The following is a 144179-nucleotide window of genomic DNA, read 5'->3' on the forward strand; positions in this document are numbered from 1 at the left end:
CATCATCATATGGAGAACCTGGAGACCAACAATCCTGTGCAATACTGACAAAGTCACAGGCTCAAAATTGTTAAACACAGTAGAACTAAAGGACAGAGCCCTAGATGTTACCTTATCAATGAAAGAGTGAAGAAAATTTTCACAAGCAGCAGAGGAAACATCAACACAGACTATTTGCGGGGCATGAAGAATAGAACTGATAGTCTTAAAACACATGGCTTGTTCCAGTTTGATAAAATCATTTCAGAAATGTACTGTCTTGTAGCATATTTCACTGTTTTCTGATAATGCCGCCAGCAGTCCCTGAGTATTTGAAACGACACATACATTTGCGCTCAGCCCTACACTCACGTCTGACAGTACGAACTGTGTCACTCAGCCGTGGCTCAAATTCAGCCATGACTGATTCTCAAAGGAGCCACAGTGTCCGTAACAGCTTGACAAGTAACCACCAGCTAAGCTCCTCTGAATCATTGCTTATTGATTCCGGTATATCACGGTTCTGACTGAAAATCCAGCAGAGTTTGGCAATCAGAGACTCCGTATTTTGGACAGCCACTAACATAAACGTAAAACCACACAGCGCTTGTAAAGTATATGACCTCGGGTACTTTATTCTTTCCACAATCCAACTGTAAAAATCACCTGTTTTGGACAAGGGCCGCTTGCATCATGACTGCAATGTATCCTTGAATCCATCAATTCATCCCAGACGGATTAAGGTCAGAATAAATGATGAATTCTCTGCCAAACCATTCAGACGTGAGTCAGCGGTGAATTGCACCTTGAATGTAATCAATTGTGTAATTACGATAATTTTTTATTGGAGTTTCTACTATTTACAAATCTAATCCTCAGCTGTTTTCTTTAGCCTATTACAATTGTAAATTAAAACAAAAAAAATAATACTGTGCATTTTCCTTTTGTGCATTTGATGGGTTTTTTTTTTACTTCTGTTTTCACTGACTCAATTTGCTGACACGGTGTTTGGAGTCATACTTTGCTCTAGTAAATATCTTCCATTTATTTTAGGTCTCATGTATTATATCTAAGATAAGTCAGAGCGGATTTAGTTCCCAGACTCACAGCGCAGCATATATGCCTCATGTCTTTGTTTATGTTGATACAGTGTGTCCAAGGGAACCAAAGCAGTGACTCAACAACACAAGAAATACAAGCGCTGTCTGCCAATCCAAGGCCATTAGCATCAGCAATGTTGCGTTAGTTAATGTAAGACCGAATCTAGGTCGGCTCTGTTAGTTTCTGAGAACTTATTTTTCTATTGCTCACTTCCACATCTGAGATATTCCTGCCAGCCGTACCTGGAACCAAAATCAGTGAGCCATTACACCATTACACACTTTAGTTTGTTTTTTCCAATACAAAAAAAAGTCATATATTTCAAATACATTTATTTCATACTACTACTATTTCTACTATACTATTTCATACTCAGATCTGTTACCATATATACTGACATATTGCTCGAAACTTGCAGATCTTACAAACATCATTTGGTACAATGCATATAATATATGTTTTAATTTCACTGTTGATGAGGACTGTATGATCTTTGGATAGTATTGGCTTTTAAATGCAAGGTATGTGTGAAGAAGTGTGCCTAAAGTATACTTGCAATAGTTACACTTTAGCGCAATCAAATATAATTCAGCATATCTTTAATTGGACCTCAAGCATCCTAATTTAGCAGACTTAATATGTAAATATATTTTTAGTATACTATTAGTAGCCAAAATACCTATTTAAATAGAATTACTCAAGAAAAAATGCTTAACTAACAGACAATTGCTGCTGTGAGAGGCACAAAGTAAAAACAAGAATATGGATATGATACAAATAATTCAACGACCATTGACCATTGACTCAATTATAATATTCAACTGACGTCTTCAACCCGTAAATATTTAATCTTTTAAAATAGAACAGTTCATTTATTCTTTAGGGGGGAAAAAAATCAACAAACCTTTATTGGGAATAATATTTGATATAGATCAGGATTTTATGGCTCATATAGCTTGATGAAAATATGGAGCTCATACTCGAGGAGGACAAAAATCTCAGTGCAGCTGCTGATGGACCAAAAAGGGGAAATTCTCATAGATTATATTGTAACTAATACAATCAGCATAACTATTCAAAGACTGGGGAAGAGGCATCAAGGGCCACCGTTACAAACAAAACTAAAATATATTTTACTTTAGTTTTTCAAGTCATTAATATGTGAGGGCATAGGATCAGCATATTCTTAAATTTGTAATCCCCAATGCCAATATTCTTGATACACATGTGATTTTTGATAATATTATATATTACAATTTTAGATAATAAAAATATGAATGATCAGTTAAACCTTGCCTCAGTCCAGTAGTGTTCACTTTATTACTTTTAGCTAAAGTTTTACGTTAAATTTAGAAAAAATAAATAAATAAAAAAGATTTCACAGTAAAAAGTAATCCCGTTGCTAATTTAGAGGCTTTGGATATTTACATATCAAATATGATACAGTGGGTTTTATATGGTTAGATTTGGATGAGCGTATTATAATTATAATCGTGATTCATAATTCAGTCAGTTTATAAAGTTGGCGAATCTCTTCAAGGAGTATATTTTGAAATAGAACAAAAATAGACAAAAAATGATAATATTTGCAAACCTCAAAGCGTCAATATTCTGTCACTGGTTTACATTTGCATGCGCTGAATGTAAATGAGTTGCTGCTGAATGGCATGTGTTTGTGAGTAATACCAAAACAGCATACAGCAATGTCCATCTTCTACAATTGCATACTGTATTAGATGTTGCCATTAAACATGAAGATTTGAATACTGTGAGCATAAATATGAGATTATGTCAAACATATCTATGATACACATATCCACTTTGAGTACAATGTAAGGTTTAGAAATGCAGTGTTTTGACAGAAGAAGAAATGTTTTAATATCTTGACATCGGTTTAATGCTTATTATTACACAATGTTTAGACTTGTTAGACAGGAATTCCAGGAATCGTCGTCAACACACCGCCCTGAATGCATTCGAGACGTGACAGGCCAACCCCGATGGTGCTGCATGTCAACTGGGCTGTGTCTCCAAACTGTTAGTCAACAGGTGTTTTTTTCACCTGATGCTGATACAATAATTAGAGTGTGGAGATGATGACCAATCGGAAGAGAAGAATTAGCGTTATTTGTCAGTTTCACAAGGGCATCACGTAACGTAGGTCAAGAGTCAATGGTCCACTTACATTGACTGAGATGTATGTTTTGATTGTCAGATTTAAACACCTTTCCAAAATAAATAAACACAATGAAATTAAATGATAACCTTAAATAACTGCTCATACAGTATTTTAAATAATAGTTACGTTACAGCTTTTGGATAAAAAAAAAAGAAAGAAAAGTTACATGTTTTATAATTTGTTCATGAAGTTTCATATTTTGCATAATTGTCAGCATAGGGTGCCACATTGTAGATGCTGTAGATGTTATATAACAACAACAACAACAACAACAACAGTGTTTTGATATTTGTAGAGTTATAGTAAGTTAATCTTTTACATGTTTTCTGTTTCAAAATTGTATCCCACCACGATTTTGTTGAAAATACTAAACGCCTGTTTAATGAAACCACTTTCCCTAATGTGGCATGTTGTCACGAAACATAAATGTGTGTTGAATAAACAATTTTTTTGATGAAAAGAAAAAAGCAATGATAGAGTTTTGTTGTTGTTTTCAGAAAAGACTCTTGATCCGAATCCTTTAAATTAGTACATCTAGCCTGAAAGTGTCAACTAACTAACTTAATTAATGAACAAAAAAAAAATTAAAATAAATGCAGGCTAATTAAGGGCAACTGCAAACGCACGAACAAAAATATTAGATATATATTTTATCCTTTAGCAGTGTTTTTGGAAATCTTTACTATAGTAGTATGCTAGTTCAGTTCACGACCAAGCGGTTATTAAAATCATAAACGATTAGCATATTCTTATTTCGATAAAAGCAACACGTGTGGATCGATTTGGGAAAGGAAGGGACATGGAAATGAGTGATTTATTATTTTCGGGGGTTAGTCTGGCACAGGCCCGTACTGGCAACATTAGGCTAAATGCGAAGGAGTTAAAGTGTGTCAGCAAGTCTACGAAAGCAAAATACGGTCCTCCTCCTCCTTCACATGGCTCATGCAAAGGAGGGTTTAGGTTTGCCTTTAAAAGCTGAAGAGCGAAACAGCGAGCACACAGTCAGCGGGCTCCGCGTCTGATACACGTTCACTTTAACCGAGAAGTGTTTGTCTGAGGGGACATCACCGACCATGAGCTCCTCACGCGGCGTGGGACTTTATTTGACGCTTTCCCTCGCTCTTCTGTGCGACGCGTTAGCAGGTAAGGCCTGTCACGTTAATGTTTTCATGTCGTTAACATACCTCGGACATGGACTTTTGCTTATATATCGTGTTCGGGATTTATGATAAGGACTATATGTTCCTGGGGCGTTCACGGTGGTATAGAAATTGTTTATTTATGTCATGCTTCGTTTGGCATTGTTTGTTTGTGAGTGGATTTTTTCCCCCCCGTGGACACCCGAGTTACATAAAACCAGCTTGCAGATGTTCTGGATGTTATCCAAGTTTTTTTTTTTTTTCTCCCCTCTACTGACTAATGCCGATATGTCCTACTTTTCCAGACCCTCCTGCTCCTCAAAGAGAAAGTACTGACACGCTGGCTGATGAAGGTCTGTTTGAATTTATGTTTAAAATATAATATGCTGCCATATTTTTAATATAGTCAAGTGTAGGTAAATAATATCGGTTTTGTTAATGCCATTCATTACTGTTTAAAAAAAAAACACGATAGAAACCATCACAGGAATTGTATTGGTTTTAAAGGAAACTGTCAAGTCCTTGGTCATTTCTTGCCTTTGACTGGTGGCTTGTTAAAAGTTACACTAAATTGTAATGGAATGTGTCCCAAAAACACACCACAGGAAATGGCCTTTAAATGGTTAGTAGTTAGTAGTTGAAGTTTTGTAATGATATTTGTAGAAACCATTGGAATTTCTGTGATGGTTTCTATTGTATTTTTCAGTAGGCATCACCAAATTTCAAATTAATTAAAAAAAACAATTCCTTCGTTCGCAGATCAATTTCAGCGAGAGCTGCCACTTACTCATGAGGGTAAGGCCGTGATCAGTGATTGACTTCTCCTGTTGATTGATCAGTTGGTTTATATCTGTAATGTGTGTGTGTGTGTGTGTGTGTGTGTTTTTTTTTTTTTTTTTTTTTTTTTTTTCTTGAAGCAAGCTTATCCATAGCTGTTCATGTTTCCACAAATTTACCAATTTAAAAAAAGCACTTTAAAAATATGTAAAGCAAGAGTTTACACTTTATTTGTGTTGTTCCAGAGCTGGATTATTTGATGCTACAGAGACCAATCCTTCCCGACCTTTCCAAAGTGATGGGTGAGTGATCCTTTGGCGTTTCCATTGTGTTTATTAATGAAAAGTCAGTGAATTTCTTGGATGGTGTTTTACATCCTTTCCTTTTTTGTGTGTGCGTTTACCTGCAGTCTCTTTAGACATGACCCAGAGAGAAGCCACAAACTTTCACGCCGGGGATGTCCCAATAGGTACAGTTGCGCGCTATAACGTGTTTTGGTTTGGGAGTGTATCTCAACATCTGAGAAAGAACCGAGAGTGGTCTTTTAGATGAACGTTTTATGTTTCTATAAAATGCTCTAGTTTAAGAAGCCCTAGACTTAATCAATATAGCACCTGTTGAATAGCACTGTACGGGTATCAAAATGTTTGGTGTAGTCTGCGTTTACATTTTCAAAAATCTCTCCCCATGCCTTATCAGGTCGCCCAGTGTTTGGCCCTCGCTCCATGGGACCCAGGACGGGTCCAGAGGTTGATTTCCCGCCAGCCCTTCCAAATGCTGGCAACCTGCAAGATATCTGTCGGTTCAGCAAAGCTCCGGTCCGGTACCCTAAAGACACGTTTCCTCAGGATGGCTTTGGCCATTTGCATCGTCAGGCTGATGCTATCAATCAGCTCCAGTCCTGGTACAGCGTCTGCTGTGGCCTCAACGGAACACCAGAAGAGCAAATCTGTTGCGCTGAACAAGCGGTGAGAGCCTTGACGTTATTACACCTACTAATAATAGCTTTCATAAGATTATATTCACACGCAGGACCCTCTGTCCAAGCTCACGTGCACCTCAGGTACTTTGGTTGTAGTATAAATCGAGAACTACTACTTTAAAGTGTTGGCGTATGAATGCCGTGCCACTAAACTAAAGGAAAACAGCAACGAATTAAATGGAGCGCTGCAGTAATGCCAACCATTCTTGGTTTTCCTTTCATTAGATTATTGTGGGAAATAAGTAGGCTGTGTAATTCTGTTCATCATGATTATCTTCACAAATGAACACACTTTTTTTTTTTTTTTTTTTTTTCCTCCTCTCCCCCACTAGAAATAGAATGCTAAATTACCTTTTTCCAAACAGGTTTCCCAAAAACGCCTGTCATTTTTGTGAATCCAGCACCAAACATCTGCCATTGTTTGTGGCGGAGTTATAAAACAAAGTGTTTTTTTTTTTTTTTTTGCCATGGAGTCAAGCAGTGTATACACTCGCATCTGGTTTAAATAATCCAGTTTTTAACTGCTTTTGAATTCCTCTCATTACTAAAGCAGAGACTTCAGATCTGGGTCGTTTTAATATTTCTATACAAAGTTCTATTTCTTTCGTTCTATTGTCTACTTTTGTTTTTACATGGAAGATTTTTTTGCACCATCGAGCAAGTATCCCTGAATATAATACATTCAAGGTCAGATTTAATCAGATTTAGTCTTTGGTCAGAAAGTATCCAAAACATTGGCAATCAGAGTAAACCGCTTTGACAGTTTTGTTTTCTTAACTTAACGGCCTCTCTTTTACGTTTTACATGTCCAATACCTCATTGTTGTTGATTAGTGTTTTTTTTTTTTTTTTTTTTTTGTATCTTTATTTCTGATTTATTGTCTTTCCGATCATTCAGTGGAAGAAGCGTCTGTCTGCCTTCTGCACTGAGGAATTCTCTATTAAGACCAGTCACTACTTCTGCTGTAAGAAGAAGGGGAAGGCCAGGTGGAGCTGTTTTGATAAAGAGGCTTCAGATACTTCATATCACGTCGTCTCCGAAGACTCAAATGCCAACACTCAAAAGATTCAAGGCTTCAAATTTAACCCCAGTGCTTGCAAAGGGTAGGTTTCTGCTGGAGTATACAGTGTGTTTTAGTTTGAGTTTTTAATGGGCATTTAAAAAAGAAAAATGTCTGTGATGTTACCCGAGTATATATTTTGTTTTAACAACATTTCAGTATTACAAAGATGTTAAGAAACCATTTTTAGCTTATTTTATGGTATATATTTCTGTAACCCCCTGTTCTCACATTGGTTTCATAACGTCTCCATTTGCATGTAGTTTACAGTCGCCTCACAAATGATGTGATGTCATATAATTGTTTTTTTTTTTTTCCCAAATAAACTTTTTATTTTAAATGAATACAGTCATGGAAATAACTTGAGCGTTGATGTGGTCTACCGTTTTACTCTGTATTTTTAAATTGTAAAATGCATACATAGTATGTTCAAGCTTTTTCATAGATATCCTCTGGGAATGGTCACACATGTAACATGGAATATTTAGGAACACTCTTATTAAAGAGCATAGATGAGCAAGATGACTAAGAAAAGGGAGGTGTTCTTCTCTTCATTCAGCTTTATTACCCTGTGTTATTGATCTCTAGTAAATATACTCGATTTTGAAGTGACTACTAACTATTTTAATTTTTCCCCCAACATTGGTTATGCCACATGATGATAGATGCTCACATAAAAAAAATGAAAAGACTGCTTAAAATAAATTCTGTACAACGTTAAAAATAAATGTTTTTTTAATAAACTGTTTAAGAATTTTTTTTTTCTCTCTCTCTTCTGCCCCAATTCTATAATATGACACGTAATGCAAGATGGCTCACTGTCAGATTTGATTTAATGATAAAATGATAAAATGTATCAGACTGAAGACCCCAATGTGGCTACTAATGCAACTAGAAAGGCATGTGAGCAATAGTTTCATCTGCAAGGCAATCAAGAACTTTAATTGATCTAGTTAGTTATTTCGATTTTAAAATATTAACCATATAAAGTACACTTTTAGATTACAGAGCAGCATCTTTTCCATAAGAATCTGCCAATGTATGAGTTTCATGCCGTATCTTGGAAATGTTCTCTAATAGTTAAGCCACATGATACTGTGTATGGTATTGTAAAAGTATTAAAAGACAAATAATCAGTGACCTAAACTGAAAAGTTCACTTTTAAATGTATTAATCGGTTTGTATATACAAGATTTTATTGTTGGGCCACCTGAAATTCAAATTTGGCAAACTAAATAAATAAAAAAACTAAAATCCGTAAAGTTCATGTTTAACAAAATATCAAACGGAGTCTTCTAAACCTTATACATTTCCAACAGCCTCTAATATTGAACTGTGTGATGTTACTTCAGTTCCAGACGAGATTATTTTATAAATTGGGCAAATAACTTGCAAAGATGTCCAAGAAGAGCAAAACATCAAAAGTATTTAATTTGTTTTTAAATCAATTTTAATGGGTTCCAGACATAACTGGACTATTATACCAACAGATTTTTGACACCTTAATACTTCAATAAGATTTTTTTCAACGTAGACAAAAATGTAGTTGGATAGAAAAATGTACGTCATCTTCTCAACCCATAAAAATAATAAATTTCAAGTACTAATTTTCCTAGTACTAAGCGGTGATGACAAATACCTATTCGTCCCACCATGAAAATAAGCAGATTTACAGAGACAGAATTAAATAAAAAATGAATAAGCAATGTATAAACGCTGAACAAAATATTAACTTGCTCTTTCTTTAATCATTCAGCTCATTGGTGGCTTCTCCAAAAGCTCTTATGAAGCAGACAGCAGTTCCATCCATCAGCTTTCCACCCGGCCGCCCCGATTCCTCCAACATAGCGCACATCTGCGCTCACCACAAGATGCGACCTCGATACGTGCCCAAGTGTCTTCCTCGCACCGGCTACGGCTGGCTGGTCCGGCAATCGAAGGCAATCAATATCCTCGAGAGAGAATACAACCAGTGCTGTAAGGAGAAAAGGGGCGAACAACGCTGCGCAGAAAAGAAGGTGCGGAGATGATTCACATTTGAACTCGCAGCGTCTGAACTCATAAAACACTCCACTATATCGAACACATCAGAGCTAAGTAGCAAATGTAACCATTCCTTTAAGCTGAAAAGAAAAAACCTTTTCTCGTTCGACTAATAAGCAGCGATATTCATCTCTTTTGATTTCAGTGGAAGAGGATGGTGGATAGGTTTTGTAAAGATGAGAAGAAAGCCAAAGGAAGGCAGTTTGAGTGTTGCGGAAAGAAGAAGGGGGAAGAGCTGTACTCCTGTTTTGCAGTTTCTGCTCCAGATCCAGAATATAGATCCACTGAAGGAGAACTCAGCCCTCCTTCTGCTCCTCCAACCCTCCAGGATTTATGCCATACGCATACGGCTATTCAGAGCATGTGAGTCCCTCTTCATTCAAAATTGCATGTTTAACAAACTCACAAATAAGAATGATTTATTTGCCGTGGCATTTATTTGACCGAACTACAGTAAAACGTCTTTAAATGCTGTCTGTTTTAATACGTGTGTCGGGAGCCATTGGAGAAAATGTGGTTCTGTTCACATGCCGTTGTTCTCTCAAAACATTTCTATGAGATAATATGTTGTTGTTTTTGTGCTTTTATTATCTGTGTTTAGGTTTGTCTGTTTCCTTTCAGATAACACTGACCGTGAAATCTAGCCAAAACAACGATAGTTAAAAAATAATCTCGGCATTGGTTAACCTTTTGCATGGCAAAACATTGGTTCAAGGACAAGGAAAATCTATATCCGAATATATATTTAACTAAAAGTCTGCTTTTTTAATGTGCAAAGTTTTATTAATTGAATTCTAATGCATTATTTTTGGTTATACCAACACGCACCAAGCGTCAGGTACTGGAAATACTAAAATAGTTAATCTAATTTATCTCCCACAGGAAGGGTTTCCCTTTTTCTGTGGATCAAATGGTTGATCGGTGCTGCCCTCTAGTGTTAGAGGAGAGACCTGCATGTATAGAGGCAGAGGTGAGTCCAAGATTGCTGGATTGAGGCATGATTAAACATGCCTAATAAATCGAAATGTACTTGTAAACAAGAACAAGTTTCTTTATCTTAACACTGGCTTTCAAATTAAAACTGTCTGCATTATCGTCTTACAGCTCGACATGCACCTGAATGATGTGTGTGAAGCGGAGCTGGCGAAACCTCATTGCTGTGCACCCAAAATCAAAAACCGTGTCAAATGTGCCACAAAGCTGCTCCTGCGCTATATCGGCAAGGCGGATAAAGACAGCAGGAGGAAGAACTGCCCTCAGCTTCTGTTGGTCTGAGTCAGACAGAACCCCTGATGCTGTGACCGCGGATCGGTTTTCTACAGACGTTTCAATATATGTACACTTGAGCTGAACAAAGTAATATATGTACACTGTGCAAACCGTTTTGTTAGTCTTCTATGCAGTTTTATTGCAAAATCTCTTTTTACAGATTAGCAAGAGACATTTTTCAGCATTTTTATATATATATATGAAAAAACTGCTTGGACAGTTCAAAATGTTTTGTTTACAACGTTTCCCCTCTGTTCCCAAAATGACCACAAATTATTATATGTATATAAGATATAAAAATAAAAAGTCTTCTGTAATTGGATGTTGTTCTCACCCAATATAATTTACTATATATATATATATATATATATATATATATATATATATATATATATATATATATATATATATATATATATATACACACATGTACTACACACGCACACATAGTGAACACGTTCAGACAATGATATAATAACTATAATACTATAATAGACTACAATAAAGAAGGAGTGGTTTTCTTACATTTTAGGCGTAAACAGCCTGACATAAACAGCTTTGGCAGACCAGCTTAAACCAGCTAACAATCATAGGGTGTTTTTTTCCACAGTGAGTTATATTTTTTTTTTTACTTTTTAAATAACATGCATTATAACGCGTACCTTTTAGATTTATTATTTAAAATTTAAACTCCTATTTTGCTCCCAGTGTGCAATGACTTCAAATGTCATGCACGCTCAACCTGTCCAAGATGTTATCTGTTCTGTGAACAGTTTTGTTATTTTTAGCACTGTACATAAAGGCTTGGTGAGTTTGTTTCACAAACCAAACTAATGGGACGTGCACTATTCAAGACTGTCGTCAGTATACACATGTGAAGTGCGGATATATCATTTACTTTATACATTATTATTTGGATAAATACGATATCTAATCATAGACTGCGTAGAGAGTTGTTAGAAAAGCTTTTGTAGTACTGATTATAGACTCGGTTAGGGTCAGTAAAGGGTGCCAGAGAGTCAGACCGAGCAGAACCGGACACTAGTCTGTCTGTCTGGTTCCGGTCAGGGATCGGGTCCAGACGCTAAACCCGAATCAAAATGGCGTCCGCCGGTCCACCCGACACGGGCTTATCCGCCCCTCCAGGTAAATTAAATTATTATCTTGTTATAGCGATATGGAGTCGAGTGTATTGTTTTCTGTGTGTTTTAGTGTTGATTTGTTGCCATGGATTCACCGTTTCTGCTAGCACTGGCTTGATTCAGTGTGTTTACTGGCTTCAATCAAGCCTTTTGTTCGGAAAAAAAATACATGTAATATATTGTCGATATTAGTTTGTAAACGTAACATGTATGTTGCTTATTGGATATGTGTTTGAGTAATTTATTGAACTGAGTTGATCTACGGTGTGAAGGTTTTCCTGAAATAATCCAGATCGATGATGATCTGTGGCTAATATGCTATAAGCTAACTAGCTCAGCCATATCAAACAAATAACAGAGCTAATATTGAAATAAATAACCTAGCGTCATAATAATGCATATAATTCAGTTAAAAATAATCTAGGCTGTTTACTATTAAAGTGGCTTGTTTTGGACGTACTGCTCAGTTAAATGAACCATTCTATATACATTTCTCTTTATAACGTTACATGTTGTCGAGTTTCAACAACAGCACGAGACGTTCATTTGTTATTTAGTTTTTTTTAATTATGATTATTATTATTTTTTTATTACAGATTTGTTTTTAAATAAGACATGTTAGCGTTTGCACCAATGTATCCAAGCTGCTCAGAGTTTTTTTAGTACATTTTGTAACGCTCAGTTTGTTAAATGTCACGAGAAATGACAGAAATGGCATAATATATGAAATATTAACAAATTTCTCTACAACAACAAAACGATACCTATATCGTTTTAATATTTAACTAGCTCATGCTAATTAAGCTAAATACCCAGGTTTAAGTTTTCCTGTGCGCTAGTACTTTACAGTCTCACCCATACATATTGAATAAAGTACAATTAAAAATGTTAAATTGGTTTGCTTGTTTAATTAAGCAATAATTTGTGATTCACATAATAAGCCAAATTATACGTGTTTTCAGGGTTCATATAAGAATGACAGCTTTTTGTCAGGAGTTTGACCAAGAGCTAAGGAGTTCCCTCAGAAATGTTTTTTTTTTTTTTTTTAAGATTTTCAGGAAACTGCTTTTGGAGTTTAAAGTTATTTAGTCACTTACTGTGAATCTATTTCAACAGTTTGTAACGAAACTCATGACAAAGTCATAATACATTCGTCTCTTTCACACTTGAATCAGTTTTTGTCTGTGTGTTAGTTAAATGGTTATTTGGATGTAAGTGGCATTAACGGTGTTTGTCCTGTGAGTGGTTACTCTCTTCGACTCTCTGTCTGTCTTCATTGACCACTGAGTAAAAATAACATCCCTTGGGAAATGAAGGATATATTGACTTCACTTGTATGAGGTGCTGAAGCCAATCAGGTGGTCGTTATTTGGATGGTTGTGTCTGTTCGCTCAGAATATCATGGTATTTTGTGTGGGTAACCCACATTAGGACAAAGTTAGCGCTCTTTTGGAAGTATTTTTAGTGCTTTCAGAGACAAGCACACTTGATGATGGCGCAGGCTGTTCTTTTGCTCTAAATATAAACGGGAAAATGGGACAAAAACCGTCTCACTCGACCCAGATGAAATAGGACAGAAAGTCTAAACCTCCGCAATTTATTATGCCACAATTCATGACCTCAAATGTGTTGTTTGTTGTTGAGGTACAAGATTTGTTCCCTACCACTCTTGAGAGAAAGTGAATCTCTTAAGCTTGGCCTAAATATAGACTAGCTCAAGAGATGAGCCATGTGTTTTCTCTTAGTAGTCGTTTTACTTGCTTTGTGGTTTAAGGATCTAACGCAAAACAAGGCCATAATCTGTTAAAACGGTGTGTTTTTAATGAAGGAAAGTCTACATTTATAATTCTTTGGTTTCATGTGTCAGTACTATGAGACAACCTAAATTTCTCTCTCGGAAACCGTTCATTCGCCCATCCACGTATTCATCCGCCCTTGCACTGAACCGCCTGTCCGTCTATCAGTGCATCCATTCATCAGCTCACGTAGCCAACCACCCACCCGTCCATCCTTCCATCTATTCAGTACTCACTCATCTATTTGTTCATCTTCCCATTCTTCCATCCATCTATCCATCCAAACAGACCAACCAACACCCACTCGTCCAAACAACCCAACATTCAAACATCTGAATAAAGACTCACCCATCCAAACAAACAACAAACACCCACCCCAACCAAACCAAACAAACAGCAAACACTCATCAAAAAAAACACCCATCCAGACAAGCAAAAAAACACCCAGACAAATGCTTACCCATCCAAACAAACATTATACACCCACCCATTCAAACAAACACTTATACTCACCCACCAATGAAACACCCGTCCAGTCTCTCAACCACTCAGGGGGATAATTTTAGCACACACTGGTCTAAGTGCTGACACTTTGGTCCGCATTGAAATAACTGTTTTACCCCTACAGATCTAAGGACTCCGTTTTGGAGGCTGTTGGCCTCTCGGAGAGGTACATGCATGGCTCTGTTTGTGCTGTGTGAGACTGAGTGCCAATTAACAAAAATGGCTTGTCTGGTCTCGTTTGCAGTGGCGATTTAAGCTCGATGAATGGGGGATCGGTGGAATGTCTTGAAACTAAAAACTGTAACTGTGACTCATGTGTTTGTGTAATTAAGGCAGATGGAAATAGGAACTGATATTTCAGACTGATGATGAAAGGGTCCAGCAATCTGTGGGAACATGTAAATATATCACAGTTCCTGGGCATTGAAACACCGGATAAGTCTTTACATAGGCCAAGCACACGTCTTTCAGAAGTGACAACCACATTCAAACACCGTAGTAATTCCCCATATTTGCCATTTTGTGCGTGTGCCGAACAGAACTCACTCTTGAAACTGGAAGGATTGCCAAAATGATGGTTAAATTTGTTTGTTTAACTTTTTTGTGCTTAATCCTGTTCTGCATACACACAGTTCAGTGATTAATGGGAGTGGACTGAATTGAATGGCTGTTTGTTGACGTAAAAGCGTATGAGTTGTGTTTAAAGAAACAAAAAAGAAGGGAGGCATGTCTTGACTCAGTGTTTCCAGATCTTGCTTTTAAAAATGGCAAATAATAATTATGTCTATGATAAATACATCCAAAAATGTTATCTTCAAAATAAATGATTCGCTGCAACCTGCGCCTGCCCACTTTATTATCGCCATAAAATGCTAAATGAGCCAAGCAACAAATCCGTACGCTTAAGAATTATTGCTTATAATAAGTGGACATGGCGACCCCTTTAAGAGCCCGCTTTGTGAAGCTACCTTCCCCACATAAACAAAACCTGACTGCTCTGTAGACGGTGTTTTAGTTAAAATCACAGTCTTTGGTCTCTGTAGGATTACTTAGGTCAAAAATATCAGATACCACCCTCATGAGACTACATAACTTTGCTTTGGTTAGAATGGTGTTGATTAATCCAATGTAAAAATGTAATTTAGGGGATAATTCCCCTATTTAAATGCAGTTGTCACTACTGATACTGTACTACTGTACTTGGTCATATTGTGGCTACAGTGTTTAGGCGTATTGGTCCGCGTCATGGTAAGATGGCAAGTTAAGCAGTTGAATGCTATCTCTCATGTTGTTCAACTTTGACTTGTGCGACAACATAACAAGTCCTTTCACATATCTCGATCTGCTGGCCATTGAAATAACCTTTATCTATCCTCACCCTAACTTAAAATAGCCGTTGCTATTGGTTACTGCAATGATTTCCAGTGGTTGGCAAAGCATGTAAAAATGGGTGAATTACCTTCCGTGCTTTCATTACGCAGTTAGGTGTACTTATCAGCAAGGGCAGATATGTCTCATCCGCACCAAGGAGATGATCACGATACCACTGCAATGTTTTCACCCAAAAATGCAAAGTGGCTCTGGTAGTCATGAGGCAAAAATCCTTTGAGTTTGACTGATATGGGAAAACAATTCCTAACTAAAAAAGTTTTAATCCTTTTAATCCTAATTTTGGCAAATGGGTCATAGAAACCGTGCTAACTTTTTTTGTCCTGTTTACTAATAAATTAAATTTATATTAAGTTAGTATGAGCTAATTTTATTATTAAAAATGCATAAAGGGGAGCTTTAGATCATTTGCACATTCGCTCATATATATGAGATCACTTTCTTATCTAATCATTATACCGTATTTTTAAAAGACTGAATATGTTACAAAGATTCACCACGTGAAACCAATATTTTTCTTAATTGTACAACACAGTATTTCTGTAGGTTGGTCAGATTCTAATCTTAATTGTGTGTAATAATATTAAACTCTCGGCAGGCTTGAAATCACTATGTCATTGCATCTGAATCTATTTTGACGACAGGCAGTGTTGTATAACTTTTGTCTTGCGATCGTTCTGAATCAAATACAAAAACGCATTAATAAAAAAATTCATTTCAGGCCTCCGGGTGTTTTTCGACTGTGAATCTTGTCCTGTGTTGTTTATTGAGTGAAGCATCTGCAAGCATCTGCTGTGACCGTCTGCTGAGCGTCTGGCACCCCTGGTGTCATGACAGATTTTGCCCCCTGTGACATTGTCCGCTTGTAACAACTTTACCTTTTTTTTCTATTGGAGAAGAGATGACTAACAAATTTTGAATATGAGATGTACAGAGCTACATTTTAAAGTTTCAGGGTTTGGCTAATTGTTTTGTTGTCTAGCCTGCAATTATTTGATTAAAAAAAAAATATATATATGATTGTAGATAGGCTAACTGAATGACAAATCGACTACTCAATGTAAAAATATTCAGTAAAAAGAGACTGGCTTCAGGCTGGAGAAGCGAAACGGCAGAAATTGTGAAGTTCATATTGTATTTTGTTTTTTCCATTTCGAACTCAACTAATATACATTTTTATTTTTTTTTCTCTCTCTCCCTCCAACCTCAAAGGATCCAGCGGAGTTCGAAAGATGACCATGACGGAGGTAAGACTGATCTCATGTTGGATTACCCAGTTTGTGTAATTCATAGAACATATTTCTTAATGGCTATAAATGTGCTGAGTCTGCAGTTTCGTTCATTGTTTCATCACTACATTAAATCATGTAACTATTATTTTTAGATTTACTGGCAATAATTGAACTTTTTGAAATCAAAGTTGCTTTTTCTTGGTTTTGGGGGACCACGGTTTTCTAAATTGTAAATGTGTAACAGCTTAACCTGCAGTTGTGATATGAGCAACCGGTCAATGAATAAATGGAATTAATTCCCTCAAATTTCATAATTTTCTTCGTGAAAGGGTAGATAACTCACTCATTCCATCTTCATGTAGACTTAAATGAAACTTATGATGACTTGCCGTTCACTAAGTGAGTCAGATGTCAGTTATGTTGCCTTTCTGAAAGATTCAGTAAGTTATATATTAAAAATAACGATGATTTGAATCAGGAAGGTTTTGTAGATTCATTAAAAGAGCTTACTCGTGATTATTTGTTCTGGAATTATACACTGCTTTGCATATAGTCAGCGATGACAATTCAGTAGCAAGATTATATGGAATATTTTAATGTTAAAGTAAGATCTTTTAAAGCCGTACCTTATAGTAAATGTAGTGATCTCTGAATGGTTAACATTTCGCTTTGGTCATGAATTTATGCACAATATAGCACAGCCTCTTGCTTCATCTCTAAACAGACGTCAGCCTTTCCTTGTTTTCGCATCTGTTAGCCAAGCACTTGTAAAATCTCAGCTCAGTGTCCACAGTTTCATCCATGTTTGAGTGTATTTTAGTTGCTGGACATTGGTAGAGACATGCGAACACGTGAGCCCTGTAGGCTGAAGTAAGCTTGACTTTCTGTTACTGTGTTGATCAAACAGTCATGTGAGAAGGAGCTCAAACAGGGCAACTATTGACATAGTTAGACACACGCACAACAAAGAGAGCACTGTCAATTGAAGATTCGCATTGTATCAAGAGAGTGAGAGGACGAACAGATGGACAGGAATGTCTGTGACTGTTTGACTCGGGGAAACACCTGACAAACAAAAAGTTAACCTAAATAGAGTTGAGGCCCTCTGTTAACACGAAACCAGATGTTTTCTTCTGCTCCTCTTCTTTTTCAGTCACTTATTTATGTCTCTGTCTCTCTAAATAGGGGCCGGGATCATCCCAGAGTATGAAGAAGACCATCGGTCACCGAGGAGTTGACCCCACAGGGGAAACAACTTACAAAAAGGTCAGCTTGCAGTCAGATGCGCCCTCACATAACAAAAGGAAGGGCGAGAGAGGGAAACCGAGCTGTAAAAAAAAAAGAGGAATAGACCGAAGGGTGGAGCTGGAAAGGAAAGAGACACATTAATGACACATTCTGAAATGCTGATGTAAAAAATCTGTTGTTTTAAGGTACTGTCTATTTGGCCGATGCCTTTCCTTTTTATACAGTATGCATCCTTTAAATAAAAGTATTAAGATCTATTCCTGTCTCCTATTTAAACTTCAGTAGCAAAAATGTTTTAAAGTTAAGTTTGATTCCTTTTTGTGAACCCACAAAATGGTCTGCTTAAATCACGGTGACTCAGTCATTCATCTTGCTTTAATTTAGTTTTTTTATATTTCAAATTATCATCCGTTTTACATATGTGGTAAATATTGCTGCCGACTGAATAAACGCACTGAATATTGTCAGAAGTGGAAAATATCTAGAATATATCTCCCACTCACTAATAAGACACATTCCAGCAGTTGTTTTACTGGAAATTGCCGTTTTGCTTATAAATGCATCATCTTCCCACACCACCTACGTAACAGCTCATTTGTAGGTTATTTAAAACAATCATTGTGATCCGTATCTAGTGTTTCCCGTCTGTCCTCTCTGTTTGCGCTCGTTTCTCACGCGTTCTGCTTTATTTACCTGTAGACGACCTCATCCGCCCTCAAAGGTGCCATTCAGCTGGGAATCACACACACTGTGGGCAGCCTCAGTCAGAAAGCAGAGAGAGATGTTCTCATGCAGGACTTCTATGTAGTAGAGAGCATCTTCTTCCCAAGGTGTGTGCAAAACGTATCTCACCTGCGCGTCTGTATTTACATACGTCTGTGTGCCGATTTTGTCTATAAACCAAGAGTGATGCCAGGGTCTTTGGCCTTTTAAAACATCTAACTGAATAATCATGGGCAGTCTGCTAGAATTTACGTAAATAATAAACATTGCAATTAAACAGAAACTCATAACCCTGTCTCTTTTTTTCTTCCTGCAGTGAAGGAAGTAATTTGACCCCGGCACATCACCATGGTGACTTCAGGTTTAAGACCTACGCCCCCATCGCCTTCCGATATTTCAGAGAACTCTTTGGCATTCGACCTGACGATTATCTGGTTAGCTGAACCACAAACACACTCTTTGAGGTCTCACAAAAATGTATTTAAAATGTATTTATTAATGACCTTTTTCATTAAAAGTTTTTGGGTAAGAAAGACAATTTTATTGAAGAAATTAATTATATTATTCAGCAAGAACATATTTAAGAAATATCACCACATGTATCATATGTAACACATATCACACTGGAGTGCTCAATTGTGAATATGAATGGCAAAATACTTTAGAGATGTTTACTCATAAATATTTCTAGGGGTACCAATAATTGTGTCCCAACGTGTATTGGAAAAAAATAATTAATTGCACACACATGCATGTGGATATTTAAGCAAAATAAATGATGCTTATGTTTTAAATATATTTATATGTAATATAAATTACATAAATATAAATATATGCATGTAAATACTTTAAAATTTTTAATAAAAATTTTCTATATGTATGCTATATGTGTGTATTAATATATACATGATACATATACACAGTGCACAGTTAATCGTTTGACAGCACTAGTAATAACGATAATATTAAATGTTTCTTGAGCACCATCATTTCTGAAGGAGTATGTGCAAAGAACAATTGATCCATTTAACACATAATTTTATTAGCTCGTTCTCCCCCCTGATGTGTTTTTGTGGTTTCTTCTGTCTGCAGTACTCTCTGTGTAATGACCCTTTGATTGAATTGTCTAACCCTGGAGCGAGCGGATCGATATTTTATGTGACAAGCGATGATGAGTTTATTATCAAAACAGTGCAGCACAAAGAGGCAGAGTTCCTGCAGAAGCTACTGCCCGGGTACTTCATGGTGAGTATTATTCACTCGCGCGCACGTTTTTCGGTCTAGCATTTTAAGTCGACAATTACAGAATTTTTCTTTCTATTTCTTCTCCTCAGAATCTGAATCAGAACAAGAGAACGCTGCTCCCGAAGTTTTACGGCTTGTATTGCGTTCAGGCGGGTGGAAAGAACATCCGTATCGTTGTGATGAATAACCTGTTGCCCCGCAGTGTGCCTATGCACCTCAAGTACGACCTGAAGGGCTCCACGTACAAGCGGCGTGCCTCCCCTAAAGAGAGAGACAAAAGGGTCCCCACTTACAAAGATCTGGATTTCATCCAGGATATGCCCGAGGGTATTCAGCTAGAAACAGACAACTACAACGCCCTCTCCAAAACCATCCAGCGGGACTGCCTGGTGAGCGTGCATGCTTGTGTGTGAGTGTTATGGCATGCTAGTTTAAAATGCATGATTAGTATGTGCAGATGTTGGTGCAGTGTATAGTAGGGATGCACCGAATATTTGGCCACCGGAAAATTTTTGCACAAAAATGGCCAAAAAATGGACATATAAGGGAATATGAGGGGAACGCGGCACAGAAAATACGCTTTAACACTCCCACTCCGTCTGTGGCGGACATTTTTAAAAAGGCAAGGCAATTCTTGGAGCATTTGTTGTTGTTAAAGTGCTACAGTTAACACATAGGCTATAGCAGTCTTTGTTTCGATGCACTATTTTTTGGAAGGCCTAAAGAGAAAATATTGTTGCACTTGTTCTGAATGTCCTTTGTTGTAGTAGTCATACAGAGAAAAAATAAAAATGCACTTGACCTAAATGCATCTAAATGAACATTTCATTTTACAACATTTCATTCATATACGTTATAATTTAATGTACGCATAAGTGGGGTCAAGATACACATTTTAGTGTGAATGTAATTTTATGCTGTGCATTGTTGCAGTGTGCTAAATTATCAGTAATTGATTTATTCTTTAAAACTTTAGGATTAATTTATGCGATTGCAATGCCTTGATTTTAGTAAAGTTATTACACAGTCATAACCATAAATGCAATCGTGCATAATTTCTTTTGGTGTTTTGTTTTTTTCGACCTTGGTTTCCTCTTTTTTGGTTTTCAGTTTCGGCCAAGAATTTTCATTTCGGTGCATCCCTAGTGTATAGTGAATATTCACAACATACTATTCTTTTTTTTTTTTTTGTGTATAAAGGCTGTGAGTAGGAATTAAGAAACATTAAAACAGTAACTGTTGGCTACATTTAGAAGAGGGCTATTTTCAGCAGCCATTATTCCAGTCTTCAGTGTCTGGAGATGCTGATTTGCTCGTGAAACATTTATTATTACTGTCACAGCTTATTTTGTACTGCTTAATATTTTTTTGTGGAAACTGACGTTTTTCAGCATTCTTTGATGAAAAGAAATTAAATCATTGTAACATTTTAACGTGTCCTTGCTGATAAAAACTATTGATTTCTTTATTCAAAAGTTTAAAAAAAGATTGTTTTATTTTAGTGTAAATTTGATGATTTAAATATTAAATTATAATAAATGATTTAGTTGCTATCTTTATTTGACCATTAAGTATGCAAAAGACTTATCTCTTTTTTTTTTACTTTTTTGATTTTAATGTATGTAATTGTTTTATTAGTAACACTTAAATGTTGCGTTTTATTAATGTTTATGTTTAATAGGGCATATAAATGAAAATGAGATGCATCCTGTGTCATTAATTAATAAATAATCGTTTAAACCATTTAGTGGCGAATATGTAAATTTACACACAGTTGAATTTCATCAAATGCAAGGTATTTTTCTCTCTTTTGTCCAATGTGATCCATCTCTGTGCTCGACAGCTGCTGCAGAGCTTCAAGATTATGGACTACAGTTTGTTGGTGGGGATCCATAACTCAGACCAGGCATCCCGCGAGCGAGCGGGGGTAACAGAGGGCGGGGGGTCAGAGGGCGCCGTGACGCCAGACCACCGGAGGCCACAGGCTCAGAAAGCTCTCTACAGCACAGCTATGGAGTCCATACAGGGAGAGGCCAAAGGAAAAGGAACCCTGGAAACAGAAGACCAGTTAGTCATCGTCTTATTTCTTCACCCACTTCTGTTTTTGATTACTTTTCATTGGAACCACGCGGTTCGTCTGTTTTCTAAGTCTTGCTATGTATACCAAGTCTGTCTGCTTTAACTTTTTAACCGATGCGTCTTTCTCTCAACATGTTATCCCTTTATTTGGCTGCCGTATATGGTCGTATTTAACATCGTCCTATTTCATGTTCTGTCCGTAGATGGGGAGGAATCCCTGCACGCAACAGTAGAGGAGAGAGAATACTGATTTATATTGGGATTATTGATATATTACAGTCCTACAGGTGACTATTCGCAGATTACAGTTGAATGTGCATGTTTACATGTCTGTGACCGTCATTAATATCTCTCCTTTTGTTATTCCTTCAGATTTATAAAAAAAATAGAGCATTCCTGGAAGGCCTTGGTTCACGATGGGGTAAGTCGTCAGCCCCTGTAGGTTACTTTAAAGCAAACATTAGCTACTATGCAGTTGTTTAATACCAAATGAGATGAATAGCGTTTATCTCATTTATGTTGTAGGACACGGTCTCTGTACATCGGCCTGGATTCTACGCTGAGCGATTCCAGCGTTTCATGTGCAACACCGTTTTTAAGAAAGCCTGTAAGTTCATTAACAGATCACAAACAATTTAAAATTCAGTCATCGATTACACGCTCTCAGGTTGATCCGAAGACATTTCTTTTCATCTTTTAAACGCAAATAAAGATATTTTTGAAACGTAACGGATTGAAAGAAAGTCCAAAATTCCACCAAACCTTCAAAAAGTTCATAAAAAGTGTCCCATATCCAAGATTTAGTTTTATATAATTAATGGATTTAATTTAGTGCTCTCAAATGATTAATTGTTATTAATCACATGCAAAATAAGTTTTTGTTTACATAATCTGTTTGTACTATGTATATATAAATGTGTGCACATGCAATATATATTTTGAAAATATTTACATATATAAGTATATTTATATTCATATAATTTATATTATGATGTGTAAATATATTTAATATTATTATTTATATTACATTTAACACATTTTAATATACATGCGCATGTATGTGTTTTTAATTATGCATAAATATACATTAGAATTAATAGTGATTAATCATTTGACACCACGTCAATTTATGTAGTTTACTTTTTAAGTTTTGTGGAATGGACTTTCAATGAAGAGAAAGAAATCAGGTCACAATTAAAAGACCTTTACTTGTGTTTTGAAGATGATCAAAAGCCTTATTGGTTTGGAAGAACATGAGAGTGATTAAATGACATTTTTTCATTTTGTTTTGAACCATATATTCAGATGTTTATTTAACCTTTGTTTCTGGTACAGTCAAAAGATTAATAAATATTCATTGCAATAATTAGCATATAGATTAATAGCATATTGTTTACATAGTATATGTGTCTGTTCTGTGTATATTTATTATGTATATATAAAGACAGACACTTATATTAATATATTATATATATTATATTAATTAATATATTATTATTATATTATATGTTAAATATATTTGCAAATAATATGAATTATATTAATTAAACATACATGTAAATATAATATTTTTTGCACACATTATGACTTTCATTTTGGATGCAATACATTTTTTGACAGCACTGGTTTTCAGACATTGAGCTTTTAACATTTTTGTGACGTCATCATCTTATCCCTTTTCTCCGTTCCCAGTAAAATCATCCCCCTCGAAGAAGAGTCGAAGTGGCTGTTCGAGCGTTGTGAGACGGCTTCCGATGGGAAGCACTGCTTCTGCTCCCGGCGGACAGACAGTCAATGATGCCAGACTGGTGTACCGTACTCATCTTAACCAGGCCGAAACAGAAGGAGAGAGTTGTGAGTAATTCAGTCAAAACTATCTACATCATCCCTGGTTTTGAGTTTTCTTCATTCTTTAAACAGCTGGAATACTGCAATAAATCATCCTGACCAAAAAAAAATTTAACAGCAGACGTAACCGTAAAACATGTATTTGATGAGTTAATCAAGATTCATTGTTTCAAATATTCTTGTGTATGACTTTGATCTGTGATTCAGGTGTACTGTGAAGGGTTTTTAGAGCGTTTTTTGAGCGTAATTCAAACAATAGCTCCCTGTGTGATGGCTGTTCTCAGGCATGCAGTCGGGCAGACCGGACCTGCTCCCGCAAACCCATCCTTTGGCTGGAAGCTCCAGCGAGTTTGACTCGACACATCTGGCCTCCTCCTCACCTGGCAGCACAGGAAAGCCATCATCATCACCTCCTCAAAGGTACCTCCACACTTCCTCTTCATCGTGTTTCAGTCAGTCACTTTTCTCTGTTTCTGTGCAGTTTATTGCATTCTTTTTTGCCTGTTATGGCTTCGTCTTCTCGTGTATAATTACGGCGGCTCGTTAACAGGTCAGTAGGGGTGGAGGTGCACAAATCTGCAGTCATTGAGCCGGACAACAGCGCCCCTCACAGGTAAAACTGAGCAGCTCTAGAGTCTTCCATCTTTATAAAAAAAAAAACATGACCCTTTTAGACTTGATTTACACTAGCTTCTATAATATTTTTCTTATATGTTTTTGGTTAGTACAATTACCAAAAAAGAAACAGTTATTTATAAGAAAAACAAACTTCAAATTCAAACTAAATTTGAAATGCAATGCAGGGAATTTACCATTAACCATTCAACAGGTTTTTACTGTAGCTCTTTTAGTTTTTTTACCATTAAAATCATGTTCATTTTTTACAGTGTATCATTTAGCAAGGATGCATTAAGTTAATCAGAACTGACTGTAACTCTGTTAAAAAAGAATTATTCAAATAAATGCTACTGTAACTTTCTATTCGTTAATGATATCACGTTGATAAATAAGCACCAAATCAGCATATTATAATGATTTCTTGAAAGATCATGTGACACTAAAAACTGGATTGATGATTAAAATTCAGCTTTGCATCGCAGGGATACATTCAATTGTAAAATATATTCAAATGATTAAAATTCAGCTTTGCATCGCAGGGATACATTCAATTGTAAAATATATTCAAATGTGAAACATTGGTTTTTGATAGCAATAATATTTCACGTTTGTTAAGGCATGTATATAATGGCACAATGTGAATATGTGTGTGAAGTAAATGCATGTTGTTTCTTCATCTCTCTTCCTCAGCACTGGAGCCGAATGCTTAGATGAGCAGTTGAGCAACGAAGACGCTCTTTCCCTCAAGGACATCATCCCAGAAACTGACATTTGTTTTGTAAGTTTTACATGCATACCTAAAATATCTTCATTCTGATCCCAAAGTGTTGTTTTATTCAATCCCAAATGCTTTCTCTCTTTTTTTTTTTTTCCAGTAAGACCAGAGCGACAACTGAAGACACAAGAGCAGAGCGTTTATGAAACAAGTGGTCCAACAGGACAATGACCCAGAAAATACATCACAGTAAAAACACCTAAGAATGGCTACTATTGTAAAGTGGCCTTGACCTCAATCCTATTGAGGCATCTTTTGGAAGGAGCTGGAAACATGCAGTCTGGAAAAAGGCACCTTCAAACTGGATACAACTGGAGCAGTTTGCTCATGAGGAGGGGCCAAAATACCTGCTGAGAGGTGCAAGTCTCATTGACATGGACACAGAACCACGCAAGAGATGATGGGCGCTTTTGAGCGTTGATATGATGGGAATTTTTCTCTCGGTGGAGAGCTTCGGAAAGAACTCCAGGTCCTCAGCACAATGAAATATGTTTTAAAAGTGAGTGAGCGACAGAGAGAATAAGGGCAGGCCACCGAGCCAGGAGTTTTAGTGGCCTTTTCTCTTTCTCTTGCACAGGAAATGCTGCTAAAACCGATTTTGACGACAAAATGATTAGAAAGGGATGTTAGTATCTCGGCCACACTCTTTTACTGCCTTTGTTCGCTCTTAAACGTTTCAAACAGAGCAAGCGGGATGCACAGACTCTTTAGTTTTCTCTTCCTAGCTCGTGATAGGAACATTTGGCACCACTTTATAGTATCGTTGGAGGCTATGTTGCATCTTTATTAGCGTAGATCTTTATTTATATAGGCCTTTAAATCTTTTCAATTCTCTCTGGACTGGTGGGACTCGGACTAGTGGCTGCTAGCGCTCCAGTACACTTATCTCAAAAGGCGTTACGCTGCGACACGGAGCGCGTGTCCGAGATAAGCGGGCAACTTCTGTTTCTCAGTGGCTTCTGTATATACATATATGAAGGTTAATTTTGTTTTTGGAGCAAATCTGACGAGAGCGTCTCATCGGTGAGCTCTCCAGCTCTTTCTGTGTTTGAGACAGCATGCGCCAAAAGAGCAACAAAAATACAGGGGGAAAAAAATGACCAAAAAACGATTCCCACTTTGTAAAAAAGTAAACGTATTTGAATGTTACAGATAAAATAGCTTTGCATATTCAAAATATCAGGCTTAGCGTTTCATGGTTAGTTGCTTTACGATTGCCTTCTTTTGAGGTAGGGTTAGTTTTTGCTCTAATTTAATTCAGATGCTTGAAACTCGACGCATCTGTCTTTTGCTTTTTTTTTTTTTTTTTTTTTTTGCTTTTTCTCTTCACTTGCCTGTACTCTTCCATACTGGACCAATCAACTGTCAAGGTTGAGAAATGGACCGGCTTGCTTGCATGCCATGTTCTCTCTTTTCAATGCACATATTGCTGCCATGCCAAGGGCCCCCTAATATTCTGTGTTTGTGTAAATAGTTCTGTAAATATTCATTCTGTGTTCCCGTACGTTTGAAGACGCTACTCATGCGCTCTTCTGGCACAGCAGCTGTTGTCTTTTAACTAACATATTAACAAGTAGTCTGACCGAACGATTGATGTTTCATGACGTCTTCCAATCATCTGCCTTAATGCAGCTATTGACAGCAACGCGTTGGTATAAAAAAAAAAAAAAAACACTCATTTCTGCTGGATACAGAAATTACATGGCCTCCAAACACTTGGACCAACACCGAGATGCTTATGAAAACTCATTTCAGATCTACCTGTTACAGATTATGCATGTTTTGCTTTTGTTCTTTTTACTGGCCCTTTCATGCAAACCTAAGCGTTTTCTAGCGTTACACGATTTAAATTTAAGGGATGTAAACCGAATTTATATTCCGTTGATGGATGCGAAACCTTAAGGCCGTTCACTGCTAATGCCCAACTGACAGGATGTTAAATCCTTCACAACCACGAAAATGCTCCGTAATACATTTGTACTCTTAGACTCACCCGAAGATTAAATATCTAAGTGAAGAAGAAAAACTGAAATAGACACTAATAGGCTTTACCGGGGGCACATGTGAACACTTTAGTTTATAGAGGAGCTGGAAAGAAAGCCCGAAGAAAAGCTCTCAGTGGAGCTGCCTTTCTTTTTATCGCTTCCATTTGGCTCATAACAGAGGAAATGGGTTTTAATGGATCTATGGTTTGACAGGTGTTACTTACAGTTTGTCTTTGGCTGTAACTCAAACAACGCTTCGTGAAGTATTTAGATGAAGGGCTGACTGTGGTCTTGAACAGTATTGCGCTGTCCCGAATAAACCGCATCGCGCTGGTTCGGGACCGAAGTGATCTTTTTGCTGAGGATTTGCTTTTGCAGACCTGAAGAAAATGCAGATAGAATATGCAAAGCACGTACGTCGGCAGTCTTTCACAAGATTGTATTGAAGAACTTTTCTCTACGGCTTCACAGTGGATGCAGTATTTATGCATATTTTTGACGTTTTTAAATGTTTGTTAAAAATCGAAATGGTAAAAATGTGCACCCGTGGACAGAAGTTACGGGGTTTGGGTTAGTGGGTATGAAGTTCGTAATTTTTTTTGCATTGCTCTTTTGTTTTGAAGCATTTCAGCGACTTTTTCCAAGTCTTTGTCAGATGTTACACATTCAATCATGTTACAGAACATTTTGATAATGCACCTTAATGCTGCACAAAACTAAAGTTTAATCTAGAAAACTATTATCTACCCCACAGCGATCTAATAGCAGTAACAACTAGAGCTAAACTAACACTTTGTAATTTGAAAGTCGATAGATTTGTATCAACGTCTTGGGCCTGTTTCACTAAACGAGTTTACCACATAAGCTTGGCTTATTACATATAGTCTGACTTATTTTGAACCAGATCAACCGGCAATAAATCAGACTAACTTGAAATAAACCTGGCTTATTTGAAAAAAAAAAACAAACAAAAAAAACTTGTTTTATAAAAAAGGCCTTTGCTTTGGCACTGATTTTAAAATCAAATATATGCAATTTCACAGGTGTTTTCTTTTTTTGTGTCACACTGCAGGTTTTTGACACTATTTCTAAACTTTAACAATTTGTGATCATATGTGAATGTCGGAAATTGCCTATATTGACGTTTAACTCCATGCCCTGGTTAGCATTTGTACATTTTATAGTCGATTTTTAACCCCTCTCCGTTCGAAGTTACTGAGTCTTATAATGATGTTACTTTTATAAAATCTTGCACACAATGTTCATATTCATTTCACTTTTCAGTGTGGTGCTTTTAACTGCCTCTTTTTAATGGACCTCTTAGATTGAAGGTTCTACAATTCATAACTCAAAAACTGGTCTTTGATCAGCTCTCAGTGGCTTAATTTCACAGTTGACTTGTGGGGTAGTTTTCTGGAAGCTCCGAAGTCTAAGCACACGGTATGAAGTTTATATAGATTTTTTTTTTATTTACTCGTCACGATTGAGGCCTCACTCTCATTTCTCCTTCTCTGTGGGGGTTTATTATTTATTAATCTGTTTATTTTTAATTTAATTACATTTTTATTTAATTTTTTTTTTTTTTTTTTTTTGAATGGTCACAATAACACAACAATCACTGCCTTTCTCTCACCAACACTCAGTGCTGATTCATTAATCTATTATTATGGGTTACAATAATTTTCCTCTCCTCTAATCCACATTTATACATTTTAATGTCTTGAATTTAACATCCCAAAAGTAAATTTTTTGGGACAGTGACAGAAAGTAAGATTGTGAATGCAATGTAAGCAGTCAAATAGGGACAGCTATTTTTCATATGCTTTGTCCAGTGTTTATATTAATACAGTGAAACAGATATTTGCACAACAGACACATCAGTCGTGCTCAGTGCACACCGGATTAAATGCTGGCAACTTAGACACTAAATCGACAACCAACGTACTGCAATATGAACATTTCTGCCAATGTATTTCAGTGATTGTATTTATTAAGAAATGTCTTGTTTCGCTCCTTTTTTTTCTCCCTTGTGGACCTGTATGGATTTTGAATTCTCTATGTACCGTAGATGATTGTATGTATTATGTAATCTGACAGAAAGCAGTTTCTGTAATCTAAGTAGTATGTATTTTATTTCAGGTCGGAGGGAAGATGTTGACTATATATAAATCATTTTTGTATTTTATGTGTTAAGGGTATGTTCACGATAAATATTCCTATTCATTATAAATCTGTGAAAGCTCTTCCTCAGCTTTTCTACATGTGAATGTCTGGCGGTGTCAGAAACAATGACTGACAACCGTAAGTGCTTTGAGGTCTATATTTTTACCGGGCCTGTATAAAACCTGTATATAATATGTATATAAGCAAGTCACGGAAATGCCTTTTTCTTGTGCGGTGTTTGCAGCCTGTTTCTCCTACCATCTTTTAGTGATGTGGTGATGCTATTTTTTTTCACATTGTCTTTGATTTAAAAATAATAAAATATTTTCCAAACTTGTTTTTTTCCCCAATATTTGTGATTTTTCTTCCCCATTCAGAATTAAAGTAGGTTTACATACACTGCAAATACAAGTTAAAATGAAAACTTATATCTGTTATATAAGTTATTATCGAATAGAAAATTCGTTTTAAGCTAGATATAATAAACTACGTTTCCCATAATTCCTACTGGTCTACTTTAACCAATGATCGTTCACTTGCGTGCTTACGTCACGCAGAGCGACAGAAATTTTTCAAGATGGTGCTTGAAAGTACTATGGTTTGGTAAGAAAAAAATATTTTATATCCTTCAAACCTCAGATATAGTTTGATTAACGTGATTTGTTTGATTTACTGTTCAACTGTGCGGGAAACTGTATTTATTTGAAGTGAGACGAAGGTCGCATTGAGCAAAAGGGACAGTTGTGCAGTTTTCCTTAGTCATGATGGAACACTGATCCTGTAAAACTGCTTCTTTGTGTTGACATGTTATGAGAGAATACGTTAGAAAGCTTAAAGTTGCTATTATCAGGTTGTCTGAGTTAATCATTGTATGAAATCAGTGTGTTTAAATCATAAATGGGTTTGGTCCAATTCCTTTGCGTTAGGTTTTTGTATAAAAACTGTCAAGGCAAGATTTAAAATCATTGTCGTTTGTGTAGTAAAACGCTTTACTCGTGATGCCGTTCTCAACCCTTTTAAACCGTTAAACATTCAATTTAATCATTCAATTCACTTACGTGGCGAATTAGGCTTCTCGCCGTCACTTGCCGTTTCGTATTTGACAGTATTGTTAAATTAACATCACCGTGTATGTTTTTTAAAAATATTATTATTTCTAGTGTGGACAACAGTGAGTACATGCGCAATGGAGACTTCTTACCTACCAGACTTCAGGCCCAGCAGGATGCTGTCAACATCATCTGTCATTCTAAAACCAGAAGTAACCCAGAAAACAACGTGGGGCTCATCACTCTGGCCAAGTAGGATGAAGATTTAATTTGTTTGTTTATTAACGGGTGCAAATGTGACAGAATCTATAGACGATACGTACGTCCATCAACTGTGCGTGTGTTTTAGTAACTGTGAGGTCCTGACCACGCTGACCCCTGACACGGGCAGGATCCTGTCAAAGCTTCACGCTGTTCAGCCCAGAGGGGTCATCAGCTTCTGTACTGGCATCAGAGTAGCACATGTGAGTCGTTTGGGTCATAATTTGTATGTTTAGGTTTTTGCCGCTGTAACTTTTCATCCCTCTGTTATCTGGATATATTTAGTTATGACATGTGTTTATTTGAACGTATTGAACTTAAACCTCAGAAGGTTATGAAAATGTATTTTGACAGCTTTGTTTTTGGACTAATGAGGAACTGAAAATATTACAGTATATTTGCATATGGCATTTTACAGTTATATTTCAAAAGATAAAAAATGATACAATTTAAAATGAGTTTTTTAATTTATTGTCTTGCTCACATATTGTGCCCTTGCTGCATAAAAAGCATAAATTTCTTTCTTTTTTATAATCATACTTACCCCAAACGTTTGAATGGTAGTGTGCCATTATTTATTTTTTTCTTTAATTTTATGTAATTGATATTATTGTTTAATATTTAGTTATGCTTCCCCTTCTGTCTGCTCCTTCTCTTTCACAGCTGGCATTGAAACACAGACAGGGAAAGAACCATAAGATGAGGATTATTGCCTTTGTGGGAAGCCCTGTGGAGGACCAGGAGAAAGATGCAAGTTATTCTCGTCTCAATGAATCTTAGTGTAATAGTGTCTATATTTACAGAAGGTCATACAGTATGTTATCGCCTGCTCATCTGTGCCTCCATCCTGTCTCACTCAGTTGGTGAAGATGGCGAAACGTTTGAAGAAGGAAAAAGTCAGTGTTGACATCATTAACTTTGGAGAAGAGGTAAACACGCATTCTGAGTGAATGTCGTTGCTTCTCATCCGCCGTTATTTTACATTTCGTTTTCTCTCTGTTTCATTCTAGGAGGTCAACACGGAGAAGCTGACTGTGTTTGTGAACACCCTGAATGGAAAAGAGGGTGTGGGCTCTCACCTGGTAACGGTTCCTCCCGGCCCGAGCCTGGCAGATGCTCTTCTGTCCTCTCCGATCCTGGCTGGCGAGGGTGGCACCATCATGGGCCTTGGCGCCAGTGACTTTGAGTTTGGAGTGGATCCCAGCGCGGACCCCGAGCTCGCTCTGGTGAGCAGCACACAGGTTCTTTAGAACAAACGTCTCGGGGCTAGAGATTTTCCACATTAAATCTGTTTTTCCATGCGTGTCTGTTTCAGGCTCTGCGTGTGTCGATGGAGGAGCAGAGACAGAGGCAGGAGGAGGAGGCTCGCCGGGCAGCAGTGGCTTCAGCTGCAGAGGCTGGAGTCTCATCACCCACTGCAGATGGTGAGAGGTTACATGATTATTGAAGACTAGATGGGTTTTCTGGACACCTAGACTAGGGTCTCTTCTTAAAGGAATCCCCAAAAATTAAAAATGCCCCATATTTTACTCAACAAGCGATCCTAGATGTATATGACTTTCTTTTTTCAGACAAGCACAGTCAGAGTTTTTTAAAAAATGTATCCTGGTTCTTCCTGGCCAATGTTTTGATTTTCCATAAATTGTATATATTTATCGTAAAAGTAAACTATATGCCTCCTGGGGGTTAACACGCGTCTTTTAAAGCAGATTGAAAGGTTTTTGTAGCATTTGTATTTTTTTTTAAATTATAACTCAAATCACAGACTTTTGGTTTCTTGGCTGACCTCTGACTTTACGTATGACTTAAGCTGCATTTGTGACTATAGATGAATGAGGAGAGAGCAATATGAAATGCCGGGAACCAATGAATAGTTGAAAAAAATGAATAGGTTAGTTTTCAGATGCATATATATGGTTTATTGATCTTCAAAATAGTGGCCACTATCCACCATCATTACCAAGCCTGGATGAGCCAGGATGAATTAAAAAAAAAAAAACCCAGACTGTGTTAGTCTGAAAGAAGAAAGTCAAATACATCTAGGATGACTTGTGGTTGAGTAAATTATGGGCTAATTTATATTTTTTGATGAACTATTTCTTTAAAGCACAATTTCTATCTCATGTTCACCAAGACTGCCCATATTTGTTAAAAATACAGTACAACCAGTAATATTTACAAATATTCTACCCTTAATAAAAGGTTAAAACACCTACCCATACCACCTACCCTATCCCTAACCGAACCTATATCCTGCCTCAGTTGCAGCACATGTGTTTTGCTATACAGTATGACCACAGTAAGTACATTGTACTTATTTTTTGATGCAAGTACAGAGTAGTATTATAGTAGTTAAGGCCACGTAATATAGTATGAGCTTCATACCTGTGATGCAAAGCTGAATTTTCAGCATCATTACTGCAATCTTCAGTGTCACGTGATTTTTCAGAAATGTAATATGCTGATTTGCTCAATACACATTCTTTTTTTTTTTATTTAAATTTTTTTTATCATTGTTTCATGGCAATTCTGTGTGTTTAATATGACCTGATGTCTTCTGTGCTTCCATTAGAGTCTGAAAATGCTCTGCTGAAGATGTCCACGGCTCCTGCTCTGCCTGATTTCAGCCGCATGACGGAGGATGAGCAGATCGCATACGCCCTACAGATGTCCATGCAAGGAGGAGGTCTGTCCCTCTGCTCTTCATGAGTTCTTCTTCATTTTCTTCATTTGTTTTTTTTTTTCGCCCTTTTGACTTATTTCTTGTAATTGCGTAGAGTTTGGTGGTTCGGAGGCCATGGATGTGGACACGGGTGCAGCAGCAGACAGTGAAGCTCCTAAGGTGTGTTTCCCAGCTCTGTGCTTTTAGAGATGAAATCGGGAAAGTTAAGCCTGAACACAGTCATGTTGTGGGAATATTCAGGAACGGTTATATATTCTTCATACCCATTATTTGTAAGCTATTGAGAAACGTGATACAGCCAGCCAAAACCACATAAAACAGTAATAATTAGATTTGCATGCGCAGAAGGAAATACCAGTTTCAGGTAAGTTATGTTACCCTCTGTTTCTGTCTATCTGAAATGCTGTATGAGGTCTTTTCTGGTCTTGGAATACTATAATAGTTAAATTGACAAATTCTGTGTTTTGTAATTTCTCATCATCACAATTATGCACTGTTTGTGTGTTCTGTAGGAGGATGAGGAGGATTATGACGTTATGCAGGATCCAGAGTTTCTGCAGAGCGTGCTGGAGAACCTACCAGGTGTAGACCCCAACAACGAAGCCATTCGTAATGCCATGGGCTCTCTGGCATCCCAGAACAGAACTAAACCACCCGAGGGCAAGAAAGAAGATGAGAAGAAGTAGAGGTATAACAAGCGTCTGGATGGAGGACAAAGGCAAATAAAACCGGTGAAAGGTTTACAACTGGATGATGAATAGAGATGAACAGAATTCATATGTGATTTAAAACAGCAAGAATTAATGATTTAATGTTTTCCTAACAAACAGAAACAACAGAAAAGACTAACCGCAAACTCTGTTAACCAGAAAGAAAACTAAAAAAAAAAAAACTTCTTACCTGTAATTGAGAATGAGCATCTTCATTTGTTCCTTTTATGTAACATCTGATCTGTAATATTTGGTGAAGCAAAAAAAAAAGTCAGACAACGCTACTTCAGATAGTAGTGCTCACTTCAGTGTTTATTTGCTAGTTATTTCATGCCACCCAACTATAGTTTTCCATGTGGTTTTTGGATAACTTCTTGTAAAGGTTTCTTTGTCGATTTTGTATCACTATTTTCAGTTCCTTTTGTAATAAAGGGCTTTGTTATGGGAATCTGAAGTATAGCGTGTTATTACGTGGCTTTTGTTTGTGTGTTTTTACTGCATTTACCCCTATTTGATTTAAAAATGAGAAAATATTAAGGTACCTTTTGACTCATCATTGATTCATCATTGCTCAAAAACAGTCCAAAATGTTTAAACCTATACATATGTCTAATCGGTACGATATAAATATCACTATTAAAAGTTTTTAAACAAAATAGATTATTTTCATCTGCATAAAAATGAAGATAAATATATTTAACAAGACTTTTATTCTTTTTAATTTAACTAATAGATATTCTAATAAAAAGAGAATTGCTATGAAACGAACAAATTACTTTTCTACCTTCATGAAGGCTTAGATTTAAAAAAAGAGCTAAAAACTGAAAAATTGTGAGTGAAAATTGTGCTTAGATGTAGTATTTTTATTATTTTTTATATATATATATATATATATATATATATATATATATATATATATATATATATATATATTTTGTTTTGATTTTATTTTTTAAATAGATTTGTTCTGTATCACTTCGCATTTTCTATGTCACGCAGTACTGTTTACTGTGTAAAAAGATCGGCCTATTATGCAGCGTCTTTCTTTAAAACGGTAGTTAACAAGCCCAAAATGGGTGAAGTGCGGTCGGAAATCTGTCCTAATGTTTCGATAGACGATGAGATCTATCGTCAGATCATGATGAGGAAACGCGCGCGCGCTCGGAGAACCCAGCTCTCGCAGAGAAGAAAAGTCTCCTAAGAGAGAACAAGCCGAGTCAGCACTCTGAACTCACTGATGTACCGCAGTACAGAGAGAGAGAAAGGGGATGGGGCTGTGGAAACATGCTGCGCATCATCATCATCCTCCTCATCCTCATGAGTTCAGCTACAGCAGCGACGCAGTGCAGGAGCGCAGCGCGCGCACATCCACCGCGCTAACCTACTAACCAGCGCTACAAGACCGAAGAATCCGGCGACGACACACAGTTACCCCGCGCCGCGTTCTGTATGTGAAGTTTCACTGATTAACGTCTGCATTTTTAACGCTCTAGAGGGGAAACCGGTTACCGGAGTTTGAAATCGAACATTTACACATGAGCTCGTGCGTCCGAGCACGCGACCGCTCTCTTCCGTCCGGCGCGCGCTGCTATAATGCGCCATTCTCACTGATGACGCGCACCAGCGGCAATCTCAGTCTCCTCGTACTTATTTGAACCTGTCTACCTCTTCTCCGCAATTTCGCAATTTTATTTATATCACCTTTTGACTTGTTTCCCTTCACTGAGGCACTCTGAAACAGCTGCTCGAAAATGTAAGTACATTTGCGCGGACTTTATATGTTTTTTTCTTTACGTCGAAAGGCCTGTGAAATATAAATTAACTCGTGCTGTTAAATCCTAGCATACAGTAAGTTTGTTAACAGTTTCCAAGCTTAATTTCCCAAGAGTGTAAATTTAGTTTGATGTGTTGGGGGTTTGTCGTCATGCAGGTGTACAAGATTGGGATTATAGGATACAGTGCGGTTTCTCAGTGACGGTCATGAATACATTATATATATATATATATATATATATATATATATATATATATATATATATATATATATATATATATATATATATATTGGTATTGATAGACCAAGACATAAGATAGACCTCCTTGATATTGAGGCTAATAAGATTTTATAAACAATTTCATATATATGTTCATATATATATATATATATATAGGCCTATTATGAACCTCATATCATATGTATACATGATTGGTAAAAACTCATTGTTTGATCATTACTTTAAGCTTCTCAAAAAATAGTTTTATTAAAATAATAGTTAAAAATTTAAAAAGTAAAACAATATGGTGGCAGCATTTTGGATTTATTTTCCCTTTAACACTGTATTTCATTAACTGATTTAATGTTAATACGCCAACCGGTGAAAATACTGAAATGCCTTTCTAATACACCAATAACCACCAAAAGCAGGTGGTGATAAGAAAGTCATGTAATGAACCAATCACAAGCTCTTGAAAATCACATATATAGAAAATGCACACAAACACTTAACATAATTATGGTAACAAAAACTAAAATAATGCAATAAAATTAATCTATCATTTATTTATGAACATTATATGTGACGTACGACCATAATGTACAAAAATGCAAAGAAAAAACTAAGAAGAAGCATGGTTATCTAAATAAAATTACTTTAAATGTGAAATGTGACAAAGCGAAATCTGGAAATGTCCATTTATCGGTTTTCGCTGTATATATTCATTCTTTCGGTTTTTCATACAGAGTAGGGGAACTTAACGTTAGCCGACTTTCTGAATTTGTCATGGTTGTCCTTGGATGTCCAGGTCTGCCGCAGATGATGCCAATCCAGCAGGTGCTCCTGGAGGAGCTGGACCTCCTGCACCGCCTCCGAACACCACCAGCAACCGCCGACTGCAACAGACGCAAGCACAAGTGGAGGAGGTGAGTGTGTGAAGCCAAAAAAATAAAAGCGTTAGATATGCACAGGCCAGCATGCGTGTATAGGCTGCGCGGTTTTACTCATACAGCATTTCGAATGACCAGAATGCATATCAATGCTATTGCAACACAAGTGTTCAGTGTCGTTCTTTCGGTGGCTGTGGTCTGCAGGTGGTGGATATTATGCGTGTGAATGTGGATAAGGTTCTGGAGAGGGACCAGAAGCTCTCTGAGCTGGACGACAGGGCGGATGCTCTGCAGGCCGGGGCGTCACAGTTCGAAAGCTGTGCCGCCAAACTCAAGAACAAATACTGGTGGAAGAATTGCAAGGTGAGCCACTGTGACTGCATCAAAACAGCAAGGGGATTTACAGTGAAAAAATCAGATAGAACAACAAATTTAACAAGAAAAATGCACTCGTGTTTTCACTGCTTGAGCTAAAACAAACCAAAAAAATGCTAAAATGAAATATACATTAAATATGTACTAAAATGCGATCAAACACTATATTATCTATATAAAATATTTAAAGAAAAACGAAGCACATAGACTGTCAGCACATAAACTTAAACTGAAAATAAAAGCAGATTCAAAATATGAATGAATGCTATAAAAGTGATACTAAAATAAATAGGTCAGCGCTTATCGCTCGTGTTACGCTCAGTGATTTTGGTCTGTACAGCTGCAAGTGTTAATTAGTTAATTAGTGTAAACCGGAGGCCTCTGGGTTTTGGTAATCAGCTAGCTGCAGAGAAACATGGGAAATATCAGTACAGCTTTTTGTGCGCTGGATAAAAATACCAGTACGATTTTGGTTGTTTTTTGGCGCTAGCGATCTGTCAAGTGAACTAGCTCAAACGCTCACCAAAAAACACCCACTCCGACAAATAAAAAGGCCAAAACTTCAGCTGTCCAAATAACGTTCTGGTATGTTATTACTATTCGGTTGATAAGAACTATTTTTAACTTCTTAAAACAAAATAAATGAAAGATAATAAATAATACGAAAATAGATAAAGGAAATGGTTTGAAATCAGGGCAAACACATTAAAGAGAATGACCAAATATGACTAAAATATGCAATCAAAATGGCGTGAATTTAATACTCTCGAAAAAGAAATGCATGCATCAGTGTCAACAATCACAATAAATAAAAAAAAAAAGAAATATCTTTTTCTATGCAATAATAATTAATAATAATAATAATTTTATAATATGCAATATCTGCATATTATATTATATTAAGCTTTGGCAAAACAGAGACCGAAATATGTCTACCTGACTTCAATACTCACCAGAGCTGAAATAATTTGAAGAGTGAAAACAGTAATATTGTGAAATATTATTACAATTTAACAAAACTGTATTCTATTTTAGGTTAGACTTTATTTTAAAGTGCCCTTTTTTTTACACAAGTTGCATATACTTACTTATAACAACAAATGATTTCATGCAAATAAATCTAGTTAATTAATACCCCTGCGCTATGATAATCCAGCTATAAAAAAAAAAATATCAACAACGACTCGTGTCCCTTCATTTCACACATGAACTGCACACAGAACTAGAGGAAGCCTTTTATGAACTGCACGCTGTAGAACATAATACAGAACGTTTTTCAACGTCTCCAAATGGGTGGGAATCTGCCCAATCTGGCAACGACTACAGTCTCTCTTAATCTGGGTCCTTCACTAATAAGATGATGAGCTGAAGCAGGTGAGACATCTAACATGTGCAGAGTTTTGTAATCGGTGGGTTACAATTATTTTGTCCCGCTTGATTTAAACAAATTCAAAAACTTGTTTTCTAAACGTTTCCCTTGCGTGTCCGCTTGTGTTGACTATTTATAAACGTATTAATTATGCCTTCGTCCACCAATAGGTGCCTCTGTTTACACATATATTTAAAACACTTACCGTACTTAAATCTGTAATTAGCCTGGAAGCGGCAGACCTTGCATGCAGACCAGCATTTAATGATGAAAAAATAACATAAAAATAGACGAGATTCCCAGGAAATTGGATCAAATTTGGGCAAATACATTAAAGAGAACGATCAAATGTGACTAAAAAATGCAGACAGGCTCTGCCAAAATGGCAAGAAAAATAAACGATAACCCTCATAAAAGACAACAAAAACAACAACGATAACAAAAATGCATGCATCTTTTTTAATGTGAACAGTTTTTACTATTACATTTATAAACAAAACATATTTTTTATTTATTTTATTATTTTGTATTTAGTATTTGTGCTCAGGATGAGGGATAATTTATATTTTGACTGAATTGTGAATATATATCCTTTTTTTCCTCCCTCAGATGATGATTATTATGGGTGTCATTGGAGTCATCTTCATTGGAATCATTTTCTGTAAGTTTTGATTCATTTAAACGGCTCCTCTTCCTCCTCCTCCTCCTCCTCCTCTGCAGCACTTGTTGTCACATTCAAAGCACATTATCACCAGACAACTTTATCTCCTATTATCTAATTACACTAGGTTGCACGTCAGTAAGTTATAATTTCTACAAAGGCAATTATATACTATTATATCATATTTTAAAATGATTATAAAGGTACAGTCAACCCCACCTTAAAAAAAATGAAACCATTTGTAATTCTTTGAGCAGAAATTCTCATTAAACCCCAAGTCAGTGAGTTTTTTTTGTTTAGAGGCCAGACTGGACCAGCACCGCACAAACTCAATAATTCATCATTACACTCATTACAGTGAATTATTCATTAAGGGCAGTGCAGTATGAGGTAAAGAAACGCATTTTCAGTGTACCCACTCCCTTTTATTTTTTTCTCTATCTAGTGTATTTCTTCTCTTGAGCCGGTCCACCTGCAAAACGAACAAGAAAGTGAACGAGTGGATGAAGAAAACACAGTCGTGACGCTCTGCCCATTTTCCACATCCTTCACGCTTCAATCCCGAGGTCTCTCCGTTAAGTCATTTTGCAACTTGGCGTGACAGCAACGCACAGAAATCTGCTCTCCTTTCTCCTCTCCAGCAGAATGAGCACATTTCAGTTTCTCTCTCTCTATCTCTCTCTCTCTTTCCCTGCCTTCCAGAATCTCCTGCATTATTAAAACCTTCTGCAGACACGCAGACGTTCATACATGAATGCACAGACAGAGCAGAAGAAAAACAGACTTAGAATAAGTAGAAGAGGCAAGGAAGGAAACAACATAAAAAGCAAGATAAAAAAGGAGAGAGAGAGAGCGCTTACAATACTGTTTAAAAGTTTGAGGAGTTTTATGAAAATAATACTCTTATTCATCAAGGATGCGTTCATTTGATCAATAGGGACAATAATGTTAACCTTCATTTTTAAGCACGGTCTCTACAAAGACATTTATAATAATATGAACGTTTGGTTGAATACTGAATCGGCGTATTAAAATTATTTCTGAAGGATCATGTCTGACTGAAGACCGAATAAACGATGCTGATATTGCCGGAATAAATTTAAGCTTAAAATATTTAAAAAATCGAAAACGTAATAATATTTTACAGTTTTTAATGTATTTTTTAATCGAATTAATGCTAAGAAAAAAAACGGGTCCCATGATCCTTCAGAAATAAAATTAAAAATGTAATTATTGCTAAAAACTCAGGTTTGACCATGAATTACTTTTTAATTACAGATCGAAATATATTAAAATAGGGTTAGATTTTATTTTAAGGTGTTTTTGTTACAGTGACTGACTGGTATTAATTAACTTTTTGATTTACTTGCATGAAATCATTTGTTGTTATTATAATAGTAAGTATATGCAACTTGCGTAAAAAAGCACACCTTAAAATAAAGTGTAACCTAAAACAGAATACAGAATTTTGTTAAATTGTAATAATATTTCACAATATTACTGTTTTCACAGAATATGAGAAACATTTTAAAGCAAACTTTTAAACGTTAGTGTATGTAACAGAGCTTGTCAAAATGTGAGAGAGAAATAGACGAGTAGCGACGTCAGGTTAGACATCTTTTTCTGTCTCTGTTTTGCCAAAGCTTATATCTGACCTTTTGGAGAACTTTTATAAATTGATATCGACTAAATCTAAAACCTCTTAACCCAACCCAGTGATCGAGACGAGATTCATGAGCCATCATCCACAGACTTCTTTTATTCCCAATATGTATGTGTACGTAAGACATTTCCAGAAAAACAGCACAAATATACAGATCAGTTATGAGAACAGCTGTGGGGTTTTTTTTTTACCGAGGAGCACAGATTTAGAAAATAAATAACAAAAATAAACGCCTGAACTGTAATAAAAGGGAAAAATGATAACTTGTACACATACAAAAAAAACATATAAGGTATTTCTTTTGACTTGCATGGCAGAATAATTCCACCGTTGGACTGTTTTATGTGTGATGTGTTTAATTATTACTATCGACTGCCTGCTATAAGCCTCATTTTCCTGTTCTGTGGAAAAGCCTCATTCGGGAACAAGATGTGAATGCTACAAGCCTGCCAAAATGTACTAAAACGTACAGAAAATCACAGATAATCAGTGCAAACAGAGCATAAACAATAATCTATACTGCCATGCAATTTACAACTGTTGTTTTTCACATTCCTTACTGCTGTTGATTCACATTCCTTCGTCAGCACAGACTTTTATATTTTGTTCTGTTGTTTCAAGACTTAGACTTGTCTTTTTTTTCCTTATATGACGACAAATTATTAACGAGAGCATATAGCATAACAGAGGGGTAATGGCGTTAGCTCCGATGCCAGAGTTTGATTTTAATGGCATAAACAGCATGCTTATATGCCCCTGATCCTTTAATGATGCTAATAAAGCCATCGACAAAACCGTATCTGTTGTTTTTATTTCACACACCCCGAGGAAAATGAGGACAAATAACCAGCATCCAACAGATCAGAACATTGTGAATATAGAATGCATTTTACATTTATGGAATAAGTTAGGCAAGGAATAGATTCTATTAAACAGATGTACCATGACTGAATAAAAATATGAACTCCAGTGAAGACAAGTGAAGTGAAAAACGTAAGATGGCTCCTTCCGAGAATTCACGCAGAACATTGGTCCTCAGTTCTCTTAAAAGACAAAAAAAAAAAAGAGTATTTAATAATACATTCAATACATTGTCCCTTTACTGTCTTTTATAGTAAATACAACTGTTCTATATTATATTTCTGTTTTCTTAAAAGACATTAAATGCATTTATCAAAGCAAAAATAATATTGCTAAATATTATAGCACTTTTAAATCATTTTCAGCTGATTTACGATCATGTAGATCATGATTGAAATTGATGATTACAATTTTTTTGCCTTTATTTCTACACAAAAAATAGTAGTATAGTAGTATAGTTAGTATGTTTTAAAACTAAACTCACCTGCACCTTTGAATGCTTGATACAAAAAAAAAACTGATATCACCAGCATCAAGACTATTGTCCACAAGACTGTTTCTGTTGAATTAAAAACAAAAATCACCATCTTTTGCATTATTTACACTAAACGGATTTCCTGATACCACATCAAACTATTTAGCGATTGAAAACAACCATTAGCTTGCCCTGCGATCAACATATTTGAGAAAACATCGTGGGTGATTTCTCTCACGTGGCTCAGGTTTGTCCACAGTCAGAGCGACGTCAGTCGGCGTTTCCAGGGTGGAGTGAGACACCCTACAGGTGATAACGGTCCCGGGTGGGTTTTCTCCGGGTCGTAGGGTGAGGTGAGAGGAGAGGGAATACGTTCCATCGCTGTGCTGCCGGTGACTGGAGAGGGAGGAGTCTTTCGACAAAGAGACGGGTTCTTCTTCAGAGGGCTCCTGGGAAAACCACTCCACCTACAGGAGCACAGCGGGACTCTCGGGAATCAAGCCAGGAGCCATCTAAACACGCTTCGGCGCTTATTCTGACAGCGAGCTCACCTGCACGTCCAGAGGATAGTAGCGATGACAATGGCAGCTCAGTTTCTGGGGTGTCGTGTCCTGAAATATCAATTTCTCCTCAGACAGCGTGATACGAGGAGGTTCTGGGTAAAGAAACAGGATGGAAGATTTCTTTAACTTTAAAGAATTATGTCCTAAGTTATATGAAGTTCAAGGCATTCGCAAATTTAGGTAACACTTCTCGCTATTAACTAGTTTCTTATTGGTATTCATTTTTCTAGCATATTGGGTGTTTAGTAGTACTAATAAACACATATCCTGCATCACCATGTCCCTAAGTTAGCATCTGCCTTACTATTATTAATAATAATAATAATATAAACATTAATATTATTACTAATTAGGAGTTTAATGAGGTGAATGTCATTAAGTACTCAAAATGTAGAAAACATTTCAATATTTAATTAAAAATATTCTCCACCAAAAGTGTACTTGATAATGAAGTTAGGCAGCCTAAAGTGAGATAGTGATGGTAAAAAAGTGGAAAAAAAAATATAGATTTAAATTTGGCATCTGATTTGAAAAGCACTAAAATATGCTTTTACCTCCCAGCTTTTTTGCTTGCAAAACCACGTACGTTTTACAAGCAAATACAAAACACAGGGGAACAGAACACTTTAAAAAACATTTAAACCCAAAAAAATCGAATCATTTTAGAGACTCCTTACAAATGAGATAATGAAAATAAGACACAAAATCAAAGCAAATGCAAATGATGTAAAACGTCATTAAAATAAATGTGAAATGATGTAGCAAAATAACGAAATGTGAATTTTCCACCACAGAATGCTTTGTTCATTTAAGACATGGTGGAAATAACAATATGGAGGGACTTTTAATGACTCGCCGAATTCTCTGTTTGTGTGTGTCCACTACTGTTACTTTATAGATTAAATAAACTAATATGAGTATTAAAGTATTGTGAAAATCTATTTTCTAAAGTGTCCATAGCTGAAGAAGCACATTTCTCCAGAATACTGAAGGAATTTCTCAGTACACGGCGGTGAAAGCCTCACGTGTGATGTGCAGGTGCACGATCTGTTGAGTCTGAAACTCCCCAGAGCCCACAGTACAGATGTATGTGCCTTCATCCGAGACCTTCAACCTCCTCAGAGTCAGAGACGCGTTACCGTCCCTCACCAGAAGATCTGCTTCAGCGCTCGCGCCTTCCCGGTCCACGAATACTGCTGTGTAGAGTACAAACGCTGTGATATTTAACACCCGAACACGTTTTCCGTTGAGCGCATGAATATTTGTCACTTACGATCTTGTCCCACGTCTGCCTCGGTTTGCCTGGCTTTCATGTCAAGTATTTTGCGGCCGTTTCCTCTGTGCTGTATGCGCCACTCCAGGGCCACATCCTGTCCAGGGACGGACTCCTTCTGTCTGAAGCCACAGTCCAGCAGAACGTCACCTCCGATCGGAGCCGCGATGGACGGCACGCGCGAAAACACCACGAACACCACTGAGGAAAAAAGAGGAGGAAAAGATGAAACATTTCATTAATGCCACGAATAATGCAATTGAAAGATAGATAGACAGATAGACAGATAGATAGATAGATTATATAGATAGATAGATAGATAGATAGATATATAGATAGATAGATAGATAGATAGATAGATTATGATAGATAGATAGATGATAGATAGATAGATAGATAGATAGATAGATTGATTGATAGATACGTAGATAGATAGATAGATAGATAGATAGATAGATAGATAGATAGACTGATTGATTGATAGATAGATATATGATAGATAGATAGATAGATAGATAGATAGATAGATAGATAGATAGATAGATAGATAGATAGATAGATAGATAGATAGATAGATAGATAGATAGATAGATAGATGATAGATGATAGATAGATAGATAGATAGATAGATAGATAGATAGATAGATAGATAGATAGATAGATAGATAGATAGATAGATAGATTGATAGATGATAGATAGATAGATACCCTCTGTCTGTAACGTTCCTGATTGGCTGAGAGGCAGGTCTAGTTTACTCTGTATGAGTGGTTGTGTGTCAGACTGAGTCTCACTGTGAAGGGTCTGCAGCACCAGAGTAAGGCTGAGGCCGCCACCATCCAGCTGAACCGAGCCAATGAAATGAGCAGGAAGAGAATCCAGATCAGCACCACGAGGAACATAACGGCTGACCTCACAAACCACTTCCTGTTCATTGCAATCAGCATGAAGAAGCAGGTCTGCATTAGGAATCTGAATGGATCGCACTGCGGGGCGAGAAACAACGGGGGAAAGAAAGAGTTTATATGCATTTAACGTAGACATCCGGCTGCTGACTTGAGGCTCGGCGCACTTACAGGACAACTCAAAGATGAGGTCGTCAGCGTTGGGGGTCTCGGGGGGCTCGTACGGGGTCACGAGCTCCTCTGACAGACCCTGATTTCCTACAAGATCCCTGAAGACGAGAGTGGAGGGAGTGCGCGTGAACATCGCCCCGCTCATCATGCCCCCCGTCCCGCCCCCTTCCTCGATCAGAGAGCAGGACAGGACCACATCCGCCCCCTCCAGCCCTGACACGAGACAACATTCACTCAGACAGCAGGGGGCGACAAACCCGACAAAACAACTCGAGTGAAAATAAAACCGAAAGCAAAAACGCCATTCTGCCACAGCAATCGATTTTAACGTCGTGAAACATTACAATATTATTAAATAAACGAATATAAAATCTGCATACGACTGAAAACTGTATAGGAGCACGGATAAATATCAAAAACTCACCACAGACCAACGAAAGGAAGACTAGGATGGTAAACATCACCGAGCAGCTCCTGACAGACAGCAAATGATTTTTCTAGAAGTCGCTTATGATAGTATGTCTAAATATGATTAGCCCGCATTAAATGAGGAGAAACGCATTTTAAGACGAGGCAGCTCTCTGCTAGGCTAACACCGAAACTCTGATACATTCAGTAGCTGATGTACTTTCACTTTTGTTCAGAGTTCTTCCTTATTGGCAAATTCAAAATAAGAGTGATGTTTTCACTTTGGTCACTATTTGTTTAATATCGTTTATTATGTTTTATGCGAGACATTTATATCGTCTATATCCGCGTTAAAGGCTGTGTGATGGATGGAGACAAATGCAACAATCCGCTCTAAAAGCGGGAAGATACCCTTAAAAAAATTAACCATGGCTTTAAAAAAAATTATATATATAACAAATACATACACAAATGAATGGTTTTGCTACCATAGTAACCATGACATAACAACAACAAAACAAAACTTGGAGAGTACAGTTTAATTATAGCCATATCAAACCATGGTTAATTTTCGTAATGGAAAGTATGAAATGTAATATGGTTAACAAAACTGTGTTTGTTCAGGGTTAGCTGCCAATTTTTGTAAATATTCAGGGTGGGATTATGAAATTAGTTTTCTATACAGACATAAACATTAGTCTTTGCTGCTAAAAAGCTATTGAGCAATTTCTTGTCTAAGAAAAGCAAGCAACAACTGTAGCTTATTCATGAACTTAAATTAAATTAATTGATCTTCCTGGCTTCCTGGTCAAGTGCATACGTCAAAAAAAAAAAAAAAAAAGAGATCTAGATTAGCCAGGACCCAAAAAGAGGAAGCTGACAGCGTTTGTTGTGTTTGGGAATTGCATACTACTGCAAGCTCTGGGTCAAGGCCTACGACCCGTTTCTCACAAAACACCAGAAACCTGCTTGTTAGATGCAGCTTAAAGGTTTTAATATTCGTATTGTTTCTGATCTGGGAACACCAAGACAGCACTGCAGCAGAAATCAGAGCGAATCAGCAGTTAAGAGACTCAAAGCCAGCAAACGCCCCCAGGGTTAAAGACTGAGCCTTCTTACGCACAGACTGTGATGGAGACACCTGTGCCTGCGTAATTATACACACACACACACACACACACACACACACACCTAAAGCCTGGGAAAGAAATAGAGTCAGAGGGTGTGTTTGCATAGTCAAATGAGAAATCTTTTAATGTGGTTCTCTGAAAATCAGAGACGGGGGGGGATCGTCAACATAAAACCACTATCTAGCAAAACCAGGGATATATACATATTACATGCAAATTTCATACAAATAATAAAACGGGTAACAGAACGTTCTAAAATAAGTGTATAAATAAAGCTTATCGTTAAATACTACAATACAAGTTAAGCTGGCATTCATAATGTAAAAGATTAATGTTGATTCATGTTTTAAGAAGGCTTATCAAGGTTTCAGCATCCTTCAGAAATAATCTAATAAGTTCATTTACTGCTCTTATTAGGATCTTGAAAACGGAAATATTACCGCTTAAATATTTCGGGCAAACATTTTCCGGACTATTTGCAAACGGAACGATATTTGTAATAAGGCAAAAAAAATTTTTTTACTTTCCGTAAATGTAATAAATCATGTCTTAAAAAATAAAATAAAAGTTTTATAAGTGACTTAAAATTTGACTTGCAAAGACGATTCAAGATCCAAAAACGTTCCTTGGACTTTGTTTATTCAACTGATAAAATAAAACCATAAAAAAATATTTACACGGTATGTTAATTTTTTGTAAAGACATCAAAACAGAACACAATGAGGAAAACGTGTAAACTATACATTCATGTAACACACAAGATACATAACAAATACAGTGTAGCATTAGCGCCGTCCGTCAGTGTATGCTATACGCTGAGCATATTAAAATACAATGTCTTCATAGTATAAGAGTATCTATATAGATCTCCTATGTTCGAATATTATAGCAAAGGACTGAATGCATGCGAAAATCTGCTAGGCTTCGCGGCGTTGGCCTCAAGGGGGAGATATAGCACATCAAAGGGAAAAAAAAAAGCCGTAAAACTTGACTGGCATATTATAGTGCTTTGGAAGAGCATTTTATGTGTTGTTCAGACCATCCGTCATGAAGTATATTTGAACGAGTTAAACTGTACAAGCGGGTCCACTGAAGCGCTTCCTCTTCTAACACGCAGCTCGTAAGAACCAAAACAGATGCACAGCATGAATCGCGTGCCGCCTCAGGATAACAAATGTCCTCCCATTAGATGCGCGCCTTATTGTGGCGGTGGCGTTTAAATTTCAGTAAGGGTCACCCGAAAACAGTCCACTTGATTGTCGATGGAAAGGATGAAGGTGTCCTCGTTGCAGTAGTGCGCAATGATGTTGTCGTCCATGTTGACCAGGATACTAGCGGTTAAATAAATTCGATTTGCATTCAAAATAATTTCGTACTGATCATTTTATACGTTTTTTTAGCACGGTTTACTCACCCTTTCTTGCTTCTCTTATAGATTTTAGTCATTTTCTCCACAGGAACAGAATATTTGCCTGATATCTTGAAGAAATAAAAATAAAAGTGAGGGCCTCAATCCGAACAAGCCTCTGCGAATGGCAGTTTATTTGCGACTATTGTTGTATTCCATGGAAAGTAATCTGATCTGCCACTTAATGCGGTGTTAAACCTATTCTCTTCTGTCCGTTTAGACTCCCATGCACTGTACAGACTTTCTACTTACTGCCTCAAGCAGACTTTTCAGTGTTGGGGACCTTAGCATCAGGGCGTCAAAGACCTCATCGGTTTCTCTTCTTACGTACAGCAGGACTGCAGAAAAATATCATTAAGAACACAGAAGACAGGGAGAAGACAGTTGCTCAGACGTCACACATGTGCGGTAAATCATACCTCTTCTTTCATCCCTGCTGTGTTTGGCGGGTGGAGAAACGTCTTCTTCTGATGACCGGAACGGTCTTTTCATGGCCACACTGCCATAAAAGTTATGTCTTGTTACGTACGTGTACTGTGCATATTTATTACGCATTTATAAATACAGTTTGCATTTTGAAAGCGTGTAAAAATGTTTAATAAATGCATATACTTAGATTTTATATTATACATGAATATATAGAATTTATAAACATACAATTTTTCTTAAATACATACACATGCATGTGTATTTATATATAGCCTACATAAATCTACACACACACGTTATGTAAATAAATATGTTTATTTTGGATGTGATTAATCAGGGTTAATCGTTTGACAGCACCAGTGTTTTTATGAATTAATACAAACAGACATTTATCATAAAGAATATACAATCAAATAAAAAAAAAAAACTAAAAATAGACTAGAATATTTTAATGTTATGGTGTAAACAGATAATAAATAAAATAATAAAGCCGCATTATTTAGTCTAAATAAAAAAAAAAAATATATATATATATATATATATATATATATATATATATATATATATATATATATATATATATATATATATATATATATTTTTTTTTTTTTTTTTTTTTTATTAATTAATTTATTATGTATAATAAATAAAAACTATATGTGAGTAAAAGAAAATAGGGAAAACTGACAGCAATTAAATACTGGCCAATTACTATCCACTGATACTGAGAATATAACCACTATTATAAAGCCATATCTAGCAATTCATTGCCACACCGATAGTAATTCTATTATGATTAAACCAGGACATTCTTAGCAAATGCACTTACCCATCACTCTCCATTTCTTCAACACCAAAACTGAACACCTGTGAACAAAGAGAAAAAGGGTTATAGAGACTTAATATTAGCACACACTTTCATGATATGTTCAAAAGCGAACGAAATCACAACCATTTAACTAATGTAAGTCACTACAATCTAGCAATTACTAAGAGACTACACCTTAATAACTGGCTCTTATTAAAGCGTTCGTCCTCACCTGACCCGCTCTCTGGAGGTTGTTCAAATGGACGTCGGGTATGAACAGGACAGGCTGGGACTCCAGGTCTGTTATGGTTTTAAAGAGCGTAATATCTGGCCTCTTTTGAGCTAAAGTGGAGAAGCTTCCTCTCTTACCTAACAGAGCGAAAGAAAACCAGTGGCTCGAGTCAAAAATCGCAGAGAGACGCACATAGTCATGGTCATAGCGGTCACATTTTAGCTCAATACCTGAAATGCCAAACTGTTTTTATTCAATTTCGCGCTCATCGCAAAATGCCTTTGTGCATTTTTATCCCCGATCAGAGTAAAATCCCAGCCACGTGATAGATAATGAGGCTATATATGGTTGATTGACAGAACTCTTACCGTCGTGACCCTGGTGGCCAACGGCTTGACCTTTGACCTTTTTCCGAAGCTGCTTTTTCTCCTCGTCACGAATTTTTCGTTCTGCTCCCTGTATATAAGACGTGTTTATTTGATCATGTCGTCGTTACCAAAATAAAAAGGAAAGGAAACGTCAAGCAAACAGCATTATTAAGTAAGTTCAGTATATAAAGCAGTTAATTCCAATGATGAACCGTAACGCTAAAATAATTACACTACACGAAGGTCACGTAATTACAGCCGATACAGGAAATGGGAATGGCAAACACAAAACGTCCTCTGTAACAACTTGTAAAATGAGTCAGGCCTTGGATTTAAATGGAGGTTTGACCCATAACAATCACCGACCTTGTCACAGAAGACCTTGATCTGGGAGTAGGCTCTGTGAATGGGTCTGTTGCTCCTGTTGTTGTAACTGTACGTGTCAATCTGGATCATAAGAGGAAGACCTTTGACTCCCTTCTGTGAGGAGAAGTCGGTGCTCAGACAGTTCACCGTAATGAAAACCTGGAAGAAAGAACCCACAAGGCGCACACAATTCAGCCTGACAAAACATGCATTTCTGAGCTCGGAAAAGGTCAAGTATGGCCAGGCAATCATGTCTTATTATCTTGCGACAAAAGAGCCAGAGGCGGTTTTTCCACTTAAGCTGCTCAGCTATTAAAAAGGGAACGTTCTCGCAGAATTTAAAAGTAGAAAAAAAAATAAAAAAATCAGCCATTCACACAGAACACATTTTTGCATTAAAAAATAGAAAACTGTACTGTGAGGGGGCTTTACACAGAAAACATTTTTGGGTTTAAAACAAAACAAAACAAAAATAAAACAAGCACAGAGCCATTCTAGAAAACACTGCAGGTAAGGGGCCGTTAAACGTGACACACACAAAAAAAATGTGTTTATACAGAACAAAAACAAAAAAATGTGCAGTAAGGAATGCGTTTGAAAATGGGAAAAACCGTGCAGCGACGGGCTGTTCACACAAGATCATGTTTGCGCATTTAAAAACTAGAAAACGGGACATTAAGGGTCTGTTCATACAGAATGTTTTTAGTTTTTAATATCTAGGAAGCAGCGCACTAATGGACCCGCAAGTTAAAATAAGTTTAACTGAAAATAGTTTTGCTTTTTCCAGTTCCGCTGCCCTCCGTTCCCTGCGTTTTTTAAAACTAGTTCTAGTCGGATACGTTCATCGTGCACGTTTACCAATCATTTTTTTTGTGGTGAACGATTCATCCGTGCAGGTCAATCCTCAGAAAAAAAAATTGCTTTTAATCTTGAATCCAAATCTGAAAATGCTTCCCTCTAAAACGATGAGCCTTCGCTGATGAAATGACATCATTAACCACGCCCCTCCATCTTTGAATGAAACGCCTACTTTACTGCATCCAATCAATCTGCGGTACGACAAACAAGCCACTCCCTCTATTTTCCTCATTCAGCATCCCGTGTCTTTCTAAAGTACTTCACAACACGGAAGCAGAATCAAACTTCCGGTTCACGCAGACTTTAAAATGATACGCGCGTGCAGAAGATGCTTACAAAAGCCGATACTAGCGTCATTGCTTCAGCCCGGGGTGCATTATTTGGGAGCGAGCCGACCAATGGCACGGCAGACATGGGGAGCATTCGAGAAACATGTTATTTTTGCAATTGTGTTTGATAGTGAAATGACAGACCTCGGCGTGAACCTCTACAGACGGTTCATTAATAAACTAATCCTGAATAAAAAGAAATAACTGGACGGCCTCCCAGACTTCAGCCAAATGTTGAATAAAGCACAGCAGTTTTCACGGCAAATCTTTTTAGCACTAGCCTATCTTTAATCTCAAAAATACCCATCCGGCTTCTGTTTAGACTTGTGACCTTTAATAGTGAATAACGCGTCTACTGTGTCTAACGTTCACAATCTTAAAATCTTTAAAAGCGACTCTAAACAAAAACCACACAAGCACTCCATCATCGGGCGCCTGTCTGCGGTTTATTCAAATAGTAAGCAAAACTAAATTGATTCGAAATATTCCCAACTGTAACCCGTCTTATGCCAATATATCAAGAGACACTGGAAAAACGACTGTTGAAAGATGAAAAGGCAGCGAATCTCTCAGCCCGAGGTGAAAATAGTTTCCCACTGACGGTCTCCCGTGCTTTCATGTCTGTGCCTGTAGCTGTTGTTTCATAGAGGAGCTTGTTGTTCGATGTTATGAGAACCGCTCGCGTTCTCAGGGCCACGTGATCGATTCTGACAGGAATCAGTTAGCAACTGCGTACACGGACAGATCTTTCACAACAGATCTCTCTGGCTTGTGCGTGTGGGTGCATGCGAGCAAACGACGGCTGAACGAACGCGAGGTTAAGCCGAAATCTCCTACACGGTCGGACCGTTCATCAGTTGGCTCTTAAACCTGGAGGCGTGTGAATGTTTATATTCTCTGAAAATACAGTTCAAATATAAATGCATATAAATTGAAATAAAATGGAAACAATTTCCAGAGGTATTTGCCATTAAGCTCTCCTCTGGCTATTGCAATTACACAACAGGCTACTTCAAAAAGACAAATATTGACCGGGAGTGCTGGGTGGACCTCCTCCCTTAAGAGTGCACTTAAAGTAAGCTTGTTAACTACGGGAACTAAGAATGAAAAAATCCTCCTGGTTGTGAATAGGATGCTGCGGGGAAGAGGAGCCGTAATGTCTCCTCAGGCTCAACGACTCTTATCGAACCTCTTCAGCTGGACCTGCGAACTTTAAGATCCCAGCAAAAACTCAGAGAACCTGAGCTGAAGGCTCACCTTTGCCTCCTCGTTGACGTCCCAGGTGAAGGACACAGCATTGTAAGCGATTTCTTCAATGTTGCCAATGGTGCTGAAGCTCTCTTTGTAGTCAGCTGAAGGGTGAAACATGACATTAGTTACCATTTGTGATTTTATAAAGTAGATTATTTACTGTATTGTCTTTAAGACCTTTAACAGCAGCATGGTTTAAATGTCAGAGGCAAACCCCCCCCCAAAAAAAACAGACATTTGAGATATTTAGAAAAAAAAAAAAAAAAAAATTATATATGTATATATATATATATATATATATATATATATATATATATATATATATATATATATATATATATATATTATATATTTTTTTTTTTTTTTTTTTTTAAACCAAATTAAACTGAATTACAATTAGGTATTGGGTAGGATTAGGGATGTAGAATAAGGTCATGTAGCCAATATGTTAATAATAGGCAAAATTAGTTAGTGGAGAATTGGTCCCTTTAATAAAGAGGTCCCAATAAACTATAGAATATAAATGATAGTAAATTAAAATAAAATTGAAAAAATAAGAAATATTTAACAAAAAAATCGACTATTTAAGATCTTATTTGGATTAATAAAATAAACAGTATAAAATACAATAAAATGAAGTTGAAAACTATTTAAACTACAAAAATAAAAGAGTGGAATTGAAAAAATATGGCATTCATTAATTTATATAAATAAAATATCTAATTTATATATAGATATATTGAATAACTAATATATTTTACTTTGAAATGTAAAATCTGGGATTCTAATTACATAATAAATAAATAAATAAATAAAATACATGAAAATAAAATGTGCCTAAATCAATTTAGATAACATAATCCTGAACTCTCATCATGAATGATATTTATTTAGAATATTTTAAAGCAAAAAATATCCGAAACGTAATTTAACTTTATTTAAGTCTACATTATTTTTTGGCCTCTAATCAAATTTGTGACCTTTCGAAATCTTTGTGTTTACTGAAGCACAAGATGCTGTAGTTTTTGATTCTGGGATCATGCAGGATAACACGATCATCAGGTTTCGCCAGCTCAGGTGCTGCTCTTGTTCACGCAAAAAGCTGGACATACCAAATTCTCAAACTCAAGTCAGTTTTCAAGTTCAACTTGTCGCTCGAATTGTTACGCTGATGCTATTAGCCACAAATTGCTACATTTTACGCCACATGACGTTAAGATAAATGCGAGGAAGCGATAGCTCGCTTGTTTTGCCCTGAATAAATATGCATGTAATATTCAAGCAAATACAGTTTATAGTCGTTTTAAAAAATTTGAAGAAAACGGGACGCATTTTGACCTCGGAGGGAGGCGTTCTGTTACACGCTTCACGTCAATGACACGGTGTGCCTGCCTGCTGTGTAAATACAACACCGCTTGAATGTATGGCAGATGTTACTCAAGCCTCCCGTTTACAAAAGAGCAGGACCCTTTCCCAAGCCCCCGCTTGTCTGAGGATTCAGCCTCCCCCCCCCCAAACGGTTAACGCTCCTATTCAAATCCTGATCTTCTGCCTCAGGCTCTATGAAAAATCCCTGGATACTGTTATTCAAATCAGGACAACATCAGGATCAGCAGATCGGGTTTCGGTCCTCCAAAATCATGCCCAAACCACGTCAGGTTGCCAGCTGCCACGGAGAAGACCATCGCAGTGCCCCTCAGGTGTCAAAACCCCCCTTTAACCTGACCCCTCATTGTCCTCGCGCTTCCCAACTGGGAGTTATGATGGAAGACTTTGCCCTAAGCATTGTGCTAAAGTTGCAGCCTTTTTTTAGGATACACCTCAAATAAAACAAAAAAAGATGAACAAAAAGGAAGGGACTCCAGTTATCCGGTATCCCAGGGATACAGACGCAGAGCATAAAAGAGCATAAGGCATATAATAAGACAAAAACAGGTGGAAGTGTTAAGGTTTTTGTGGGTAAAATAGTATTTAATTCTGTCCTACTCTGCATGTTTGCCTTGTTAACCAGCACAAATATCTCAACATCCACACATTTACTTGAGAAGCTAAATTATTTATGGTGTAAAGCCTTGTTTCCTGAAAGAGTGACTCAAGAAAACAAGCAAAATACCATCCAGTGAGGTATGAGAAATAAACTTTAAAAGAGAAAACGGCAGACGCTTCCTTGTTTTAAGAGCAAAAAAATCACTTAATTTAAAAACTTTGTACTGGAAAATTAAGGCAGACATTTTTATTTGAAGTGAGCACGGGAATGATTTCACAATGGACTCAAGAAAACTGCTTTAATTTGGAAGTCGCATCTGTCAAATCGATTAACTGTGATTAACAGCATCCAAAATAAACATTTGCTTTTACATAATATATTTTGTATATAATTTTTTTTTTTACACACACACACACACAATTATTTTGGATGCAATTAATCATGATCAATCGATGAGACAGCACTTTGAAAGTGTTATAATGTGAAAAAAAAGCAATAACTTTGCTAATGTTCACCTTTCAGGCATATGTAAAAGATACATAGATAAAGCAGACGCCCACCTATGTCAAGGACTCTCTGTTTGGCCGTGTGCTGACGGGAGTGCCAATAGTTCCAGTGCTTTAGCTGCTCATCTCGACATTTCTCCTGTCCGAACACCACCATCACTACACTCTGAAAGAGGTTCTGGTCCTTAATAGCAGTTACAGATTACAGATTCAAGAGAGGTTGACATGGTAACGGCAAAACTCACCCGCACTTTACTGATGGGATGTCGAAGGCCCTTGTTGGCCCCGGTCTCACTGAGAGTGATGCCGTAGAACTGGCCCTTGTTCAGGTAGATCATGGGCCCCTCGCCGGCCTTCTCACGGGCCGAACGACTCGCTTCTATACTGTACTGAAACATGTCTCTGGGAGTGGACAGAAACACTGTTGCGTGAATGGAAATCACACTGGAAAGAACACTTTGTTGGTCCAAACTTCAAATCAAGTCAATCAAATCAATTCAAATCAAAATATGACTTTCTATTACAACAAACGACACTGGTATCATACAAAAGACACCGGAACTAAAAGCATGTGTATCACGTATTTTGGGAGACATAACATTTTTATAATAACTCAATTTTATAATAAAATATTTTAATATTCTCTAAAATATTACGTAGAGGGGTGAGAACCAGCAGGGTCTAAAATACATTTTTGGTGAAATGGAGATATATATCAAAAGACAGCTCTTAATGAGCTCTTTTTCTTCTACCAAAGGTTCTGTCATCCATGAGTGTACAAATTTGTATTATAAAAAAAATTAAATCAGCACACAAAGTCAGATTAAAGTATGATCAATTTTTTTTTCTGTAAAGTTAGTTAAAATGTCACTTACGCCTTTCTGGTTCTCACCCCTCAATGTATTTTTATAACATGTTGCCCCAAAAACACATTAATTAAAAATAAATATAAATATAAATATAAATATAAATTCTAAATACAGATCATCTAGACTGAGCTTGATTTCCAAATCACCATGATTCAAAATTACTTCTGCAGGAAAGAGAGATATTTTAGGGGTAGAATTACTAGAATTTCTGTTTTTGAAAAACATTTAATGAACGTTTGAATGGTAGTGTAAATGAATATTAATGATCTGGCGTGGTGTACTTACATCCCTGAATGCTCCTGGGAGAAATCTTCTGCCCCTAGTGTGGTGGGCACCCTGTACTTCTGTCAAAAACAGTGTATGATTGAAGTATGAACCTACTAAAGAAACAAAACTAAACTGCTTTACGTTTGTATATTCTTCATGAATGTTCATTTTGAGTTGACGATGAGTGACCGCCATAAAGTGACACATTTTTAACTGAGAGAAAGCTCACCATAGTCTCCTCTGGGTAGGAGTCCTCAAAGGTGCTGTCTGGCGTACTGCACTGTTCGTCCTTCATGTATCCGTCGTGGCTGATGCCCGCTGGATCTGGTAAAGGCTGATGGTAGGTCATGCGCTGATACTGGACCCCCTGCGGCTGGTGATGGTTGGAGAAGGCCTGAGCGTAAACCTCAGCTTTCACAGTGGCCACGACACCATCCTCAACTGCCACTGGACCGAACAGGTCTGGTTTATTTTCTGCACTGTGCACGTCAGTATTCAACGACAGGTTGACAGGAAGTGACTTCAGGACCTGGATTCGATTTTCTGCCGACTCGAGGCCATCTTGACCGATCCGGCTGAAGAAAGTGGTTATCAAATGAGTTATTATATCCAACTGGAACATTTATTCATTCATCCATCCCTCCATCCATCCATTCTTTTCGTGGGAAATGAAGTTAATAATCAAACAGGAAATGTATGGCCTAAATGAAGAACTATTTAAGATTCATACAAATGTTGAAAGTAATTCTTCAGTTCGAACTTTAATAAAAAAACTAAATAGTGTAATTATGAATGCAGTTTCACAAGTGGTCTCAGACCTTCCTCATTTCCATGTTGTACTGACCTCTTTTCATGATCTTCTGGAAGTTTGGGTACTGGTAAGAGCCTCTTCTCTTTAGGAACCTAAAGGAAAGGAAAATGGAAAAATGTCCTGACAATGCATTTTCATATACGTACACTACAGGTAACATCAGTTACCTTCTTAAGCGTGTTACAGATAGTTTCTGACCTTATAGTAATCATAAAGGAGTCCAAGGGCAGCCACGCTGTCTTCATCTCCATTGATGCTCATCATGGCCTTGGTGGCAGCAGTCAGGGGATTCTCCAGGTAAGATTTCCATGCCTCATCTTCACTTGTGAAGGCACGGCGTGATGGAATATTCATCTCATTAGGGACCACCACCACCAGACGCTTACTAAAAATATCAATGAAAGTTAACTTATATAAATGCGTCAAAAAAAATTACATTTTTGGAAAACAGGCACAATCCCAAAAATACCACCTCTCTCTCTCTATACCTTAGGGTTCGTGAAGTTTACAAAGGGTTGGAGCATACAACTGAAATTCCCAGCACTATCCTTTTACGTTTTCCACACAATTGCTTTTTTCGGTTGGACAATGAACTATATCCTGCTGGATATTGATACTACAGTGAGGAAGGGTTGCATGGGAGGGGCTGTACAAGGATGTTAGCTAATATAAGCCACCTGCCCAGGCCCACCGTTATAGATGTATCGCAGCAAACAAACACACGCCAGAAGGGTAAAAGAGAAAGAAAAAAGCAGTCGGAAATACTTGTTTTTTTTTATTTTGCAATTTACTGAATAGTATGTAGTATGTATACTACTAATCATCTAAAGAATATATATATATATATATATATATATATATATATATATATATATATATATATATATATATATATATATATATATATATAATATAATTATAGTCAAATTCTGAGGAGTTCCACAAGGTTCTATTCTAGGACCTCATTTCTTTCCTTTTTATGCTACTATTGCTACTGTAATAAAGACCCATGGGATCAAAGCACGTCAAACCAAACGACCTTCCGCGATAACATCACATATAAAGATAAACATCAATAAGTTTATTGCTGAGTAACTGACTCGAGTTTGCTCTTTCTTATAAAGTGCTCAACTAGTGTTTATATTGGCGACTTACTTCTCCTCCTGAGCCATGTGCACTGCTGGGCTCCCACAGCGAAACTGGACTTTCAGGTCGGTGAAGATGAGGCAGGTGAGTCGCAGAGAACGGCTGAAAGGAAACTCGGACTACAGGTCAAACAACTTCTCGCATCCGACACTCATTACAGCATCCTCCGTCTGTTCCGCACAAAGGAGAGCAGCCAAACATTCAGGATCAAGCGGAAAATTGTGTTAATTCTCGGAAGTCTCAAGGTGACTGTTATTGTGAACGAGCAAAGGTGCGCTCTCATTACCTGAAGGAGGGGAAGAGCCGGCCAATCCCCGCGCAGCTGCTTTGATTCGGCGACGGCGATTGGCTGTAAAGCGAAAAGAAGGCGTGGCGTCCACCTGCACGCTTTTGCTGTTAAAACATGCTTCTGAAATATAGACACATATTCTGTTCGTGGGAGTTTTTCATTGATTGCGCAAAAAAGATATTACTCGAGAGGCGTGTTTTACGGCAATTGTTTAAATACTGATTAATCTCCGAATAACCTAGATATAAATCACAAAATTGAAAGTCTTTTTTTAAATAAAAGGCGTTTGGTTTATAAAGAAAATGATTGGAGAAGCTCTGTGATTGAGGAGCAAGCTGTTTAGGTCTGTACATTGACATTGCAGCTGGCAGAGCAGCTAATAATCGTGAAATATGACTTTTGTTTCCATTTTTTTTTTGTTTGGAAAGGGAATGTTTGCTAACTTTTAGCCGTCTGTCTGAACCTATCCAAATACAGGTATTGTTGACTAGCAGACAGCTATTTGTTTGTTAGGGCTGCAAATAAAAGTCTGTTAGACTAACAGGTGTGGCTCTATTTTAAAAGCTTCAAATGTGCTCTTTCTTTGCTTGCATCTGGGATTTGTCCAGTCTGGGATGAGCTCCTGTACCAGTTGTGCTTTTAATGAGCAAACCATATACCATATCCAAAAAAAAAAATAAAAAAAAAAAAATATATATATATATATATATATATATATATATATATATATATATATATATATATATATATATATATATATATATATACATCTTTATAGAAAGTAAACATAATTTGTGAAAGATCGGTAATGAAGATGACATGCTTCAACAAGATTATTTATTGGTCAGTTCAGGTGAAATTCATTTGCAGTTATCAGTCATGGGAACAGAAAATGACACATGAGTGCAGAAAAATAATATTTCATTATTTGCTCAAACATAAAGACCAACAGAGACAGAGGCGGAGACAGTTGGGTGTCTACACATTTTTAGTCCGTATTTGTAATATTAAATTGCTTGTCTTGTTCTGTCATGATTAAAAAAAAAACAAACAAACACAAAAACATTCAGTTCTACTTGATTCGCATCCTTATCAGACTTCATGGGACATTTCACAAGAGGTGTGGCATGCCTGAGTACTCAAAAGAAAAATAACCTGTTTTGACCTGGAGAAGGGCTTCAGCTTCTACTTGTCTGACAGGTAACGATTCTGCATTGTTAGCAAAATGTGACAGTAGTTCATAGATAACACACACACACACACACACACTGAATTGACACATTTTACCAGTTGTACCAATCCAATAAAGCCTCAGAACTCTGTAAAAAGTTGTCCTCTGATAACCTCTTATGTTGGGTGTCTAGCAATTAAAAAAATTCTAATGAAGAAAATATTTCCAATGCAGTTATGGTCGCAAATGCCCTTAAATGTATAACGTTAAATGTAATACGATGGGAAAATATCAGTGAGCAATTCAGGACTAATCCTGCTGACTCATATGATTCACATGATGTCATCTCTTGCCTGAGCATGAGAACAAGGCCCGCCCCGATCTACTGCTACAGAAACTAGAAAACCTCTCAACAACACGGTATCAGGCTCTGTACACTAAATAACTATATAATAAATACATAAAAGATGTATTTTTGCTTTTTACTTTTTATTAGTGCTGTCAAACAACTAATCGTGATTAATCACATCCAAAAGTTATTGTTTATTTGTGCACTGTGTGTGTGTGTACACTGTATGTATATATATATATATATATATATATATATATATATATATATATATATATACACACACACACACACACACACAGTTGTGCTCATAATTTACATACCCCTTGGAGAATATGCAAAATGTTAATCATTTTAACAAAATAAGAGGAGTCAGGAAAATTGCATTGTTTAATACTGTCCCGAGTAAGCTATTTCTCATCACAAATATTTCAGACAAAATAATAACTGAATTAATAAAATCCCCCGTTCATAAGTTTACACACCCTTGAATTTTAATACCGTGTGTCATTTTCTGGTTGACCCACAACTGTCTTTTCTGTCGTATGATAGTCGTTCACGAGTGTCTTGTTGGTCCTGAGCAGTTCAACTGCATGCACCCTTTGCAACATTGACCGTATGATTTTCAGATCAATCTTTTCACTACATAATATAATATATAACTGTAATATAAGGTGAAAACATCTACTGCTGCTCAAGAAGGCAATGCATTAAAAGCTGGGGGCGTATTTAATAATCTAATTATACAATCCATATGAAGGCGAGGGAGTCTTTCGTAGCCTATCTGAAAGCTTTTGAAGCCGAAGACTTTTAAATGAACACATTCAGGTCGAAAATGAATATTATCTAATCTATAGGAAACTAAAGGGAGGTAGGCCTACCTAGATGCAAAAAAGAACACCCTATTAATAAATAAAATAACATTAATCTAATTTTCATTATTTTTGAAAGACCTGCTGTGAGGAATAAGACAGAACTGGCCTTAGACGTATTTAGGCTTTAGCGATTTGCATAATTACTTACCGAGTAACTAAATTACTTTTTAGACCAGTAAAGTAATGCAAATGTAATTAATTACTTCTTGAAAGTAACCTACCCAACACTGGTGACGTTTCCGGGGGATACCCGGAAACGGAAATGCTCAGAAGTGTCGCGAGGATTAGAGAAAGGCAGTGCGCATTTAGTTAAAACGTTAATATTAATTTAAATGCATTTACTCAGATAACGAAAAATTGAGAGCTCATTTTTAAATGTATGCTCATTGTAATTAGCTAAAATGACCCACATTATCGTCCCATTATGTATATAAACACATGCATGTATATATTTATGTGTTAAATACATGTATATATATATAATACAAAATATAGGAATATAAATATATGCATGGAAACTGTTTAATACAGAAATGTACACATTTGATGCGATTAATCGTTTGACACTACTTTTTATTCGTTTATTGTATACATACCTTTGTGTATTTGTTTCTTAAAAAAATAAATAAAAATTTGACTACTTTCAGCTTTTAATTGATTGTTTAAATGTGTTACTTGCCAATTAATTATAATTGTTCTTCTACCAATTATTTCAATTCAATTTCAAAGTAAACCCTAGTTTTTTTTCGTGTACAAGTGTAAATATAAAGCACTTCAATGGTCTGCTCACACAAAGGTTATACTTTTAAGGAACGCTTCTCACGTGGTGGGTAGCAGTGGAAATCTCGGATTTGTTTTACCGCCGATCTAATCTTACAGCACTACAATGGCAGTGATATAGAGTTGCCCGGAGTACCACCGAGAGTGATAGACGTGTGTAAGATTTCCTCACTGAAGCCCCTGGGCTGGGCAGGACCTTCAAAACCGGGCTTTCATTCATTCCGGTTTCGTGCCTGAACTCAAGCATGTAAACAAACAATTCGACGCAGACGCAGAAGTAACCTGCCATCTTGTGGCCGAAGTCGGTACTGCTGCATTTCAACGCGTTCCGAGGGAGTTTTTCCCACAGTAGCCGCCTCCTTGTGGGAAAAATATCCTAAAAGTTAACGAACGCGACGCAACAACATACTTTGTTCTCTCAAGATTTAATTTCTGCTCAATATGATAACCAAAACAAATCTCTATGTCTCAAATCTACAGTCACAAAATACAGATTACCATACAAAATCTACAAAATGCAACAATTACAAACAATTTGTTTGACAAATAACAATTGTACAGTATAAATTTATACAATACTGCTTTCATATTTTTGGCACCTGACCACATGATATAACCGTGATACAGAAATGTTACGTCAGATGTAAAAAAAAAACCAAAACAAAAAAAAACCTACATAAAATATGCATAAGACATGAAATTACAGAGCAGTTTGATCTGCCACTTTTCTATATATTTTTTTTTTTTACAAAAACAGCAGTTGTTCAACAAGTCAAATAAAAACAATAAAAACATTCATTGACAGTATAGCAGAACCGAATGCACTGTGGTGAGGCATTTGACGTCGACGAGGACATCTGAAAACATTGAACATCGGTAGAAGCGGCGGGCACAGGTTGACGCGGGAACTATTAGGAGTCTGAATAAATGCTCTCTACCTATTGTTCAATTCGTTCCGCAAGTGAAATGGAATGCAACGTGAATGCAAGGGGCATTTGAAAAGCCATTGGTCCTATTTCCTCTTACGCTCCTGATGTTATTTTGAAACGAGCGTCTGACTCGGTAATGACAGATTAATATATATTAAGCGAAAGGCCGTCAACGTAACTACACGATCCATTAAAGGGGTGAACGGGAAGAACATTGAGCTCGGCTCTTCAACAGATGGATGATCGAAGCGAATGCGCTGCAATTGAAGCTCGATTAAAAAATGGGAACAAAGCCATATAAAAATCACTCACCCACAGAAACACTTGAGTGTGTATAAGGCAGTTCAGTAACTCGACGATGCTCATGTGTACGATCCAGAGTTTCTAGCAGATAAATGTGATTTTAAAATCATATTAGCTTTGAATCAATAAAGCTTTAGTTCTTCTTCAATAACGAAAATGTTCTGCGAACGATGCATCACAACATCTAGAACCAGGATGAGCAAACAGGGCTGGAACTGATATTAACACACACACACACACACACACACACACACACACACACACACCACATGCATACACACTACACAAATACTCTCCTGTCCACAAATGCAGATAAACGTGGTTACATGCGTTTGCTAAAAATGTCAATAAAACCGATCGCTGCATCCTAAGATGGAACTCTGAGTACAGATTTGCATGCGTGTCCGATATTTCAGATTTATATACAAGCCTACGGTTACTAGAGTATAAACATTAGAAAACTGGTAAAAGAGAACGCAGTTCATTTCGTGTCTTTTAAACCTAGACTGTCCCGACTATAACCAAACTAATAATTCACACAAAATTGGATGTGCGCTTCCAGCACTAAGTGATAAGGCTCTTTAGACGAAGCACGGCGTGGGGATTCATACGATTGGAAAATCTGAATGCCTGATTTCTTGGTCCCGCTGGATAATAATAATAATAATAATAATAATAATAATAATAATACTGCGATCTGACAATAATAATGCTGGCCAAACTATGAACTGAGAGAAACTACACAGTCTAAATAAAGTACAAAATAACCCAATATTTAAATCGCTAAGGCTGAGGTGTTAACACGCTATTGACTCGGGCATCAGATATTTTTTTCAATTAAAAAAAAAAAAAGTAGAGAATTTTACCGAGTGCACTTTATATTCCTGTTTTAGTCGAGCTTAAACAGCCTCATCTAAAACCCAGAGAAAATAAGAACAAAACTGACTACGTACGTACTTTGACACGAACCCTCTTTTCTAATCAGGAAGTGATTCGAGCTCAGATAAATGCTCTAGTTACCCTAATTCACTCCATCACAGGCCTCTTGCAGGCCCGGCGCGGCTCCCTACAGAGATAACACGGCCAATAACTGTGTGTGTGTGTGTGTGTGTGTGTTTCTATATCTGGCCAAGCTCAATCTGATGAGACCCAGATGCCCTACTCTGGAAAAAAAAACCTGACCCTCCATCATTTCCCTGCGAGTGGAAGGAGCGACTATATCAAAAACTAACTTAAAACCCATAAATAAATAAAAGGTTGAAGCACGAGACGCTGATCTCAGAACTGTCCCGCGCTGCTGGGGTCGCACTGTAGCAGACGCACAATGGACGGGTCGCTCTTCGCCCCTTTGATGAACTCCTCCAGAGACAGTTTTCCTAGAATAAAACAAGAGAGGACACAGGCGCTCAGAAAATCGGATTATTTACAAAAGAAAAATGATGGCTAGTTTTCCGATATCCGGCTCATCGTGTTAGAATCTGAATCAACTTGTTTAAATGTTACGGAAACAGTGGAAAAGGTTTTAATGCTTCTATTAAATCAAAAAAGCCTCCGGGTCTTCAGGTTAAAAAAGGGCGTAGAAGTTAAGCAAAATTGTACATGTTCTTTTACATTCAGATTTGCTTTGTTTTTAATCAAATGTTTACTTCAATTTAAAACAAGACTGAATAATAACAACAAGAACGTTAAATACAATCTAATAATATCTATTTGCATGTTTATGATTTGTGATGCCTATATTCACGTATAGGATTTCTATTCTAAAGGTCCTGCAACAGAAATAGTAGAATTTTAATTTGGTATATGACGTTTAGTACAGTACAATCACTTAAAAACACTAATGATTTAATAATAATAACAAGAATATTAAATATAATCTTTAATCTAATAACATACCTTTTCACGCAGCGTATTTTTGATTTGTGATGCCTAAATTCACATGTAGGATTTCAAACTATTCAAGTGTGCCGTTTAATTACAGCAGAAATAGAATTGTGTAGATTTGGTTTATTACAGGGAGGGACATCCCTAAAAACATGCAGTGGCTGAAGCTCTTCAGAGTCAGTAGGTGGCACTGTCGTCTCTCAGCATTCACCGAAGGAATCCTGATATTTGTTTAGTGTCCTGAAACTGTTACCCTGTTAAGAGCGATCGAACGGCACGAGAACAGGTCCTCTAAGTCACAGGTCACAGCGTTCCATGTTTAGACTGCGTGCTTTTATTTGATCCAAATTGTGCATTTGTGTTCGTTCCTCAATTCCTCGCTGTGCTCAGTGAAGTAGGCTACGCTGCATCTGATACCACAAATACACAAACATGCACACAGCCTCCGTCCCTTGTGACTCCAGCCACGAGAGAGCAGGAAATGCAAAAGTTCATCTGACCATAAAAACCTCACTGTTTTCTGTATACTCCCATGTGTGTGCTTTTTGATGATCAATTTCATGCAGACCCCTTTCACCCTGAAGCAGACAGTCCCGTGGCTCTTCAAACCATTCAATAACCTGAGACCTGCAAACTTCTTTATAACGGCACGATGCGTTTGATGGCATGATGTTTAAAATGCATAAAAGTAATGTAGCGACATAATACAATATAATTGTGCCCTCAAAGACCACTTGTTCATATATGACCGCTGAAGCGGTTTCTTGATATAGGGTCCCAAAAGTGTTTACCATCTCGGTTGGTGTCCATTTGTCTGAAGATCTTTTCTGTTCTCTTCTCAGGTGTGGACTCATCCTCTGGCATCTTCATCACTGATGACACCATCTTATAAATCGCCTGAGGGAGATGACACACAAAAGGTTTCCTTCATTAAAAGCCTAAATCTGATATATACAGAATGACTGCTACATCCTTAACAGAGTTGAGTTGCTCTCTCCTCCTATTAATGCCTCTGTCTGAATCAACACTGCACAGACTTTATTATCAAAGGTATAAGTGAAAATGAGAACCATTGATAATCTAGTGATTACCATACAGTACAGTGGTTACTACATGGCTGAGAGCACAGAAATATGCAGAAATATGTCCAATGTGACGATCTTGAAGAAGGCAACAGATAATGCATTATTTGTGTGCATAAATGGAGATAACAAAAACAAATTATTATAATTATAAGTACTTTTAAAACAAAAACCGTTGCTGCCATTAGGTACTATAATCTTACATTCATTGATTTTGTACAACAATTTTTATTGAAATTATTTGTGTAAAATTACAATCAGTAATACGATACACACTCAAATTTTGTTGATCGCACCATCTGGCTAGCTAACAGATGGTTTTGTTGAATTTGCACAAAATTACTTGTGCAGTCTAAGTCTGAAGCGTCAAAAGCAAACTAACAAAAGAATAGCTTAAAAAGAGTTATTCCAGAGTTATAAAAGTTATACCTCAAAATGAACTTTAATCAATTACCCCAAAATGGCGCTACGGTGATGTGGAGAGACAGAGATGACGAAACGTTGAATAAAGTTGCTATTTTTATTTTCTTTGCGCACAAAAAGTATTCCTGTTGCTTCATAAAATGCAGATTGAACCGCTGATAGCAGATGTCTTTCATCCTATTCTTTACATTTCCTCATATACACTTAGTTTGAATTTATACTTTTACTTCCATAACATTACGCGGAAAAGTGCGTGTTGTCAAGTGCTATTCGGTTAAGATTTATTGAGCCTTCTCTTCACAGATGTGCTCTATTACAGACCTGCAGCCAGTAAACATCTCTTTAATACACTATTTGCCTATTAATCATTCAGGTGCATCATTAGATTTACCTCGGCCTGCCAGGGATGGAGGTAAACCATCCATCAAAATAAAACAATCAAGACCTGAGAGGTGAAGGCCTCATTCTTTATGCTCGCCGAAACGGAAACGAATTACATTTTTATACTTGGTGGAAATGCGTCAACTAAACCACCGTTATATTAAATATCATTTGTGGGTATAGTATTTTCCTTTACTCTACATTATAGTTAAACCTTTATAGTACAAATCGAGTGGGAAAGAAAACAGAAATTTTACAGTAGGGCCAAAACTACACTCATGGCTGACGGTATACTTTTGCCAGTAGAAAGAGCTTATCAAGAGTTGATATCTCTATTTTACCCAAAACGTCACTTGCGCCCTTCTGGTTCTCACCCCAGATGTAAAATATAGCAGCAAACTTTTCGGTTTGGCCTCAAGATTTGAGAAATCGCCTGTTGCTAAAATGACTTTTCTTAGCAAATCTGCGAAGATAAATCAGGGCAGTTGCAATGACAGCAAACATAAATAACCGTGCGAAGGAATCCACTTTGACGAGAGCCTGTTTATCACGGACAGAAATAAGACTTGAGCTCTCTTTACAGTATGGAGCTTCCTGACAGTCTAACACCACGGCTATCCTTGCTGTTAACGCAAGTGAGAAATAACAACATATGCGATGTGAAAATTGGGTAGCAGTCCTGGGTTGGGTTCTCTTTTGTGTCTCCTGAGGTGATATCTGATTCTATTTCAGACCTCAGCAGTCATTATGATGATTAGAAAAGCATTCAAACAGCGCCAATATTAGGTTAATTCATAAAAGCTTTAGGAAGCCTGACATACCTGCACAATCTCCAGCATCTCTGCTTTGCTGATGTATCCGTTTCCATCCAAATCGTACATGCTAAACGCCCACTTGAGCTTCTGTTCCAGCTTCCCTCGTGACGTGACGCTCAGCGCAATGATGAACTCCCGAAAGTCTATCGTGCCATCGCCATTCGCGTCAAAAGTACGGAACACGTGCTCGGCAAACTTTGAGGCATCTCCGTAAGGAAAGAAGTTTCCGTAGATTTTCTTAAACTCCTCCATGGAGAGGTTGCCGCTGGGACAGTCCCGTAGAAAGCCCTTGTACCATTCCTGGATTTCATGCTCCGTAAAGTCTGTGCTTTCCAGCAGGTCCTGCATCACCTCAGGGCGGAGCTTGCTGTTCTGCTTCCCCATGGTTTCGTTTCACGAGACAGCACTGATAAAAGATCAGAAAGAGACAAAATAAATGAAAGTTCAGTTCATGGGTTACCTTATGCTGCCGTCATCCTTTATGCGAAATATCAGTAAAACATCTTTGACTTTTGTTCATACTATATCATTTATACTTCCCCGAGCTACATCTATAAAGACAACGCTGAAGATTTTTAAGCTAGCAGATTTATTCCAAACAAACTTGCCCGTGTCAATTAAATACATATAATCTCGATAAAAGGGAAAGGCATATCTAATTAGAGAACAGACTCTAGCACCAAACAACCAGCTCTGAAACGGAAAAATCCTAGACCTTAGCTGGGAAAAACAAATGAAGTGAAGTAAAGCCATACACTCTAGTGACGCTATGTCATTTGCAATGAGAGCTGTGATTTACAGTAATGTGAGTTTTTGGCTAAAGGAGTCCCAAATTTTTGCATGTTAAAAAACAAAAACGACCTCACGTTGTGTTAGTGCCTCTGAAACTTTCAGCTGTCATAAACATAAGTTGGATCCAAGTTGGATTTTCTGTATTTTTGCAAGCATTTTGATAGGAAAGGATGGTTTACAGAGAATTACAGAGAAAAAAGACAAACAATGAAACGCATACAAACACTTCAGACTGTGCAAGGACCTTAAATGTCAAGCATGTCCAGTGATGCAAGTTCAGAGGTTTAACTTCAACTATGCCAGTGAGTAGCAACAAATTGAATCTAGTAACATCTGATAATGATAGATTACATTTCTGCCCACATGTAGTGATATTTCAAAATTGATAAGCATATCACGTGTATAAATTTAAATAGAAAATAAAATGCTAAAATATGACTTTAACAATATGCATATCTGGCTATTTGTGTTTTTCCACAAGCTATGTCCAGTTGTGAATCCCACCGGTGACATTTAGCATCAGAAACACCCACAGCAACCAATAATTAAGGCTGCATGATATACTGCATGCGATATATGGTGCAGCCCTACCAACAATACAGTGACTCACTGACCAGCAGCGGTAAAATCACTGTATGCGTGAATGGGGCATGACTTTGATTTCCCACAGTACCTATTCAAGCAAATATTTATGGTATCAAGGCATGAAAACCACTGGCTTTGAAATGTTCCAATTCAGTGAAATGTGTTCGGACCGAAATGTGTTTTGCCTGTGATGTACTCATCAGAATCTGAGCAGCAATTCAGAACAAAACTGAGGTCATACACAAATGTTTCAATTCATTTTGCATAGCAGCTGCATTATCATAATGACCAGATATAAACACTGAGGTCTTATAAATGTTTCATTTATAAATTTCAAAAAGCCGCCCACCTCCATATCTAAAAAGTCTTAAGGAACTTCTTCTAAAAATAAAGGTGCAACAGCTAACTAGACATTTCAGGAATATAAGTAGAATATACGTAGAAACATGTCAAAACAAAACCAACAAAAAAAACTATGATAAATCTAAAATGAGTGCAAAACATATCTAGATATTAATGTCTAGCCATCCATAAAAATGGCAAAAACAAAACTGAAAAATGAGTCCATGTATTAGGTCATTCACAGTCCCCAGCTGCAGAGGCTTCATTCAGGCCGGAAGGTCTGGAGAGGATCAGCTGGTACATGACATCTGATGCGTCTGTATGCAGGAAGTGACTCCCGTTTCTCAGTTGGGTCATGGATCTTTGTACTAATCAGACAACTGTTTTACTAAAACTGCAGGCAAACGCTCAGACGCATACATACAACCCCCAGCCCTGTGAATGTATTGTATACAAGAGTCACAGCGTAACATGTAAATAGCTTTAAATGAGCTGAATGAATCATATGCACTAGAGCTGAGAGTTGAAGGTTAGGGCAGAAGAGGAGATAGTACTCACAGGTTGATTAGAACTAGAGCGTAGCTCTTCAAACTTAAGGGCACTTAAAGATCTGACACAGCTTTTCTGAATGAACCACAGAAGTACACTACATCCTGTCTTAACTGGTTTCGTGTAAAGTTTTGCTGTAACGCGTTCACACACTAAAACATACTCCCCACCACGGTAGAATTGATGGACAGAATACAGGAAATCTTCACCTTGAAACCAGTGTGAAAGAAACCTGACATCATTTTTCTTTAATTCAGTGGCCGGTATGTGAATAGACTTCAGAAAGATTACTTCATAATGTGCTGCGGCTGCCCAAAGTGCATATAGAAAACTAAAAATTAAAACAGACCTGGATATTTAAGAACGGAGAGGAGGTGGCCGTAATATCACAAATAAAAAAAACTAAACAAAAAAAGCATACACGTTAAGGCTTTTAGACAGCAGAAATAATCATGACAACAACCACTACAGATTATAATAAACACACGATTACAATAGGATACAGTTATTATGTGATTTTCTTGTGATTTCTATAACACACTGTATAAAAGGTGCAGTTCTTTATAGTTTCACATAATGTCACAAGAAAATGTTTTGTTGTATTCATTTAGAAATACTTTTGTTAATAGTTGGATAAATATGTACTTGAAGCGATCTGGCTTGGTAAACACTCTACTGCCAGTATAAGGACAGATAATGAAATAAATGATAAAATAATAATAAGGATTATGCCTCTCACCTGGCGGATGTACTACAGCACAAGCACTATATCTATATATCTATATATAGATATACATATAGCGCTTGTACTTTATTGATTTTATTAAACCTACTACTTGGGAACACAATTACATGCATAATATTGTCTGATAATTTTACATGTAAGAAAGATTTTTTCAAAGTACCTTATTTCTGCATTCCGATTTAAAAGTGACTCAAAACAGAAAGACTTTTGCAAAAACAAATCAAAAAATGTATCAGTTTCCGTGCTTCAGTGATTGTTCTGCAGCATAATCATTTTTCAAGTGTGATATAAAATGTTGCTTGAGCACTAAATCAGCATACTAGAATTATTTATTGATCACAAGACACTGAAGACCTGAGTAATACCACACGAGTCAATTACATTTAAAAAAACAAAAAAAAGTATATCATAAACTATAATATGGTGAAAGTTATTTTGAACAAATGTATTGTTCTATATACAGATATCAAATATATATTAATAATATTATAATAATGAATTTCACAGTATTGAGAACCAGAAATAAATTCCAAGTACTGACATTTACGTCAGGGAACAAAGCATGCTTTGTAAAATACATCATTAACCCCTTCAAGCAAAACCCAGACACACCTTCTTCATTTGACATATAATATTTGTACTTCATGCTGTTTAAACACTGAACACAGAACAAGATTAAAAGTAAATGGAAAGACTGAAATCAGATGAGGACAGAATGAGAACAGCCAATTTGTTCTTTAACTACATATAACAGCAGACAAGAACCAAATTCCCTATTGAATCACAGCGTGTCTGCCCAGGAACCTGGCCATTCGGTCTAATGATAGAGGCCATTAGCGGTAAACACAGAACAACAACTCAAGGGCTTCTTGTTTGGACTCTGTGTTCTGAAACTCTCTCATGTGACACAAGACTGAAACGGTCGATTGTGTCTCTGCAACTGAATATTCATCGTGTCACGCGCGTTTAATCCATCTTCGGCTGCGAATTGACAAGGAAAGCAGATGCTGAGGTCACACTGCATTAGCTACGAACCACATTCGCAACATTATTTTTATGTCATGCGCCGAGAAATAGTTCTCAGCTAAGAGGTGTCATGGCTGACAGGCATGTATTAAGTATCCAGCATTAACCCTCCTGATTAGATTGAGCATCAATTTAAACACAGAGGACAGACTGGGGCTTAATTACAACGCAGTTAGCAATGCTGTCTTCGTGTACAATAATGAATCTCTCTGTGACCTCTTGCCATGTTGCTATGGAAACAGACACTCCATGCAGCATTGGTTAGCAAAAAGAAAACAATAAATCAATGAGACTACAGATGTTTGCATCTCTAGACGGAACACTGCTGCTCTAATCGGATTTCCTTAAATATCTGGATTTCATCCATTTGGAGAGAAGATAATAATTGTCCAACGATAGCGGTGCACGGGGAAAACTAAATATCTGACCGTTCCTACCGATAGTTTGCTTTGTTTGTGATCCAGCGCAAGCAAGCGGGCGTAATCTTTAAATCATTAGCCAAGTAAAATGTTTGGGAAAAGACAATTGGGGCAGATCGTTGCTTAGCCTTAGTCACACCTCAATCTACCACTTCCTCAGCAGAGTACAAATATATCCTAGCTGGATCTTGGCTGACAAGCATTTAAAACGGTTTTTACTAATTTCAGTTCAGATTAAATAATGAATATTAGATGTGTATTTAATATAATGGAGTGAATATTTATGCTTTCTTGGCAGAGGCCATATACACTAACTCCGCCCACCATCGTGTTGGTGTATATTGCAAAATGCCTGATGAACAATAGAAGCAACAGCATAGAGAGTACAGCGCATAATATTTTGTCTGTGAGTTTAAATCCATCTTTTGCAAAACTCATTCTTCTCCCTTCACATCAAATCTCAGTAAGGCATTTATTATAAAAACAACAAAAAAATAAAGGAAAATAATGACGAGTGTTTATCAGTTAGAGTTAGGTGTGGGGAGGGCTGAAATGATTACCTGAGTAACTCAAATACAAAAATAAAAAATAACAGAGGCAAATTATGTGCCCCAAAGAATCATTTTGTCCATTAACTAGGAATGCACTTCATTTTTGGCTGCTGAAAATATATGCTGCAGCGCTTCGCTCTGCAGTGTTCAGGTTTCACTCTTCTTGGTCGTCACTGCACCGTGTGACACATAGTTCAATATTATGCTCTATGAATATGCATTCTGCTCATGCTCACCAGAAAAACTATGTTTGTTCAAATAACACGTCGATAACTAATTTCTATTCAACTAATTCTTATTTACACTAGTGTGTTTTCGTTTAAAAATTTTGCTACGGTTATGCAGAGAGACATTTAAGAGGGTTTATTCTCCAAATATCTTTCATTTCATGTTGCTGAAAAAATGTGTTATGAAATTTTGTCTGTACAGACTCTTCCATGCTATCTCCCTGTCCAATCATTTTTGCCTCTTCTAATCTGCTAGTGACAGAGAAAACAATCTGATTAAGCTCTTGCTGAACGTTTTCTAAAAGACTGACCTTTGCTGCTTTCAGCCTCTAGTCATCTCGTAATTTCAAAATATTAGCCTTGCATTATTTGGTCTTTTCCAGTTGTCCTTGATTAGTGGATGAGGACTTTTTGCAAAAACCAAATAAGCACTTCAGCATAGGGGTGGATGATATACCAGTAGAAAATTAAATGGTAGAAATTTTTCAAGTAGAGATTTTGGACTATTGTCTCTATCACGGTTACCCTGAAAGAGGTGGTCTCGGCTCAGTTTAAAATGAACTCTGGGTTAAGGTCAGGTGGTAGTGAGAAACCAATCCAAGCAAACGGACCAATGAACTAGGCTATATCACAATGTATGATGGGTAATAAAGTAAGCTCCGCGAAGAGTCTCAGTCATGTGAGCACTAAACGGTGCTGTGAGAGCCAGTGTTAAGTGCTTGAATTCAACAAAGTGGATTCAGCAAATGACTGATTTAAAGCCAGAAGAAAGAACTGATATACAGGAGAAATACTGAGCAATGATTAAGTCTATAAATCACCGTTATTTACAATGGATTTACTGTAGTAACACTTAAGCCAGATTTTTTGCCTCAAAGCTGTGTTAAAGTTGAATGAAAAGATTTAACATTTGTGATAATTATCAATAAATCGACAGATATGGAGAAAAAAAAAAAAAAAAAAAAAAATCACAATGATTTATCCACATTGCCCAGACACTACAAATGCTTCTAAATGTCTTCATTGTTGATGAACAGTGAAAACAATCTCTTGCTTCATAGTACATCCTGACCTATTTTTGGCCTCAGTGCAAAGATGTCCTGAGTCTCACATAGTCATTTTATTCTTCATGAACTGCCAGGGAAACAATAATGATCTGTTGTGATGACAGCCTTACTGATGTAGCCACCTTTACTCTTCCTGCCTTTTAAATCATTCACGGTTCCTATCTCACACCGCAGAGGAATTAGAGGTTAATTTCCCATGGTTCATTTTTGTCTAGTACTATCTCTCGTAGAAGATTTTTTACATACTCAAATGAGCTGTTTCTATAATGAAAAATGGATAATGAGAATTGATGACCGAAATAACCTAAAGAGATCCTAAATGCAATTTGATTGAGCAAAGGTTTAGCGCGGAGCTAATCACTAGCCTAAATGATCTCTTTATTAATATAGTCTGTAAAAACGAACCAGGACAACCTGTAAAGATGACATGCAGGTAAAACTGCAAAAACGAATGCAGAAGAATCATGAAGTTGCGTGGATGTAAAGTGGAAGCAGGACTCAGAGTGCCGTCCATCAGTACAGGCTTTGCCCTCATTACCCATTACTACACACAACCAGTCTAAACTAGGAACCTGGCAGTATTTCCTTCCATGAGTATTTATATAATTGATCAAGGTCAGATGTGTTTTCTTGTAGCTCAGAAAAATAAGACTGAGACCGCAAATAAGAAGAGCGAACTAAAACCAAGGAACCGGCCTAAAGAATGACTAATATAATAACAGGCATTTCATGTTGGCGTGCCAACAAATAAACAATAGTGCAGGAAAAAAAAAAAGTTTCCCACAGAGAGGAGAGCCAAGGAAACAAACAGAATGACTATTAACACTTCCAACTAACACATCATAAATAGTGCAAACTAAAGGAGGAATGCAACAATACCCGTTTCCAAGTTTTCTGAGAACAGTATTTTTAGCAATGGCAAAGCATTTGATGTGAGAAATGCCAGATATAAGGCATTGACAAAGGTGTAATTTAATAATTTCAGTTCTTTAAGCTAGGCCACTCTATATCTCTATAAGAGAAAAAAAAATTACAATAGGTTTAAAGCTGTATCTAAGCATTTCTATAAATTAAAGCACATCTATAGGAAATGTTCAAAATGTATGTGAGGAAAAAAAAGCAGTGTGCAACACTCAAGAGCATAACAAAACAAGAACAGCTGTGTCCAGCTCTCAGCATGGTGGAGGATATTTTCTGACATGAGGTGCCCTGCAGAGAATGAGCTGGACACAAACAGGGCAAAAAATGACTCCTATTTGTTTCAAACTGAGAGCAAATCTAAGCTATTTGACAGAGTGCAGTTTTTTCCCCCCACTTTCAGCAAACTTAAAGGAATGGAAATGGAAACAGTAGAAATGCTAACAAAGTTCACGTCAACCCAAAGAAAAGCAAATGACATATATACGACTTAAAGATGATTTTAAGAGAGTGGGAAAAACCTACTCCAGAGTAGCAAAACTGGCAAAAATAATATTGTGAGCAAACTTGTGGCAATACCTAGTAATAGGGCAAGGCAGATAATACACAGCTGTACATCACTGTCTTTCGTAAATAAACCGTCTGTGATACTGAACACGATACTGCATAGCTTGATCAGTGATCTATGTATTAACTGCCGCTCCATTAGAAAACAGGCGATGGAGATTTACGGCTAATCAAGGAACCGGCTTTACCGACTAAACGCGCATGAATATATCGTACAATTCTTTGCCCACCCCTCTTATTAGATATTGCCACAAGTTTGCTTACAACATCAATGGAACATTATAATGCCAGTAAAATATGACCATTCTATTAAACGCATCTGATGACAGTAATCTAATCCCTCAGTTTGGAGAAAAGTTTGAATAAACCATAAAGATTTTTTTGCATGGCAAATATATATATATACACAGGGCTCTTCTCTGGCATGCAGTTATCAAATATTTGTCAGTAGTCACAGCTTATCAGGATAACTCATAACAGTGGACATGTCTATGCATTTAATATCACTTCACTGTATGGCTGCACAAACAAATCTGAAAATAATTGTGTAAGTGAGATGACAGCTGCTGTCATTACCTGATCCTGAAGTGTTGAGCACTGTAGCCAATCACAGACATGCTGGTTCAGATTATGAAACATTATGGCCATTTTAAAAGGCGTTTATTTCATTGAAGCTATGTGAAGTTATGTGTATGTATGTGATATAAAATAAGATGTAGTGTAGTGATATAAGATCCATGTAGTGTAGTCAGATTCACTATAATCCCTTAAACAACCAAAGAAGATCTTAGCAGAAACATTAGCCTTCAATTCTTCTAACTTCTCTAAACTAGGTCTAAACTTCTCCCATATTTATTGCTCTTTTATCTAAATAACACCTATAGCACAGAGATATGAGGAACTTTCTTAGGTTACAAGTTCACACCTCTTTATAAAAAAAAAAAAAAGAAAAAGAAATCTTCTCCTGTGTGACCAGATCTTCTATAATATGTTGGATGACTTTTAAATAGTCCAGCCCCGCTTTAGGCCTGGCCACTCCACTTCACATTTTAAGAATGAACAATGAGCTTCTAACCAGTTTCTTACAGAGCATGCGAACAGTCCAACCTAAAAAAAACCTGTACTTCCCAGTAAGTTTAAATAAGCTTATCTTCTTTTAATACCTTCTGCGTGAGAGTTGCATAAGAACAATATTACTCAAGACATATGCATGGCAGAAATGACCAATCGTTAAACGCTATATTTTAACAGTGAGCAGTTGCGAAAAAAAAGCCTGTCACACAGGCAACAAGACTCGTTAAACACTAATTAATTGTAGGGCTTAAAAAACAAGAAGAGGTCTGCTACCAAACCTGACAGGATCAAGATCTGATTAGGTTAGGTTGAGGTTCATTTTTAATATCAGTTGAAGTTAACAATAGGTCAGGTTATTGCAAATGAAACCTTATTCTTAAATTCAAAATGAAAGTTTGGCTTTTAGTATGAATATGTTAGCAATAAGGTTATCTGTAAACTAGTGTGCTCCAAAACAAAGACAAAATTGCTCTGATCGAGAAACAAAGCAGATTATAACGACTAATAAAACGTAATGAACTTAGTCGAGTTCGAATGTGTTAAAGCTATATGAAAGATTAGGAAGAGAAACAGATTAAAAACGGCACTGAAACGTGGAAGATAACACTGGTGCAATTCACCAACATCAGTTACACACTTTTCAAACTACACACCCTCTGCATGATTATGATCACAACTTTGCATTATGGTTTTTTATGGAATCAAAGGGGGAAACTATTAGGGCTGTGGCTATTATAAGCTGTCAAATGCTGCTCTACTGAGCAGTTGAAATTCACAATGTATTACAACATACCCCACAAACAATTTTTGTCTGTGAAAATGCATTGCAAAAAATGCTTTTGTAATTTAGATTTTGTCTTATTTATAGCCAAAATATTCTACAAATTCTTAACATCAAGAAGGTTTTCAGAAACTCGTTTTCAGAAAAAAAACTAGTCAAAATTAAGTAAATTTTTACTTGAAACAAGCAAAATAATCTTGTTTTCTGTTTGAAATGAATGCTTACCCCATCCGTTCTGAATTTTCATGTCTGGTGTGACACACACACACTCAAAAAAATATCTTGTGTATAACAGGAGAGCTAAATTGTTAAAGGATGGGTGAGTAAATGACAATATTTCTTTCTAAGTGAACTCTTATTTCACTGAGCCCTAAAATGTAAAAATTGATTTTAGCCTACTGAGTGTTGATCTCGAAAATGAAAGAGTGCTTTAATAAACTATAGTAGCGTAGGTTTGAGATGCATACGGCATTGCATTAAGTGCTTATCAGAATGATACTGACTTTGAAAATGCTATTAAAACAGCACTTGATAATGATTTTTTTTTTCTTCAATTGGCACTCTGTGTATTTAAGCCATTTAATAGATACACACAACACACACACACCACACACACACACACACACACACACACACATACACACACACAGACAGACACTGTAATAACAGACAGGGCTGATAACACACAATAGCAGTTGTTGCGGCGAGGATAATCTCCTCCCACACACGTGGGCTGTGCTCAACAAGCTGCCAGCAGTGTCTCTCATCCCTACAGCCAGCAGGCCTCCAACGCAGGAGTGTGTTTGTCTTTGGTGCCATGTGTTTCTGAACTACCAGTAGGCCGTGTGTGTGCGCACGAGTGTGTGTATAGGAAATACTGCCACATCACTACAGGGATCCGATAACATCTAATAACCCATATGTCTCGCAACAGGAGTCAAGCCGGGGTCTGCTCCTCAGGTAGGCTGATACATTAAATTAGCTGCTGGTAAATCAGCTAGTGATGTATACAAAGATCCTTTCAACTGATGCGAAAAGGCTCTTTTTGCCTTAGACTGCTAGAAAGGCCTCTTGACGAGCTCTTCTTGGGTTTGAAACGATAGCGCAACTATTTTTGAATAAAGCCAACCGCTGAGCCTTCAGAAAAGCTCCAGCAATTAGCAATAAATGTTTTCTTCCTGCCATAGATCACCCTCCACCCACGTTCACTGCGACAGGGGGGATGGGGCTATTCTGGTATTCGGTGCAAGTGCGTCTCCTCAGAGAGAGCATTCTTAACGCACTCGCTCACCCACATGCATGAGTTAAGCGAGGAGTGAAAGTGTGGGGGAAGGTGAAAATGAAAAGTTGGGGAAGAGTAGAAGGAAAATTTGGATAGATTATGCCAGCTTCTTCATCTCTCATCCTTTCCCACGAGGCTTTCTAATGTAGCTGCTTCCGCTATGACAATGAGACAAAATTCAGAGCTGGTGGTGTAGTGATAACTGCACTCCAATTTATTCAGCCTACAAACCAAACCGATAACAAGAGATGGATAGGATCTGAAAAGCAGGGAAACACTGGAGGAGACAATCTGTATACAGGGGAGTGAATGATAGAAAGGGAACGCTTAACTACATCCTTTCTCCTATTCATAGACTCCCTGTGCGCTGTTAGCGTGTGACGGAGTGAGAGAGCATGCAACAGCTGTGAAGAAAATAATGACAATGATATCTTGCACAGCCGAACCAATAAAATCGCACCTCTTCTGTGATGTAACACTGTAATAATAACTAAAAAAAATATATCATTGGGCATACCTACAAAATAAATATAAGGAGTATGACTTACCTCTTTTTCTATTTTATTTTTCCCCTGCTATCCACTGCCTTCAACAGTCCATAACCTGGCTATTTATGCCTAACGATGAGGAGGATGATGCTGGCAGCTAGCAGAAACCACCAAGACTAAATGAATCTATTCAACAAGTCCTCAAGATTCCACGAAGCCCTATGCAGTCAAGAGTGGACCAAACTCTGGCAGCGTCCCTTCCCCGATGACGTCAACAGTCAGTCACGTGAACGCATAAAAAGCAGAAGCGAGCTAGTGTTGCCCTGGCAACAGGCAGACAGTTCTATAGTGATTTCAATAGGTCATCTGTCAGAGCTGCTCTGAAAGAGACCCTCACAAAACCAGAGTCTAATCCGCAGTCAAAATGAGCGAGTGTTTTGGAAGAAAAGCTTCAGTGTAGACAGGAAGCTGCATTCAACGGTGAAAAGAAACCACACGAACAGTATGAGAAATGTGAATACGCAACAATCGGATTGTAGCAGCGTATTGCACTGCATGAAGAAGCGTTGAGGAATGAAAAGCGGTGTTGTGATAGTTTCCAGCAGCTTCAGACACACTTTCCTCAATCGTGGCAGGAACCGAGGCAATGTAGTGCTGAGTCAGTGGTTCCCATGAGACTTTGGAACCAGATTATAAACATTCTTTGGTAATTAGAAAAAGAGAGGAAACCAGGACATAAACAGACTTTCAGCTTTATGATGTCAATGTTACAATCCCACTGCATTACCGAATTTGAAAATCGTGTGATGCAATGACAATTGGTATGTCATTAAATTCCTTAAACTGAAAGTGAACCTTAAATACTTGCAATTTAACTCAAAATCAGAAGTACAACAACAGCTGGAACCACTAATTGATAAAACTAGACAATCATCAAGTGTAGCCCATCTTTTCTAATCTCAAGGCAGATTTACAGGTACATCTCAAAAAATGTAAATATTGTGAACAACATTTTTTCAAAGTTATTTCAAAAAGTGAAAATTTATATATTTTTGATTCATTATATGTAAAACCCCCCCAAAAACTATTTATTTTTTAATTCTGATGAGCTTACAACTCATAAAAGCCAAAACCCAGCATCTCTAAATATTAGCATATTTCCTAAAATCAATCAGAAAAGTTCTTCAAGGTATGTTAATATCTGCACTCAATACTTGTTTGGGGCTCCTTTAGCACAAGCTCCAGCATCAGTGAGGAGTGAAATGGAAGCAATCAATCCGTGTCTCTGCTGAGGCACTATTGAGTCTTCAGCTCGTCTGAGCCAACTGAGTAACAGTCCAGTTATTTTTCTCCTTAGCCCAGTTAAGATGCTTCTGATGTTGTTTCTGTTTCAGAAGTATCTTGGTAGCTCTTTATATGAGCGCAAAGACTTTTGATTCACTGACTCCAGCTTTAGTCCACTCCATGTGAAGCTTAAGCGTTTGATTTGGCTTGAGGTCATCCCTGTTGCTCAACTTTTCCTACCAGATTTTTGCATTTTTGCATTTAATATGCTTTGATACAGCACTCTGTGAACAGCCACTCCTTTCAGTAATGACCTTCTGTGACAAACTCTTTGTGGAGGGTGTCAATGCTCGTATTCTCTATCATTGACAAGTCAGCAGTTTTCCCCATTATTGTGGGTTCAAAAAACAAGAGATACCCAGAATTTTTATAGTATTATATGGTTGCATTTAAAATGTAACTTAAATGAATATTCTAATACTTTGAGATACTGAATTTTGACTTATGTAATAAATCTAATTTATATAGAGAAGATTCACTTGCTGAAATAAGTTACAAAAAAATGTTTTTCCACGATATTCAAATTTTTTGAGATGTACCTCTATACTCAACGTGTCCTCAAACTGCTTGGGTCAGTGTGGCAAATATGACTTCACCGTTGTTTTCACTTTAGAAGCCGGCATTTGTGTTAAACAGAAGCAGTTTAATGTGACGTTCAAACTCCATCAGGGGCCTTTTTTCCAAGGCAGTACAATTACAGTTAATGTAAAGTTAAAGTTGTCTTATGTTTGATACGAAATAAACTCAAACTTTACGATTTTAATCCGTTTGTAAAGAAATAATTCATTCAACTTATTAAAGCATTAACTTCATCAAGTGAGAAGTCTTGTACCAGCAAATGGCGACTTCTCACTGGTGATTCCAGATGATTTTAGAGGACAATTACTCCTTGTCACTTCAAAGAATAGCACAATGGTGAACACAAGTATAAAAGCCTCTTTGGTTTGGGAAGGCGAACGCACTTCAGCGGAGGCTCAAAAGTATGCTTCAGTATTTAAGTCGTTTTTTTTTTTGACATTATGACGAATAAACGATGAGATTTGAATAATGACCAAATCAAGTCAATCACAAATAAAGCAACAGTATAAAAGGATGCTTAAAACACTTTTGAATGTCAGAAAAATTAAAAAAGCTAAGCTTTCTAAAACATCTGCTTTTTAAGGTTTGTATACTTGGTATATCTTCCATTGGACAAACAGATACGTTTGGATGCTGCTCCAAACCCACAAAACTGATTGACCCTTAAATGTCACTTAAACAACTTTGCTATGCAGAGAGCCAGTTCTTAAATCAACAAATTGCTTACGTAAAATACATTAAACAGGGAAAGGAAATAGTATTTTAACAAGGTTAAAGTTTGCTGGAGCCATCAAGTTCTCCCAAACTTGATTTAAGGGAAGATTTGCAAGATTTAGAAAGCGAAATATTGGTTTTTAGATATGAAGAGTGTAAAACTAATGTGCATGTCATGAAACTCGAGCACATTTTTCACTGTAATCATCATTCAGGGAAGAAAAACCCAATTAAACTCTAACATCGGGTTGTCAGCAGTTATGTGGTTACCACTTCAATATAATTTCTTTGAAAACCAGGCAGCACATTCGATTTGTTTCTTCCAGAAACACACAAAATTCGTTGGGCTGCACAGGCCAGGCACCCATGGAGTTAGTCCTCGTCTCTGGATTCCTTTACAGACAGCGGAAAGAGAAGGACAGGGGTCTCTGGGTCACTATTTCAGGGTGAACCCGCCCACTCTCCAGCCCAAGAGCGTGGAAAAACTCTGCTTTCATGCAAGGGGTCTAATTTGAATACCATCTGGTGGCTAGTTGAATAGAGGTAACCAAGCCTCTAAAATGAGGCAAGAAAGGACTACAACAGAAAAAGGGCAAGGTCGGGAAATAAGAGCACCACGGGGGGAGAGCTCTGGCACAGAGAGGGGAAGGGCATTCCCCAAAGGGCTGATTGGTAAACTAATGGGGAGAGGACGCTTGTGAGAAACACACGACCATACAAGGACACGTATGCCATAAACAATGCCCAGAGACTAAAGAAAAAAAAAAATAAAAAATACAAAGAGAGAAACATTGTAGTGCAGTGGTAGGTAATTCTGCTCATCTGCTTGTCACTATGGTCAGCAAATTGGCATTTAACAAGAAAAGCCGTTGCTCTGATGCAAAGACTGCACCTTGAAAAAAACCCCAAAACTGTTGATTATATCTTGACGAACATAAGAAACAAGAGCTATTAATGTACATGAATAAATGAAAAAACGTTGTGAAATTCATTTCAATGCATACCATACAGTATCATCTTCCTGTGCAAGAACACTTTTTTTACTGTCTTAGTCTTCTTGCTTTGCATAAACCATGAATGAATTTTAGTGTGGCGGAAGACAGGTTTTCTTACATTTGCCTGTCAAGCTAACCCAGGAACGTTTGTCTAAAGTGTCATGGCAGAGCATTAGATGAGGCAGCCACAAAGATAGAGCAGTGCTTACTGAATTAAACAGCAGAACGTCTACACATCACGCACTCCTGTACAAAATACAAAAGGGTACCAGTAGAGTTTAGATTAATGGGATGTGGAGAAACTTAGTCAGAAAGGCACAAATGACTTAAAAAGAATGTCAAGTCTTGATCAGATGCAAAAGTTTGGGCACCCCTTGCAGAATCTGAGAAAAATCTTAAATAAGAGATTATACAAAATGCATGTTTATTTTTATTTATTTAATTTTAATTTAGTACTGTCCTGAGTGAGATATTTTACACAAAAAAGGTTTACATATAATAAGACAAAAAACAAAAAAAAACAAAAAATAATTAAAATGACCGCCCTCAAAAGTTTGGGAACCCCTGGTTGTTTAAGGTCCCATGGCATGAAAATTTCACTTTATGCATTTTTTTAACATTAATATGAGTTCCCATAGCCTGCCTATGGTTCCCCAGTAGCTAGAAATGGCGATAGGTGTAAACAGAGCCCTTGGCATCCTGCTTCGCCTTTGAGAAAATAAAAGTTCAGATGGCCCAATCTGGTATCTTCCCTCTACATCGTCATACAGGGAAAGATTACCTCTACTGTTTCTGCTTTGCACGCCCAGAGAATTTAACAGACAAAACCAGATCGGCTGAACTGTACACTTAAGGATGGATGATCTGACAGGATTGTTACTGTGAGTAACAGTTTCATCAGGCAAACATTTTAGTTAGTTTTATTGGCGCTAACATTAGAACTAGTCACTAGTCCAGCTAATTACAACAATGCATATTGAATAACACGTGATTATATAAGTCGTCAGTTAGTTGTTTCACACGTATGTAACAGACATTTAGTCATGAGATGCAATAAAACTTTAGAAGCGCACATAACAACAAAAGACAATACTTTATTAAACCTATTCTGATAAGAAGTGTGCAAACTCGAGCATTTTTGACGTTCGTTTTTGTCCAGTCTGCTCGTTTTATAGTTTATTATAGTATTTTTTATTTTTTTTTGTCAGGCAGTAACATCGGGTATACGATCATATTTCTAATTTGAGGCTGTATTATGTTGATACTGGAACCTAACATTACAAGATGTTTTAAGCTCATAGCGGAATCAGTGATGTTTTAAAAGATCCTGCTCAGTCTTCCCTTTGTTTTGCATCCAGCTAGTGCTGTGACAGAATTGTGACGTTGTTCCATTTGATTGGCCTGGTCGTGCGTCACTCAGAAAAAAACAGGGCAATCAGAAGAGAGGCTCATGAGTAGTAATTAGACAAGCCAAAATCAACCTGTTTTTGATAGAGCTAGTAGCTGTAAAAACATATTGAGATGTTTTTTGTTACTTATACCACAAATATATATTCTTAAGGACATTAACACCTAAAATAAAACTCCAAAAAGGTGTACAAAATGGGACCTTTAATACTGTGCGTTAACCTGGATGTTTTATCACTGTTTTTTTGTTGTGACAGTTGTTCAGTCCCTTCTTTTGTTCTGAACAGTTAACTGAGCATTGTTCTTTAGAAAAACACTCCATGTTCTCTAGATTCCTCAGTTTTCCAGCACCTTTTGCATATTTGAGCCCTTTCCAACAGTGACTGTATGATTTTGAGATCCATCATTTCACACTGAGGACAGTTTAGGGACTCAAACACAGCTAATAAAAAAAGGTTTAAACATTCACTGATGCTCCAGAAGGAAACAAAACACATTAAGAGGATTATAAATTAACAGGATAATTATGTTAAAAGATTTCTTATTTTGTTGAAATAATTTTTTTCCCCATATAGTACTGGCCCGGAAGCAACAGAGTTGCATGTTTCCGGAAATTAAGTCTTCTTCAAATTAAGTCTTTTTAAATTTTGATCTTCGAAATTTAAAAAGTTTTCACCACCCCGGCTCTTAATGCAACTTCTTATTTTAGCGGTTGCTCTTTTGTCATCATGTCATATAAGATCCAATACAAGGAGTGAAATTGGGTATAAAGTGCACTGTTACAGCTTAAGGTTTTCGAGTAGGGGTGTCCAAACCTCTACTGGCGGCCCACTGTCCTCCAAAGTTTAGCTTCAAAGTTAATAAAACACACCTGAACCAGCTAAACAGTCATTTTTCAGACTCACTGGAAACTTATAGACGAGCGTGTTGGAAATGGTAGAAGCTAAAATCTAACATTTGGCCCTCATGGAATAGCACTAGACACCCTTGCTTTAAAGCATCAGTGATGCATTTTTAACCACCTCAGAAGGACGCATGCTCCAGCCTGAAGCATTTACATATACCCTTTAAAAAATAAATAATAATAAGATAAAAAATTGTTTTAAATTTTTTTTTTTAAATAAATTGCAGATGTTTCCTCAGGTGACAGCCGGAAACTCTTTGACACACTGCACAATTTTTATTCAGTTATAGGTTTACCATACATAATCTAGTTTTCCACTGGACCAGTTTCCTTGTATTCTATGCACTAAACAGAATTTCCATACAAATGCTTTTTACACTCACCGATCTAACCTTGAAAATGTATCAACTGAAATGGAAAACGGTTACGTGCAAACGGTTATTGAATCCCTGTTTCTTCAGACTGCACGGTCACGTTATGACCACTATCAGAGCAGCGAGTATTAATTTTGTGTGACCCATAACAATGTCTATTAATAGCAAGCTTGTCCATAAAACTTTGGCCTCTAGTGTGATGAACACGAATGGAAACAGGCCATTGTATAAATCCCTCTTAGTTACCAAACAGACCATGCAAAACACAACACAACCGCTATTTGCAGAGCTCTTGCATGGTTTGCCATGATATTCCACTTGCAGAAAAGAAAAAGACACGCCAACACATCCAATAAATGACACTCAAAGCTAATGCTGTAGGTTGAATAATACAAAAAAAATAAACTGGTACACTTCAACTAAAAAAAATATTAGTCTAGACATAACATTTATAATAAAGTCATGAGAAGAGAGCAGAAGGTTGTTCAGTACTCTAAAGCCCTGCCCACATTGAGCAACTTCTAAAGGTTACTAGATGTGCACACGCCTACTTCTAATCAATCAGAGTTCAGGGACGCTCACATTGCAGGAAGTAACAAGCTCTCATTGAAAATTATTTTAGAAGATTACTTTGTCACAGCATGTGTGGATTCCAAACAGAAAGCCAAATGCCATTGGGCCAGTCTCGTCAATTACTCTCAAACAGGTTTACAGAAAAGGGACAAAAACAAAATTCACTATAGATGAAAAAAATAGAATGTGCCACAACGTTTTAAAAAAATGCATACGTTATACAAATGTATGGGTCCCACTTCATACTAATTCTTCGTATTACCTTTGTACTTCATAGTAACGAGATGTGTAGGCAGTATGTAACCACAGTGTAAGTACACATTGATGGATAGCATCTAAAGGTGAATATGTGGTGACAAAATGGGTCACAATCTGAAACTTTTCAAAAATAAGTTATTTTTATTGTCGCATTCTCCATTAAAATACCGTCAAAATGATACATGACTTGTTGGATTTGGACAAAAGTTACTGAGATGTTTGAAGGCAGAGTCAGCGGATCTGCCTGAGAAAAATGAGTTAATTAGCAATAATGTATTTTATAAGTGAGATCGTGCACTTGCGGAAAAGTGCGTCTTATGCACAAGTTTGCAAATGTCAGTCATTGCAAAAGTTTTGTTTTTATATTTCATTATTCACTGGTTTGTCATTGAGACTGGTGAGTTTGCTGGAGAGTCAAGCACACTAACACCAAATGAATTTGGAAACCAGTGATCCAAAATCACAATTAAAAAACAAACAAAGACTTTTTTACTTTTAGATCAAAGACTTGATGTTTAATTACTATTAAACTGGGATCGCTAGAAGAGGGTTTAATGAACAAATTTTTGTGAAAACATTCAAATTGACCAAAACTGACTTTTTTCTCTCCACTTAGTTTGCCTGTAGCTTTAGCTGTAGCTGTCTGTGTGCTTTCTGACTTATTTTGCCAGCACAGGTCACATATATCTGTAAATAGTTGGAGTTGGTGCGCCACTGTAATACCAATGTACTTACATGGGAACTCCTCAGAAACTGTCCACATATAAAGTTTAACATTCTGGACCCCATCCACAATTTATATGTTAAGCCTGCTGTGTTATATAAACATATACATGCTGTACATGTTGTTACATGCGAGTAGTGGCACAAACATTACAGCTGTAGATACTATGCTACACTGTGACTACATATTACGTACACATTTAGTTACCATACAGATACATAGGTATTAGGGACACAATATGAAGTTGGACCATTTTGTTAACAGCAACACAAAGACTAAGTTAGAACTGCAACTTATAATATGCTGCCATCCTCCACTTGATCTGCTGAGACTATCACAGCATTCAAGAAATGAAGACATACCTCCTCCGCAAGCACTTAACTAATCCACAGTGATAAAAAGTCACTTGCTTTAAATTAAGTTTATCATCTTAAAAAAAAAAAGAAAAAGAAAAAAAAGAACAACTTTCTGTTGTGCATTCCTCCTCTGCTCTTTTGCACCAACCTAACTTATACATACAAATCAGCATTGTGTACTACAACTATTGCTGGCCATTCTGACAAATTGCTTGAATCTTTCCTAATTGTAAGTACCTCTGGATAGAAGTGTAAAATAAATGTTCAGGAAGCAATGGCAACATTGGATGTGACTCTAATAGATGTCCTAAAGCTTGTGTAAAAAGCATACCATGCCCACTGATGCCTTATTTTGATTAATCTCAGCCACAGACGTCAAGCCCACGGATCATTGGCTGAACGTCTGATGCATATGGCACATTTATCTGGAGTTTTGAAGTATTTGTTGGATTATACAGAATTTCTAGGAGACGTGTGCGTTGCATTCTTTAATGTTCCATTTATATTATTTATGTTCCTTTAATGTTATAAAAATCAACTAAATGGGATATTCACAAGTAGGTGAAATATTTAAAGTTTGCAGCAAAGAATCTTTAGTTTTGCACACCGGTCTATTATTGCGGCAACACTTTTGCTCCCATGTACTCCAGGGCGTCAGTCCTCAATCTGAAGGTCTGGCTATGCAAGACAATGTTTTTGTTCATGTTTCTCAATCAGCCTCAGAGTAATAAACATTACCCATCACACTAATTCAGCATGACATAAAAGCTCAACCATATCTGCATCTTTTGCATTTTCACATAAACACCAGTATCTTTGCTACTTTATGTCCCAATCATATTCTACTGTCAAAGCATAGTCACTTACTAAAAGGAAGTTTATGGTTCTTATGCTTCTTTTCTATAGAATAATGCAATTTGTTGTCTAAAATGAGTAAATTTGATAGCATGATAGTTAAGTTAACTTAATAGATATGTATTAGTCTTTTACTAAGAATAAGAAAAAGATGGGCACTGTAGATGAGACGGTGCAGGAGACCATCAAAAATATGAAGAATATTCATAAAAACACAGAACAAAGAGTGTGCTGCCTACACTGCTGTTAGTAACGCCACAGATCCATATTCAGACAAGCAAAACTAAAGGTGCGGGACCAACCAAGATGCCACACTGTTACATAAAGTGTGTTACATAAAGTCTAAATGGTATAAATTAATAATACGCTATCATTTGTGCTGGATTGATTTGCATTACTACAAAGAGAGAATTACATAATATTTGCACTGATATTTGGCCTACGAACAAGCATACCCACAACAGACACGCATGCGGTGTTACAGAACGAACCACTGCGTGCCCATCTCCTTGGACACCTGCTATGGAGATGCGGGAGACTGTTGAGGTATGCAGGTTGTACAGCCGTGGACGCATGCAGGTTTATATGAATGTGTGTGGGCAGCTGCACTCCTACGAGTGTTTCAGTTCTCTTCCTCACGGCAGATACGACTGTCACGACTTTGCCCACTCGCACAGCAAAACCTCCCATTTCATATAGACGTGCACGGAGGGAAGCAGAGATGCACTAGATGTATTACAGCGCTGCCGTTCACTATGTGGAGTCTAACCAACCTCGCTCCCCACCACCACCTTACCCAGAGTGCAGCTGGTCACGAAACAATGAAAGAATGAGTGATTCATCCCTCTGCAGTGGTTCTGTTCTGTCAACAGAGCCGCGTGGGTGATGCCTCTTACGATTCAATTTAGATGAATGCGCACGGACAGACGTGTTAAAAACTGCCAATGACTTTTGGATTCGAACATCTTGAGTGCTCGTCAATCCATCTTAAACTATGCCCACACATGACAAATCATTTTCAGAGTTTTTTTCCCACAATGTCATTTGCCTGTGAAAGTTTGAATTTTCTTACGCCTGATTTACACATTTGCAGTACATAAATAGTGCATGCGCCATTGTGCTTTCCCATAAAACGCATTTGCAGTGTGCTACTGATTAGTGATGCGTCACATTTTAATCAGAGGGATATTAGTTTTAAAGCGAAACGTGTTTATGAAGGTTTGATATTTCTCAACCTTTAAGGCGAGAAGGTTTAAACCATATACTACAGGAAACGCATGATTGGATGGATTAAAGTCATGACAAATTTATTATGAAAAAATGAATACGAGTGCAAAAGGGGGTGCGAGAATGTAAGCCAGCGTATTTGGCATTAATGGAGGAAAGCATCAAGAACTTTTAAAATGTGGGAGTAAAGAGAAGCTGTGGTTCTATCATAATGGACGAGGTTGGCGTTTTTACGTCGCTGGCCTGTGTTGCGGGAGAGCATTTCTTTGTCAGGTCTTACATAACAGCTCTGCAGATTTAAATGGTACTTCCCTATAAGCAATTCTTACAACAAGACCTATTTTCTTGATATTTGATAGTATCCAAAACTGGTTTAACAGGTTGATCACACACAGCAAGATTATATTTAGTTTTATACAGAAAACATTTTACAAATCAGCCTATGGTTTGCTGCCACCCACTACAAGAATCCAAAACTTAGTCCTGAAATTTACAATGAAATCAATGTATCTAATACAAGCATAAAATCTATTTTAAGTAGCAGACTCTGTTTGCCATCCAAGTGTAATGACCTTTGCCAAAAACATGCTTCTGTTATGCCCCAGGACTTTTTCGCCAGCCCAGGAGGGTAAAGCTAGAACCAGTCATATGTGGAATGTGAAGCCAGGGCTGTCAGCACCACTTAGTTACCCCTCTCAGCTCTGTCTCAACACTATGTCACGCTAGCTGTCACCACACTGCTGGTTTCACCCATCCTAGAGTAACAGTGAAAAGGCCAGCTCTAATCAACACAGCTGAAATCGATCTAAAGTTACACTCCATCAAACTTTTCGTGAACATAAATTATGTAACTCAGAAATCTCTTACTGCTTAAACGGTCCAAAAAAAAAGAAAAATATTTTAAGGGAAAGCTGCCAAAGCTATTAACTTTTCATACCACAGACACTTTCAAAACTTTTTCTCTAACTCTCAAAACAGTTTCACAAAACACCACACAGTCTTAATAAATTCTACATAGGCAATAAGCAAAAATGATAAGTCTGAAGCGCTTTCTAATCCATGTCCATCTACATAAGTCTTTGCTGGAGACAAATGTGTATGTGTTAGGACTGCACCATCAGTTCACACAACAATCACAATCATGCTGCTGTGATTAACTGATGCAAAAACAACATACTGTGCTCTAAACTGCACTTTTCATCTATTCCCTTTTCTATTAATGGCCAACCAGGGATTTCTAAAGAAAAACGAACATTCATATACACCGTATTACATAAGTCCTAAACTGAATTTTTGGTTGAACAAACTATTTAAGTGACTCCAAATGCCATTAGTAACATCCAAAAACAATAAGAGATGTTTCAATGGTCTGTTTCACTGATACACATTTTAGGTTTTACTTTTATTCTTTGCAGAAAAAAACCCCAAAAACTACTTTTAATGAATATGAATGTGACTTAATTTTCAGTTTATTATGCGCATAAGCTTCCTGAAGAGATATTTAAAGAGTATAGCTGTCCGATCAGAGAAAATGCTGAAGTGGCCAGGTATAAACAGGCCATTTTGCCCTTATATTAAATTTATTTCGGAAGAGGTGGAAGATCCTGGACTCGGGATTCAACCTTAAGGATGCCCACTGTGCAACTATATTACACAGTGAAAACTATATATGTCTTTATTGTAGTACAATAAACTTATACCTCAACAAATCAAAAGAAAATATTATAACCATAATATGACCCCATTATTTAAGTGATATAGCTACTGAAGACATTTCCATACACATGCAACCATTTAACCATTTGCCGACACTAAATACAATCATTAATTGTTCTATTCTACGTCAGTTAATTAATCACACCGTCCAAACATTCTTGAAGTAGTATGAAAAAGCATCAACAGCCATCAAGCCCAGGTTTTGCCAATAGTCAACGCCATGTGCTGCAGTGATTGATTGGTTTCAGTGTGTAGGCAGCGCTCTGGTGGCATGTGTCTGCTCACAGAGTTTCTGCTTAGGCTGAGTGATCTGTTATTGACTTCCTTTCAGCCGACCACCTGGAGAATAATGACATTTACAGACATCATTATTCAAGAAATGACGGCATCAGCTCAGGCTTTGATAAAACATTATTGACGGATGGCTGTCTGTAAGCCTCCCACAGAGCTGGGCATCTCACTCTTGATTCATTGTTCTCTGCAGCTGTTCAGGGTGAGCGGGAGAGGGCTTTCTCATTGTGGATCAAAACATGTAAAAAGACTACCCTTCTGCCCTTAAATCCTCTACCAGTTCTTCACAGAACACCAATTATATTCCCTGGCCCCATCGCCAAAAACACTTGGTCACATTGAATTCGGGTTTTCATTGATTCCACACGGTTGGTGTGAGGTGACATTTCGATGTAAGAATGGGGATGTGGCTTGAATTCATGTGAACATCCTCAGTGAGACAGAACGTCTGCATCAATAGCCACAGATTTTCTCAAACAAATACCATGATGATTATGTAATAACGGAGATGGCTGGACCAATGGAAACCGCATGCCTATCAAGGACTAATAACCGTGTCCTAACCAGGCACGATGAGGCCAGATTCCAGCGCCAGGCAATTTGTCGGCTCAAACAAAACGTGAAAATGGGCCATGACGCAAGATCAATCAATCACAAAACACAGCCATTCTCCATTTGGGTCTCTCACGCTCACAAGGCACTGCAGCTCAAAATAACTCAAAATATTGCGGTAATGCGCTTTTAGGACCCACATTGAGCAGGGAAGTCAAACACAGCAATGGAAATTTAGCTTTAATTTCAATAAAACATACCTAAACCAGCCAATCAAGGTCTCTAATTACCTGAAAACTCAAAGTAGGTGTGTTGGAGACACCTCTGCAGGACTGTGGCCTTCCAAGAACGGAGTTTGAGACCCATTATTTAGAGGTATTACATTTATGAGGTACTGTTGGCAGGTGTTTGTAAAATTATGTTCTGGTTTTAAAGCTTAACATTAGGTAAGAATCACTCAAACAAACACACCTTTTTCACGTGACCATGAGTGCCCCTATTATCGATGCGGGGGGCTCATTTGGGTCCAGTATGCATTTGCTCTCACAGACATAGACGTAGAACATGCGCTTCAAAAACAACATGCAAAAATTAATCTGCAAATTTTTCCACAAACAAAACATCAGGTTACTGTGGGTTGTTGTCATGCCTATTAAGCCTGACCCACATAGAATAGGGCAGGTGTTCGAATATGTCTTGAGCAAATATTTTCCACATATTTTGAGGTGACCAAAAACAATTTTTCATTTCTGTTTGATTCTTTCTGTACAATGGTGCTTTGAATACCAATTCTGCATAGCTGCATTTGATCAATATTTATTTAAAATATCAATTGCAATTTGTACTACAATATTACTTGCAAGTTCTTCATTAAGTCCTGCCAACCACAAAGAAAAGTGAGTGCATTTAGCATTAGTCTAGGCATCAGTGCAATACTGGGGTTCAGCCAAAAATCAGACAATAGAAGACTTATGATAAAAAAGTACCCGCAGCAACAAAAGGTGTTGCATTTTTAGTTTGAAATAGCCTAAGGCTTGTTGACTGAGCCAAGTCTTTTAAACATGGACAGAAAAACAGCATTTTACTGCCTCAGTGAAACAACCTTTTCAACCAACCCACTGGGCAGAGATAGTGTTGTGTGGGCTAGATCAGCAATGCGATAACACGACCACTGAGTTAAATGAGATCAGCTATAGAGTTGAGCCAAGTTTTGAATACCTCTGTCCTGACAAAGTAAAAAAGAAAAAAAAAAAAGAAGATTAGGCTTAAGATTATTTATAGAATGCTGCAAGCCATTTCTCATCCTAGACTACAAATTGCAAAATACCTCTTGACGGAGCACTATTTTCACTGCGTTTTTGCTATGAGCGATGTATCTGTAAAACAAATACATAAAAACACATTTATCATGTCAAGAGTGATTTTTAATGATCCGTCGAAGAACTATTATTTTCCACTGAATTTTGTTGATTTTAATAGAAAAAAAAAAAAAAAAAAAACGATGAGTGTTTTGCACATATAGATTTTGTTTGGATTTCATGACGTTTTAAGCTTATGCATCAATCATTTACACAACATCTCACTCCAAACCGGAGTACAGCAATGCAGCCAGTGAAAATACAGCAGACGTGAGACTTTAAGCTCTCCAGCCACTTTATGATTACGGATATAAGAGCCAGGCATAGCGGCATGATTTGGGCAGTGACACTAGTGGTTTTCAGAAGAAAAGTTCTGTGAAAGTCACCTGATCTTCAGAGAATAGGACTGTGACGGTACTGCGGGTTGTTTGTGTGTATTATATATATATATATATATATATATATATATATATATATATATATATATATATATATATATATATATATATTAATGTGGTGGGGACAAAGACAGGTGATTGTCACTAGAACGAATATCAAACCAATCACAACAGAAGCATTCAATGCCGTAAAATAATCCTATTTTTTGCTGCTTTTCCACTATCGGTTCTAAGAACTGTTAGGTACGGTTCCACTTGTGTTTTCCCTTGAGCCTGGTATGGCGCGGCATGATTACGAACCATTCATGACCCAGAACTCTCGGCACGGACGAGCATGCTAAACTGCGCTCGTAAAGTACGTGTGCGTGACATTGCCGATCAGGATCTGTCACATGTGCTGCCTGGCCGCTAGTTTCCTCGCTGCACAAATTAGTAATAAAATCTAAAAGAAATTCTGATCATTATCAAAAAAGCAGTTGTCACCATTATTGTCAACACATATCATACCTAACATGTTCCCAAGGCAAAGTTACGAATGAAGCATTTGAAATGCACCGGTAAAAATGTGGATTTAATCATTTATATTATATTTATAATTTATGTATTAACATTAGAGCGTGTGACGTCAAGTACACTACCGCCATTGGCAATAGACCGCCACGATGACGCGGTTGTCACGGTGACCATCACAGCCTTAGTTGAGAACATGACATGAGACAAAGTCAGGATTGGCCATTAATTGTCCACTTTCAAAAGATATGTACATAAATAGCGTGACAATGAATTTTTGTCAGCCTGCATCTGTTTGGATGTTATCGAGAAGTTCTTGGGTATGGCTTGCCCTTATATTAAATGAATACTGCCTCGCATCATAACCTGTCATTTCAGTGCTCTCAACAGGCCGTCACCGTGCTAGAAATGTACTGATTTGACTGACACAGGTGGGCTTTCATTTCCTGTCTGTAACTAGGCAACAGCAGCTTATAGAAAGTTCCAAGTTATGTTCTTGAAAGAGCCATTACCAACCAAAAACAAATGCAATCATTTACGTAACTTAACAACATAAACCTCAAGATCACTTCCTTCCTGTTTTGATGACGATCACAGACCGTAGGGAGTATTCTGGTTAAAACAAACCCCACCAAATGTTCTGCAATAGCTTAACAGATAGATGCATCATAAAAGCTGCTATTAAAGAAACGCAGATCCTCACCAAGTGCCAGAAGAAATCAACAGACTTGACCAGTTGACCAGGCTGCTTTCTTCAGCTGCCGTCCAGGGAACTCTTCACCTAAAAGACAACAGAAGAAATTTCATAATCAAAGCCATTTGTTTTATGCAAGATTTCTCAACTGGGGTTTGAATTATGGAAATGAGAGCAGAAAAAGACCAAACTATTTACTGAAAGGATGGGTTCATGTTAATAAGAAAAAAAAGAGGTTGGTGTCTTCTGGGTGGGTGCTCTTGTTTCTAAGCAACAGAAACCTTGACTCATCCCCTCATTGTTCTTATGTTGTTTAACGGCTACAAAAAATAAAACAGAACCTAGGGCTTTGGCTGCTTTTGTATGTACATCTGCCATCAAACTTTCATCAGCCCTTTGATGTTTACTGAACCTGGCTCAATAAACACCTCAAACACATAATATACCACAGAATGAGCTCACCTAAATTAAATTTGCTGAAAATGTACTCATCTTCAAGATGTAGATGATGTTTCTTCATCTTAAGGGGATAGTTCACCCCAAAATAAAATCATTTAACTCGACCTCAGGTCGTTCCAAAGCTGTATTTCTTTCTTTCTTACGTTATAAAAGGTATTTTGAAGAATGCTGGTAATCAAACATTTGATGGTCCCCATTGACTTTCATAATCTTTCTTTCACAACAACTTCTTGGATCTTAAGAATTCTTCAAAAATCTTTTTGGTGTTTAACATAAGAACAAGGCTTTGAAAAATGTATATTTTTGGGTGATCTATTGCTTTTAACATATTTGAAGAAATTTAGCATTACATCACTTGCTCACCGGTGGACCCTCTGCAGTGAATGGGTGCCGTCAGAATAAGAAGTTCAAACAGCTGACAGAAGCATCACAATAGGCTTAATCTTCTGACGATAAACCTGGGTGTTTGTAATAAAAGAACTTAAAATCAAGATATTTTTTAACTTCAAACTGTTGCTTTTGGCTAAAATGAGCACTCTATCCATAACAGTGCTTTCCCAAGTGAAGAATTTGTCTTGTTTGAATCAGGAGAAAAATATGCAGAGATCAAGCACTTTTACAAGGAAAATGGTTCTAAACAAACATGTTGGTACCTCTTAAGGTGAGAGGACAACAGGGGATGGATGGACTGATGTATTCATCTTCGGTATTTCATCCAGAAGTTACATATTAAAGTTTTTTTTTTAAGTTTGTTAAAGTGGCCCTATTATGGATTTTTGTAAATTAGCTTTAATGAGGTGCGTAACAGCTCTGAATGAAAACATTCTGCAAAGTTTTTACTCTGAAAGTGAACCATGTGTAAAGTTCCTGACAAATAATCACAGATTAGTGTCACACAAAGGAGGGGTTTGTAAAATGTAATTGTTGATCAAATTGCTTGGTAGTCATTGAGCAAGTAAGATTAAAAATACATGTGTATTATAAGACAATGAATGTGTTGTTGACCTTGCGAGCATGTCCACCTGTTGTTGGGGGCTCTCAAAACCAAAATGTGTACCCTTATACACAACAGGGGCAAATTTTTAATGAATGGACTGAAGTGGATTACTGTGATGCTTTCATCAGCTGCTTGAGCTCTCATTCTTCCCAATTTCTACACACAATCTTTTGGCGAACAAATGATGTAATTTCTCTAAATCCATTCCAAATAAAAAAAAAAACCTCATCTACATCTTGGATGGCCTGAAGGCAAGTAATTTTTCAGCATATTTTTCCATCCATTAAGACTGATTTGGCATTAAAATAAGAATACTGCTGTCAGTCGTTGTGAGACCGCACATTTACATGTCATTGACCATAATTGGCATTGTCACGCATGACGGTCTGTAAGGTGAAGCTTCATGTGTGCGAGGTTAACACACCTCCAGAACATATTACGCATTATTCTAAGTGGCCTTTCTTCACACAAAGTGACAGCAGGATGGTCAGCCGGCTCGGATCCTCTATGCCAACTCTCTCTTTCATTGCAAATTATATGCATTAGTAGAATTGGCCAACAGATAGCACAGACGTGTGTGTTTGTTGGAGGGGGGGGGGCATCTGGCATGGGAACACACGGTTGTGAGTGTTATCTCTTGGCTTGCATCAGTGGCTCTAATTTCCATCTGGTCTGCATTAGTGGGAAAATGAGGGAGGAGGCAGATCTGGGCTCCTCGACCGCAGTCATGAAAGTACACGGACCAAAGAACTTCATCTTTTTTTAGGAACTATAATGGGCATGGATGAACTCTTTAAAGACTGGTAGAAAAAAAATGGCACGTGCATTAAATCCAAGACAACATGCCTGCCGGTTTCAAGACTTGAATGGAACAGGTTTCACATACAGCACCTCCTAGGCTTTTTCATAATCAGAACTGCTTTAAGCAGCATCCTGGGCGATCTCAAAGTCAAAAACACAGGCTCTTTCGGTTCAGATACTGTTTAAATGCTATTTCACTCTCAAAACCTCACACGCTGGACAGCGTAGCATTGTACAGCACGACATCCATCTGAGATCTATCATCAAACGACAACAGTGGAGAAACTCCAGAAAAACTTCACTCATAACGCATCAGCATCTACAAGAGGTATTTAATAAGCAATCTTCAGCAGGCTAAAAGTTCACACGACAAACTGTCATTTCTGTTTTCATGTGGCCAGTAGAGATAACAGTCGTCTTCATAACACGAACAGATGATCTTGAGCGTTAAGAGCTAACGGTAACAAGTTTTTTGACAAACTGATCTTTCTACGAGAGCCAGTCCAAATGTGTATGTCGGGAGCTTTAGCAGTTTAAGTAAGTATAACGAGTTTATCGTCAGTTCAGCGTTCAGAAAACTTAAGTTACATTTACAAGGTGAGGTTTAATGAGACTTCCTACTATCAAGCTAACTGGCTAAAACACAGATTAGTCCGCCTTAAAACAACAAATTGTGTTAAGATGCCACACGGTCGCAATCGGCTACCGATGCGAAGAGACCCCGTTGTTTGTCATCCGCTTTACGTGCTTTTACGCCGTTTAATCTTAGACGAGAAACGGCGCAGCTGAACAACAAAACAAACACGGCGCCTAAAGACGGAACGACAAACTTGAAGAAAAGTTTAGGAAAACAAGAAACCCATACTCACGAGAACAAACTTTCTGCAGACGACAGGAAGACGTCGAGAAAACGAAGCCAGCTCTAGGGTCCTACGCGGCGGCAGAGAACGAAACGAGAACGGTGGAGAAATTAAACCGAAAACGATCTCTCGCGCCGTTTGGGGAATGTTGCACGAGAAACGTTTGATGACGTCACCCGCGCGGCACGCCTTCATCTCGGCTGCAGCTCGGAAAGGACCTTTTTAGACCTTTTATTATTATTATTTTTTAAATATTTCCTTCTATATTTCAGAGAACGTCGTTGCATCCTCGCGCATGCAACGTTATTGCGTGCTTTAATTTTTTTCGCCTTAATGTTAGTCATTACTTCCATGTGCTGGAATTTCTACGGGCCAGCATTTGACACGACAGCAACGATTAAATATTATTCGTTTCATCGATTTCATTTTATTGTGAGCGTGTTGCGTACAAAAAAATAAAATATGTATATTCTACCCGATGCAGCAAGAGTCGATCGTGAAACGTAAAATATATTACGAAATCTACGCTTTTACTGACATCTAGTGGTTTTACAGTAACAACAAAGAACGGCGCTATTTATCTCATAGTGAGGAAAAAGTTGAATTGAAAGGAAAAATGAATCATTTTTATGTACTGATATCTAGTGGTGTTACAGTAACAGTACGGATCGGCACCTCCATAGGCTATTTATTTCACATTTTTATTTATTTATTTAGGTATTTTATTTAATTATTTCTAAGGAATTGTATTTGGATTATAATACAAAATATAGGATACCAAAGAATAGTCCAGGTTTTACACATGCGCTCTAGAATGGTTATAAAAAAATATAATAATAATAAAAAAATATAATAATGAAAAAAAATATCACACGCACAAATCAGATGGAGTAGCCTATTGTTATGTAGTATTGCCTGGCTAAAAATCTACTAAAAAAACTAAAAACTCACATGAGTTTAGTGAGTAAATGACAGGATTTTACTTGTTATTCCTATCTATTTGCTATTGGAAAGCAGTATGGCTTTTTATTTGTTTATTCATTTTGGGATAGTGTAGGAGCCAACGTTTTAACAATCTGTAGCAACACAGAACTGCTGCCATAGGTTCATTCGATGAGCGTAATGATTCATACTCAACAATTACAGCAAAAACAAAACAAACAAACAAAAATAGTATGCTTAGTTTCTATTTTTATTCACCAGAACTATTTAAAGGAAAGTATATAGCCTATTTATATAGATGCTAACAAAAATTCTTGTTTTCTTGTAAAACACATTATATTATATTATATTATATTATATTATATTATATTATATTATGTTACATGCAGCTTTAAATAATAAACAGCCCCTAAAAAATGATTAGTGCCCCATTTGTTTTAAAACATTTACATCGTTATACCAATAAGCTGTAATGACCATACATCTTAATTACAGTGCTTTAAAACATGGCTATTTTATTGAATTTTATTCTTCTACACATATTTATGTGATTCAGCCAAAACCTTTCAGCTTAAAAGTACATAAGCTATTGCTTATATAGTGCTATTTTTGTTTTTGACATTATAGTTTTAGTTTTTCAAAAAAAAAAAAAATTGCTAAAATGTGTTGACCTCTTTTCAACGTTAGATGGCGCTATAACTCTGTAGAGTCTTTGCTTGTTCCGTGTTTTTCTACGTGCAGTTAACCAGAATGTGAAAACATCTCATTTTAAACCCTCTTGCCACATCGCATTTCTCCTTTATTTTTTCTTTTTACAGCCTACATGGATTTGGACAATATGGATATGCGAATATATGATAAGCAGATAACAGTGTCAAGAGAAGAATAACAATGCACAGCCTGCAACCTACCCCACACAGATCTGCAATGCACGTGGCCTTCATGGGAATAATCTCTCAGCTTTGCCTTTTGAAGACGTGGCTTGCATAAAATAAACGCAAAACTCAGATTAGAGAATGATTAACCTTAACAAACAAATGTTTCGTGACGCGCGCGCGCCGCTCTTGTGCCACTTAGAAATGACATGCGGAGACGCGAGACACATATTGGCAGTGACACCGGTGATAATGGATGAACACACAGCAGCACGCATTATCGTTGTAGTATATGATCCCACCTCCTATTTCTGCATGGCTGCCAGGCCCGAGGCCGATGCCAGGCGCTGATAGCTGGCAGACTGTCAGTAATTTGTGTTAATTGTGGGAAGTTTCCATTGCTGGCGACCAGTCAGCTGGCACCGCTGCAGCCTGGTTTCCATGTGGCCCAGGAGCTCATTCATGCTTTCTGCCTGTCTGCTTTCACTGCTGATCGATGATCGGTGGCCGCTCTTACCTTGTTAGGGCGCTGAAAACAATGTTTAAAACAGTCTGAGATCAACAGCCGAGAAGCTTATTGCTGCAGTTTGTCTAGATTCCAGATTAATTACTGAAGGAGCAGTCTGCTCTTTTCAAAACCATCTGAATGCATCCGTGCTTTAATACATTTTCAACTTTCACCACGTAATCAAAAGGTAATGTTACTTAAGGTCTTAAAATAAATAAGACAATCTATGACAATATATTTGCTTTATATATCATAACAATGTATGCAATTTTTAAATTAGTTAGCGTAGAGTACAGTGTGTGCATGTGTGTATATACTGTATGTATTACTGTAGTATCACTGTATTATATGTAACAAATGATTAATATATTAGGATACATGCATATATTGCAGTAATTAAATATTGCATAATATGTTGCTAAAATGATTCACAAGGAGGATACAGGTGAAAAATACTGAATGAAATTTCAAAGGAAAAGTATTAGTCAGAGAAGTATTAATGAAATACAGGCTCATTAATTTCTCTTACAAGCGATTCATCTTTTACCGGTAGGTATTCATCATTTTTTAACTAACCACAATTAAGTAATTACACTAATTAAGCTAATTAAGGCCTATAATGAAGAGCCGAGGGTCACGTGAACATTTCTTTCTCTGGTTCCAGACTAAACACGCTTTGCAGACTCACCACAGACGGCCAGACAGAAATGCGCGCTCGTTGGCTCCGGGAAACAAAAGAAGCACATTGTAAGTAGTCGAATTTATCAAGAATATCAGACCATCGCAGAAATGATGGGCGCTGCGGAAGTCTCAGCAAACAATAAGAGGAGAACGCGCGTAAATGAATTCCAGAAAAAAGTGTCGTAATGATTGTAAGTTGCATTGTGGCACGTGAAATTGCTAATTATGTCAACAATGTTGCCATAAAATTGTTATCTTGGCAAAAGATTTGCGCTTTGCTTCTTAACCATTCAGCGTTTTCCTTTTTTCGCCCGTTTTTCAATGAATTAATTAGGCGATCACTGTAATTACTGTTTATATTGTTGTTAATGAGCCCAAAGGCAAGCGAGCAGTACTCATCCAAATTACACTCACTAGGCACGGAGCCAAGGAAGAGTCCAAAAGAGAGCAGGGGGAGAATAACATGCTAAATACTCCCCGTATCTGCCTAATCATCAGCCAGCCTTTTAGTCTGCAGAAACTGCTAACTCATGAACTAATGCACATTATTTGACTTTAATCTTGTCGAAAAGATGCCACGGAGACCGGAAGGCCGCAAGTTATTGTAGATCGGTGATCGGAGAAGCGCTCTGCTTTCGACAGCTTACAGGTGTTTGCCGTAGCAGAAAAATGATGACTGTGTGCTTGCTTTTAATGGTTTTTCCTGATATCTTTAAAAAAAGACTCAAGTTTTCGAAGACTTAAGTTAAGTTACACTAGACATAAACTGTAAAATGAATTAGAAATGAAGCGCATACACGTGCAAAGCTCTTTTGGTATGTAAAATATGTTTCTCGTTTGAAAAGCATAAGTAGGGTTCATAAATATAGCATTTTCTTAATTTAATACCGCACCGATCAAGTTGTTGGCATATCGAAATGAACAAGTTCAAAATCTCATAAGCATTTCCTACGGTGTGTGGCTTCAACGATATTATTATTTGTACGTTTTGTAATAATAGTGCATAATTAAATAGTGAACTGATTGACCTTTCTTCAAAAAACGCGTGCTAGTTCTAAACGTTCTCTGATTTTTCCACATCTTCTGCAGATTTGAGCTGATCCCAGCTGTGTCTGTGTGATGTTCACACTTCTAAAAACCGAGGGACTCAGAAAAGACCACAAACATTCAAGATGACAAAACGCAGTATTAATAAACACCTTTGAACAGAGAATTCGGTAACAGAATAGGGAACGCTTATTAATAGTTAAGGTAGTTGTTAAGTTTATGTGTTTGGTAGGGTTAGATGTAGAATAAGGCAGAACGTGGAATGAAGCACTAATATGCCTAGTATTAAATATTAAAATATAATAATATAATCCTTTATATTTACAAGGGTTTATAAACTGCATTTAAAAGTCAGATGTGATCAAATACGCTTATTTGTGAGAATAAGCCTGGGCATTTTTCAAATGTTTATTTATTGTGTATTTATTTAATTATTTAATAATGCATATCTCATGCAAGGTTTTTGGACCCCATGCACATTTAATGTTAAATTCGAATAAATCTGCCAGACTTCGCTCTCATTATTACATGCTGAATATGTGCAGAATAACTACATGCATTCATTTTTTGTAAACAGTATTTTTTGCATTTTTCTACTGCAGCTATTATAGTCGGTGCTTCTCAGTGTATAGGTGTTCTGCTCCGTTTATTGCAGCGGTAATGAATTTATTCCACGCTCTCCAGTCTGTGTAACACTCTGCGACACCTCTGTGATTGCTCCAGCTCTACATCTATTGTACTTCCTGTGTCGGAATGGCTTTTTTTTTCCCCTTCCACAGGAGTCCGCTCGCACTGCTCACACTTCCTGGCTTTCTTTCATTCATCTATTAGTTCTCTCTTTTAAAGGTCAGGGGGTGCCTTTTATGCTATTGAGTAACGGATAGAAGAGAGACAAACTGTCAGGCTTGGTATTATTGCTCCAAATAACACCAACATGACTAAAGGCTGATAGAAGCATTAGAAGCGCTACACACACACACACATAAGGAACACAGACACGAGTGCGTACGCATACACACACACACACGCATGCACACACACGCACAAATGATCTCCAGTCTCCCTGGCAACCATTTAGCCCTTTCTGGTCAGGTGAAACAGAGAACTGACCTCCCACACAAGAGACAATGGAAGCATTTAAGATTTTTGCTGATGGATTTGAACCTTGAAGAGATCAGGGGCACAAAAGCGCTCTACAATGTGATGCTGCCGAAGATGAGATGAGGCTCAGGATGGGAAAAGAGACGTAAACCAGGAGATATAGGGCTAAATTAGAATTTTATTGAAACAATCGGGCCAAGCACCTTCGCCAAAAATGTCTTTTGACGGACGTAGTTAGCCGTTTGATCAAGGAACGGTCCGTGTATTTGGGTTCAGAGACGCGCTCACATTCGCAATGTCGCACACTCAGGCGCACTTCCATTCACACACACAGCAAGCGACACGCGAGCTGTCAGCTCTTTAATTAACAGTCATTTCCTGTACCTTCTCTCCATGTGGCACTTTGACCCAATCAGTGTTGCAGAGGGAACACTGCAAGAACAAGAGCAGGAAAACGCGTGCGAAAGAAAAAAAGGCTTTAATAAAAATGCACGCGCAGGAAGGAGGCAAGAAAAGAAAGCAATGCACGCTAATGCAGATGTTCTATTTCGCTCAAATGAAAAATTGAATTTAATTATTTTAATATGAAATATTAATAACTACCTCACGTTCGCTCGCAGACATTTATCTAAATAGAGGGTCTAATTAATGTGTCTGGCGCCCTTATTATTCTTCGAGGGGGTTTGGAGCAGAGAGGAGAGGCATGGAAGGTCATTTTTAACCGGGGCTCATGGGAAATGAAGGGAGCCGACGGAGAAGGGTCACGGTGGTGGTGGGCATAGCTGCCAGCTTATCTCTCATAACCTGTTGAAAATGAACAATTTACAGCACCGTAATTCCATGAATGCTGCACAAAATTTAATGGCTATTGTTAAATGTTCCACACAGAAAAATACTCTCTGTTTTACTGACTGCACAGAGAAGATGTGTGCGTGTGCGTGTGTGTGTGTGTGTGTGATCAATGACACATGTTTTGACATTTGCCATTCTGCTAAGCAGATTTAATTATGCTAAAAGAGTAAAAATATTTTTAGAGTGATGGGTAAAAATAGTTACAGTGGAATATCAATTTATGCTGAATGTCATTTTGTAATTAGCAAAAAAAAAAAAAAATGCTTATTGAAGCTTACTGTTTAACTAACTCTTCTTGTTCATGTTAATATGATTTTCTAAATATTTATACCATTTTGAAGTAAAAATGTAATTGCTGTATAAATATCATGGGGTATATTCGTTACTTTTTTTTTTACTTACACCTTTAAATACCTGTGAATTTGCACAATTATGATATTTTCAGAATGTGTAAATACATTTTTCAAGATAATATAATGATCGTGATTATTTATATATAGCATCTACCTGTTTATTTCACCAAATGAATTTAACTGAGTAGACTACAGTTTTTCAGATATTAGTATACAAATAAATAAATTCATATTAATTATATTACAAATATTATTATTAATATATTATTTTAAAATTAAACAAAAATAAAAAAAGATAATTACTTATTTAATTAATTATATTTTATGAGGCTCTTTTAATATAAATATTATATGATAATATCATCCTGATGTTTTTATTTAGTTTTATGTTTCTTGAAAATATCTATCTATCTATCTATCTATCTATCTATCTATCTATCTATCTATCTATCTATCTATCTTTTTTTTTTTCAGGAGGAGAACAAAGAAAGAGAACATTTTTTGCTTGGGTCTGAACTCTGTCACCATGACTGCGTAAAGCTGAAATAACGAGGCCTTCAATTAGCAGTGGCCAATCAATGTGGTAATTGCAGTGAGAGGCTGATGTAGAGTGAGGGATTGCTGCTAGCTGCAGTCCCGTATCGATTTACTTAAAGCAATTAGACGCCTTCCCTCCACCATGGAGCTTTAGTCCCTCACCATCTGCTCCAAACACACAGCGCACAGGCTCGGTAAATATGCTACAGGAAATAAGGATATGAGGATCAGTGATTTTTTATTTTTTCATTTTCTCCGCAACACAGTTATGTGAATAAAGATAAATGCAAACGCTACACAAAGGACTTAATACACACACGCATACACACAGAGACAAAGGAACATGTGGGTGAGAACGACGCAGACAATGCAGAATATGCTCTTTGATGAACATTTGTGTTCTGCGGTTGCAAATATTATATATATATATATATATATATATATATATTTTTTTAATATATGGGCTTCCATCATTGCAGAAGACTGTGCCTTCACCTCTTTATGCAGTTCTGAGTACATCCATTTAGAGTTTATCTGTAATGGTGATAATAGAGAACTGTAATATACAGTAGAGTCTACACAGCTCCCTCTGCTTTCCATCAGCGCCGCCATACAAGACTATACAACCCGCTGCTGAGTGCATAATAGATCCCAGCTAATATTGATTTTGAAAGCTTTTTCTCTTTCCAAGATGTCTTTTCAGTTCGCCCACAGCTAATCTTCAGGTTTCTTCTAATGCATTTGCCTGCAGCCATGAAAGAGCCACTTGAGTGGGCTGCAATGACAATCCTGGGGTCACTCTGCGCATCCGCTATTCTGTGCTTTTGACTGGGAGAAGCTAAATGGTGCTCTAATTGCGATGACCTTCATTGCGGAGAGAACTCTGTAATTGGAAAAAACAGCCCCGGAGCGAGTCCGTCTCCGGGAGAGCCTCGGAGATACTGGGAGGACAGCAGAAAAAAAGAGAGATGCAGAGATAGAGAGGCAATAAGGGACGGGCAAAAGAAGGCTGTAGATATTAATAAGCAGATTCACTGATGCATTGTGAACGGAGCGAGAATTTACGAGGAGATGCGCGTCGCTGAAGAGATAGCGTGAGAAATGAAAGATGCACTCGGGGCCCCCGTGCCTGTCGGTTTTTCCCAGAGTTCACTTCACCCTGCGGCTGATTATGTCAACGCATGTCAAGATCTGGCAGTGCTCATTTGGATGGCAGTTGTCACTAAGACGGATGTCCATTAGCGAGACCACCACTCCGCTAGACTGAACAAACACAGACGCAGCTCAGCTTGAGCTCTGCCATTGTCAGGGCATGAGCTCAGAGATCTAGAATTCGAGAGATTCCGTTATATTAGGAAGACAACCTATCATAGTAATGTACAGCAAATAAATAAATACACGGACATGCATGGACTTGTACTGTGCATTATCCTAAAGTTACCTAAAAGAAAAGTCATGAATTTAAAATGCATTTATTTCATATTAAGTACAGTTCAAATATTTACTGGCAGCATTGGGAGTGCTGCTTGCGTACAGTGCACATTTCTTAATATTAAGACTAAAATGTCACTTTTGGTGAGGATCGTATGATCTCTGATTAATATAGATTTTTAAATGCAATATATTTAAAGCGTACCTGAAGGACACCTGCAATAGTTCCACGTTAGCACAATCAAATATACCTTTAAGAGTATCTTGTGCACAATTAAAATGGAGTAAGTACAAAATTAGCAAACTTTAAGTATACCAGTTTAGTTTACGAATGCAGTGTATTTTATCAATATGAAAATGTATTCGTAGCATACACAGCATACGTTTAAGTATGTTTATTTTTCACTAGGGTTAGCTAACAATTTTTTTTGACATTTTTATGTACAAACTTGGCATAACAACAATGAAAAAATATTTCTAAATGAACATTAATACAATATCTCATCAAATCTCAAATCCTATGCTCGCCATGGCTGCGTTTATTTGCAGTTCAGTTCATCTGTTTATAACATCGATTTTTTTTTAGCATCCATTATTATTCTTCATTCCCAGTGTCGCGTGATTCTACACGAATCATTTAAAAATGTACGTTTTGCTGCTACAAAAACATTTCTTATTCTTATCGATCCAGAAAGAACTGTGCTGCTTAATGTTTTAATGTAATTTTAAATATAATAAATGTATTTCTAATATTATTTGTAATATAACTTTTTTGAAACACACAGTAGTAAAAGTAACTTTTGGTCTTTAATTCATCCTTTCTGAAAAAAAACCCTCGAAATATTTATTTAGCTCATTCTGACCCCACACATTTGAACTGTAGTGGATATGAAGGCTAAATCATAATTACATTTTCCAAAAAGCTAATAATAGTAAATTTGAAAACGTAAGCGTAACCTTTTTATTTCTCTTTTATTTCTTCTTTTGGATATTCTGTTAACTCATACTCGAAGCAGACCTTTTTGACTTATCCAGTAAGACATGAGGCAAATTTATCATCTCAGTTTCTTCTCTCTTCATCAGCACCGTAATTAATTAACGCCATCTGAGCCACGTTCATCACAAAGAGATCTTTTTATCCTTTACCTAAAATCACCTCAAGCTTGTCAAATCGTCTGACGGTGGTCTGCTTTCAGTTTGCCTTTAAAAAAATTCCCCGCAAAAAAACGCCTCACGAGGCAGTCTCTTTATCCTTTAATGGTTTGAATAAAGCAAGTTTATTAATCTGCGGAGAAAGTGAGGGGCGGAAAAAAGACTAAAAGAAAGTGGAACGAAAGCACTTTTGGCTTTCATTTTATTTGGTGGAAAGTAAGAGGGAGAGAGAGAGAGGGAGGAAGAAGAGAAAATCAATTACTGGGCACACCTGAATATTATTTCCTGTCCTATCCTTCTCTGCTGCCTCCTATTCTAGCTAAAAAAAAAAAAAAAAAAAAAAAAAAATAGGGAAAAAACTAAATTACTCAGCAAACTTATCGCTTGCCGTAGCAGGGCCGGTATTAAAGAAAACAATCAAGGCTGGTGGGATTAATCTCTGACAGCAGCCTTATCTTTAACTTGCACCTTTGTTATTTTCTGATGAGCTGCTTCTTTCTGTGCTGCCACATTGTGCCATACCTCAGTGCTCCCTTTCATTGGTTCCCCAGGCTGTGGCGGAGGACCTTTTCAGTTTATTAAAAAACCTTTATTTGTGAAGAACAAAGAGGAGACGAAGGCAAACAATAAGGTCAGGCAATCTCTTTTCTGCCAGCTCTCTCTCCTCTCACCTGATATTTGGAGCATTATCAGAGTGTGTGTGCGGCCGAGGCAGTGACAGCAAACAGCCTCCAAAGGGTGATTGACACATATCAACCTCTGGCGAATAACCTTTTCCCCGCTCTTCATATCATAAAGGGCACCACCGTCTCCTCGTGCCACTACGAGGACGTGTCAATGGCACGCACGAGGATATGCAGAAACCAAGGCTAAATAGACACGGCAGGTGGAACGCACCTGCAGTCAGATTCTTGTTCCAAAGCAAGCGAGAAAATGAGGCTCGGTGATGAGTCGCTAATTTTTCATTTATGATGCGCTGGCGGATATGACAGTGGTTTTTGCTTTCTACTGACATCTAGTGGAGTGGATGCGGCATCGTGCAAATACAGTTTTCAGTTGCCATTGTGAAAACACGCTATTAGCCGTAATTTGTTTATTCCACGTCCTTGCTGAATTGATGCTGTAAGCGAGACGAGGACAAAATATGTTCAATAATATCGAATTTATGTGAATAAGTGGCTGAGCTGATTCATTAAATGCAAACATTCATCTTGAAAGGTTTGAACCCCAGAGATCACCAACAACGTTTTGACAATACCCCCTTTAGTTTTCCTTGTTTTACGATTTCAACTTCTTTTTTATGCAGATTTGAACTGTTTTGTCCATAGAAGAACATGCTGTTCAAAAATTGTGTCGCAAATTGCACTCTATTAATCAAAACTCTGTAAATTAGTGTGAAAAGGAATAAAAGGTGTGTGGGTTTTACTGCCTCTAGTCTTCATTTTTTTGGAAACTGCAGTGATATTTATATACTGGTATGTATTTTGTTCCTTGCTAAAAAGCGCACCCAGGTACGTTTATGTCAAGAGACCAGGTAGAGCAAGTCGGTTGGATTCACCAAATTTTTCACCCTCAAGTTGTTCCAAACCTCTATGACCTTCTTTCTTCTGCTGAACATAAAAGAAGATACTCTGAAGAAACTGTAGCAGAGTCAGCTGCAGTAGCTTTTTTAGTAGTCGGTAACGGTAGCTATTTATAGAATGGAAAACAGAAAATCAAAACGGAATTGAAAGGCTACCGTCAACTGTTTGGTTACCGATGTCCTCCAAAATATCCTCTTTTGCGTTCATCAGATTTAGAACTACTTGATCTCGGACACATTAAAGTGACTGAACTTCATCGACCCTTTTCTTTTTCTTCTTTTTTTCCAAATCGAATCAATTCAAGCCAAATTTTTTTTTTGTGGTAAACAACGTTGACCAAAATGCCTCTGATCGACCTTAACTTGTCTAGAATCCGCAACGCCCCTTTAATGTTTGGCAGAAGAAGTGCTGTTGGTCCGCTGACCTTATGAACATGTTACTCCGTATCTTTAGTGAACAGGGCTGTCACAGAGTTCTGCGAAGAGAACCTTACACATTTGGCCGCTGCATTACGTCCAGCCTCACTCGTGAACATCTTCCCTCTCTCTCGGCGAAATCAAGGCCGGCATCTGCAGTGACAAGTGTTCCTGTTCACCTCTTTCCGCTTATCTTTCGTTTTCCAGCGAGCTCTTTCTCTCTCTCTCTCACCAGGCCTCTAATCTCCCACCCTCCTCCTTCCCTCCTGTATTCATCAGACTTGGCCTGTCCACCCGATGGCTCTTTTTATCTGACTGAAGAAGGAAGAGCAGATACACAAATAAAATGGGGAAGGTAGAATCTGATGAATGCAGCTCCCTGCAGCGGGCCGCTCCGAGTGCGCCGTCTTCTTCTGGCCCGTAATGGAGGTCCCTGTTGGCGAAGAGATTTGTCCTTTATTATTCATTGCGCTCTGAGGCCATTTCTTCCTCAGAGGGCGTAGATGGAGGAGACAAAGCTAACAGCTCCTGCACCGGGAACATTGCGGTGACTGTGTATTGTTTGATGTTGTTATTGAAGCATGTAGACGGTGCAAACACTTGACACAGTTGTTAAACACGGAGCGCCTAAACGTCTTCTAACTCAACATCAAACACTATGCTAATGTTGTGTTGCATTAGCGGCGCGCTGTGGAGGCAGAGCGGAAGAGGGTGGTGAGGCTGTTGAGAGACACGCAAATAAACACAAACGCACACACGCATGCAAACAATCTGAGGCTCTGTGCACTCTTGTGGAGTGGAGTTCTGAGAAGTGTTTATAACAATGATAATAGCACATACTCAGACTAACTAACCAGTGCGTGCAGGAGTGCTCTCTCATTCTGGGCTAAAGAGTTTCAGATCACTTGATGGGAAGTGGTCCTTAGGAAATGAATTCACCCAATCAGGCGAGCACATGAACATGTCTCTGTTATGCATACAGACAGACACAATGCTACAGCTGGACATCATGCAGATCACATTCAAATCAATGATGCATTGTGTCGGTGAGGATAGATCGAGGTGAGATGCCGCGGTTAATGTCTTGCGCTTTGTTGTCCCTGCTGAAAAAAAAACAGCATATGCGGGTTAGGTATGAAGCTGGGATGCTGGTCCTTAGCTGGTCATGTCCTGGTCCTAAACCGGTCCAACCAGCTTAAGACCGGCAAAGGACCAGCATAGGACCAGCATAAACCAGCAAAGGACCAGCATAAGTTTAGTTTAGCATAGATCATTAAATCCAGTTAGACCAGTAGCATCGCATTCAAAAATGAACAAAGAGTTTAGAAATTTTCCGTATTTAACACTTAACTCTCCTGTAGTTATATCGTATACTAAGAATGAAATGAAAAGTTGGGATTTCTAGGCCGATATGATTAGGAACTATGCTCCAATAATCAAGTAAGTTTGCTGCCGTACCATGGCTGCAGAAGGCACAGTGATATCACGCAGAGCCTGAAAACAACCAGACCCTCTTGCTTCCACTGGGAGCCTGTCTTGCAAGCTGGGGACCACTTTCCACAGACACAGCGTGATATCACTGCGCCTGCTGCGGCCATGTTACAGCAGCAAACTTATTATTATACCGGAATGGGAGTATAGTTCCTAATCATATATTTATATATATATAAACAGTTTCTTCTATATTGTAAGTCTCTATAGAATGGTCCTTAGGCCAGGCGTTTGCCAGGGTTTTGGTGTTCTGAGCAGCTTTAGCATGCTGCTGTACAGTTTCCAGAGTGTTCATGATAAAGTTTTTTGTTCAGTCGAAAATCAGTTAGTTTTTGTAATCAAACGCTGGTGGCCAACAAATGGATACTACTATCTGCACTATTTCTTTCCAGAAGTTTTGATCTACAATAAATTTCTTGCTGCTTGTTTTATTTTTATTTTTTAAATGATTGCACCTTAGTTTGGGACAAAATTTCACTGTTGCCTACAGGATCTACAATATTGTCATGCAGAATAAGGCCTTGTGCTTATAAGTTCTAATAAACAGCCACTATGCTTGTAATGGTACGTAATATTGAGATCTGTCCTCAAAATAAAACAATTATCTTTTTCCGTAGACACATGACTGCTATAAGTGTCATACCCAGGTCACGCCTGACTGTCCAACCCGGTTTTATGAAATCGTGCTTAAATAGTACTGTACGCCAAATGAAAGTGAAAAATTCTTTGGCTGTACGTGACAAGCACATGTTTGGCGTACATATTTATATATACAGTTTTTGCATACATATGCATCTACCCCACAACCCTAATCCTACTCATAGCATAGCATATTCACACTTATTTCTAAGCCTATTCTTGCGTATCAATAACACACGCTTTCGTTTTTATTTGGTATACTATTTATGCACACATTAATGAGATAGGGTAGGATGGTCATATAAAGATTCAGAAACACGCAAACAAATTATTTGAATAATACAATTATTTATTTACAAAGATCAATGAGAAGTTATAAAGAATGTCCAGGAATTCCAAAAGAATTAAAAAAAGGGGAAAGTAATGATCCAAAGGGGAACACATGTCATTATATGTCAAGCAAAAGAAGAAGGGAACAAGTTGGAGCTAAGGACTGAAAACTATAACAGACTTTTATACCATCCACCCACAAAACAAGCAATTATCAAAGACGTCTCCAGCCAATCACATTTCAATGTCGAACTGCCCCAAAAGGAAGAAAAATAGGGCAGTAACATAAGTAACAAAGACTGCTAAACAAATTTAGATGGTATATAAAAACCTGGCTCTTAAAATGATTTTCTTGCCAACTTCATGGTACCGATATTTCTGGTATCCCACTGTTTTGTTCATATGTCATGTCTAGAATGTGGGACACATTAATCCTGAAGATGACATCTGGGCCTCACGTCAATTTATTTTGAAAGGTATTAAATAAATGACTATGTTTTATAGTAGCTGGAGAACTAGGACATATTAACTCTGTCCATGAGGATAAACCAAACCCTTCACAGCAGCTTTAAAATGGTCTCTAATAGGACCAAATGGAGCTAATAGCACCTGGAATCTTCACTCGCTCAGTTTCTTGGCATAATTTTCCCATTGGCTCCAGAGCCGTTGCTATCATGCGGACGGTTCGTCTGTAAGGGACGCACCCATGCTCCTATAATTGTCTTGTGTCCTTTGTTTGAGGGGTAATGAAGCTCCCAGCATGCATCTGTCAGGTGTTTGTGTGCTCTCCCTGAGCCGGTGCGTGTGTATGTGTGTTTGTGGGTCCCAGCTGGAGTTCTCTACATGCGCTCACACACACACACACAGGAGGCTTTGGTAAAGAGAGAATAGGGCTCATTATTGCTACCTAACCGTGGTGTAAAGCCTCTCAGACACCTGTCCCATCCATGTGTGGCGGGATAATGACCTCACACCTGACACCAATGGGCCATATACACAGGGCTAATTCAGTCACCAGGAGGTCCAAAGCGAGCATTTACTGCGCGATGACACCCCGCGGAATCAGACCGCTACACCTGGACCCAACACAGATGGTTGAAAGTAGAATGCGAGGAAGAGAAAATGAGACGGAGAAAGGACATTAACTAAGCATCCTCACTCACTGTTTATTTTTACAGCCTTCATTGCTTCTCAAAGACAGTTGGTCACATTATACTTAGAGCAAATGCTAGTTATTTAGGTCACAAAATAAATAAATAAATGCAATTTAAAATTCACCGCTACAATTCCATTGTGTTGCAATGCAGCTGCTTAGTTATTGAGTGTATTTTTTGTTATGCAGATGATAGGACATAGCTAGTAATGGGCTGGTGGCCCATCCCAGGTCTCAGTTATGATATAAAGACGAACACACATACAAAAATTTGTTCAGCGGCAGTTTTTTCTTTTGGGCGGTATTGGTAAAGACCCGTTAAGCCTGTGTAGTTCTTTATAGCTCTTTATAACTCCCTCTTTGTGTCTTAGTTTTAATAAATTCTCTTGAAGATGATGAGGTTCTCGTCCTTTTCGCTCCTTTAGGGACATATTCCAAGGTCCTTTTTGACCTCAGAAAAGCATAAACGTGATTCAAAACAGTTTTTACCATTGTAATAAATTCCCATTCGTAGTGGAGTAACATCTAAAAATGAAAGGAGGAAAATGAGGTTCATCTTATTGTTCTACATAGCACCATTTGACAAGGTTTAAGTGAAGACAATTGAGAGGGTTACTTCTTTTTTATTAGTGTTGCAGGAATAGTAAGCCTGATTCTTTTCTGAAAAGTTTTTTTTTCTTTTTTTCTTCAATGAACTAGTTAAAAAAAAATCCACCGTTTTTGTAAAGAATTCAGTTAAATCAACTAAACCAAGTTAGACTTTTCCCGGTAGCTCTTAGAGTATTGCAGAAAATAATCTCTGTGAATGACATGTGTATATATATATATATATATATATATATATATATATATATATATATATATATATATATATATATATGACGAGTATATATATATATATAAAATGTGACTGCCCTCCCTTTATTGTCATCATCACCCCGTCCCTTATTCGCCGCCCTTCACCAGGCTCCCGACGGGAGTGGGCGTGTCCGAGAGGAGGGGCGTGGTATTGGTCAGGTCTGGCGGCGTGTGACGAGGCACACCGGAAGTGAATTAATCCTCGTTACCGCCGCCGTTAAATACCGAACGCGCGCTCGCCCCCCGCACCCGTGTACCGCTGACGGGCCAGGATGCCGAGCTGTTTATCCCCCTAAACTCTGCCGACCGGAGGAAAGACGCGATGGAGATACCGCGGAAGAAGACGCCGCCCCTCGCTCCCCGGACCAGAGGGGGGAGCGCGTGCGGCCGCCGGACTCCGCCCCTTACCTGGACCCTTCCCCCTTGAACACTGCCTGACCTGCACTTCCCCTGCAGCAAAATGAGGACACCAGTTCCCCCTTTTATTTGGACACCTTTCCCCTGGACACTTTATTTTGTATATTTTGTTTAATAAAAAGCCTCTCAGAGGACTGACGCCACGCCCACTGTGTCTGTCATTGTCTCCTCCCGTCACTATATATACTATATATATATATATATATATATATATACACATTGTTCATTAAGATAAACCTCAAAAATACATTTTATGAAATTTGAAGCCTAAAAACACCGGTCACATGACTTGCACAAAGCTTCCAATGGCTCTTCAGTTAGAATGTTTAAGGTCCAATTCTTGCTGTTAACAAACCATTAACTACGACTTTACCCTCAATAAACTGTCAAACTGCCAAAGTGTGTATTGGCAAAGACTATAGAATACCCTTAAAGGCTCTTTGGTATTGATCCCTATAATAAAGCATTACCAAAGTGAGTTTTCAATAGTTCAGACTGTGAAAATCGATTAGTTTATGTAAAAAACGTAAAGCGTTAAGATACGCATCTACCTCATAACATTAATCATATCCGTAGCTTATACATATAATGATTATCTATATGATAATTCAAGCCTTTAAAAAAACATTAACAATGTCACACTGAAAATGTTCACTTGTTTCAATTTATTGTTGCTTTGGTAAAATAGTCTGTTTATCAGCATGATATTATGAAACATAACTTAATGCACGTGACCAAAAACACTAATCTTATTGGCTGGCCATTTAGTAGTGCGTTGGGCTTTTAGAGATTAGAAAAAAAATTGTGGAAATGTGAATAATATGTTCATATTCAGATACATGTTAAGAGGTATGTACAATAAACAATGATTTGAGGTGTTTTCATGCGATTCGCTGAATAACAACACAAGATATGAGATATTTCTATGCATCCTGACTGTCACAATTTTCTTGGCATCCAGCGTGGTAGTAGTGACGCTTACCTTATCAGCATTCAGTCTTTTTTTCCCCACAGCAATCTCAAATCCAGTATGAAATGCGGGGGAGCAAAACTCCAGCCATATGTCTGTCCACTATGATTAATTATGACCCTGAACTGTCATCAGCAATGTGACTGTGTTCAATAGCTATGATAGAACACTGCGCTGCTTCGCGAGCCTCAGGACAGTAGATGCTCCAGGATCTCACGGTGCGTCTCGCAGAATGATGCTCTAATTAAAGCCACCCATATGTGGATAATAAGTGTATAACAGTCTGCGTTGCGAGGAAAAGGAAGCTGCTACGCATACGTACGGACCGTTTTCCTTGTTCTCTTTGTGCCTCGTAAAAATGACTAATTTATAACACTCTTCATGGGCAGCGCACAAAAATAGTGCCCCTCGCGCGAGATTTGACTCGCAATTGATTGTTGTTAACATATTTCTAGGTTAACACGTGATAGCCTATCAAGCGTAAAAATAGCGTGCATATTAGCATTCATATTGTAATAACGGTACTCATAATCAGCATTTTTCTTCAGTAAAAAAAACGGTATGAGGTTAGCTATGCATTGTATCAATAACGTTGCCTTCGAATTTGTCCAGAACAAGGCGTCTTATAAGGGAGCTTAATATTTTTGCCTATATTTTGTAAACCTATATGAAAAAAGAGCAAGCACGATTCTTTGAATGCTGTTGAGATAGGCAGCTCACTATAGTTTTTGCTCCTCTTTCTCATTCGAACTGTCACCTCTATCTTGTAGTATTGCTGTATTGTAGTTGAGTGGTTCTTTAGCCCTCATTAACTTTTGTCTTACTGTAATAGTCATGACTACTAATTAACCACCTGCTACTCTGCGTACGATCTTCTTTTCTTTCTCTCACTTGCTTGTTTATTCCTTGTTTACTTCTAAATAAAATAAAATAATAATAAAAAGGATAAAAGACCACCGATGGAAGCTAGAATGTGTTGAAGGCTTGTTGTTAGAGTTTATATATCCCACCAATTAAAGAAAATTAATATATTTATTTCTTGTTCAAAACTGGATAATGGTTAATGGTTAAACTTGACAAACCCCACATGGGGCTGCAACCTATAGATTTAATGTGCATACATATAGATATTATGTTTTAGGTAATATAGACTTATTTTTTTGCATGCAAGTTTGAGCCTTATGTTACATAATAGTCTATTATAGGTATAGTAACAGTTCAGTATAGCGAACAGTTCTCACTATTAACCAGTTGCTTATTAGCATGCATATTAATAACATATTGACTGTTTATGAAAGCACATTTTCTGCATGACCTCATTCTATAGCCAATACCTAAACTTAACAACTACCTCAATAACTATAATAAGCAGCAAATGTGTTACTCTTTATTTGTAACAATTTCACAATATTTTTTATATATATATATGTGTGTGTGTGTGTGTGTGTGTATATAATGTATAATGTGAAAAGTGAAATAAACACAGGTAATATTATATTGGACTCTTTAGCTTTCTGTTTAACTCTGTTCTCTTTGTTCATCCCTTTATGTGCTGAAATACTTTCATTTCTGTACTATTAAGGATTGCCAGAAAAGCGAATCCTTGTAGCTTGGTAATGTTTTTTCTCATTCTCTCTTTTCACTGAGAGACACGAGTACTGAATTATAATCTCTGGGTGTTTTTGTCTGCGTTGAATTTAAATCTGATCAGGGAGTCTCAGTAATAAACACTGTGTGTGTGTGTGTGTGTGTGTGTGTGTGAGTGAGCGAGTGAGCGCGTGCGTGCGTGCGTGCGTTGCTACTGTACTGTAGCTTGTTTACCTCTCAGTCACTGCTAATGAGTGATCAACTTTCTCAGCGTGAGTGTCGCGTGGGTAATTCGATGGCGCTCCATGTTCCCAAATGCCAAAGAGGAGCTTCATTAAAGAGGAGCCCTGTATAATCAAACAATTAGTGCACTGCCTGAGATGAATGCATTCCACTCATCAGTGAAGAATCATCTCTGACTGCCATGCTTCCTCCTCCTTTAAATCCGTTCAGATGATGAAACCTGACAACTCCAGGCTCTCGTATCACACAAAGAACATGAGCCTTAAAATACTATATCGGTTTTACTCTAACTATACTATTTGATCTATATATGTGGAGTTTTGTCCTACGTAGTTGACATATTTTTATAGATTTCTCCGTGACCTCAGTTTTAGTCACAGTTTTAAGCCTGGATGTCCTTTATGGGAATATGATTATTGTCATTTAAATCTAAATAATTTTCAAAAATGTCTGTCATAAAGCAGCAGCTCAGGACAACGTTAGAGGGATTTTAGTCCAAATATGACTTATTAATAACAATTGAATAGGAAAATAAATTATAATAATATTTTTATGGAATCTGGCCAATTGTCACTCATTATGACAAACTTTTTTCAACATGCTGTCCTAACAGCAACACTTTAATATGGTTACACTGGTTACAGTGTGTAGATACACTGTGTTTAACGGGAAAACCAGTTTAGGAAATGTTTTTACAGACATATTGCATAAAACAAAACTGTATATGAAATAATTTTGTTATATATTTTATAGTTGACAATCAGCCTTCAACAAAGTTTGACATAAAAAAACCCCATGAAACATAAAAATTAATTGGTTATTTAAAAAAAAAAACCTTTTTGATGTCTATTCATTTCAAGAACTAGCCCTAATGTCCTCTACAGATGACATAGAATAAAATATAAATAAAATATAATTTAAAAAAATGTAATTGTTACTTATTTTCTTATGCTCTAAGCAATGCAATGACATAAAAAGCCCTAATTTACAAAGCTTTTTGATATTTGTTGATATTGTTAAAATGGTATGGAACAAAAATGTAACATTGTTCAAATGTAATATTTTAACAACTACAAATAATAATAATAATAATAATAATAATAAATTAATACTATTTAATTGTTATTGATCATCAATAATTTCTACTTCTTTATCTTCTTATTATTATATGATTAAAAGCACAAATATTGTATGGCTGTATATCGATAGATAGATAGATAGATAGATAGATAGATAGATAGATAGATAGATAGATAGATAGATAGATAGATAGATAGATTTTAATAATTTAAAATTTAAAGCAACTTATTAAAATTATTATTAATTATTACATTCTACAAATATAATAACAATTAATCCATTACATTTTTTATTACATGCAATTATGTTATTAATATGTTAATAAATAATGAAATTACTACTTCTACTAATACAAATAATAACTGTTATTGCTATTATAAGCAAATATATTATCATATATAAATATATATAATATATAAATATATTATATAATATGTATTATCTCCAGCTTTAAGAGTTGCTGTTTGAACAGCATCAGCATTCGATATGCGATTTGAATACAATATGAAATTTAAACAACAGCAAAATAGACAGGGCAGCTAAAAGAGCAAGCTATAATCTTAATTTCATATAACAAGCAAATACCCTGAAATCTATTGAATAATACAAGTAATGCAGAAGATTTGATGTTTTTGTAATCATGATGGATTACATTTCATAAACCATACAAGCCATCTCATTAGTTTCAGAATATGGATGAACCTCTGATATTGCCACAACGCTACCTCATCCTGGGGAGCGGCACCATGGTTATATGAAAAAATTCCAGAGTTATGAATAATACATGTTTCTCAGCTGTCTAAGCATATTAGGGATGGGCCTGAATAGCTGATGAGATTTACATGGGCCAAATAGAGCAGTGCCTTACTGAGGGGCTGTATTAGACTTAATCTAACCAGAGTGCAAATGAAAACAAATTAATAAATATCTGCACTGTGAAATAAATAAATAAGTCAGATTGTTGCGCTGACGGCTGCACGCTCGACTGCGCGAGAGCGTGACTGCACTGCGAGTGCACCAACAGCCAAAGGAAGAAGTTAAAGAAACCGATTGCTAGTCTTGCGCAGAGAAAGCGTACTCGAGCTTTAATATCCGGGATTATGTATTTCGGGGGGGGTTCTTTTAGTCGAATCAGCATAAATTAGCATCGATGGCACCTTGCTAATACGCCACAGCTGCACCGGTGATCCAAATGCGGTTGCTGGGTGGAGGCCCAGAGGAATCTGTGACCCCTCTCGGGTCCATTGAAAACTGGCAAAATGCAGGCATCGGTTTAGCCAATTATCCCGGTCCGCACCGCACATGTTTTTACTGTCGTAAACGAGGCATTTAGAGCAACACCAGAGATTATTATTGCCGTATTCGGTCGGCTCATTTAAGCAATGCGCGTTTACAGTCACACAAAATAGTTTCTTTTATAATTAGTCGCTGTGTTCTTCCGCCAGTGCTAATGGATGGCGCGACATATGAAATACCGCGGTTCGAGGGACACAAATTCGCACACGCTCACACGCAGCTGTCAGCTTTTCAGACTCACAGCTGTGTTATGTCAGACAAGCCTGGTCCAGCGGTGTCTCTGTATGTCTGGACTTGGCGCCGGTCACTGAAGAGCTTGGCTGATAATTGAAAGCGGCCTGAAATTCTGTCAACACCTTATACTTGTAAATGACAAACCGCTGTCTGCACTCGTATGAATGGACGGTCCTGGTTTGTACACTGGCCAAAACGGCGCGTGTTCTGTGTGCATGCTAATAAGGTATGCTAGTTAGCATGCATTAAAAAGACAGAGACCTTAACCACAGTATACTATATAAAAGTTATTTTAAGTTATTTAATAGAATGAAATATTTATAGAATAAAATACAGTATTTAGTTTGAAAAAAAAAAAGAATCATAAAAGTTTTGTTTTATTTTGCTTCTTTTTATTTCGGATCTAAAAAAAAGTACAAGAGTATAAAAAAACCCCCCATAATGCATGTTAGGCGCTAATGAAGACCATATAGTCGAGTTCTGTGATAATCTAAAGCTTGCCGTGTCTCCGCTTTACTGTACACGAGCACATTAAAGTGCTAAATGAGAGATTGGTGGCTGAGTGGGCCTCATTTTTCACTACAGCTGCTGCCAGCTTTAGGGATCTTTCATTTCCTTAATACTAATGAGCTAAAGATGGAGCGAGAAAGAGAGGAAGAGAATGAGACAAACAGACAGACAGATAGAGAGACTGGATGGTTTATGTGGCAGCACATCTACCCTCACTCTGCTGGAGATAATGTGGCGGGGCGATAGGAGCCTTGGAGACCGCCAATGTCCTCCTGCCTTCAGATATGGCCTGTGATAACACTGGAGCGTCCAGCTAGACCCGGAGACCCGTTCGTGAGAGAGAGAGAGCAACAGCTGCCACCTCTGCTGCACCTCTCCTGCTCTAATAAAGAGAGGATTATGGGATACACGCAACCACCATGCCCTATGTCTGTTTGTCCTCTGAGCAAAATGCAAGATCGCTGTATTTAGTGAAAAATAACATTACGGATTCACTGGGTTTTGTACGGGTAAACAGCATTTGGTGTGTATTTAAATGTTTCTTTTCAGCAACGAAGCATTAAATTGATCAGAAGTGACATTTAAGACATTTGTTACGTTACAAGATTAATACTACAGATAAATACGGCTCTTTTGAACGTTCTACTGTGCAAAAATAAATGAATAAATACAAAAATACAAACATATTAAGCAGCACAACTCTGTAGAATTGCCATGCCAGACGTATATATATATTATTTTATATTTTTAATAAAATACATCTTTATAGTTGTAACAGACTTATCATTATATAATTCACAGCATTACTTTTTGTATTTTTTGATAGATAAATATAGATAGATAAATGCGCCCGTCATAATTAAGTGCGAAAATATACAAGAAGCCAAATTATTAGTTTCTTTATTCATGAGCAGTGCTCATTTAATTAGTTCATTTACAGGCATTGAACTTCCCGAGTTTATAAAAATGACTTGATTACTGAAACATTACATTACAAAAATCTACAAAAAAAATGGTGCCACGTAGGGAGGAAGATTTTTTTTTTTTCCCCAGATGCATTCATCACGACATGCATCGAGGTTATGATAAATGCCCGACTCACTGTCACGCATTATATTTTATTATAGCATCCCCGTTGTTTATGCATAATACAGTTCTCGAAACTTTGTCTTTTGTCGTAATCGCTGTTGTTACTTTTCCTCTCCGGTTTGTGGAAATGACGCCGGCTGACTTTAACTGTTCAGGGCTACCAAGAAGCGCACAGAGAGTTCTGTCCATGACAACCTCCGGTTACCACGGCGAGGAATGTTGTTGTTATTGCCAGCGCCGGTCATATCACGGGAATCCCGAACTCACAAACAACCATGTTCTAATGGGCTGCCCATCTGGCCAATAATCCTGAGTCAATGAAAAAACCTTTTTAAAGTGACCTCTCAACTGGAACAAATTAACATCTGAATTAGGTGCTAAATTAACCCGTAGAAAGCCACAAAGTCAGCGCGTCAATGATCGATGCAGCCAATGCTATACATTCCTGAAATCTGGAAGATGAATATAGGAGTTAATATCATTAAATATTTAGTATTTTTATGACTAGATATAATATAATATAATATAATATAATATAATATAATATAATTCAGGTGTCAATTTTTTTCTTGCGAAGATAGATTTTGTTCAGATATAAAAGCATATGTTGGGCAATAAATATCTTTTGAGTGTTGCCTTGATATTGTTTCATTTGAAGACGTGAAGAATTGAAGTCTACTGTTATTGGACAGAATGCATCTTCTAACTTAATACATTTGATTCATGAACAGAAGGTTTCATTTATCATTCTGGGCCGACGGATGGCGTTTCTCTGACACGAATCCCCTCGGGCCAGCTCCGCATCCACACCAACTACACTTTTCTTTAATGTAATTTCAGTTACACATTGGCTTTCCACTAGCAGGTGATATTACAAAAGAGGAGAATATACATATATACAGAACATGCATCTATGTGTAATGCATCTATATATATATATATATATATATATATATATATATATATATATATATATATATATATATATATATATGCTGTCAAATGATTAATCGTGATTAATCGCATCCAAAATAAGCATTTTTGTTTATCTATTGGGCAAATGCAAATACAAACACATGCATGTATATATTTAAGAAAATATGTAATGTTTATGTATGAAAATCATCTATCATATAAAATATTATAATATAAATATATAAATGCATGTGCATGTAAATATTTTTATATGTATACTGTATGCGTGTGTATTTACATATGCATAATAAATAAACCCAGTACATACATTTATGTAAACAAAAACTTTTATTTTACACACACACACACACACACACACACACACACACACACACACATATATATATATATATATATATATATATATATATATATAAACTCAAATGTGTTTTTGTTTACATAATATATGTGTATATAATATGTATATTTATTATGTAATTATGTATATGCAAATACAAACACATGCATGTATATGTTTAAGAAAATATGTTAAGCTAATAATAAGCTATATAATATGTATATATATGAATATACAGTCACACTGAAAAAAAAAACCTTTTATAGGAAAATATAATTCCTATAGGTATAGGAAATATTGTTAATAATAAAATAAATGACAAATTAAAGATTACATTTACAGTAAAAAGACTGCGATTTGCACTCAAAAATTGCAAATAAATTTCACTAATAATAAAAAAACCCACACACTAAATTTAAAATACATTATAGTAGAACGCCTAAATTAATATTTTCTGGTAAAACAAGTTTTGTCGATATTCCAATAATAAATACGCACAGTGCACACACATATATAATAAAAATAAAAACTCTATCTAACTATTAATGAGCAGCAAATTAGGAATTTATTAGGGAAAAAGTCATAATAGTGAACAAGTATTCCTTTTTTTTTGTAATAAACTGAATTATATGGCTTTCAGTTCAAAAGTCCACACACACTCATGCGGCATATAAAGAACCCCCTGAAAACATCTATCTCACACCACTACAAGTGGTTCAGCCCTTTCATGTCAGGCATAATCAGCCGGCGTATGAACGCGGTGCCAAGTGTCTGTGTGCCAGGAAACCTGTGGATGTGGCCCTGGCACCCTGCGCCGGCATTTGCTGTGACATATTGGCCGTGTGATCATTCCACCTCAGGGTCGTGTTCCTCGAGCGCGGCTGGCGTCCCGTCCCCGTCGCCCTCCTCTCTAATCACTCGTTCTCCAGGGACAGAAGGGTGAATGGGGGGAGGAGTCATCTGAATGAGAGGCAAAGGCCTGGCATGGTTTACAGGGCTCATTTCTGTAATTCATTCCCTGTCTCTCAGGACCTGAACGTTGGCAGTGAATCCACCCGAGCCTTTTCTCTTTCCTATTACCCGCCTTTCCCTTTCTTCTAATCATTTGTCCCCCTATTTTCTCTTTTTATTTTCTTTCTTCTCCCCTGTACGCTCATTTCACTGCATGGAACAATAAGAAACATTGATTTTGAATGAATGAGGTGTTTCGAAGGCTGGAAGAGACGCGCTCACAAGCCCTCAAAGTGCTTCCATACGCTCCTGCATAATCACATGTATTCAATATCTATAGCTATATTGAAGCAATATGCTTTATTTATAAAAACCCGCACTTGTCTCGAATGAATCAAGAGGCTTTTGAGCGGCGCTCCCCAAATGAAGCATTACCAAGCACATCTCAACCTCACAGACCGTAAATACACTCGATCCAGAAACAGAATACCAATCCGAAAACCTATTTCAACTCTAATGTCACAAATTAAACTGAGAACAACAAGGTATTGTAAATATTTAAGGTGTTCAGCATAACCTTACATCGATTTTTTATTATGCATCATTTTGTGCAAAACATTTCTGTTAGTATCTACTTATGATATATCAGTTTCTAGTAGCGTTGATGTTTATCGTAGCAATGTAGTTATTATTTTTAACGTTTATATGATTTTTATAATTATTTTGATGATTACATAATTGTTTACGATTTATGAAATCCCTTCGTTTTTTTTTAATCATCATCATGAGAATATTTACGCGTGCATTTATATTTGATATTATATATAAATATGTTTCTTTAACATATAATTTAGTAAAATATAAACATAGCATATTTTTCTGAAATGTGTACATGCATATGTTTGTATTTAATAAATATGCACACTATACACACATATATTATGTAAACGAAAACTTTTATTCTGGATGCATTAATCGTGATCGGATCCGATTAATCGTTTGACAGCACTAATATATATATATATATGTGGCTCATAAAAATATGGAGTTGCTAGCTTACATCTATGCTTACAGTAGCAATATTTTAATTTGTTATCCATTTGTTTTTTATTTCGACTATTTATCGATCAACCATCATAATTATTGCGGCTATATTGATTCACTAGGGTTGGAATAATAACTAATTATGGTTAATAATTCACTTAAATAATTTTTATTGCACTACAACTGAATCATATATATAATTAAAGGAATAAATTCATGAAGATTACCGACCATATGCAATGTATAAAAGCTCTTGCTATCGGAAGCCATAATTATGAAGAGAGCTGAGCTTTTCGTTAGCTGCTACTAAATACTGGCAAATCTGGATTCTAATCTCCTCAAATTTAAATAATCTTTCCATCTCGCCATATTTTCAGAGGCCAGATCTTGTCTTTGTTTATGAGCGAGCGACTGCCATTGTGTGCTAATAGCTACTTTAAATAGCACCAATTAGCCAGAAGCCTGAGATGTTCAATCACTCCGAGGCTATTAGCCTGTAATCAGGTGCCGTTCAGGACCCGACGTGTTCCGCTCGCTCGCTCTATCTCTCCCTGTCCGTTTCTCTCCGCGGGGGGTCAAGAAAGCCGGAGGAAAGGGAACGAAGCCCCTTGATGACCATAAAATGAAGACTAAATGTTCATGGTTGAGCGGCAAATCGTATTGCGTTTTCAGTCTTGCGAGGCCGTTTTAATGCAAAAAGCAGGCAATAACTGTTTAAATGGCTGCTTTGCATATTTGCGAAGTTACACATTTTGGAGGCCCCAAAAATGGAAGTCACTGATGCCTGGATATAATAGTGCATTTTTACAACCATTCAGAAATTTTTGACACACCTCGTGTAATATTTGTTATTAGTGTTCTCCGTTTAGAATCATAGGAAAGTCATAAAAGAACGTAATAAGACTAACAAATGATTAGAGCTTTCTGAGTACATTGTTGTTCTCTCCGAGGTGTTCACGCTAGGATGCTTATTAAATGGTTTTAAACAGTTTTTTAAACAGTTACAAGATTTGTTTTTTTTTTTGCAACCTGGCTGCTTGACTGCCTTTCCTTCATTATGTTTTCTATAAAAAAAAAAAAATGAACAAATAAATAAGTATTAATTGTTATATTTCGAATTCGTATGTGGATGCGTTAAAACAATATTTGAAATGCCATTTTGAACGATCAGCGTTGTGCTTCTTAATATGTCTTGGGAAGAAATAACGGAGACGCAGTTTAAAAGAACAGCATTTGTTTGGAAAAGAAGTTTTTGCAACGTTACAAATTGATTTGCTGTTACTTTTTTTTATCGAATTAGAGTACAATAATTACATTTGAAATATTTTTTTATTCATTTTTACAGTTATTTGAAACTGCGCTTTAAATTAAAACTGTAAAATGAATAGATTTTAAATGTAACAAACATAACAAACAAAAATACATATATATATATATATATATATATATATATATATATATATATATATATATATATATTAATCAGCTGTTACCGGACAAACTGACCTGCTGTTTTTTCCAATGATCACTTTTATTATTGGACACAGGTTAAAACGCGCGCACACACACACACACGCATTTACCCACGCGCACAACACACAATGTCATACTGTCTCACACCTGTTCAAACAATCCCGACTTTACAACAGCAGCCGCAAGCTGCTTGTTTTGATAATAACTCTGTTGGCCGAAAACATTTCCAGACCACTGATCCCTGTTTGACTGCTGCTCTGTTGAGTTTGACCAGCGCTTACGCGGAGGCCTATTCTTATCAAACAGGATGTGATCATTTCCCACAGTCACCCTCTTCGCCGCTTAGACGCGGACGAGGCGCCAGCAGAGAAAAACACCAAGGTGTACAATCAAACAAAGGGTGTAAAGCGGACTTGTCCGGCTTGCTTATAGGAAATGATCATGGAAAGTAATATGACTGTGTGTGTGATGATGGAATTGATTGCCGTTTAAGGGGGGGGGCGGGTTTCTGATAAGTATAACTATATACGTTCACCCGTTTATACGCCTTAAATCCATATAAGCCGTGTGATTGACAGCCGGGAGAGGTGTGGCTTATTCCACTCTGTATATTTATTCTACACCTGGATGACATAAGCAGCACGCAGGCTTTGTGTGTAGTAGCAACACGCAGGTGCGTTATTTTGTACCCGCCGGGAACGAGGGGCCCTCAGGAGCCTCTATTAGCGTGCGCGGCGGCGGCAGCGGGTCACATCCCTTTTTCACCCTATTCCCCTGCCCTCTCAGAATTTCTCATTTCGGCGAGGACGAAAATAGCTGAGAAGCGCAGAACCTGAGAATCTGAGAACACGTGACGGCGTGACCTCAGAGCACGCTGGGAGACGATGCAAATCTGCAGGCGGTATCTACAGTATCCCACGGACATCTACGGGCTCCGTTGTTTTTAACCTTGAGAGGGACGAAGAGGGGAAGGGGGGAGCTGCTAACTATGCAAAAAAACGCTCTGGGTTTTCCTTTGTCGGAATTGATTTTACCATGCAAACAACGTTGGCGGTGTGGAGGAAACCCGCAGAATCTGCGTATTTGGTTCAACTGTCTTATTGTTTTTCTGCATTATCTACTCTAAAATAGATCAGTCCATTAGGGGGCACAATCTGAGAAGAGACCGCGGGCTTAAGCGCAAAACAGACTACAGATAGATAAAACAATGAACAATGCAATAGCTATAATAATAAAAAATAAAACTGGGATTCACTCGGTTTGGAATATTCCGATAAAAGATGAGAGGGCATTGTCTCGAAATGAACCTGTTTTTTCCGTTGCACATCGACTAATAGCCAGATCAATTCATCTTCAGTTTAATATCAGATATACATACAGTTATCTTTTGTATTTTTCTAGCCGTGCACAGTTCCTTAAAGGCAGTCTGATAATTACACGGGGCAAGAAAACTGTTTCAAATCTTTTCGTTTGCCAGGAACAAACGATAAACACGAAAAATGCCAGATGAAGCGGAAATAGATGACAGTTAGACGCGTCTTGCTCATTGAAAACATTTTTGCATCCCCTCAAACATGCGTTTTACACACGGTGGTTAGGTCGCCTTTAAAAGAGCGCACAAATATGAAAAAATATGTCAGATTTGCTGTTGAAGATGTTGTTGAAGGCCGCGCTTCTGAGGACAAAATAGGTAGATTTGAATCAGAAATGGAGATGTTTTCAAATAGCCCTCACAGGACTATATTTTGCTATAAAAATTATATTTACCTTAACGGAAATCTAAAATTTCTCAAATGAGATTAAACGTATCCTGAAACGGCGTGCAGCTTTTTAAAGAGGTTTTGTGCAAAAAAAAACGCCTCCTTGAACATCTCGTTCATTTCAAACGAACCGTTCAATGGACGAAAAGTTTTATTCCGTGTTTTTAGCAATTAGCTAATTCAAACGAAAGGGCGCGCGGCATCTGTTTATTGCACACACGTATTAGCCATTGCGCTCGCAACTAATTTAACGCACAGAAAAACCCAGCGCATTAGCAAATTAGTTTATGATGTGAGACCTTTATTAGCAGAACGTCATGTAATCATTCACTACATTTATGTGAAAACACAGTATTTACAGAACAAAACATTTCCGATAAAAAATATTTTAGAATAATTACAATCAGCCGGTTGAACATATACTCTCTTACACATACATTTATAGAACGTCCTCCTTGTTATGTACAGTATTATTTAAGTCAACACTTAGCGTAGTTCTTTACAATATTAAACAGCAGGGAAATCCCTGTTCAACACAAACAAAAAAATAAAAAATAAATCACCTAACGAAGATGTCAGATGTTTACATTTCCATTTTGACTCGTAAAGCTTTACAGTTAGCACAGTCGAATTAGATGCAGGGTTTTTGTTTTTTTTTTAGTTTAGTTCGTTTCCAATTGGAATTGCAGTAGAAAGGGGGCGAAGAGGGCTCACCGATGCTGTCCAAATCCAGCGCTTCCCCCGCCGAGAGAGAGAGAGAGAGAGAGAGAGAGAGAGAGAACAGAACGGGGGCACAGGAGAAATCTGGCTGGCTTCGCCCCGCATCTTTGACAGCCGACGTTAAAATGTTTACATATTATGATTTAGTAGCTATTAGTTTCAGTGCTGCTCCCCTGCGATCGGGCCTGGTGTGTGTTGGATTCCCTGGTGAAGCTGGGCTTGGCTTTGGATGGGTTCAGTGCACACCTGTGAGAGAGGAATGAATAGAAGGGGTGTGTGAACTGTGTGCTCCAGACTGACTGGCGCCACCGACAAAACAGAGGGCATGCTTGATCAACAACCCAAAACAAACCAGGTCAAACAACTACGCGGGGCCGGACCGCTAACCTACGCGCTCCCACACACAGCTGCGGGCCAACCGCCTCGGACGCTACCGTCCAACCCCCCCCCCCAACCTCTTTCAGAGAGGACGGTTATTGCGCAACCTACAGCTGGCTTCGAGCGGCCGCCAGCGTCCGGGAGCCGGAGTCACGGTCCAGTCCAAGTAGACCGGATTGTCACAAAAAACGGCATTCAGGCTAACGGGAATATTATGGTAATAACTTCTATCTACGCTGTTTTTTTTTACCGTCACGGCTCTATTAATAATAGCCATCGCAGCTGCACGTACCGCCAGCTCTATTAGAAGTCTGTTACCCAATTATCCTGACAGTTCAGCCCTGTTCTTAGGCTGCGAATTCTGGGTAATGAAAAGCGTTTCTCTGGCTTTTTCCACTGCTGCGTGCGTTCGAGCTCGCTTGAAACAGTCTCCGCGCAGAGGCCGACCGGAGCGCTCTTTCGGTTTAGAACGTTAAAAACGTTTCGGAGGCAAAACTCCAAAGTGTGTATTTTTAACAGAAGCAGCAATCGAACTATTAGCGCGAATTAACATCCGTTGCAAATACAAGAGCGTTAGAGACGGACTGAGATGAGAAGTCGGTCGAAAATGATCAGATGAATAATAAAATCAGTGTTCGACCGAACAAGACACATGCCTAGACACAGAAGTGCCGAAGCGCCGATCTAAGACCGGATGAATCGCACGAGGCTGCGGGATGGGTCCTTTGGGAATATTTTATATTGAATTTCATGTACTCACCGGCGTGCAACATTTCAGCGACATAAAATTGAGTCTTCCTTATTGACACCCGTCGTCCGCTGAAAGCAAAGGAAACAGGTGCGTTCATTCTTACTGCGGCTAACGGTGAGGTGACACGAGGGCCACAATAACCATCAGTAAGATGTTGTACGTGGAGTCATTTAAAATGATAATGACCATGCAAGAGATAATACAGCTATAATAAACACACACACACATGCACAAAGCATTAGGCATATGCCCACATAGCTAAAATATTATATCACGTTACATATCAGGGCTATATGTAAGATTATATCAAATTAAACACAAATAATGTTTTTACATTTTTGGCAAATAACGAGGAAACACAGGCCTCCAGCGGTCTGATCTACAGCATCATTGCATTGGGTCTGGTGCAGTTCATACAGTAACGCGCACTATTGTCACTTCCGTGCGTAACGAGGCTACCGTGCACAGCCGGTTATCGCCACAGTTGTGTTAGTGAACGTTCACCGAGGTTTCTGGTCCTGCTTACCTGCTCTGTGTTGATTTGTGTGAGAGGGGTCCGTGTGGAGGCGGGTGGGCTCGTCTGTTTCAGGAGAGCCGGGTGCGTCTCCAACGCCAGCTGCAGGTCCAGGATATAGTCAATGACATGCTGGAGGATCTCCACTTTGCTGACTTTCTTATCCTGCGGAATAGTGGGCACCAGGCGCTTGAGTCGGCTGTAGCAGTCGTTCATGTCGTACTGCAGGCAGAAAAGATCCTCCTCTTCCATTTTGCATCGGCTGCGCTCCGCCAAATAACGCAAGGAGAGCTGACTGCAGCCAGAAGAAACCTTGTGAGGGCGAACCGGCGCGCTGGCCTTCATTGTAATAAACAAAAGCACAAAGAGCTAAGCGAGAAGGGGAGGGGGTGGTAGAACAAACGCGCGCGGGACGCAACAAGAGGTTTCGGTTAAAAACGCAATTCGGAGGACGAGAGAAAAAGGAGCGCGGTTCTATCCTGACCACATCTCCTCTCTGAGTGGGAACGCACGGTGTAAAACAGCGGATGAGTTGAGGCTGGTCATATATAGAGGAAAAGGGGAGGCGCCACCCGCTCGAGCTTTGACAGTCCTGCGCGAGGAGAAACCGGTCAGTCACGAGCTCCCGTGATGATGGAGCAGCGCGCGACCTGTAACTGCGGAGGGGCTCGAGAGCGAATAAGAGGCTGCTGGGTGAAACGTCCGTTTGTGTGTGTGTGTGTGTGTGTTTCCAATACAGAAAGCATGAAAGAGGTACACTGATTCGTTAATTTCGAACAAAGTCATTCCGTTGTTAGCCTACGTTTTTAGCAAGTCGGTAGCTGCGACGTAATGTAAGTAGGCTAAACTATGCCTGGAAGATCAAAACAAAACAAAACAAAACATCGTAGACACAGGGGCAAGTTGTCACATTGGGGATTTGTCACGGATATCTCACTTGTCTAGCTTAAATTGAAAGTTTGTTTTTTTGCCCGTAAAAATGAAAACGTTTCAGATACATTAAAGCGGTTAGTTAAATTAGTTAATGTTAGGCAAGCATGAACTAATATTGCATAACAGTGAGAAATGAATTTAGCATTTATTAATCTTTGTTAACGTTAGTTAACACAAATAACTGTTTCATGATATCAACAGACTCAACTTTTGAAATTAGGCTAGTAATACATTAGTATATGTTGGAATTAACTAAGATGCTATGCATTTCATTGTTAGTTAGTTAACTAATGTTCTTAGTTTTGGCTTAAAAATGTGAACTGCACAAGGACAAGGGATTTTCATCAGTCTCATGCAGCTTTTATTGGGGCAAGCTGTCATGTGTTTCATAACGGGACTTTTTCAGACTGTGAAGTGTTCGAAAACTTCATACAACATTAAAAGCGCGGGGTGTTGTTTTCCAGGCAAATACACACACTCAGTCACCTCGACACCCAGTGCCCCGCATTATCATATTCGACTAGGCACCTTTCATTCAAGCATTCTCCACAAGAGGTTTCTGATTATCCACCACGAATGCATCACCGTGTAGTTGAACTCATTTCGTGCGCCAGCCTTGCCACAGCGCAGACAGTGTTCCCATAATCCTCATGCAGATTTATGGGTCTCGCAACACAGACGGACCGGCGCCAGTCTTGTAATGTCCCTTATTCGCAGCAGTCCACCTTCATCTAGCCTCACATCCGTGGTAAGTTGCCAAGGTGATGGAAATGCCTCCCCTCTGGTGGCAACAAGTTACGATCCGCTGCGCCTTTCCCCTCTGCTTTGATGCATGGAATGGTGTAACTTTCTGCCTGGGAAGAATTTGCATGTGTGTGATATGTTTTAGGTAATCATGAGACTTTGTCATGAAAAATTCGACTTGCTTCCTGCAGGTGGGTCGGCCAAACACCCTGCAGCTTAGCAGGTGCAAAGAGTTTGCAAATAGCGCTATCCGTCATGTTCTGAAAAGGGGTTCTCAAAACGTAGCACCGGCGTCCTCCTTTGAAAACAAAACCACTTACGATGCACAAAGCCCTGCAATTAGCACATCACAACAAAAATTCTTGCCGTTCTATTCTTGTTTAGTCAGAACTTGCATTGGTTGGTAATACTTTATTTAAAAGTGAATGCGCAAGGCCATAACAGGAATGTTTACCGCATCTCGCATCTAACTCAGGGCTCAGATTCGATTCGCATTAGCATTTGGTGCTTGTTAATTATTTAAAAAATGGCAGAAAAAGTCGTGGTGCATGTAAAGTTATTTTGAAAAATGTAAAAGTGTTTTACAATATTACATAATTTTGTCCTTTTGCAAGTTTAATTTTGGTTGTAAAATGTCACTAAACACCCTAAAGCTTAAGGATATTCTAAATTAACAAAATATATATACATAAAAAAAAAACATAACTCACACATTATTTTATTCAAAGTATACTCTTTAATTTTATTATGGTTATCGCTTATATAACTGTCATAAATTAAATCCTTTCTTAAAAATAATATAAATATATTTTTTACTTTTACTAAAATATGTTTGGATGTATGTTGTTCATGTCTTCGAATACATGGTTCATTGTTCATGGAATACATGTTTCTCTAATCATCTATATGATGATATTTTATTTTGCTTATTAATCAGCCTGTACTCTGTGTGTTGTGTATTAGTTATGACTCCTGATGGTGTCCTATAGTCCCTGGATGGGGGTTGTGTCCGTTCAGGTGAAGAGAACACACATCTCTCTATCTCTTTCAAAGACAGCTCTTCAAAAGAGACAAGTGTATGAATCTTTGATGGTAACCTTTCCCAGAATACCTCTCTCTCTCACGCTCTCTATTTCAGCCCCTGGGCAACGGCAAGCACTGTAATGCCTGATGTCTGCAGGCACGGTCACAGAACTTAAATGTGACTTTTCATCCCGAACAAAATCTTGAAAATTAACCTCTTTGAATGGATAAATGTCAATTCTATTGGAAGAAGACCAGCCTTTGGGAGAAAATGTAAATCTTTTAATTTAAAGGTGAAGTATGTCATTTTTTGATGTTAAACACTAAATCATCTTAATATGCAAAGACAACCACAAGAAATAGACTGATTACCCTGGAAAGTATTATCTGTTAGCAAACTATTTGAGTATTTTGACCAGCCCAACCCAGCAACACTGAATCAACCAATAGTGTGAGTTTGGGGGCGGGTCTATGTGTTTGTCCAACCAATGTAGATGGGAGGTAGATGTTATTACATATATATATATATATATATATATATATATATATATATATATATATATATATATATATATATATATATATATATATATTCCTGAATGATATTTTGAAGAATGTTGGTAACTTAAATAGTAAACCAGTAGCCATTGACTTCCATTATATGGAAAAAAAAATACTACAATGGCTACCATCAACTGGTCAGCAACATTGTATGAAATGTGTTCTTATGTGTTCAGCAAAAGAATGAAACTCATATTGGTCTGTAACAATAGGAATGTTAGGAAAATAACTTATAGCTTTTCAATTTTGGCGAACTATCCCATTAAATGTACTTCAATAGAGTCAATTTTTACGATTATGTTTCTTAATACACTAAAAAGTGCAATTTTTACCTCAAAGTACTTTTAATAATCTTTTGTCATACTAATGTGAATAAATTAGTAATAAATCCTTTTCAGTACATTCAGCAGTACACCTTAACCTTAATTTTTATAAAATTTAAAGATGTCCTGAAGCACTCTACTGTAAGTTAACTGCATTTAGTATGGATTTAAACTGTAATGCATTTTAATATATTTGCAGTTAAAACATGCAATTAAGTGTCTGAAAACAAACAAACAGATACATTAAAGTACAGAATTTATAGCGTACTTTTTCTCAAGGTTTAGAAGCTGTTATAAATACAGATGCAGTAACAGATCGTTCCCTAAAACAAACACTAAACAGAGAGAACGACATCCAAGTAAACTGTGGTAAAATTTACGATGACCTCATGATTAGTCCTAACAAATCTCTCCCGCAAAGAACGAATGACTTGATATTTTAATCACAATGCTTAGACACGTTTAAGCAGATGCTGTTTTCACTTCTGTAAACTGTTTTGCTGTAACTTCCCTATTCCAGACAGCTGTGAGGATGCGGGCATAAAAATTGTTGCTTAGTCTGCATGAGCATTGTGGATCAGTGTTGTACCTTGCTGCTGTGTTACAGCTGAGCTCCATATCCAGACTAAACAAACCATCGTAACGTAAGCCTTAGCGATTTTTTATGCACTTCAATTAAATTTGATCAGCGATGCAAACTGTTGTCACTGCGATAGGCGGTTGCCGTTTTTCTGTCTGACATTATTGTACCGATGGAGTTTATTTAGTGGGTCTGACTGTCTCTTATCCTCTTGCTCAACAGACAACAGCTCTCATCTTCATTTACACAGGTGCTACAGTATTTACAGAGAGACCTGTGCAAGCGGTTGCTTTAATACTCTCGCGTTTCCACATATAGACACATACGTCTGCAAATAAGCGCTCCACCCTCTTTGCACGTTTCCTGCCGTGGCTTTGGAATTATAGCACATTATGCAAGTCTATCATAGACTCAGACAGTCTGAGCTGGGGTTATGTGATCCTGGATGCAGCGATGCAGAAATGATGGCTCCTTGCTTTCCAAACACTAGACTGCTTCTGAAGATGGGCGGGTTTGCACACATAAACCCACATGCATAAACATACAGAGGTAAACACACCCACACACCTGCACAATAAATGAGGATTCAACTGCGATGAGCACGCTGGAAATCTGAGGTGAGTTAAAGGAACGCTTCAGTTTAACTCTAAACGTATTACACGTGACTCATTTCCTAAGCACAGTTAAGCAATATGACAGACTTTAGTATAATTTTAAGTCATCATTCACTAATTCTCATCCTTCTTTACTTGCAGCGAGCTTCCACCTGTACTGGCTGGAACACTTGAGATCTGGATGAGTCTTTGTTTGTGAATGAATCATTTAGGCTATGTCAAGATTTTCAGTTACTTCTTACATTTTTGTAACTAGATCAGTTTTTTAACGCTCTTTTTACTATTTAAATGCATCGAATTCTCTCATGCGAGTTCAGGTTAAAGGGTTAGGTCACTCAAAAATGAAAATGAACATTTACTTCGAAGCATCCTAGGTGTATGTGACTTCCTTCTTCCATACGAATCTAATCGGAGTTCTATTAAAAATTGTCCTCACGTTTCTAAGCTTTATCGTTGCAGTAGGAGGAACAGTCTAAGACATGTAAAAAAAGTGCACACAAACATAACAGAAGGGAGAGGAAAGTGTTTATTACATTTGAAATATGAATATTTATCTTGCAAAAATGCATGGATCCGCTACAGGAGGCCTTCATTCACCCCCTGGAGCCATATGAGCGATGCTTTTAATCAACCCAGGCTCATTGGAAAATGAGTCTCTACATACATTTCTGCAACCCAGTAGTTATGTACCTTACTGCACGTTTTGCCTCAATTTTAAAGTGAAATGTCCTGAGAGTGCTGTTAAATCACACTTTTAATATGTGACCGCACCACGTTTTTATTGTAATTTAAATACGTAGTAAATGTCGCTAAAGACTAATGCTCTATAATGTTGTAAATATCCTCTAAACCACACTGGAAACTAACCTACCCAATAGCATTAACAAATAAATGTAATGCAAAGTAATGTAAAAACTGATTTGCTGATTCAATCATCCTATTTTAACTTCTTTGTGCTAATTTGAGTTGTTTAGTTGAACCTTGAGTTTGAACCGGAGGTTTTCACCATCTAAGTGCAACACCGTATCACGTGAGCTACCGAATAAACCTACTGAACTAGAAAACTCACACATATACGTACTGTATATGTGACGATAATGTTTAAAAGTATTTTTTTTTGTAATTGTGCAGGATGTTAAAATTGTTTTGAAGTCATAGCATACCATTCCGCAACTAATTGTGTAAAAAAATAGTCTTTATTAATCAAAAATGTACCTGTAAATCATACTTTTGTGTGAAAAGGAATAAAAGAGTTTTACGGCCTATAGTGTTCATTTAAACATTATTTTTAAGTTTTCTCGAGATGTATGAAGAGGCACGTATTTCCAAAGAGCCTAGGGAGTTTTTATTACATTTGCGCACACTTTATTTAACGTGTTTTAGACCGTAAAAGTGCAAAGACAATTTTTAATATAACTCCGACTGGATTTGCCTGAAAGAGGAAAGTCAGCTTCACCTAGGATGCTTCGAAGGTAGAGAAAAGATAGTCTAATTAAAATTTTCAGGTGAACTAACCTAAGAAACAAAGTCATACAGGTTTGGAACAGCATGAAAATTATTATACATTTAACTCTCTAAAATGATGCTTATTATTTAGCTACACATACTTTATTTCCAGAAGACCAGCACTGAAAACGGGTCCCATTTGTTATTTTCTACAATTCTCCTTCCCTCCATCTTATGATAAATTATGTTCACAGTTTGATGATTTCATTCTTGTAATTTTTCCATCTGTTTTAGCTTCGTGGAAATGAACACATTACTCATTTGTATAAGTAAATGCTTACTTACACATTTGCTTTTCAAGAAGCTGCACCTTTAAGAGAATATACTAGCCATTTTCTCTAAGCTGAGTATAAGACGTGGCATGACTATCAAGTCAAGTTGTACACTAAACCACACAGTTAATGTTGAAGTTGATCATCGAGAAGTTCCTTGACAGAAAAACACACCAAAGTGCCTGGAGATCTTACACGTTAGATCAACTCCTGGATTTGTTTTGGGCTGCAAAATAAATAGGCTTTTACAGCAGTTATTTATAGCCTTCAAATTTGATTAGTTGAACAATTTTCAGATCTGATACACAATCTAACATCACTGGGACCTTTAATTCTTTATATCAGTTAGCTTATATGTATGCACATTCCACATTTGCTGTGGTTATTTAACAATTATTATAATGTTATGCCAGTGACAAGTCATTGAATATTTTTTTTCAAACAATTCTTTCAAAGTACTGATTCATTTCAAAGATGGTAACCTCTTGAGGTCACATTTGCCGGCCACATACTTCATCAAGGATGTCTCATTTATAAAAATTAATTCTTCAATTGTAAACTTCCATTCTAGTTTCCAAAATGAGAGGGTGCTGCCTTCAAAATGAGACACAACTATTAAATGAGTCATTGAATTATTCGCTTAACCAGTTTGTGCACTCTACTTCCCTGTTTTGCACAAAGACACTTTGTCCGGAACCATACTGAACTGTGCAGAACCATTTATTGAGCTGTTGCCTAAAAGCAGTATCACACCTGTGCTTTTAGGCTGAACAGTACTGTTGTTTAGGGTGGTATTAAGCCACCTTCATCTAAATGATGTGTTTCTATGACAACACTATAACACCAAAGCCCTTATATGCTAAACTCTGAACGTTCTTTGACCTAATTTCTGTCTCCACTTTGATTACGTTAGTTAGTTTACCTGTGTCTTATTAATTAACCTAAATTGCCTGTGTATTTAAGTTTTCTGTCTGCTCAGTTTTAGTTTTTCTGGTCTTGTCGATGCATACGTGTGTCACAAGCCTTCCTGTGTATGAAATTGTCAGTGATGTCAATAGTTGTATGTGCAGTCAAACCACATTGAGCATTTTGGGAAATATTATCTTTCCTGTAACGTTTACTCTGGAATGTTCTGCTGTAATTAGTTTTGTGCTTCTATAATTTTATCAACTCTATGTTTCGTTTTCACGGGAATTACCTTGGTTTTATTTTTAATATTTTATAGTTTTGATTTAATTTAGATAATTTGTCATCCCGCAGGTTCCTTAGAAGTTTAGTATGGTCCTCTAGTGGGCACCGGCTCCCTGTGTTAGAAACACGGCTTTAAAACCATGACAAAAACTACGTTGAATACAGTTTTTTTTGTAAATCAAAAATCTGAAATGCAAACAAAAACGCAAAGAAAATCTAAAATATCAAAATGAGTCTGTCTCCTAAGTCCGGTGCATTTCCTTCTTCTCTCATTTCAATTACTTTTTTTTTTTACTGAAACTAAGGAACCAGTCTCCTAAGAGAACATGCTACCCTCTCAAAGAATTAATGGCTCGCAATGATCTTGCCATCTGCCAGTGAAGGTTCATACCTACACACTGGTTAGAGCCAGCGAGAATGGGTTTTAGTTAAAGAGAGCTCTTTCTCATATAGTTTTGTGCGTCCCGTGGTCTGAAAGAGCAGGGCCCTCACTAAAGGCCACCATCTGCTGTTTCTTTCTTTCGGGCAAACCCTGAGTGCTGCTGACAGCCTCTTCTCAGCTCTGATCCCAATCCTAACACCACTGCTGCGCGGAATGGAATGCACGGCTAATTCTACGAGAAGAAATGCGGAGGGGGAGAGTGTGTCTATATGAACATCAGCCATTTAGTTGAATATCATTGTTTTCAGGAATTCCAGTCATATCTCTTGTTTCTCCAGTCATTCTCTTACCCCTTCACTGATTGTCTCCACCTCTTGTCCTTAGTTTTAACACACACGCACACACGCACACACACACACAGATCCACACGCCTTCTCCCTTTCTCAGAGTTTGTGAAGGAATGTGTTTTTAAGGGAACAAAACAGCGCACTTGTGGGAATGGTGCAGGATTAGTAGCGTGGGTTGTAATGAGTGTGAGAGGCCAAAGCCTGATCCCTACTCATTAACTCATCTTTTCACCCTCATCCCCCCATCCACAGTCTTTCATCTGATTTCCTTTTTAATCCCTTCATTCATCCAAATTATCCTTCGGTGTGCAGAGATCGCTCCTGTCCTCTTGGGCTGAGAAACGGCCATGTGCTAGATCAATAATTGCGGTTGTTTTGTCGGTGGACAAGCTGTCTTTTTGGTTTGCGTTAAACTTTCCGGGCTTATCTAGTTTTAAAAGTTGTAATCTGCAGGAACTTGAAAGTAATGAGAGTAATTCCAGGTGTTGAAGAATGTTTCCAACAATGTGTAAATTGTAAGTGGGCTGCAATCTTCCAGATCCCTCTTGTGCCATCAGCGTGTGTGACATCCGAAAATATTTTTTCTAGTTTTGTAGGATAACATGGAACAAAAAAAGTAATTATAACAGGGTAAGGTAAAAAAAAAAACAGCCCAGGCTCAATGGAAAAACATGCCTTTAGTGACATTTCTGCAATCGTTCTTAAATTGCTTTATGATACTTTTAAAGTTAAATGTCTTATGAGTGGCACTAAAAGCATGTTCAGTTTTATTCTAAACAGATGAATGTGAATCTGGTATTTATTACTTCTGTTGTTGCACATATCGGTTCATAAATTAAATAGAAATAGACTACAGCTACGAAATTCAATGTCTGGTGAGTGATGCTAAAAGGTTAAAGCTACTGCATTTGAAAATAATGTACCACCTACACTAAACCTGACGGTGTTAAACAAAAGAAAAATCGAGAGAAGAACAACCTTATCATGCCCAACCATGGCATTTTAGCTCGCTTGCTTTGCATCTCTGAGCTTGTGTTTCACGAGACTTGCATCAAAATTCTCTTGAATAGCTTTACCAGGTGAGCAACCAAGCAAGTTTACATAGCGAGAAAAGCCTTGCATGTAGAGCTGAAGCTCAAAAATTAGTTCATAAATTGTGAATTGTTCTAAAAGGCTTTTGAGCTCAGGCGGTTTTGTGTAAGGCATTTATTAATCAATAATCTGCACTTGCTGACTGATTGCGAAGGAGATGTACGGGGACATTTTTAAAGTTTTTTACATTTTTAAAATGTAAGAGTGATGTTTTTCAATAGGCCTACTGAGATTAATGTCATTTTTTAATTCAGATACATCTGTTTATTAAATATATTCGCCATTAAAAATGACCCACCTTTTTTCTAGGCTATAGTATAATATTTTCTTTGCTTTGTAGAGAGGACGGATGGCACAGATGGTTGGATTCTGAGGCACATTTACTTCATAGTACCTTTATAAAAGAGTCTTTTTCTTGGCTAATATTTAGCTCCTTCAAATGCTAATGGCTTGGTTCCCTTCTCCAAGGTTAGCATAACAATTATGGGAATGCTTTAGATGTGGGACATTTGTTTATGAGTTGAAAGGGGTGTGTAGAAGCATTGAGCAGAGGGGTCCGAGCTATTCACGTCCTCCCTCTGAACCTCGAGTCAATTTCAAGGTACAAAGCTGCACAGTTATTACAATTAGCGAGCTAATTTTCATGTGGTGCTGTCTGCACTAAAATCTGGGGCAAATGATGGATGAAAATATCAGGCATATAGATTTTAATTCGATTTTATTAGTTTTATGCAATCATGCCTCATTTATAAAAAAAAATGTTGCGTGTCACAAATCTATATTTCAGTGACAATAACCAAAGAAACGCAACAAATAAGTTCCAGCAAGTACAGACTCCACTGAACATGCAAACAAATTATGTAAGAAAAAAAACACCATGTTTTTTGAAGTTATATTTAGAGAATATGCACTCCATCATTTGTGATAATAAATGTAAAATTATTGAATTTCACCCCCTAGAGAGTTCTATATTTCATTTAAATCCTGAAAGGCAAAATCATGTTAATGTTCTAATTTCATGGAATAGATCAAAGTTGCCTGTAAAAAAGAGACATTAAATTGAATGTGGGCCCAACAGTTTCACCTCATTAACCAAAGTTATGAAATATTACAGATAGCCAATACAACATCAAACACACCAAATGGAATATGACTACACAAGCCATTTCATACTGAGCCAGTAAGATTAATAAATCCCTTCCTCCTCTGAATTGTTCTTCTTAGATAAATATAGGTAGGCTAAATAGAAGAGAGCGAAAAAAGAGCGCATGCATCTATCTATCAGACTTCAGTTATGCTTATTTTCAAAATTTTTGATTGGTGAGGTCTCTTCTAAAACCTCTAGGAGACCAAATCAATGGGGTGTTTTTCTCAAGAGAAAAATCTGAAAAGCAGGCGACTTTAAAATTACCCTAAAATTAAATGTCATTGCCGCCTAGGAGAAACAATTGAGATATTAAAGAAACTCATTTGTGGCTTTTCATTACTACAGGGGATGTTTAGCTAGAAATACCACCTATTCCTAAAAAAATAAAAATAAAGCAGTCCCAAAAATTCCCAGTGTGCTTCGCTCAAAAATATACCACTATTCCTCCAAGGCTTTTCCATGCATTATTCACCTGTTCTGTTGCCAAGAGAGCGCTCAGGGGAATCGTTGAGACCTCATTGCAATATTTATGCGGCTCTCTGTATTGCTTTACTTCCAACCTTATTAAACTCCATAATTTTCTCAGGAGGGTCTTCCACACCAGAGCTTCTCTGTCAAAAATATTCATAAATATGCCTAATAAACAAATTAGCATATTCATAGTAAGTGCTTATGACAGTCACTCTGGGTTTATATCATACACAAAAGGAATTTTAGGTTTCTGTGAATTTTATGGGCTCTGAAATTGTTAATCATAATAGTTTTCTGCGCTAGTCCCTTGCATTTTATTAAACAGCCCTGTTTTGCAATTTAATTGCATTTTAAAGCATACATATTATGGAACGGCATATATTTAATCTTTGCAACTTAAAGCTTTTTGTGTTTTAAACTAAATGCATGGAAGTCTGACCGATGAATGAAGAGACTGAAGTGATTTGACGTGTTCCTGCGATTCCAAAAAGCAAACAGGCGAATCAAGTTAAATCAAACTCCTTGCACCCTTACAAAGTGCATGAAGGTCACCCAGGTGTATTCCGCAGTTCGGCGCCTCGCAGCCGAGTCAGAGGTTGTTTTGCTGAGAGATAGCGGAGCATATGGCACCGTGGCATTAGTTAAAATTTGCATTGTTCATCACCCAGAACATTCTTGAAGCCGTGGTCACAGACAGTGGCTTCTGCGGCTTCTATACATTAGTGAAGGTCCGCTATCTCAGGCTTATCGCCGCACATCTGTTTCAGTTCTTGTCCTCTGTAGAAACAGAGAGATCACAGAGTGGAGAAATGGCATCGCATTGTTCTCGTCATCATTTGCTGAATGTCAAGCATTAGATGACCATCTGTGCATTCCATGAGGTGTGCTGAGGCAGGTGAAGCAGTCTCTCTGCGTGTGCACATACGGAGCTATAGTTTGGGAACAAGACGAAACATCGTATCATTCTAAAACGTGCCGATTTGGACCAAACTGCGAACATATATACAAGTTATTCGTTTACAATAATTGCTGTTAGCTTTTTCTATTTCTCTGTAATTCATTCACATTAGCTAATGGGGAGGGAATCAGCTTTTCTTTCTTCTCTCCAGTAGTGGTTTGGTAATAGTCAAAAGTCTGGCCAGAGCAGACGTTTAAGTGTAGAAGGTGTAATTAAATTTAGCGAATCATGTAAACATTTATTATCTTTTATTGGAAAATTAAACAACATTTGTGACCTGGACCACAAAAGCGGTCATACGGGTCAGTGTTTTGAAATTGAGATTCATGCATCTGAAAGCTGAATAAATGCTCTTTCCATTGACGTACGGTTACCGGTTTGTTAGGATAGGAACATTTTTGACTGAGATGCAACTATTTGAAAATCTGGAACCTGAGGGTGCAAAAAATTGTCTTTAAATTAAGTCTTTAGCAATGCATATTTATTTAAGTTTTCATTAGTCGAAAATGTAGAAAAAAATCTTCATGGAACATGATCTTCACTTAGTATCTAAATGATTTTTGGCATAAAAGAAAAATCTTTCATTTTGACCCATAATGCTGTATTGCTATTGACACCTGTATGTGACTTAAGACTAGTTTTGTGGTCCAGGATCGCATTTTATCTACTTCTCATATGGTAGCTTATTCATTTTTGTTTTCAAACAAATATTTTTAGCTTAGATTTTTGAATCCTGCACAATGCCGGCATCTCGGACCCTGATCAGCATTCGTTCATTGCAGAGGACTCTCTCAACTTATTTTTTACAGTTAACCAATTTATGAAAGATTTTGTAGGGTTTGCATCCCTCGAAAGCCTGAAACCACATGTAACAAATCCAAATTTAACCCCTGATTAAACGCCTGTGTAATGTTTCTGTATTATTATATAGACCTATTTGAAAAGCCTAAATAACTTCTTTGATATTTTTGTTTGATATATTTATTGATGCTTTTGCTTGTAATTAATAGTTAGATGGTTTGCTTGCCCTGAATAAGCTTGAGGACATTGTAGTATTAGTTTTTGCAGTGTAATGAAATTGCTGTTTTGTTTTTAAAATGATGGAGCTGTTAGTTTTAAAGAAAGGGTAAAAACAACAAAAATTGATTTTCTTTCATTCTTTCTGTTTAGCCTTGAAAAACATGTCCACGGAGTGAAAAAACAAAGACTCAGACTCAATTTTGCTGGACTTGAACCCAATACCACTAATCCCCACAGTTTGTTATTTCATTTCTTTTATTTCTATTAATTGGTGCCCTTTAAATGCTCTAAATATACTGGCCTTTTAAATATAATGTTACTTAGAGAAACGTTTCATTTGGCTTTCGCAAATTAGACTTTTAAGTAACCAAGTGGTTTTGCTGAAACACGTTTTTATTATCTCTCATGACATAAAAATGCAGATCCTGTTGTAAACAATAGTGCGAATCCCATTATTACTCCGTGGTTGTTTTGATGAGAGATTGCATGCGTTATTGTGGCTTTCGTTCAAATCTGCACTGCACAACATTCTTAAAGCTCCAGTGACAGACAATCTACAAAATATTTAATTTGTATAAATTATCATTTATATTATATGAAACCGTGTGTGCGCGCGCGCCCATCCTCCTACATCCATTGAGACAGTGTTTCTAAACCCTGGGGTTTTTGTGCACCTAGATCACTCTCATCACTGGGTTCCCATGGGGACCGCAAAACCCCTGTTGTCACAGTACCCATGTCCCTCGGCAACTCAGCCAGGCAGCCGGCTCGATAAGGGAGTGAGGG

General features: G+C 37.4%; 8 protein-coding genes and 2 long non-coding RNA genes across 17 annotated transcripts; 6 read left to right on the forward strand and 4 right to left on the reverse strand.

Annotated features, from left to right (window-relative positions):
• Positions 1–4149: 4149 nt before the first annotated feature.
• ecm1b (extracellular matrix protein 1b) lies at positions 4150–10851 on the forward strand. The gene is made up of 11 exons (XM_043261577.1): positions 4150–4402; positions 4704–4751; positions 5158–5193; positions 5421–5477; positions 5585–5644; positions 5875–6143; positions 7055–7260; positions 8974–9235; positions 9406–9623; positions 10143–10230; positions 10365–10851. The coding sequence occupies exons 1-11, from the start codon at positions 4333–4335 to the stop codon at positions 10533–10535; spliced, it is 1485 nt and encodes a 494-aa protein (XP_043117512.1). The 5' UTR covers positions 4150–4332; the 3' UTR covers positions 10536–10851.
• Positions 10852–11245: 394 nt separating this feature from the next.
• Positions 11246–25271, forward strand: pip5k1ab (phosphatidylinositol-4-phosphate 5-kinase, type I, alpha, b). Of its 2 annotated transcripts, XM_043260108.1 has the most exons (17): positions 11246–11675; positions 14096–14137; positions 16573–16607; positions 17778–17858; positions 18540–18670; positions 18880–18997; positions 19656–19808; positions 19898–20197; positions 21652–21875; positions 22091–22174; positions 22260–22308; positions 22413–22494; positions 23580–23741; positions 24020–24155; positions 24286–24348; positions 25044–25131; positions 25229–25271. In XM_043260108.1, the coding sequence occupies exons 1-17, from the start codon at positions 11630–11632 to the stop codon at positions 25229–25231; spliced, it is 1797 nt and encodes a 598-aa protein (XP_043116043.1). In that variant the 5' UTR covers positions 11246–11629; the 3' UTR covers positions 25232–25271. The 2 variants fall into 2 exon arrangements, with proteins under 2 accessions (XP_043116043.1, XP_043116044.1); XM_043260109.1 differs by lacking the exon at positions 14096–14137 and having other exon boundaries at positions 11250–11675.
• Positions 25272–29800: 4529 nt separating this feature from the next.
• On the forward strand, positions 29801–34427 carry psmd4b (proteasome 26S subunit ubiquitin receptor, non-ATPase 4b). Its single transcript, XM_043262000.1, has 10 exons — positions 29801–29879; positions 30437–30577; positions 30675–30789; positions 31250–31336; positions 31447–31515; positions 31597–31812; positions 31902–32010; positions 33159–33272; positions 33364–33428; positions 33782–34427. Exons 1-10 carry the CDS (start codon positions 29854–29856, stop codon positions 33953–33955), a joined length of 1116 nt encoding a protein of 371 aa, XP_043117935.1. The 5' UTR covers positions 29801–29853; the 3' UTR covers positions 33956–34427.
• A 790-nt stretch (positions 34428–35217) lies between these two features.
• On the forward strand, positions 35218–41730 carry vamp1b (vesicle associated membrane protein 1b). Of its 2 annotated transcripts, XM_043261563.1 has the most exons (5): positions 35218–35732; positions 36782–36899; positions 37068–37226; positions 39217–39268; positions 39714–41730. In XM_043261563.1, coding segments are annotated over exons 1-5 (348 nt in total). In that variant the 5' UTR covers positions 35218–35730; the 3' UTR covers positions 39731–41730. The 2 variants fall into 2 exon arrangements, with proteins under 2 accessions (XP_043117498.1, XP_043117497.1); XM_043261562.1 differs by lacking the exon at positions 35218–35732 and having other exon boundaries at positions 36774–36899.
• tapbpl (TAP binding protein like) lies at positions 39714–45815 on the reverse strand. Of its 2 annotated transcripts, none has more exons than XM_043261561.1 (9): positions 45602–45815; positions 45178–45390; positions 44812–45087; positions 44104–44304; positions 43856–44023; positions 42819–42922; positions 42506–42734; positions 42277–42351; positions 39714–41974 (listed from the first exon to the last, which is right to left on the reverse strand). In XM_043261561.1, exons 1-9 carry the CDS (start codon positions 45636–45638, stop codon positions 41967–41969), a joined length of 1311 nt encoding a protein of 436 aa, XP_043117496.1. In that variant the 5' UTR covers positions 45639–45815; the 3' UTR covers positions 39714–41966. The 2 variants fall into 2 exon arrangements, with proteins under 2 accessions (XP_043117496.1, XP_043117495.1); XM_043261560.1 differs by having other exon boundaries at positions 43856–44026; positions 45602–45813.
• Positions 45816–47337: 1522 nt separating this feature from the next.
• grhl2a (grainyhead-like transcription factor 2a) lies at positions 47338–58617 on the reverse strand. Of its 2 annotated transcripts, none has more exons than XM_043261997.1 (16): positions 58360–58617; positions 57403–57589; positions 57238–57296; positions 56623–56968; positions 56412–56467; positions 55503–55659; positions 55312–55423; positions 52771–52865; positions 50327–50485; positions 49961–50048; positions 49593–49729; positions 49382–49419; positions 48543–48622; positions 48376–48461; positions 48130–48194; positions 47338–48046 (listed from the first exon to the last, which is right to left on the reverse strand). In XM_043261997.1, the coding sequence occupies exons 1-16, from the start codon at positions 58374–58376 to the stop codon at positions 47932–47934; spliced, it is 1797 nt and encodes a 598-aa protein (XP_043117932.1). In that variant the 5' UTR covers positions 58377–58617; the 3' UTR covers positions 47338–47931. The 2 variants fall into 2 exon arrangements, with proteins under 2 accessions (XP_043117932.1, XP_043117931.1); XM_043261996.1 differs by having other exon boundaries at positions 56412–56470; positions 58360–58616.
• Positions 58618–62220: 3603 nt separating this feature from the next.
• On the reverse strand, positions 62221–98153 carry ncalda (neurocalcin delta a). 4 transcript variants are annotated; one of them, XM_043260905.1, is made up of 7 exons: positions 98000–98153; positions 94883–94960; positions 93241–93289; positions 93132–93138; positions 67638–68037; positions 65722–65827; positions 62221–64422 (listed from the first exon to the last, which is right to left on the reverse strand). In XM_043260905.1, the coding sequence occupies exons 5-7, from the start codon at positions 68013–68015 to the stop codon at positions 64325–64327; spliced, it is 582 nt and encodes a 193-aa protein (XP_043116840.1). In that variant the 5' UTR covers positions 68016–68037; positions 93132–93138; positions 93241–93289; positions 94883–94960; positions 98000–98153; the 3' UTR covers positions 62221–64324. The 4 variants fall into 4 exon arrangements, with proteins under 4 accessions (XP_043116840.1, XP_043116842.1, XP_043116839.1 ...); XM_043260907.1 differs by lacking the exon at positions 93132–93138; XM_043260904.1 differs by lacking the exons at positions 93132–93138; positions 93241–93289.
• LOC122360366 lies at positions 78032–81935 on the forward strand. The gene is made up of 2 exons (XR_006252801.1): positions 78032–78234; positions 79152–81935. It is a non-coding gene; the product is annotated as an uncharacterized LOC122360366 (long non-coding RNA).
• Positions 98154–128146: 29993 nt separating the features above from the next.
• On the reverse strand, positions 128147–130873 carry id4 (inhibitor of DNA binding 4). The gene is made up of 3 exons (XM_043260162.1): positions 130242–130873; positions 129725–129783; positions 128147–128832 (listed from the first exon to the last, which is right to left on the reverse strand). The coding sequence occupies exons 1-2, from the start codon at positions 130572–130574 to the stop codon at positions 129739–129741; spliced, it is 378 nt and encodes a 125-aa protein (XP_043116097.1). The 5' UTR covers positions 130575–130873; the 3' UTR covers positions 128147–128832; positions 129725–129738.
• A 2027-nt stretch (positions 130874–132900) lies between these two features.
• LOC122360963 lies at positions 132901–136172 on the forward strand. Its single transcript, XR_006252844.1, has 4 exons — positions 132901–133222; positions 134334–134457; positions 134616–135010; positions 135149–136172. It is a non-coding gene; the product is annotated as an uncharacterized LOC122360963 (long non-coding RNA).
• Positions 136173–144179: the final 8007 nt, after the last annotated feature.

Source organism: Puntigrus tetrazona, chromosome 16, assembly GCF_018831695.1.
Source record: "Puntigrus tetrazona isolate hp1 chromosome 16, ASM1883169v1, whole genome shotgun sequence".
NCBI lineage: Eukaryota > Metazoa > Chordata > Actinopteri > Cypriniformes > Cyprinidae > Puntigrus > Puntigrus tetrazona.

What these genes read in the sequence shown, in the direction of transcription:
- tapbpl (XM_043261560.1), bottom strand. Translation starts at nt 45,638, where the DNA reads ATGTTTACCATCCTAGTCTTCCTTTCGTTGGTCTGTG. An exon ending in CTTCCTTTCGTTGGTCTGTG is followed by an intron (nt 45,391 to 45,601) that starts GTGAGTTTTTGA and finishes GTCTCGTGTCAG; the next exon opens with GGCTGGAGGGGGCGGATGTG. An exon ending in TGTGGACAAACCTGAGCCAC is followed by an intron (nt 42,352 to 42,505) that starts GTGAGAGAAATC and finishes TTAATTCAACAG; the next exon opens with AAACAGTCTTGTGGACAATA.
- ecm1b (XM_043261577.1), top strand. Translation starts at nt 4,333, where the DNA reads ATGAGCTCCTCACGCGGCGTGGGACTTTATTTGACGCTTTCCCTCGCT. An exon ending in GCTGCCACTTACTCATGAGG is followed by an intron (nt 5,194 to 5,420) that starts GTAAGGCCGTGA and finishes GTGTTGTTCCAG; the next exon opens with AGCTGGATTATTTGATGCTA. An exon ending in CGCCGGGGATGTCCCAATAG is followed by an intron (nt 5,645 to 5,874) that starts GTACAGTTGCGC and finishes ATGCCTTATCAG; the next exon opens with GTCGCCCAGTGTTTGGCCCT.
- grhl2a (XM_043261996.1), bottom strand. An exon ending in TGGCCACCAGGGTCACGACG is followed by an intron (nt 49,730 to 49,960) that starts GTAAGAGTTCTG and finishes TCGCTCTGTTAG; the next exon opens with GTAAGAGAGGAAGCTTCTCC. An exon ending in GAAGAAATGGAGAGTGATGG is followed by an intron (nt 48,623 to 49,381) that starts GTAAGTGCATTT and finishes CTTTTATGGCAG; the next exon opens with TGTGGCCATGAAAAGACCGT.
- vamp1b (XM_043261562.1), top strand. Translation starts at nt 36,774, where the DNA reads ATGTCCAGGTCTGCCGCAGATGATGCCAATCCAGCAGGTGCTCCTGGA. An exon ending in CGCAAGCACAAGTGGAGGAG is followed by an intron (nt 36,900 to 37,067) that starts GTGAGTGTGTGA and finishes TGTGGTCTGCAG; the next exon opens with GTGGTGGATATTATGCGTGT. An exon ending in ACTGGTGGAAGAATTGCAAG is followed by an intron (nt 37,227 to 39,216) that starts GTGAGCCACTGT and finishes TTCCTCCCTCAG; the next exon opens with ATGATGATTATTATGGGTGT.
- ncalda (XM_043260904.1), bottom strand. Translation starts at nt 68,015, where the DNA reads ATGGGGAAGCAGAACAGCAAGCTCCGCCCTGAGGTGATGCAGGACCTG. An exon ending in AGATGCTGGAGATTGTGCAG is followed by an intron (nt 65,828 to 67,637) that starts GTATGTCAGGCT and finishes CATCTCCCTCAG; the next exon opens with GCGATTTATAAGATGGTGTC. An exon ending in AATGGACACCAACCGAGATG is followed by an intron (nt 64,423 to 65,721) that starts GTAAACACTTTT and finishes GTTTTATTCTAG; the next exon opens with GAAAACTGTCTCTGGAGGAG.
- id4 (XM_043260162.1), bottom strand. Translation starts at nt 130,574, where the DNA reads ATGAAGGCCAGCGCGCCGGTTCGCCCTCACAAGGTTTCTTCTGGCTGC. An exon ending in CACAAATCAACACAGAGCAG is followed by an intron (nt 129,784 to 130,241) that starts GTAAGCAGGACC and finishes CTTTGCTTTCAG; the next exon opens with CGGACGACGGGTGTCAATAA.
- psmd4b (XM_043262000.1), top strand. Translation starts at nt 29,854, where the DNA reads ATGGTGCTTGAAAGTACTATGGTTTG. An exon ending in CTTGAAAGTACTATGGTTTG is followed by an intron (nt 29,880 to 30,436) that starts GTAAGAAAAAAA and finishes TATTATTTCTAG; the next exon opens with TGTGGACAACAGTGAGTACA. An exon ending in CTGGCATCAGAGTAGCACAT is followed by an intron (nt 30,790 to 31,249) that starts GTGAGTCGTTTG and finishes TCTCTTTCACAG; the next exon opens with CTGGCATTGAAACACAGACA.
- pip5k1ab (XM_043260108.1), top strand. Translation starts at nt 11,630, where the DNA reads ATGGCGTCCGCCGGTCCACCCGACACGGGCTTATCCGCCCCTCCAG. An exon ending in GAAAGATGACCATGACGGAG is followed by an intron (nt 16,608 to 17,777) that starts GTAAGACTGATC and finishes CTCTCTAAATAG; the next exon opens with GGGCCGGGATCATCCCAGAG. An exon ending in GACAACAGCGCCCCTCACAG is followed by an intron (nt 24,349 to 25,043) that starts GTAAAACTGAGC and finishes TCTCTTCCTCAG; the next exon opens with CACTGGAGCCGAATGCTTAG.